Source organism: Oncorhynchus nerka, linkage group LG11, assembly GCF_034236695.1.
Source record: "Oncorhynchus nerka isolate Pitt River linkage group LG11, Oner_Uvic_2.0, whole genome shotgun sequence".
Taxonomy (NCBI): domain Eukaryota; kingdom Metazoa; phylum Chordata; class Actinopteri; order Salmoniformes; family Salmonidae; genus Oncorhynchus; species Oncorhynchus nerka.
In genome coordinates this window covers 19,526,595-19,670,773 of record NC_088406.1, presented here as the reverse complement: position 1 = coordinate 19,670,773, position 144,179 = coordinate 19,526,595, and the positions used below count along the sequence as shown (strand labels likewise).

The following is a 144,179-nucleotide window of genomic DNA, read 5'->3' as shown; positions in this document are numbered from 1 at the left end:
GTAAGAATACATATGTAAAGGGGGTGAATACATATGTAAAGGGGGTGAATATATGTATAAAGGGGTGAATACATATGTAAAGGGGTGAATATATATGTAAAGGGGAATAGTGAATACATATGTAAAGGGGTGAATATATATGTAAAGGGGAATACATATGTGAATACATATGTAAAGGGGTGAATACATATGTAAAGGGGTGAATATATATGTAAAGGCAGTGAATACATATGTAAAGGGGTGAATACATATGTAAAGGGGGAATATATATGTAAAATGAATACATATGTAAAGGGGTGAATACATATGTAAAGGGGGGTGAATACATATGTAAAGGGGGTGAATATATATGTAAAGGGGGTGAATATATATGTAAAGGGGTGAATACATATGTAAAGGGGTGAATATATATGTAAAGGGGTGAATATATATGTAAAGGGGTGAATACATATGTAAAGGGGTGAATATATATGTAAAGGGGGTGAATACATATGTAAAGGGGTGAATACATATGTAAAGGGGGTGAATACATATGTAAAGGGGTGAATACATATGTAAAGGGGTGAATACATATGTAAAGGGGTGAATATATATGTAAAGGGGTGATATATATGTAAAGGGGTGAATACATATGTAAAGGGGGGTGAATACATATGTAAAGGGGTGAATATATATGTAAAGGGGGTGAATACATATGTAAAGGGGGTGAATACATATGTAAAGGGGGTGAATACATATGTAAAGGGGTGAATATATATGTAAAGGGGTGAATACATATGCAAAGGGGTGAATACATATGTAAAGGGGGTGAATATATATGAATATAAAGGGGTGAATATGAATATGTAAAGGGGGTGAATGCAAAAAGGGGTGAATACATATGTAAAGGGAATATATATGTAAAGGGGTGAATATATATGTAAAGGGGTGAATACATATGTAAAGGGGTGAATACATATGTAAAGGGGTGAATACATATGTAAAGGGGGTGAATATATATGTAAAGGGGTGAATATATATGTAAAGGGGTGAATATATATGTAAAGGGGGGGTGAATATATATGTAAAGGGGGTGAATATATATGTAAAGGGGGTGAATATATATGTAAAGGGGGTGAATATATATGTAAAGGGGGTGAATATATATGTAAAGGGGGTGAATATATATGTAAAGGGGGTGAATATATATGTAAAGGGGGTGAATATATATGTAAAGGGGTGAATATATATGTAAAGGGGAATGAATATATATGTAAAGGGGGTGAATACATATGTAAAGGGGAATATATATGTAAAGTGAATATATATGTAAAGGGGTGAATGAATACATATGTAAAGGGGTGAATATATATGTAAAGGGGTGAATATATATGTAAAGGGGGTGAATACATATGTAAAGGGGTGAATATATATGTAAAGGGGTGAATATATATGTAAAGGGGGGGTGAATACATATGTAAAGGGGTGAATACATATGTAAAGGGGGTGAATACATATGTAAAGGGGAATACATATGTAAAGGGGGTGAATACATATGTAAAGGGGGTGAATATATATGTAAAGGGGTGAATACATATGTAAAGGGGTGAATATATATGTAAAGGGGGTGAATATATATGTAAAGGGGTGAATACATATGTAAAGGGGTGAATATATATGTAAAGGGGTGAATATATATGTAAAGGGGGTGAATATATATGTAAAGGGGTGAATACATATGTAAAGGGGAATATATATGTGAATATATATGTAAAGGGGTGAATACATATGTAAAGGGGTGAATATATATGTAAAGGGGTGAATATATATGTAAAGGGGTGAATACATATGTAAAGGGGGTGAATATATATGTAAAGGGGGTGAATATATATGTAAAGGGGTGAATATATATGTAAAGGGGTGAATATATATGTAAAGGGGTGAATACATATGTAAAGGGGTGAATATATATGTAAAGGGGTGAATATATATGTAAAGGGGTGAATACATATGTAAAGGGGGTGAATATATATGTAAAGGGGGTGAATATATATGTAAAGGGGGTGAATATATATGTAAAGGGGGTGAATACATATGTAAAGGGGGTGAATATATATGTAAAGGGGGTGAATACATATGTAAAGGGGGTGAATATATATGTAAAGGGGGTGAATATATATGTAAAGGGGGTGAATATATATGTAAAGGGGGTGAATATATATGCACGCACCACTTTTTCGTTTTTTATTTTTTGAAACAAGTTTTTTCTTAAATTTCACCAAATGACCATTACATGGAATCCAAATAAAAATCTATTTAAATTACAGGTTGTAATGCAAAGGGGGTGAATAATTTCACAAGGCACTGTATAGAATATGCAGTATATTACAGATTTGAGTAACATCCTGCTAGCGGTCTGTTAATACTGCTAAGTAGTTCCTGAGCAGAGACACTGTCATGTGAGAGGATACGTTATAAGAAACATTCATGTGTTGAATATTCCAAATTGTTTGCATAGTTAACTTATACACAGCTCTAACACACACTTACCCCACCAGACATGCCACCATTACCCCACCAGACATGCCACCATTACCCCACCAGACATGCCACCATTACCCCACCAGACATGCCACCATTACCCCACCAGACATGCCACCATTACCCCACCAGACATGCCACCATTACCCCACCAGACATGCCACCATTACCCCACCAGACATGCCACCACCACATTCAAGAAAGTGTACAGTATTATACACATCTCATATTGCTCAAATGAACATGAAACCTGTTTTAAAAACCAGATAAAGCAACACCTCACTGCACAACGCCTCTCCCCTATCTGACCTAGTTTGTGTGTATGTATTGCGATGTAGGCTACGTATGCCATTTTTAAATTGATGTATTTCTGTCCTTGATCGGTTCTTGTATACAAATGTTCTGTATTATGTCATGTTTCATGTTTTGTGTTGGACCCCAGGAAGAGTAGCTGCTGCTTTTACAACAGCTAATGAGGACACTAAATAAAACAAAACAAGATACCCAGCCAAGCCTGTTTTAATTCACTGAGTGTAATACTGCTAAATATAAGTCTTTGGCCTGAATGAACCACTCATTAAACAAAGCTTTTATGAACCAACAATTCATCAAATCTTAAGGATACATTTGTAGCCATGCATTTCTGTGGCAAAATGTATGGTGTTACCATTATACTTAATTAAGTATTATTTCTTCATGATCTGAGTGAATAAAATATGCCAGCAGATAGACGGTGGAACAAGTAAAAAGCTTGGCAGAACGCTCTGGCCAGAATATTTACAGTATACCAGAGATAAGTCCGAAAATAGATGAGGCTGAGCTCGTTAAGCAGATGAGCTTCCCCAGGCCTGTATAACACCTACAATGTACCAGGTCTGGATACAGTCCCCAGTTAATGAGAAATAAGAGTCAGTCATCTACCATCTGAAGAGAAACTGTCAGAGGACCGTCCCGAAATACACTAAATCCATTCTAACGATGGCATTGTTGGAAGTTGAAGCAGAGAAATACACTAAATCCATTCTAATGTCTAACGATGGCATTGTTGGAAGTTGAAGCAGAGAAATACACTAAATCCATTCTAATGTCTAACGATGGCATTGTTGGAAGTTGAAGCAGAGAAATACACTAAATCCATTCTAATGTCTAACCATGGCATTGTTGGAAGTTGAAGCAGAGAAATACACTAAATCGATTCTAATGTCTAACGATGGCATTGTTGGAAGTTGAAGCAGAGAAATACACTAAATCCATTCTAATGTCTAACGATGGCATTGTTGGAAGTTGAAGCAGAGAAATACACTAAATCCATTCTAATGTCTAACGATGGCATTGGTGGAAGTTGAAGCAGAGAAATACACTAAATCCATTCTAATGTCTAACCATGGCATTGTTGGAAGTTGAAGCAGAGAAATACACTAAATCCATTCTAATGTCCAACCATGGCATTGTTGGAAGTTGAAGCAGAGAAATACACTAAATCCATTCTAATGTCTAACCATGGCATTGTTGGAAGATGAAGCAGAGAAATACACTAAATCCATTCTAATGTCTAACCATGGCATTGTTGGAAGTTGAAGCAGAGAAATACACTAAATCCATTCTAATGTCTAACGATGGCATTGTTGGAAGTTGAAGCAGAGAAATACACTAAATCCATTCTAATGTCTAACGATGGCATTGTTGGAAGTTGAAGCAGAGAAATACACTAAATCCATTCTAATGTCCAACCATGGCATTGTTGGAAGTTGAAGCAGAGAAATACACTAAATCCATTCTAATGTCTAACGATGGCATTGTTGGAAGATGAAGCAGAGAAATACACTAAATCCATTCTAATGTCTAACGATGGCATTGTTGGAAGTTGAAGCAGAGAAATACACTAAATCCATTCTAATGTCTAACCATGGCATTGTTGGAAGTTGAAGCAGAGAAATACACTAAATCCATTCTAATGTCTAACGATGGCATTGTTGGAAGTTGAAGCAGAGAAATACACTAAATCCATTCTAATGTCTAACCATGGCATTGTTGGAAGTTGAAGCAGAGAAATACACTAAATCCATTCTAATGTCTAACGATGGCATTGTTGAAAGTTGAAGCAGAGAAATACACTAAATCCATTCTAATGTCTAACCATGGCATTGTTGGAAGTTGAAGCAGAGAAAAATAAATCACTAAATCCATTCTAATGTCTAACGATGGCATTGTTGGAAGTTGAAGCAGAGAAATACACTAAATCCATTCTAATGTCTAACGATGGCATTGTTGGAAGTTGAAGCAGAGAAATACACTAAATCCATTCTAATGTCTAACCATGGCATTGTTGGAAGTTGAAGCAGAGACATTTATCCACCTGACATTTATAAAAAAAGGACGGTGCCATTTTTGTCCCGGAAGTCGCTGAGCTTTTTAAAGTGACTGTGGGAATAAAATGAGTGGGTCTGTGACTGACATCATAATGTACAGGTACTGTGTGTTCTAAAAGTCTACATAGATCTATTGAAAGACTATAGGCTTCCAGCTGATATAGATACTATTCTTTATCTCCATTGTATCCACATCAGAGGCTGGTAGGAGGAGCTATAGGAGGACAGGTTCATTGTAATGGCTGGAATGGAACCAAAGGAATGGTACCAAACACAAAGAAACAATGCGTTTGACTCCATTCCATTGATTTCATTCCAGCCATTACAATGAGCCCATCCTCCTATAGCTCCTACCACCAGCCTCCTCTGGTCCATATGGATGACTTTGTGCAATGCAGTGTGAAAGAGACGTTACCGTAGCCCGACTACCTCATCTGTTTGTGCTGACAGGCAGAGCTGGAGCAGGTCTCCATCTGGGTGGAGAATAAAGATATCACCATTTAGCCTTAGCAGACAGTGAAGTAGGACACATTCCCAAAGTAGAGAGTCCAGCCATGTCCAGTCCTGCCCATAACCAACGTTGGACTACATCACATGACACAGTCCATGAAGTGCTATCAGTCACTAGCATTTCACAATAAGCTTCCAGAGGGAGGAAAATCAATAGTCGTACACTTACATCTCAGCCATTTATCTTCCCATCCAGACACCCCTGAGAGAGATTCATTATTGATGAAGTGTAATCATTTACATACACCTCCATGATGCCAAACAACCACACAGCTGTTCCAAGGACAGGAAGTAGGTGATGTTAAAGCTGTTCCAAGGACAGGAAGTAGGTGATGGTAAAGCTGTTCCAAGGACAGGAAGTAGGTGATGGTAAAGCTGTTCCAAGGACAGGAAGTAGGTGATGGTAAAGCTGTTCCAAGGACAGGAAGTAGGTGATGGTAAAGCTGTTCCAAGGACAGGAAGTAGGTGATGGTAAAGCTGTTCCAAGGACAGGATGTAGGTGATGGTAAAGCTGTTCCAAGGACATGAAGTAGGAGATGGTAAAGCTGTTCCAAGGACAGGAAGTAGGTGATGGTAAAGCTGTTCCAAGGACAGGAAGTAGGTGATGGTAAAGCTGTTCCAAGGACAGGAAGTAGGTGATGGTAAAGCTGTTCCAAGGACAGGAAGTAGGTGATGGTAAAGCTGTTCGAAGGACAGGAAGTAGGTGATGGTAAAGCTGTTCCAAGGACAGGAAGTAGGTGATGGTAAAGCTGTTCCAAGGAGAGGAAGTAGGTGATGGTAAAGCTGTTCCAGGGACAGGAAGTAGGTGATGGTAAAGCTGTTCGAAGGACAGGAAGTAGGTGATGGTAAAGCTGTTCCAAGGACAGGAAGTAGGTGATGGTAAAGCTGTTCCAAGGACAGGAAGTAGGAGAAGGTAAAGCTGTTCCAAGGACAGGAAGTAGGAGATGGTAAAGCTTTTCCAAGGACAGGAAGTAGGTGATGGTAAAGTCTGTAGAACAGATACGCTTCACCTCAAATTGAAGTTGTCAAAAGTGATAATTTACAAACTAGTAATTTCCTGTGAGTGACGGTGTAATTGCTGTGTGTTATTAAATACAATAATTTGTCTCTCATGATAGGACAGAATTGGTTCAATTTCACTTCTGAAAGTGGAAAGACATTGAGAGTCTTCTCCAAGGTCATCAGCATGACACCAGCTCCAGTACTATGCAAGAGGAGGCAAGTGAAATATTATCATATTAAATAGTGGACCACTAGGATAATAAAAGTTTAGTAACTCACTTAGACCTACTCAATATCTAGTAATGGAATTGAACAAACAATAATCACTGAGATCCCTATTTAGCATTCCCACTTCATCGTACAGTGTTTTTATCGCTATAAAACCTACTGTTATTAAATATTCCATGAGAAGTTGGAGTCATGTCTAATTCAGAGAAGGGAATGGGTGGTCAGAGGGCCAGGGCTGGAAAGAGAGGGGAGTGGGTGGTCAGAGGGTCAGGAAGGACAGAGAAGGGAGTGGGTGGTCAGAGGGTCAGGGCTGGAAAGAGAGGGGAGTGGGTGGTCAGAGGGTCAGGAAGGACAGAGAAGGGAGTGGGTGGTCAGAGGGCCAGGGCTGGAAAGAGAGGGGAGTGGGTGGTCAGAGGGTCCGGAAGGACAGAGAGGGGAGTGGGTGGTCAGAGGGCCAGGGCTGGAAAGAGAAGGGAGTGGGTGGTCAGAGGGCCAGGAAGGACAGAGAGGGGAGTGAGTGGTCAGAGGGCCAGGGCTGGAAAGAGAGGGGAGTGGGTGGTCAGAGGGTCAGGAAGGACAGAGAGGGAAGTGGGTGGTCAGAAGGCCAGGGCTGGAAAGAGAAGGGAGTGGGTGGTCAGAGGGTCAGGAAGGACAGAGAGGGGAGTGGGTGGTCAGAGGGCCAGGAAGGACAGAGAGGGGAGTGGGTGGTCAGAGGGCCAGGAAGGACAGAGAGGGAAGTGGGTGGTCAGAGGGCCAGGGCTGGAAAGAGAGGGGAGTGGGTGGTCAGAGGGCCTGGGCTGGAAAGAGAGGGGAGTGGGTGGTCAGAGTGCCAGGAAGGACAGAGAGGGGGAGTGGGTGCAGCAAATTCTACTCAATGAAAAGACAAATATCTTCCTCAATACAGTGCATCGAAATCTACAAGAAAATACAATTATCTTTCTCAATTGCGTGCAGCAATTTCTACTTGATGAAAAGACAAGTATCTTCCCCAATGGCTTGCAGCAGAATCTATTTGATTAAAAAACAATTATCTTCCTCAATAGCACGCAGTAAATTCTACCAGATGAAAATGTCATTAATTATCTTCCTCAATAGCACGCAGTAAATTCTACCAGATGAAAATGTAATTAATTATCTTCCTCAATAGCTTGCAGCGAATTCTACAGCATGAACAAACAATTCTTAATTATGTGCAGTGAATTCTCTTAGATGAAAAAACAATTATCTTCCTGAATAGCATGCAACGATTCCACAACATGAAATGACAATTCTCTTCCTCAATAGCGTGCAGCGAAATCTACTAGATTAAAAAAATTATTATCTTACTCAGTAGCATGCAGCTCATTCTCCGAGATGAAAAGACGAGTCAATTAAAAAAGACATGATGTCCCTCAACAAAGAATTCTACTAGATTAAAAAACAATTCTCTCCCTCAATAGAGTGCAGCAAATCCTGCTAGATGAAAAATGAACATATCTTCCTCAATAGCACGCAGTAAATTCTATGAGATGAAAAGACAATTATCCTCAATAGCGTGCAGCGATTTCTACTAAATGATTAGACAAATATCTTCCTCAATAGCATGCAGCGAATTCTGCTAGATGAAAATACAATTCTCTTCCTAAATAGCTTGCAGCAAATTATACTAGATGAAAAAACTAAATGAGTATAGCATCCCAGCATTTATAACATACTCAACTTTCAAAGTGTCACGAACTAAAAAAAAGTTATATTTCGCAATCCCAAAAAGCCTATTATTTAGAACGCAAGTATTGGTATTCAGACATTGCAGTGTGTTATTCCACTGCCTGCCTGCCTCCTGGAAGAGCAACATACCACAACGTGGTAATGAAGCAATCTGTTATGTATTACTCTCTCACAACCCACTCTCATGGAACAGCAGTGTTGAAAAAACACACCAGGAGGTTCACCATCATCTGTTCTACTAGAAATGGAGTACTGCTGAAGGGGCACTGTCCAAGGTCCTGAATCCACAGAGCCAAAATGAGGGTCTTACTTTTGTCATGGGTAAGACACACCACTACTCTGGCCATGGGTAAGACACACCACTACTCTGGCCATGGGTAAGACACACCACTACTCTGGCCATGGGTAAGACACACCACTACTCTGGCCATGGGTAAGACACACCACTACTCTGGCCATGGGTAAGACACACCACTACTCTGGCCATGGGTAAGACACACCACTACTCTGTCCATGGGTAAGACACACCACTACTCTGTCCATGGGTAAGACACACCACTACTCTGGCCATGGGTAAGACACACCACTACTCTGGCCATGGGTAAGACACACCACTACTCTGTCCATGGGTAAGACACACCACTACTCTGTCCATGGGTAAGACACACCACTACTCTGTCCATGGGTAAGACACACCACTACTCTGTCCATGGGTAAGACACACCACTACTCTGGCCATGGGTAAGACACACCACTACTCTGGCCATGGGTAAGACACACCACTACTCTGTCCATGGGTAAGACACACCACTACTCTGGCCATGGGTAAGACACACCACTACTCTGGCCATGGGTAAGACACACCACTACTCTGGCCATGGGTAAGACACACCACTACTCTGGCCATGGGTAAGACACACCACTACTCTGGCCATGGGTAAGACACACCACTACTCTGGCCATGGGTAAGACACACCACTACTCTGGCCATGGGTAAGACACACCACTACTCTGGCCATGAGTAAGACACACCACTACTCTGGCCATGGGTATGACACCACTACTCTGGCCATGGATATGACACCACTACTCTGGCCATGGGTAAGGTGTAGAATCTACTCTGGCCATGTGCAAGGTACAGACAGCGGTGCTGTCAGACACACTGTCAAAATGCAATTATGCAGGAGCCCTCCTGTGCCACTGAGGACAAAAGTCTGAAAAGCACACTGCTGTCACTCTATGCAAAATATTCAGCAAGCTGTCTCACACTTCCAACATCGCTATGTTGTGCTGAAGCACAGAATGCCATTATCAAACTAAACAGCAGGGGGCCGGAGATTTAAAAACGTTCACAGGGTAACATTGTCACAAACCAATTATGGCTTTTTCTCAGTGGAGGTGAGGTGATTAAAACATGTTCCATGCCGTGACTAGAAATGTTCTACCTCCCATTCCCTCAATGGCCTCTCGGTATCGGCATGCCATTAAACATAGTGGGAGGCATTGCTTCAGCACTAAATTCAAGTTAGCTTTCACAAAAACCATACATTGGCATTGATTATGTCATTGACCTAATAAAGGTAAGGTAAAGCCAACTAAATCACTGCTTACTGTAGTGATTAACATGGTGGTGGTGTGGGCATAGCTCTATTGGTAAAGTGCATTCATAAAATATTCAGACTCCTTGACTTGTTTGACATTTTGTTACATTAGCCTTATTCGAAAATTCATTTAACCGTATTTTTTCCTCGTCAATCATTTTTGATTATACATAAAATGAACACATTTACAAAATAATTCAGACCCTTTACTCAGTACTTTGTTGAAGCACCTTTGGTAGAGATTACAGCCTCAATTCTTCTTGGGTATGACACTACAAGCTTGGCACACCTGTATTTGGGGAGTTTATTCCATTCTTCTCGCAGATCCTCTCAAGCTCTATCAGGTTGAATGGGAAGCGTTGCTGTACAGCTATTTTCAGGTCTCTTCAGAAATGTTCAATCGGGTTCAAGTCCGAGCTCTGGTTGGGCCACTCATGGACATTCAGAGACCTGTCCCGAAGCCACTCCTGTGTTGTCTTGGCTTTGTGCTTAGGGTTGTTGTCCTGTTGGAAAGTAAACCTTCGCCCCAATCTGAGGTCCTGAGCGATCTGGAGCAGGTTTTCATGAAGGATCTCTGAACTTTGCTCCATTCATCTTTGCCTCGATCCTGACTAGTCTCCCAGTCCCTGCCACTGAAAAACATCCCCACAGCTTGATGCTGCCATCACCATGCTTCACTGTAGGGATGGTGCCAGGTTTCCTCCAGACTTGACGCTTGGCATTCAGGCCAAAGAGTTCAATCTTAGTTTCATCAGACCAGAGAATCTTGTTTCTCATGGTCTGAGAGTCTTTAGGTGGCTTTTTGCAAACTCCAAGCAGGCTGTCATGTGCCTTTTACCGAAGGAGTGGCTTCCAGCTGGCCACTCTATCATAACGGCCTGATTGGTGGAGTGCTGCAGCGATGGTTGTCCTTCTCCTATCTCCACAGAGGAACTATAGGTCTCTGTCAGAGTGACCATTGGGTTCTTGGTCACATCCCCAACCAAGGCCCTTCTTCCCAGACTGCTCAGTTTGGCTTGGCGGCCAGCTCTAGGAAGAGTCTTGGTGGTTCCAAACTTCTTCCATTTAAGAATGACGTTGGCCACTGTGTTCTTGTGGACCTCCAATGCTGCAGTCTCGGCGCTCTATGGACAATTCCTTCAACCTGATGGCTTGGTTTTTGCTCTGACCTGCACTGTCAACTGTGGGACCTTATATAGACAGGTGTGTACCTTTCCAAATCATGTCCAATCAATGGAATTTACCACAGGTGGACTCCAATCAAGTTGTAGAAACATCTCAAGGATGATCAATGGAAACAAGATGCACCTGAGCTCAATTTTGTGTCTCATAGCAAAGTAGATTGCTGAGGATTTGTATTTATTTCATCCATGTTAGAATAAGGCTGCGACGCAAAAAAATGGGAGAAAAGTCAAGTGGTCTGAAGACTTTCCAAAGTCACTGTATCAGGTTGGACAATAAAGGACAGTTAAAATAAACTTGACTGAAATAAAGCAGAGATTATGTTTAAATTGTACAAACACAAACATATGGCAGTAACAACGACAGTCCTGACTCAAAACACTGTTGACTGATTTTGATACCTTAAAGAGGAATTAATCAACCTAAATTTATACATCTAGCAAAATATCACAAACAAAGTACTTATCTGCAACTGAACAGTTCTTCAATAAATTAATATCTAATTTGAAAGAAAAGCAGTGGCATTTGAGGACTGAAAGTGATTCTCGTTCTCTCCAACGTTCCTACTAATACAGACATACCCAGAGAGGGTAACCATGAGCCTATCCTACTGTGGTAAACAAGTTATATACAGTACATCCTTACAAACACACACACACACACACACATTTGTCTTACCTGGATCTGTGGGCACTGTGGCACCACAGGGCTGTGTCACTGCTGTATATCCCACAAGCCTGAGAGAGAATCAGGACTCTCATTCTGCCTGATAGAGCTTGGAGTTCATTCTCTCTGCCTGAGAGAGAATCAGTACTCTCATTCTGCCTGACAGAGCTTGGAGTTCATTCTCTCTGCCTCTCCTGCACACACACAACTGGAAAAGCGCTCTCCCGTTGCCCAAGTACAGCAAAGAGAGAGGGAGGGAGGTAGGCAAAGAGAGAGGGAGGGAGGTAGGCAGAGGGGGAGAGAGAGAAGAAAGAGAGCGAGTGGGAGAGAAATTGCCTTGATAGTCCACATTGCCATAGGAGGGTTGCATTCCTGGTAATCCAATCCAAGTGGAGTAAAAGCCTCTGTCATCTCACCAGACTTAATTAAACTGAGTTGATTCTGGTCTCCCTCCATTAAACTGCCTGGCTTCTTTGCCATTCATTTATTCACATTTTGGCTCCCCAGCTTCTGACCACAAATTAACCTGCCCTGCTGTGAAGTTAATGGGAGTTAAAGTTCAATTGTTGCTCTCCAATATCTTCATGTACAATACTGTCGAAATATAGCATGTGGTCTGGTGCATATACCGTGTAGCACATATTGAACTTCAGTATGTCTAGTGTGACTGAAGTGTGTCTTGACCACCACCAATGCTACCTCTGTCTGGTGGTCATTTGTGTCAGTTATGATAACAGAGACTGTGGGATGTTCCCAGGACAAAGGTTCACGGACTGCCAAATAGAACTGAACACTGTACGTAGTATTGCTGTACTATTGCTGAACCTGTTGCTGTTATCTGTGCAGTAAATCTACTTCCATGACATGGCAAATGTATCCTGCTTGAGCTGTAAAATATAAGCACAGCATGTTTTGTGTATTATTATATATTATCAGCAGATTTATACAGTGAATGAAATGTATACCTGTCAAAGGCTGACACAGCGTCTCATTTGAATTGTGAAGGTAGTGCCTCTCAGCCCGGCCAGCGCTCCAGCTTCCTCCGGCGCTCTGGAAAGTCCACTGGAGTCCATCAGAGTAATTAATACGCCACGCTCCGGAAGACACACGGTGTACTTCTCAAAATTAGGCTGAAGAAATGTGTCAGAAGGATAATATGGCAGCTGAAGGGAAGACAGTTGCGCCTCCTGTTTTAACAGCCAGGCTGCCTACTTTTCATTGTGTCCTAAACGGTGGCTCACTGGGCCCAGCCTCCCACGGACACTTCATCTCCAAATCTATAGGGGTTTCATTTGAGTATGCACTTTAAATTCTAACGAATAAATGTGGAAATTGCTTTAGTGACAGAACAGTAAAATACAAGGTGCTGTTTCCTCAAATATCAATGAGGCCCGCAACATTCCTCCAATGGAATCATATTAGCAGATCTCACTGAAAAAAAATACTGTCTCATTTTGGGCACTGGGATGTATTTCTCTCAGCACAAACATGTCCTGCTTATTGGATTGTGTTATGGACAGTAAATTAAAGGCACAATAATAGGCTATATAATTTGTTCTCAGTCAAAAGGCAGTCACCCCACTTGTTGGTTTTGACGTGTCTTTGGCATCATTAAAGATGATCTGATTTGGCATCAAATCAGTGCTCTGTAATTATTATTCAGTGATTAAACTAATCATGTAAATTGAATTAACTATGAAGTCTGGGCACCATTGAAAATGTTCAGATTGCAAAGTAAACGTTTTCTGAATGTAAAGCTTACGATATTTTAATATCTGATCAATTCAACCAAGATCTCAGCAATCACTGCCTCATTGCCTGCATCCGTAATGGGTCTGCGGTCAAACGACCACCCCTCATCACTGTCAAACGCTCCCTGAAACACTTCAGCGAGCAGGCCTTTCTAATCGATCTGGCCGGGGTATCCTGGAAGGATATTGATCTCATCTCGTCAGTAGATTTTAGGATTTTAAAATGCTTTCCTCACCATCTTAAATAAGCATGCCCCATTCAAGAAATGTAGAACCAGGAACATATATAGCCCTTGGTTCTCTACAGACCTGACTGCCCTTAACCAACACAAAAACATCCTATGGTGCTCTGCATTTGCGTCGAACAGCCCCCATGATACGCAACTTTTCAGGGAAGCTAGAAACCAATATACACAGGCAGTTAGAAAAGCCAAGGCTAGTTTTTCAAGCAGAAATTTTCTTCCTACAACAAACTCAAAAGTTTTGGGACACTGTAAAGTCCATGGAGAATAAGAACACCTCCTCCCAGCTGCCCATTGCACTGAAGATAGGAAACTGTCACCACCGACAAATCCACTATAATTGAGAATTTCAATAAGCATTTTTCTACGGCTGGCCATGCTTTCCACCTGGCTACCCCTACCCCGGTCAACAGCACTGCACCCCCCTCAGCAACTCGCTACTCCCCCATTTCTCCTTCTCCCAAATCCAGTCAGCGGATGTTCTGAAAGAGCTGCAAAATCTGGACCCCTACAAATCAGCCGGGCTAGACAATCTGAACCCTTTAATTCTAAAATTATCTGCAGAAATTGTTGCCACCCCTATTACTAGCCTGTTCAACCTCTCGTGTCGTCTGAGATTCCCAAAGATTGGAAAGCAGCTGCGGTCATCCCCCTCTTCAAAGTGGAGGACACTCTAGACCCAAACTGCTACAGACCTATATCTATCCTACCCTGCCTTTCTAAGGTCTTCGACAGCCAAGTCAACAAACAGATTACTGACCATTTCGAATCCCACCATACCTTCTCCGTTATGCAATCTGGTTTCAGAACTGGTCATGGGTGCACCTCAGCCAAGCTCAAGGTCCTAAACGATATCTCAACCGCCATCGATAAGAAACAATTGACCTGGCCAAGGCTTTCGACTCTGTCAATCACCACGTCCTCATCGGCAGACTCGAGAGCATTGGTTTCTCAAATCTCAAATGATTGCCTCGCCTGGTTCACCAGCTACTTATCTGATAGAGTTCAATGTGTCAAATCGGAGGGTCTGTTGTCTGGGCCTCTGGCAGTCTCTATGGGGGTGCCACAGGGTTCAAGTCTTGGACCGACTCTCTTCTCTGTATACATCAATGATGTCGCTCTTGCTGCTGGTGAGTCTCTGATCCACCTCTACGCAGACGACACCATTGTGTATACTTCTGGCCCTACTTTGGACACTGTGTTAACAAACCTCCAGGCGAGGTTCAATGCCATACAACTCCTTCGCTGCCTGCACCTGCCCGCCTGTCCAACATCACTACTCTGGATGGCTCCGACTTAGAATATGTGGACAACTACAAATACCTAGGTGTCTGGTTAGACTGTAAACTCTCCTTCCAGACTCACATCAAACATATCCAATCCAAAGTTAAATCTAGAATTGGCTTCCTATTTCGCAACAAAGCATCCTTCACTCATGCTGCCAAACATACCCTTGTAAAACTGACCATCATACCAATCCTCGACTTTGGCGATGTCATTTACAAAATAGCCTCCTATACCCTACTCAATAAATTGGATGCAGTCTGTCACAGTGCCATCCGTTTTGTCACCAAAGCCCCATATACTACCCACCACTGCGACCTGTACGCTCTCGTTGGCAGGCCCTCGCTTCATACTCTTTGCCAAACCCACTTGCTCCATGTCATCTACAAGACCCTGCTAGGTAAAGTCCCCCCTTATCTCAGCTCGCTGGTCACCATAGCAGCACCCACCTGTAGCACGCGCTCCAGCAGGTATATCTCACTGGTCACCCCCAAAACCAATTCTTCCTTTGGCCGCCTCTCCTTCCAGTTCTCTGCTGCCAATGACTGGAACGAACTAAATCTCTGAAACTGGAAACACTTATCCCTCACTAGCTTTAAGCACCAGCTGTCAGAGCAGCTCACAGATTACTGCACCTGTACATAGCACATCTATAATTTAGCCTAAACAACTACCTCTTCCCTACTTTATTTATTTATTTTGCTCCTTTGCACCCCATTATTTTTCTCTACATTGCACATTCTTCCACTGCAAATCAACCATTCCAGTGTTTTACTTGCTATATTGTATTTACTTCGCCACCATGGCCTTTTTTTTGCTATCTCACCTCACTTGCTCACATTGTACATAGACTTATTTTTTACTGTATTATTGACTGTATGTTTGTTTATTCCATGTGTAACTCTGTGTTGTTGTGTGTCAAACTGCTTTGCTTTATCTTGGCCAGGTCGCAATTGTAAATGAGAACTTGTTCTCAACTTGCCTACCTGGTTAAATAAAAATAAAAAATTAATTTAGTCTTCTATTAATGAATTATTCTTTACCTTACGCTAGTCTCATTCCAAACATACTAAATTATTGGTTATCTGCACGAACCCAGCCTAAAGCATGAAGCATCCATACAGCAATCGGCTTAATAAATGATTTACTAACCACCTAAATAATCACAGAAATGCATAACAAACAGTAGATATTGGTTACTAACCATGATAGGGAAGATTACCTAGTGAGCTAAACCGATAGGACGGCTTGGTGGACATAGGGAAGGGGGTGTGGACTGAGAAAGGAGTGGGAAAGACAAAATGGCTTCACTACAAAGTGGATCATTATATTCATTGAAATGCTAATTCTTTGCACATGAATACTCGTTCATTCGGGAATAATTGCAATCAATATACTTACACCCATATGTTGTTGTTGTTTTCTCTGTTGGAATCGTCGGTCCGTCTGCTGGAGAGTCAGTTCATCAGTGTAACGGCAGATTTCCTCTTCGTCTGAAGAGGAGTAAGGATCTGACCAAGATGCAGCGTGGTAAGTGTTCATGGCGATTTATTAAAAAACGAACTGAACACTGAAATACAAAACAATAAACGATGTGCTGAAAACTAAAAACTAAACAGTACTGTGTGGCGACAAACACTCACACGGAAACAAACACCCACAAACCAACAGTGAAACCCAGGCTACCCAAGTATGATTCTCAATCAGAGACAACTAACGACACTGATTGAGAACCATACTAGGCTGAACACAAAAACCAACATAGAAAAACTAACATAGACTGCCCACCCCAACTCATGCCCTGACCATACTAAATAAAGACAAAACAAAAGGTAATAAAGGTCAGAACGTAACAATCAGAGAGTGATTGTAGGTCTATCGGCGGCTCCTGATAGTGTCTGTTTTAAAGGATACATCAGGCATCCATTGTTCTTAGAATAGATGTTTCGGCAGTTGTCGCTATTCACATCCCAGGTTTACATCATTTCTAGCTGAAGACTAGTTAACATCACATGACATCATTTCACAAATAGTTTAATCTTTACTTATTCACTTTATACAAGAATTAGATGCAAACCCCATAATTGAGAAATGTATATATTCAGAGATATAGTTATGTGTGTTTCCTGTCCTCCATGAGGTCATTAAAGGAAACACACTCAACATAACTGTCCCTTACGTGTCCAGGGACCATTCCCACACTCTCATAGGTGGACATATTGTTTAAAACTCTCATTTTGGGGATTTGGGAGTTTGGCCAAGTGAAATCCCTTGTTCTCTGGGTTCGCTCTCTCTGCATGACCAGGGGGAGAGAGTCTCCTTCAGGAATTTATGGCCTGAGATAACAGAACCTGGATGTAGGAGAGAGTGAGAGAGGGGGGAGCCACGATCTACACCCAGAACGGCCATGTCATGACAGTTTGAAGCTGGAGATGGGGCTGAAGACATAGCAACGCAAAGATGGAGATTAGGATGTAAATTAAAGTATTGTAGTGAACAGAGGGGCAGGGCAGGGGCCCGGGTCGCTGGCATGAAAGGCAAACACCCTATGCATCGAGTCAATAGGGTTAACCCACTTGGTGGGAATTGTAACTTTGCTCATATTACGAGAATCGCTACAGTATTAACAAGCTATAGGCTACATTGTTTTTACAAGACATGGTTAAAACAACCCAATGTTTCAGATCATGATGGGGTAAGACAGGTGTAAAGTATTAAACCCATGTGTAGGCCAGGCCTAAACCTTTTCAATCCACTAAGTATTGAGAGTTTACCAAAAGTAGCATGATTGCACGAGAGGCCTACTGCCATCTCTGTTGCTGAAATAAGTTTATCACGTCGGCTGTAGTTGCTAAAGGCCAAATTGAAAATATTGCAACATTTTATATAGCTTGCTGTTACATAAGTTTTAACGAGTATTTATACAGTCCAAATGAAAGATAGCCAGCCATTTGTAGCCAGCCAAGTCCAAAATAAGTCAAAATTGTCCAAACCAAAACGGTCACAATCTAAACAATTCACGCCATAGAGATATATAGAGGCTTCATCTTTGTATCTGTGCCATTATGGAGTCTGTGACAGCACGGGCCACGCCATTGAGGCAATCTCAAATTAAAAGTTGCATGCGCCATCATCAACCATCTGAGTCACAGAGGACCGCCAGGTGGCTAGTGGACTAGTGCACCCTTCAGGAAAAAGTGTAGAGTATTGAGATGTATAGTCAGCAGGGGGGCTCCAACCCTCCAAGATCCCCAAACACTGACATCCTTTTTGCCAAAAGATAGATGTCTATAATGTGCTATACTGTACTGTACTGTACTGTACTGTAATGTGCTGTGCTGTGCTCTACTGTACTCTACTGTACCCTACTGTACTGTACTCTACTCTCTACTGTGCTGTACAGTACTGTGCTTTGCTGTGCTGTACTGTACCCTCTACTGTACTCTACTGTACTCTACGCTCTACTGTGCTGTACTGTACCCTCTACTGTACTCTACTGTACTCTACGCTCTACTGTGCTGTACTGTACCCTCTACTGTACTCTACTGTACTCTACTGTACTATCTACTGTGCTGTACTGTACCCTCTACTGTACTCTACTCTCTACTGTGCTGTACTGTACCCTCTACTGTACCCTCTACTGTACTCTACTGTACTCTCTACTGTGCTGTACTGTACCCTCTACTGTACTCTACTCTCTACTGTGCTGTACTGTACCCTCTACTGTACTCTACTCTCTACTGTGCTGTACTGTACCCTCTACTGTATCCTCTACTGTACTCTACTCTCTACTGTGCTGTACTGTACCCTCTACTGTATCCTCTACTGTACCCTCTACTGTGCTGTACTGTACCCTCTACTGTACTCTTCTCTCTACTGTGCTGTACAGTACTGTGCTTTGCTGTGCTGTACTGTACCCTCTACTGTACTCTACTGTACTCTACGCTCTACTGTGCTGTACTGTACCCTCTACTGTACTCTACTCTCTACTGTGCTGTACTGTACCCTCTGTTGTACCCTCTACTGTACTCTACTCTCTACTGTGCTGTACTGTACCCTCTACTGTTCCCTCTACTGTACTCTACTCTCTACTGTGCTGTACTGTACCCTCTACTGTACCATCTACTATACTCTCTACTGTGTTGTACTGTACCCTCTACTGTACCCTCTACTATACTCTCTACTGTGTTGTACTGTACCCTCTACTGTACCCTCTACTGTACTCTACTCTCTACTGTGCTGTACAGTACTGTGCTTTGCTGTGTTGTACTGTACCCTACTGTACTGTACCCTACTCTACAGTCTCTACTGTACTCTACTGTACTGTGCTCTACTGTACTGTCCTGTACCATACTCTACAGGTCTCTACTGTGCTGTACTCTACTGTGATGTGCTCTACTATAATGTATTGTACTGTACCCTACTCTACTGTACTGTGCTTTACTATAATGTATTTTACTGTACTGTACTGTACTCTACTGTACTCTTACAATTGAAGAAAGGACCCATGAACTCTTGATCTAGTGATCTTGCTCCTGGTCTGTGGACCAGTAGCCTTTTGCTGCAGTGAGCTAAATCAGGGTCATACAGAGTGGTTCTTGCTCGTCTTAAGAAAATCTACAAAAGTGTACACCTCACAAATACAGTACGGTTATGGGCTTATAAAAAGAAGACACCTGTACCATGTCAGATATAGAGTTGAAATGTATTCAATTTGGATCCCAATATTTCACTTTATATACATCACAGTAGACTAACATGTAACAAAACATGAGACACCGGGTCTTCTGAAACTTTTTCTGAAGCTTTTTTTAAAGAATGCTTATTAATTGAGGCCACTAGGTAATTTGACTGCAGGAAAATGCTACCTTGTCATGGTCTCAACTCACTGGGTCTGGGTTTTAATCTTGGGACCAATGTCCTGGTAAAGACCTTGGTCTTGGCTCCTGGAAATTAGCTTCGTGTTTGGTTTTTACAACATAGGCAACCCAATTTGAAGACAATGCTCTCTGGTCATTGGCAGATTTTTTAAATGTATTTTACCTTTATTTAACTAGGCAAGTCCGTTAAGAACAAATTCTTATTTTCAATGACGGCCTAGGAACAGTGGGTTAACTGATCACTCCCAACCCATAGGAATGCCCACCCAGTTGACAACTTTTAAATGGTGGAAGCCCTCAATGGCAATGTCTATACCAAAACAAATTATTTCCATCTAGATTCCCCTATTTATCGCTATACAACACCAAAACATCTGTTATTTTGCCAAAATAAAGACAGTTAGTGATCATTTTTAAACATCTAACATAATCAATTTGATGTATAAGTAATTGAATCAATCAACAAGTTTAAGATTGATACCACCAACATTGAACATTTTACAGAGAACAATAGATATGATATTTCTCTAAATGCAAATTACATTTTTAAAAATGTATTGTAATTAAAAAATGATGCAACTTTTTCCACTATGTTTCAGTAGTGACACATTTAGTGGGGTGGGAAGGAATTCAGGTAAATATTTCAAATATGCAATATAAAGGGTGTGAATAGTAAACACTGAGTGTAAAAAACAACATGAAGAACGTCTGCTCTTTACATGACACATACCTGTATACCAGTGCCAGTTGTAGTAAACTCCTGAAGGATAAAAGTTCAGTGTGCATTATTCATTAAAATTACAATTGAACAGTTAAAGAGACAAGAGATAAGCTTTGATAACTTTTGCAGAAAACATACATATTTTTTGAACATAGAATTAGGCATAATGATTATAGATCTAGATTGCATGAAAAAGCTGTACCAGGTGTGAAAATGCTAAATTCTCTGAATTGCAGAGAACTGCACAACCCTCGTCCAGAAAACCCCCCGCTCTATCCTCGCATACTTTGTGCCCCCTCTAAAATAATGGCTTTATGACGCCTCTGTGTCAGACATTTCCCTCCATCAACCCTCGTCCAGAAAACCCCCCGCTCTATCCTCGCATACTTTGTGCCCCCTCTAAAATAATGGCTTTATGACGCCTCTGTGTCAGACATTTCCCTCCATCAAAATGTACTAGCACACACCGTCGAGTCTGGGTGTTGCAATCTGACTTATCTATTCTACCGATAGTCCCATCAATGATGATTTGTACATTATCAGTCATATAAAAGAACAAACACCAGTCTGGTTCCCAGTTCTATAGAAACGTTAATATTTCTTTTGGAAAAACACCAACCTGTCTCCACCCACCACCCCTGTGAACTTGCTCCACCTCCTATGTGAGTGCTCCGGTCAAGTGCATTTCTTTTATGCACAAGATTAGCGCCTCTCATTAATTGGTTTCTCCTGTTTTTATTGTGTATCAGAAAATTGATGTTTATGCAAATTATGTCTTTATAGTTTTTACTTTCAATTTTTCCCTAATTTTCCACATATCCTGTTACTGGAGATGGTGACCTGAAATCCAGGTGAATATCAGCCGATAAATCAAGCATTAGGCTATAAGCAACTTTACAAGGACAACTATTGAAGTTGATGTGTAATAAAGATGGTGAAAGTATTCAAATCAAATCAAAGTTTATTTGTCACGTGAGCCGAATACAACAGGTATTATAGACCTTACAGTGAAATATTGAATACAACAGGTATTATAGACCTTACAGTGAAATGCTGAATACAACAGGTATTATAGACCTTACAGTGAAATGCTGAATACAACAGGTATTATAGACCTTACAGTGAAATGCCGAATACAACAGGTATTATAGACCTTACAGTGAAATGCTGAATAGAACAGGTATTATAGACCTTACAGTGAAATGCTGAATACAACAGGTATTATAGACCTTACAGTGAAATGCTGAATACAACAGGTATTATAGACCTTACAGTGAAATGCTGAATACAACAGGTATTATAGACCTTACAGTGAAATGCTGAATACAACAGGTATTATAGACCTTACAGTGAAATGCTGAATACAACAGGACCTTTAAATGCCTACAACAGGTATTATAGACAGTGAAATGCTGAATACAACTGGTGTATAGACCTTACAGTGAAATGCTGAATACAACAGGTATTATAGACCTTACAGTGAAATGCTGAATACAACAGGTATTATAGACCTTACAGTGAAATGCTGAATACAACAGGTATTATAGACCTTACAGTGAAATGCTGAATACAACAGGTATTATAGACCTTACAGTGAAATGCTGAATACAACAGGTATTATAGACCTTACAGTGAAATGCTGAATACAACAGGTATTATAGACCTTACAGTGAAATGCTGAATACAACAGGTATTATAGACCTTACAGTGAAATGCTGAATACAACAGGTATTATAGACCTTACAGTGAAATGCTGAATACAACAGGTATTATAGACCTTACAGTGAAATGCTGAATACAACAGGTATTATAGACCTTACAGTGAAATGCTGAATACAACAGGTATTATAGACCTTACAGTGAAATGCTGAATACAACAGGTATTATAGACCTTACAGTGAAATGCTGAATACAACTGGTGTAGACCTTACAGTGAAATGCTGAATACAACAGGTATTATAGACCTTACAGTGAAATGCTGAATACAACAGGTATTATAGACCTTACAGTGAAATGCTGAATACAACAGGTATTATAGACCTTACAGTGAAATGCTGAATACAACAGGTATTATAGACCTTACAGTGAAATGCTGAATACAACAGGTATTATAGACCTTACAGTGAAATGCTGAATACAACAGGTATTATAGACCTTACAGTGAAATGCTGAATACAACAGGTATTATAGACCTTACAGTGAAATGCTGAATACAACAGGTATTATAGACCTTACAGTGAAATGCTGAATACAACAGGTATTATAGACCTTACAGTGAAATGCTGAATACAACAGGTATTATAGACCTTACAGTGAAATGCTGAATACAACAGGTATTATAGACCTTACAGTGAAATGCTGAATACAACAGGTATTATAGACCTTACAGTGAAATGCTGAATACAACAGGTATTATAGACCTTACAGTGAAATGCTGAATACAACAGGTATTATAGACCTTACAGTGAAATGCTGAATACAACAGGTATTATAGACCTTACAGTGAAATGCTGAATACAACAGGTATTATAGACCTTACAGTGAAATGCTGAATACAACAGGTATTATAGACCTTACAGTGAAATGCTGAATACAACAGGTATTATAGTCCTTACAGTGAAATGCTGAATACAACAGGTGTAGACCGTACAGTGAAATGCTGAATACAACAGGTATTATAGACCTTACAGTGAAATGCTGAATACAACAGGTATTATAGACCTTACAGTGAAATGCTAATACAACAGGTATTATAGACCTTGCAGTGAAATGCTGAATACAACAGGTATTATAGACCTTACAGTGAAATGCTGAATACAACAGGTATTATAGACCTTACAGTGAAATGCTGAATACAACAGGTATTATAGACCTTACAGTGAAATGCTGAATACAACTGGTATTATAGACCTTACAGTGAAATGCTGAATACAACAGGTATTATAGACCTTACAGTGAAATGACCTTACAGTGAAATAATACAACAGGTATTATAGACCTTACAGTGAAATGCTGAATACAACAGGTATTATAGACCTTACAGTGAAATGCTGAATACAACAGGTATTATAGACCTTACAGTGAAATGCTGAATACAACAGGTATTATAGACCTTACAGTGAAATGCTGAATACAACAGGTATTATAGACCTTACAGTGAAATGCTGAATACAACAGGTATTATAGACCTTACAGTGAAATGCTGAATACAACAGGTATTATAGACCTTACAGTGAAATGCTGAATACAACAGGTATTATAGACCTTACAGTGAAATGCTGAATACAACAGGTATTATAGACCTTACAGTGAAATGCTGAATACAACAGGTATTATAGACCTTACAGTGAAATGAAATGAATACAACAGGTATTATAGACCTTACAGTGAAATGCTGAATACAACAGGTATTATAGACCTTACAGTGAAATGCTGAATACAACAGGTATTATAGACCTTACAGTGAAATGCTGAATACAACAGGTATTATAGACCTTACAGTGAAATGCTGAATACAACAGGTATTATAGACCTTACAGTGAAATGCTGAATACAACAGGTATTATAGACCTTACAGTGAAATGCTGAATACAACAGGTATTATAGACCTTACAGTGAAATGCTGAATACAACAGGTATTATAGACCTTACAGTGAAATGCTGAATACAACAGGTATTATAGACCTTACAGTGAAATGCTGAATACAACAGGTATTATAGACCTTACAGTGAAATGCTGAATACAACAGGTATTATAGACCTTAAGTGAAATGCTGAATACAACAGGTATTATAGACCTTACAGTGAAATGCTGAATACAACAGGTATTATAGACCTTACAGTGAAATGCTGAATACAACAGGTATTATAGACCTTACAGTGAAATGCTGAATACAACTGGTGTAGACCTTACAGTGAAATGCTGAATACAACAGGTATTATAGACCTTACAGTGAAATGCTGAATACAACAGGTATTATAGACCTTACAGTGAAATGCTGAATACAACAGGTATTATAGACCTTACAGTGAAATGCTGAATACAACAGGTATTATAGACCTTACAGTGAAATGCTGAATACAACAGGTATTATAGACCTTACAGTGAAATGCTGAATACAACAGGTATTATAGACCTTACAGTGAAATGCTGAATACAACAGGTATTATAGACCTTACAGTGAAATGCTGAATACAACAGGTATTATAGACCTTACAGTGAAATGCTGAATACAACAGGTATTATAGACCTTACAGTGAAATGCTGAATACAACAGGTATTATAGACCTTACAGTGAAATGCTGAATACAACAGGTGTTATAGACCTTACAGTGAAATGCTGAATACAACAGGTATTATAGACCTTACAGTGAAATGCTGAATACAACAGGTATTATAGACCTTACAGTGAAATGCTGAATACAACAGGTATTATAGACCTTACAGTGAAATGCTGAATACAACAGGTATTATAGACCTTACAGTGAAATGCTGAATACAACAGGTATAGACCTATGAAATGCTGAATACAACAGGTATTATAGACAGTGAAATGCTGAATACAACAGGTATTATAGACCTTACAGTGAAATGCTGAATACAACAGGTATTATAGACCTTACAGTGAAATGCTGAATACAACAGGTATTATAGACCTTACAGTGAAATGCTGAATACAACAGGTATTATAGACCTTACAGTGAAATGCTGAATACAACAGGTATTATAGACCTTACAGTGAAATGCTGAATACAACAGGTATTATAGACCTTACAGTGAAATGCTGAATACAACAGGTATTATAGACCTTACAGTGAAATGCTGAATACAACTGGTGACCTTAAGTGAAATGCTGAATACAACAGGTATTATAGACCTTACAGTGAAATGCTGAATACAACAGGTATTATAGACCTTACAGTGAAATGCTGAATACAACAGGTATATAGACCTTACAGTGAAATGCTGAATACAACAGGTATTATAGACCTTACAGTGAAATGCTGAATACAACAGTGAAGACCTTACAGTGAAATGCTGAATACAACAGGTATTATAGACCTTACAGTGAAATGCTGAATACAACAGGTATTATAGACCTTACAGTGAAATGCTGAATACAACAGGTATTATAGACCTTACAGTGAAATGCTGAATACAACAGGTATTATAGACCTTACAGTGAAATGCTGAATACAACAGGTATTATAGACCTTACAGTGAAATGCTGAATACAACAGGTATTATAGACCTTACAGTGAAATGCTGAATACAACAGGTATTATAGACCTTACAGTGAAATGCTGAATACAACAGGTATTATAGACCTTACAGTGAAATGCTGAATACAACAGGTATTATAGACCTTACAGTGAAATGCTGAATACAACAGGTATTATAGACCTTACAGTGAAATGCTGAATACAACAGGTATTATAGACCTTACAGTGAAATGCTGAATACAACAGGTATTATAGACCTTACAGTGAAATGCTGAATACAACAGGTATTATAGACCTTACAGTGAAATGCTGAATACAACAGGTATTATAGACCTTACAGTGAAATGCTGAATACAACAGGTATTATAGACCTTACAGTGAAATGCTGAATACAACAGGTATTATAGACCTTAAGTGAAATGCTGAATACAACAGGTATTATAGACCTTACAGTGAAATGCTGAATACAACAGGTATTATAGACCTTACAGTGAAATGCTGAATACAACAGGTATTATAGACCTTACAGTGAAATGCTGAATACAACAGGTATTATAGACCTTACAGTGAAATGCTGAATACAACAGGTATTATAGACCTTACAGTGAAATGCTGAATACAACAGGTATTATAGACCTTACAGTGAAATGCTGAATACAACAGGTATTATAGACCTTACAGTGAAATGCTGAATACAACAGGTATTATAGACCTTACAGTGAAATGCTGAATACAACTGGTGTAGACCTTACAGTGAAATGCTGAATACAACAGGTATTATAGACCTTACAGTGAAATGCTGAATACAACAGGTATTATAGACCTTACAGTGAAATGCTGAATACAACAGGTATTATAGACCTTACAGTGAAATGCTGAATACAACAGGTATTATAGACCTTACAGTGAAATGCTGAATACAACAGGTATTATAGACCTTACAGTGAAATGCTGAATACAACAGGTATTATGAAATGAATACCTTTATAGACAGTGAAATGCTGAATACAACAGGTATTATAGACCTTACAGTGAAATGCTGAATACAACAGGTATTATAGACCTTACAGTGAAATGCTGAATACAACAGGTATTATAGACCTTACAGTGAAATGCTGAATACAACAGGTATTATAGACCTTACAGTGAAATGCTGAATACAACAGGTATTATAGACCTTACAGTGAAATGCTGAATACAACAGGTATTATAGACCTTACAGTGAAATGCTGAATACAACAGGTATTATAGACCTTACAGTGAAATGCTGAATACAACAGGTATTATAGACCTTACAGTGAAATGCTGAATACAACAGGTATTATAGACCTTACAGTGAAATGCTGAATACAACAGGTATTATAGACCTTACAGTGAAATGCTGAATACAACAGGTATTATAGACCTATGAAATGCCTACAACAGGTATTATAGACCTTACAGTGAAATGCTGAATAGAACAGGTATTATAGACCTTACAGTGAAATGCTGAATACAACAGGTATTATAGACCTTACAGTGAAATGCTGAATACAACAGGTATTATAGACCTTACAGTGAAATGCTGAATACAACAGGTATTATAGACCTTACAGTGAAATGCTGAATACAACTGGTGTAGACCTTACAGTGAAATGCTGAATACAACAGGTATTATAGACCTTACAGTGAAATGCTGAATACAACAGGTATTATAGACCTTACAGTGAAATGCTGAATACAACAGGTATTATAGACCTTACAGTGAAATGCTGAATACAACAGGTATTATAGACCTTACAGTGAAATGCTGAATACAACAGGTGTTATAGACCTTACAGTGAAATGCTGAATACAACAGGTGTAGACCGTACAGTGAAATGCTGAATACAACAGGTATTATAGACCTTACAGTGAAATGCTGAATACAACAGGTATTATAGACCTTACAGTGAAATGCTGAATACAACAGGTATTATAGACCTTACAGTGAAATGCTGAATACAACAGGTATTATAGACCTTACAGTGAAATGCTGAATACAACAGGTATTATAGACCTTACAGTGAAATGCTGAATACAACAGGTATTATAGACCTTACAGTGAAATGCTGAATACAACAGGTATTATAGACCTTACAGTGAAATGCTGAATACAACAGGTATTATAGACCTTACAGTGAAATGCTGAATACAACAGGTATTATAGACCTTACAGTGAAATGCTGAATACAACAGGTATTATAGACCTTACAGTGAAATGCTGAATACAACAGGTATTATAGACCTTACAGTGAAATGCTGAATACAACAGGTATTATAGACCTTACAGTGAAATGCTGAATAGAACAGGTATTATAGACCTTACAGTGAAATGCTGAATACAACAGGTATTATAGACCTTACAGTGAAATGCTGAATACAACAGGTATTATAGACCTTACAGTGAAATGCTGAATACAACAGGTATTATAGACCTTACAGTGAAATGCTGAATACAACAGGTATTATAGACCTTACAGTGAAATGCTGAATACAACAGGTATTATAGACCTTACAGTGAAATGCTGAATACAACTGGTGTTATAGACCTTACAGTGAAATGCTGAATACAACAGGTATTATAGACCTTACAGTGAAATGCTGAATACAACAGGTATTATAGACCTTACAGTGAAATGCTGAATACAACAGGTGTTAGACCTTACAGTGAAATGCTGAATACAACAGGTATTATAGACCTTACAGTGAAATGCTGAATACAACAGGTATTATAGACCTTACAGTGAAATGCTGAATACAACAGGTATTATAGTCCTTACAGTGAAATGCTGAATACAACAGGTGTAGACCGTACAGTGAAATGCTGAATACAACAGGTATTATAGACCTTACAGTGAAATGCTGAATACAACAGGTATTATAGACCTTACAGTGAAATGCTGAATACAACAGGTATTATAGACCTTACAGTGAAATGCTGAATACAACAGGTATTATAGACCTTACAGTGAAATGCTGAATACAACAGGTATTATAGACCTTACAGTGAAATGCTGAATACAACAGGTATTATAGACCTTACAGTGAAATGCTGAATACAACAGGTATTATAGACCTTACAGTGAAATGCTGAATACAACAGGTATTATAGACCTTACAGTGAAATGCTGAATACAACAGGTATTATAGACCTTACAGTGAAATGCTGAATACAACAGGTATTATAGACCTTACAGTGAAATGCTGAATACAACAGGTATTATAGACCTTACAGTGAAATGCTGAATACAACAGGTATTATAGACCTTACAGTGAAATGCTGAATACAACAGGTATTATAGACCTTACAGTGAAATGCTGAATACAACAGGTATAGACCTATAGTGTGAAATGCTGAATACAACAGGTATTATAGACCTTACAGTGAAATGCTGAATACAACAGGTATTATAGACCTTACAGTGAAATGCTGAATACAACAGGTATTATAGACCTTACAGTGAAATGCTGAATACAACAGGTATTATAGACCTTACAGTGAAATGCTGAATACAACAGGTATTATAGACCTTACAGTGAAATGCCGAATACAACAGGTATTATAGACCTTACAGTGAAATGCTGAATACAACTGGTGTAGACCTTACAGTGAAATGCTGAATACAACAGGTATTATAGACCTTACAGTGAAATGCTGAATACAACAGGTATTATAGACCTTACAGTGAAATGCTGAATACAACAGGTATTATAGACCTTAATGAAATGCTGAATACAACAGGTATTATAGACCTTACAGTGAAATGCTGAATACAACAGGTATTATAGTCCTTACAGTGAAATGCTGAATACAACTGGTGTAGACCTTACAGTGAAATGCTGAATACAACAGGTATTATAGACCTTACAGTGAAATGCTGAATACAACAGGTATTATAGACCTTACAGTGAAATGCTGAATACAACAGGTATTATAGACCTTACAGTGAAATGCTGAATACAACAGGTATTATAGACCTTACAGTGAAATGCTGAATACAACAGGTATTATAGACCTTACAGTGAAATGCTGAATACAACAGGTATTATAGACCTTACAGTGAAATGCTGAATACAACAGGTATTATAGACCTTACAGTGAAATGCTGAATACAACAGGTATTATAGACCTTACAGTGAAATGCTGAATACAACAGGTATTATAGACCTTACAGTGAAATGCCGAATACAACAGGTATTATAGACCTTACAGAGAACTGCTGAATACAACAGGTATTATAGACCTTACAGTGAAATGCCGAATACAACAGGTATTATAGACCTTACAGTGAAATGCTGAATAGAACTGGTATTATAGACCTTACAGTGAAATGCTGAAGAGAACAGGTATTATAGACCTTACAGTGAAATGCTGAATACAACAGGTATTATAGACCTTACAGTGAAATGCCGAATACAACAGGTATTATAGACCTTACAGTGAAATGCTGAATACAACAGGTATTATAGACCTTACAGTGAAATGCTGAATACAACTGGTGTAGACCTTACAGTGAAATGCTGAATACAACTGTGAAATGAAATGCTGAATACAACAGGTATTATAGACCTTACAGTGAAATGCTGAATACAACAGGTGTTATAGACCTTACAGTGAAATGCTGAATACAACAGGTGTAGACCGTACAGTGAAATGCTGAATACAACAGGTATTATAGACCTTACAGTGAAATGCTGAATACAACAGGTATTATAGACCTTACAGTGAAATGCTGAATACAACAGGTATTATAAACACAGGTGAAATGCTGAATACAACTGGTATTAGACCTTACAGTGAAATGCTGAATACAACAGGTATTATAGACCTTACAGTGAAATGCTGAATACAACAGGTATTATAGACCTTACAGTGAAATGCTGAATACAACAGGTATTATAGACCTTACAGTGAAATGCTGAATACAACAGGTATTATAGACCTTACAGTGAAATGCTGAATACAACAGGTATTATAGACCTTACAGTGAAATGCTGAATACAACAGGTATTATAGACCTTACAGTGAAATGCTGAATACAACAGGTATTATAGACCTTACAGTGAAATGCTGAATACAACAGGTATTATAGACCTTACAGTGAAATGCTGAATACAACTGGTGTAGACCTTACAGTGAAATGCTGAATACAACAGGTATTATAGACCTTACAGTGAAATGCTGAATACAACAGGTATTATAGACCTTACAGTGAAATGCTGAATACAACAGGTATTATAGACCTTACAGTGAAATGCTGAATACAACAGGTATTATAGACCTTACAGTGAAATGCTGAATACAACAGGTATTATAGACCTTACAGTGAAATGCTGAATACAACAGGTATTATAGACCTTACAGTGAAATGCTGAATACAACAGGTATTATAGACCTTACAGTGAAATGCTGAATACAACAGGTATTATAGACCTTACAGTGAAATGCTGAATACAACAGGTATTATAGACCTTACAGTGAAATGCTGAATACAACAGGTATTATAGACCTTACAGTGAAATGCTGAATACAACAGGTATTATAGACCTTACAGTGAAATGCTGAATACAACAGGTATTATAGACCTTACAGTGAAATGCTGAATACAACAGGTATTATAGACCTTACAGTGAAATGCTGAATACAACAGGTATTATAGACCTTACAGTGAAATGCTGAATACAACAGGTATTATAGACCTTACAGTGAAATGCTGAATACAACAGGTATTATAGACCTTACAGTGAAATGCTGAATACAACAGGTATTATAGACCTTACAGTGAAATGCTGAATACAACAGGTATTATAGACCTTACAGTGAAATGCTGAATACAACAGGTATTATAGACCTTACAGTGAAATGCTGAATACAACAGGTATTATAGACCTTACAGTGAAATGCTGAATACAACAGGTATTATAGACCTTATGAAATGAATACAACTTACAGTGAAATGCTGAATACAACAGGTATTATAGACCTTACAGTGAAATGCTGAATACAACAGGTATTATAGACCTTACAGTGAAATGCTGAATACAACAGAAATGCTGAATACAACTGGTGTAGACCTTACAGTGAAATGCTGAATACAACAGGTATTATAGACCTTACAGTGAAATGCAACAGGTAATAGACCTTACAGTGAAATGCTGAATACAACAGGTATAGACCTTACAGTGAAATGCTGAATACAACAGGTATTATAGACCTTACAGTGAAATGCTGAATACAACAGGTATTATAGACCTTACAGTGAAATGCTGAATACAACAGGTATTATAGACCTTACAGTGAAATGCTGAATACAACAGGTATTATAGACCTTACAGTGAAATGCTGAATACAACAGGTATTATAGACCTTACAGTGAAATGCTGAATACAACAGGTATTATAGACCTTACAGTGAAATGCTGAATACAACAGGTATTATAGACCTTACAGTGAAATGCTGAATACAACAGGTATTATAGACCTTACAGTGAAATGCTGAATACAACAGGTATTATAGACCTTACAGTGAAATGCTGAATACAACAGGTATTATAGACCTTACAGTGAAATGCTGAATACAACAGGTATTATAGACCTTACAGTGAAATGCTGAATACAACAGGTATTATAGACCTTACAGTGAAATGCTGAATACAACAGGTATTATAGACCTTACAGTGAAATGCTGAATACAACAGGTATTATAGACCTTACAGTGAAATGCTGAATACAACAGGTATTATAGACCTTACAGTGAAATGCTGAATACAACAGGTATTATAGACCTTACAGTGAAATGCTGAATACAACAGGTATTATAGACCTTACAGTGAAATGCTGAATACAACTGGTGTTACCTTACAGTGAAATGCTGAATACAACTGGTATTACCTTACAGTGAAATGCTGAATACAACAGGTATTATAGACCTTACAGTGAAATGCTGAATACAACAGGTATTATAGACCTTACAGTGAAATGCTGAATACAACAGGTTATAGACCTTACAGTGAAATGCTGAATACAACAGGTATTATAGACCTTACAGTGAAATGCTGAATACAACAGGTATTATAGACCTTACAGTGAAATGCTGAATACAACAGGTATTATAGACCTTACAGTGAAATGCTGAATACAACAGGTATTATAGACCTTACAGTGAAATGCTGAATACAACAGGTATTATAGACCTTACAGTGAAATGCTAGACCTTACAGTGAAATGCTGAATACAACAGGTATTATAGACCTTACAGTGAAATGCTGAATACAACAGGTATTATAGACCTTACAGTGAAATGCTGAATACAACAGGTATTATAGACCTTACAGTGAAATGCTGAATACAACAGGTATTATAGACCTTACAGTGAAATGCTGAATACAACAGGTATTATAGACCTTACAGTGAAATGCTGAATACAACTGGTGTAACCTACAGTGAAATGCTGAATACAACAGGTATTATAGACCTTACAGTGAAATGCTGAATACAACAGGTATTATAGACCTTACAGTGAAATGCTGAATACAACTGGTGTAGACCTTACAGTGAAATGCTGAATACAACAGGTATTATAGACCTTACAGTGAAATGCTGAATACAACAGGTGTTATAGACCTTACAGTGAAATGCTGAATACAACAGGTGTAGACCGTACAGTGAAATGCTGAATACAACAGGTATTATAGACCTTACAGTGAAATGCTGAATACAACAGGTATTATAGACCTTATTATAGACCTTACAGTGAAATGCTGAATACAACAGGTATTATAGACCTTACAGTGAAATGCTGAATACAACAGGTATTATAGACCTTACAGTGAAATGCTGAATACAACAGGTATTATAAATGAATACAACTTACAGTGAAATGCTGAATACAACAGGTATTATAGACCTTACAGTGAAATGCTGAATACAACAGGTATTATAGACCTTACAGTGAAATGCTGAATACAACTGGTGTAGACCTTACAGTGAAATGCTGAATACAACAGGTATTATAGACCTTGCAGTGAAATGCTGAATACAACAGGTATTATAGACCTTAGACAGTGAAATGCTGAATACAACAGGTATTATAGACCTTACAGTGAAATGCTGAATACAACAGGTATTATAGACCTTACAGTGAAATGCTGAATACAACAGGTATTATAGACCTTACAGTGAAATGCTGAATACAACTGGTGTAGACCTGAAATAATACAACAGGTATTATAGACCTTACAGTGAAATGCTGAATACAACAGGTATTATAGACCTTACAGTGAAATGCTGAATACAACAGGTGTTAGTGAAATGCTGAATACAACAGGTATATAGACCTTACAGTGAAATGCTGAATACAACAGGTATTATAGACCTTACAGTGAAATGCTGAATACAACAGGTATTATAAACCTTACAGTGAAATGCTGAATACAACTGGTATTATAGACCTTACAGTGAAATGCTGAATACAACAGGTATTATAGACCTTACAGTGAAATGCTGAATACAACAGGTATTATAGACCTTACAGTGAAATGCTGAATACAACAGGTATTATAGACCTTACAGTGAAATGCTGAATACAACAGGTATTATAGACCTTACAGTGAAATGCTGAATACAACAGGTATTATAGACCTTACAGTGAAAATGCTGAATACAACAGGTATTATAGACCTTACAGTGAAATGCTGAATACAATACAACAGGTATTATAGACCTTACAGTGAAATGCTGAATACAACAGGTATTATAGACCTTACAGTGAAATGCTGAATACAACAGGTATTATAGACCTTACAGTGAAATGCTGAATACAACAGGTATTATAGACCTTACAGTGAAATGCTGAATACAACAGGTATTATAGACCTTACAGTGAAATGCTGAATACAACAGGTATTATAGACCTTACAGTGAAATGCTGAATACAACAGGTATTATAGACCTTACAGTGACCTGAATACAACAGTGAAAATGCTGAATACAACAGGTATTATAGACCTTACAGTGAAATGCTGAATACAACAGGTATTATAGACCTTACAGTGAAATGCTGAATACAACAGGTATTATAGACCTTACAGTGAAATGCTGAATACAACAGGTATTATAGACCTTACAGTGAAATGCTGAATACAACAGGTATTATAGACCTTACAGTGAAATGCTGAATACAACAGGTATTATAGACCTTACAGTGAAATGCTGAATACAACAGGTATTATAGACCTTACAGTGAAATGCTGAATACAACAGGTATTATAGACCTTACAGAAATGCTGAATACAACAGGTATTATAGACCTTACAGTGAAATGCTGAATACAACAGGTATTATAGACCTTACAGTGAAATGCTGAATAACAGGTATTATAGACCTTACAGTGAAATGCTGAATACAACAGGTATTATAGACCTTACAGTGAAATGCTGAATACAACAGGTATTATAGACCTTACAGTGAAATGCTGAATACAACAGGTATTATAGACCTTACAGTGAAATGCTGAATACAACAGGTATTATAGACCTTACAGTGAAATGCTGAATACAACAGGTATTATAGACCTTACAGTGAAATGCTGAATACAACAGGTATTATAGACCTTACAGTGAAATGCTGAATACAAACAGGTATTATAGACCTTACAGTGAAATGCTGAATACAACAGGTATTATAGACCTTACAGTGAAATGCTGAATACAGGTATTATAGGTGATTAATACAACTGGTGTAGACCTTACAGTGAAATGCTGAATACAACAGGTGGTAGACCTTAGTGAAATGCTGAATACAACAGGTATTATAGACCTTACAGTGAAATGCTGAATACAACAGGTATTATAGACCTTACAGTGAAATGCTGAATACAACAGGTATTATAGACCTTACAGTGAAATGCTGAATACAACAGGTATTATAGACCTTACAGTGAAATGCTGAATACAACAGGTATTATAGACCTTACAGTGAAATGCTGAATACAACAGGTATTATAGACCTTAGTGAAATGCTGAATACAACTGACCTTACAGTGAAATGCTGAATACAACAGGTATTATAGACCTTACAGTGAAATGCTGAATACAACAGGTATTATAGACCTTACAGTGAAATGCTGAATACAACAGGTATTATAGACCTTACAGTGAAATGCTGAATACAACAGGTATTATAGACCTTACAGTGAAATGCTGAATGCCTTACAGAAATGCTGAATACAACAGGTATTATAGACCTTACAGTGAAATGCTGAATACAACAGGTATTATAGACAGGTAGGTATTATAGACCTTACAGTGAAATGCTGAATACAACAGGTATTATAGACCTTACAGTGAAATGCTGAATACAACAGGTATTATAGACCTTACAGTGAAATGCTGAATACAACAGGTATTATAGACCTTACAGTGAAATGCTGAATACAACAGGTATTATAGACCTTACAGTGAAATGCTGAATACAACAGGTATTATAGACCTTACAGAGAACTGCTGAATACAACAGGTATTATAGACCTTACAGTGAAATGCTGAATACAACAGGTATTATAGACCTTACAGTGAAATGCTGAATAGAACTGGTATTATAGACCTTACAGTGAAATGCTGAAGAGAACAGGTATTATAGACCTTACAGTGAAATGCTGAATACAACAGGTATTATAGACCTTACAGTGAAATGCCGAATACAACAGGTATTATAGACCTTACAGTGAAATGCCGAATACAACAGGTATTATAGACCTTACAGTGAAATGCTGAATACAACTGGTGTAGACCTTACAGTGAAATGCTGAATACAACTGGTGTAGACCTTACAGTGAAATGCTGAATACAACAGGTATTATAGACCTTACAGTGAAATGCTGAATACAACAGGTGTTATAGACCTTACAGTGAAATGCTGAATACAACAGGTGTAGACCGTACAGTGAAATGCTGAATAGAACAGGTATTATAGACCTTACAGTGAAATGCTGAATACAACAGGTATTATAGACCTTACAGTGAAATGCTGAATACAACAGGTATTATAGACCTTACAGTGAAATGCTGAATACAACAGGTATTATAGACCTTACAGTGAAATGCTGAATACAACAGGTATTATAGACCTTACAGTGAAATGCTGAATACAACAGGTATTATAGACCTTACAGTGAAATGCTGAATACAACAGGTATTATAGACCTTACAGTGAAATGCTGAATACAACAGGTATTATAGACCTTACAGTGAAATGCTGAATACAACAGGTATTATAGACCTTACAGTGAAATGCTGAATACAACAGGTATTATAGACCTTACAGTGAAATGCTGAATACAACAGGTATTATAGACCTTACAGTGAAATGCTGAATACAACAGGTATTATAGACCTTACAGTGAAATGCTGAATACAACAGGTATTATAGACCTTACAGTGAAATGCTGAATACAACAGGTAATAGACCTTACAGTGAAATGCTGAATACAACAGGTATTATAGACCTTACAGTGAAATGCTGAATACAACAGGTATTATAGACCTTACAGTGAAATGCTGAATACAACAGGTATTATAGACCTTACAGTGAAATGCTGAATACAACAGGTATTATAGACCTTACAGTGAAATGCTGAATACAACAGGTATTATAGACCTTACAGTGAAATGCTGAATACAACAGGACCTTACAGTGAAATGCTGAATACAACAGGTATTATTACAGTGAAATGCTGAATACAACAGGTATTATAGACCTTACAGTGAAATGCTGAATACAACAGGTATTATAGACCTTACAGTGAAATGCTGAATACAACAGGTATTATAGACCTTACAGTGAAATGCTGAATACAACAGGTATAGACCTATGAAATGACAACTGGTACCTTAGTGAAATGCTGAATACAACAGGTATTATAGACCTTACAGTGAAATGCTGAATACAACAGGTATTATAGACCTTACAGTGAAATGCTGAATAACAGGTATTATAGACCTTACAGTGAAATGCTGAATACAACTGGTGTTAGACCTTACAGTGAAATGCTGAATACAACAGGTATTATAGACCTTACAGTGAAATGCTGAATACAACAGGTATTATAGACCTTACAGTGAAATGCTGAATACAACAGGTATTATAGACCTTACAGTGAAATGCTGAATAAACAGGTATTATAGACCTTACAGTGAAATGCTGAATACAACAGGTATTATAGACCTTACAGTGAAATGCTGAATACAACAGGTATTATAGACCTTACAGTGAAATGCTGAATACAACTGGTGTAGACCTTACAGTGAAATGCTGAATACAACAGGTATTATAGACCTTACAGTGAAATGCTGAATACAACAGGTATTATAGACCTTACAGTGAAATGCTGAATACAACAGGTATTATAGACCTTACAGTGAAATGCTGAATACAACAGGTATTATAGACCTTACAGTGAAATGCTGAATACAACAGGTATTATAGACCTTACAGTGAAATGCTGAATACAACAGGTATTATAGACCTTACAGTGAAATGCTGAATACAACAGGTATTATAGACCTTACAGTGAAATGCTGAATACAACAGGTATTATAGACCTTACAGTGAAATGCTGAATACAACAGGTATTATAGACCTTACAGTGAAATGCTGAATACAACAGGTATTATAGACCTTACAGTGAAATGCTGAATACAACAGGTATTATAGACCTTACAGTGAAATGCTGAATACAACAGGTATTATAGACCTTACAGTGAAATGCTGAATACAACAGGTATTATAGACCTTACAGTGAAATGCTGAATACAACAGGTATTATAGACCTTACAGTGAAATGCTGAATACAACAGGTATTATAGACCTTACAGTGAAATGCTGAATACAACAGGTATTATAGACCTTACAGTGAAATGCTGAATACAACAGGTATTATAGACCTTACAGTGAAATGCTGAATACAACAGGTATTATAGACCTTACAGTGAAATGCTGAATACAACAGGTATTATAGACCTTACAGTGAAATGCTGAATACAACAGGTATTATAGACCTTACAGTGAAATGCTGAATACAACAGGTATTATAGACCTTACAGAAATGCTGAATACAACAGGTATTATAGACCTTACAGTGAAATGCTGAATACAACAGGTATTATAGACCTTACAGTGAAATGCTGAATACAACAGGTATTATAGACCTTACAGTGAAATGCCGAATACAACAGGTATTATAGACCTTACAGTGAAATGCTGAATACAACTGGTGTACCTTAACATGGAATACAACTGGTATAGACCTTACAGTGAAATGCTGAATACAACAGGTATTATAGACCTTACAGTGAAATGCTGAATACAACAGGTGTTATAGACCTTACAGTGAAATGCTGAATACAACAGGTATTATAGATTATAGACCTTACAGTGAAATGCTGAATACAACAGGTATTATAGACCTTACAGTGAAATGCTGAATACAACAGGTATTATAGACCTTACAGTGAAATGCTGAATACAACAGGTATTATAGACCTTACAGTGAAATGCTGAATACAACAGGTATTATAGACCTTACAGTGAAATGCTGAATACAACAGGTATTATAGACCTTACAGTGAAATGCTGAATACAACAGGTATTATAGACCTTACAGTGAAATGCTGAATACAACAGGTATTATAGACCTTACAGTGAAATGCTGAATACAACAGGTATTATAGACCTTACAGTGAAATGCTGAATACAACAGGTATTATAGACCTTACAGTGAAATGCTGAATACAACAGGTATTATAGACCTTACAGTGAAATGCTGAATACAACAGGTATTATAGACCTTACAGTGAAATGCTGAATACAACAGGTATTATAGACCTTACAGTGAAATGCTGAATACAACAGGTATTATAGACCTTACAGTGAAATGCTGAATACAACAGGTATTATAGACCTTACAGTGAAATGCTGAATACAACAGGTATTATAGACCTTACAGTGAAATGCTGAATACAACAGGTATTATAGACCTTACAGTGAAATGCTGAATACAACAGGTATTATAGACCTTACAGTGAAATGCTGAATACAGTGAAATGCTGAATATTATAGACCTGCTGAATACAACAGGTATTATAGAAAATGCTGAATACAACTGTGTAGACCTTACAGTGAAATGCTGAATACAACAGGTATTATAGACCTTACAGTGAAATGCTGAATACAACAGGTATTATAGACCTTACAGTGAAATGCTGAATACAACAGACCTTACAGTGAAATGCTGAATACAACAGGTATTATAGACCTTACAGTGAAATGCTGAATACAACAGGTATTATAGACCTTACAGTGAAATGCTGAATACAACAGGTGCTGAATACATAGAGACCTTACAGTGAAATGCTGAATACAACAGGTATTATAGACCTTACAGTGAAATGCTGAATACAACAGGTATTATAGACCTTACAGTGAAATGCTGAATACAACAGGTATTATAGACCTTACAGTGAAATGCTGAATACAACAGGTATTATAGACCTTACAGTGAAATGCTGAATACAACAGGTATTATAGACCTTACAGTGAAATGCTGAATACAACAGGTATTATAGACCTTACAGTGAAATGCTGAATACAACAGGTATTATAGACCTTACAGTGAAATGCTGAATACAACAGGTATTATAGACCTTACAGTGAAATGCTGAATACAACAGGTATTATAGACCTTACAGTGAAATGCTGAATACAACAGGTATTATGAAATGCTGAATACAACAGACCTTACAGTGAAATGCTGAATACAACAGGTATTATAGACCTTACAGTGAAATGCTGAATACAACTGGTATTAGACCTTACAGTGAAATGCTGAATACAACAGGTATTATAGACCTTACAGTGAAATGCTGAATACAACAGGTATTATAGACCTTACAGTGAAATGCTGAATACAACAGGTGTAGACCGTTACAGTGAAATGCTGAATACAACAGGTATTATAGACCTTACAGTGAAATGCTGAATACAACAGGTATTATAGACCTTACAGTGAAATGCCGAATGCAACAGGTATTATAGACCTTACAGTGAAATGCTGAATACAACTGGTGTAGACCTTACAGAGAAATGCTGAATACAACTGGTATTAGACCTTACAGAAATGCTGAATACAACAGGTGAAAGTGAAATGCTGAATACAACAGGTATTATAGACCTTACAGTGAAATGCTGAATACAACAGGTATTATAGACCTTACAGTGAAATGCTGAATACAACAGGTATTATAGACCTTACAGTGAAATGCTGAATACAACAGGTATTATAGACCTTACAGTGAAATGCTGAATACAACAGGTATTATAGACCTTACAGTGAAATGCTGAATACAACAGGTATTATAGACCTTACAGTGAAATGCTGAATACAACAGGTATTATAGACCTTACAGTGAAATGCTGAATACAACAGGTATTATAGACCTTACAGTGAAATGCTGAATACAACAGGTATTATAGACCTTACAGTGAAATGCTGAATACAACAGGTATTATAGACCTTACAGTGAAATGCTGAATACAACAGGTATTATAGACCTTACAGTGAAATGCTGAATACAACAGGTATTATAGACCTTACAGTGAAATGCTGAATACAACAGGTATTATAGACCTTACAGTGAAATGCTGAATACAACAGGTATTATAGACCTTACAGTGAAATGCTGAATACAACAGGTATTATAGACCTTACAGTGAAATGCTGAATAGAACAGGTATTATAGACCTTACAGTGAAATGCTGAATACAACAGGTATTATAGACCTTACAGTGAAATGCTGAATACAACAGGTATTATAGACCTTACAGTGAAATGCTGAATACAACAGGTATTATAGACCTTACAGTGAAATGCTGAATACAACAGGTATTATAGACCTTATAGTGAAATGCTGACTACAACAGGTATTATAGACCTTACAGTGAAATGCTGAATACAACAGGTATTATAGACCTTACAGTGAAATGCTGAATAGAACAGGTATTATAGACCTTACAGTGAAATGCTGAATACAACAGGTGTTATAGACCTTACAGTGAAATGCTGAATACAACAGGTGTAGACCGTACAGTGAAATGCTGAATAGAACAGGTATTATAGACCTTACAGTGAAATGCTGAATACAACAGGTATTATAGACCTTACAGTGAAATGCCGAATACAACAGGTATTATAGACCTTACAGTGAAATGCTGAATACAACTGGTGTAGACCTTACAGTGAAATGCTGAATACAACAGGTATTATAGACCTTACAGTGAAATGCTGAATACAACAGGTATTATAGACCTTACAGTGAAATGCTGAATACAACAGGTATTATAGACCTTACAGTGAAATGCTGAATACAACAGGTATTATAGACCTTACAGTGAAATGCTGAATACAACAGGTATTATAGACCTTACAGTGAAATGCTGAATACAACAGGTATTATAGACCTTACAGTGAAATGCTGAATACAACAGGTATTATAGACCTTACAGTGAAATGCTGAATACAACAGGTATTATAGACCTTACAGTGAAATGCTGAATACAACAGGTATTATAGACCTTACAGTGAAATGCCGAATACAACAGGTATTATAGACCTTACAGAGAACTGCTGAATACAACAGGTATTATAGACCTTACAGTGAAATGCAGAATACAACAGGTATTATAGACCTTACAGTGAAATGCTGAATAGAACTGGTATTATAGACCTTACAGTGAAATGCCGAATACAACAGGTATTATAGACCTTACAGTGAAATGCCGAATACAACAGGTATTATAGACCTTACAGTGAAATGCCGAATACAACAGGTATTATAGACCTTACAGTGAAATGCTGAATACAACAGGTATTATAGACCTTACAGTGAAATGCTGAATACAACAGGTATTATAGACCTTACAGTGAAATGCTGAATACAACTGGTGTAGACCTTACAGTGAAATGCTGAATACAACAGGTATTATAGACCTTACAGTGAAATGCTGAATACAACAGGTATTATAGACCTTACAGTGAAATGCTGAATACAACTGGTGTAGACCTTACAGTGAAATGCTGAATACAACAGGTATTATAGACCTTACAGTGAAATGCTGAATACAACAGGTATTATAGACCTTACAGTGAAATGCTGAATACAACAGGTATTATAGACCTTACAGTGAAATGCTGAATACAACTGGTATTATAGACCTTACAGTGAAATGCTGAATACAACAGGTATTATAGACCTTACAGTGAAATGCTGAATACAACAGGTATTATAGACCTTACAGTGAAATGCTGAATACAACAGGTATTATAGACCTTACAGTGAAATGCTGAATAAACAGGTATTATAGACCTTACAGTGAAATGCTGAATACAACAGGTATTATAGACCTTACAGTGAAATGCTGAATACAACAGGTATTATAGACCTTACAGTGAAATGCTGAATACAACTGGTGTTATAGACCTTACAGTGAAATGCTGAATACAACAGGTATTATAGACCTTACAGTGAAATGCTGAATACAACAGGTATTATAGACCTTACAGTGAAATGCTGAATACAACAGGTATTATAGACCTTACAGTGAAATGCTGAATACAACAGGTATTATAGACCTTACAGTGAAATGCTGAATACAACAGGTGTTATAGACCTTACAGTGAAATGCTGAATACAACAGGTATTATAGACCTTACAGTGAAATGCTGAATACAACTGTTATTATAGACCTTACAGTGAAATGCAGAATACAACAGGTATTATAGACCTTACAGTGAAATGCTAAATACAACAGGTATTATAGACCTTACAGTGAAATGCTGAATACAACAGGTATTATAGACCTTACAGTGAAATGCTGAATACAACAGGTATTATAGACCTTACAGTGAAATGCTGAATACAACAGGTATTATAGACCTTACAGTGAAATGCTGAATACAACAGGTATTATAGACCTTACAGTGAAATGCTGAATACAACAGGTATTATAGACCTTACAGTGAAATGCTGAATACAACATAGACCTTACAGTGAAATGCTGAATACAACAGGTATTATAGACCTTACAGTGAAATGCTGAATACAACAGGTATTATAGACCTTACAGTGAAATGCTGAATACAACAGGTATTATAGACCTTACAGTGAAATGCTGAATACAACAGGTATTATAGACCTTACAGAGAACTGCTGAATACAACAGGTATTATAGACCTTACAGTGAAATGCCGAATACAACAGGTATTATAGACCTTACAGTGAAATGCTGAATACAACTGGTATTATAGACCTTACAGTGAAATGCTGAATACAACAGGTATTATAGACCTTACAGTGAAATGCTGAATACAACAGGTATTATAGACCTTACAGTGAAATGCTGAATACAACAGGTATTATAGACCTTACAGTGAAATGCCGAATACAACAGGTATTATAGACCTTACAGTGAAATGCTGAATACAACTGGTGTAGACCTTACAGTGAAATGCTGAATACAACTGGTGTAGACCTTACAGTGAAATGCTGAATACAACAGGTATTATAGACCTTACAGTGAAATGCTGAATACAACAGGTATTATAGACCTTACAGTGAAATGCTGAATACAACAGGTATTATAGACCTTACAGTGAAATGCTGAATACAACAGGTATTATAGACCTTACAGTGAAATGCTGAATACAACAGGTATTATAGACCTTACAGTGAAATGCTGAATACAACAGGTATTATAGACCTTACAGTGAAATGCTGAATACAACTGGTGTAGACCTTACAGTGAAATGCTGAATACAACAGGTATTATAGACCTTACAGTGAAATGCTGAATACAACAGGTATTATAGACCTTACAGTGAAATGCTGAATACAACAGGTATTATAGACCTTACAGTGAAATGCTGAATACAACAGGTATTATAGACCTTACAGTGAAATGCTGAATACAACAGGTATTATAGACCTTACAGTGAAATGCTGAATACAACAGGTATTATAGACCTTACAGTGAAATGCTGAATACAACAGGTATTATAGACCTTACAGTGAAATGCTGAATACAACAGGTATTATAGACCTTACAGTGAAATGCTGAATACAACAGGTATTATAGACCTTACAGTGAAATGCTGAATACAACAGGTATTATAGACCTTACAGTGAAATGCTGAATACAACAGGTATTATAGACCTTACAGTGAAATGCTGAATACAACAGGTATTATAGACCTTACAGTGAAATGCTGAATACAACAGGTATTATAGACCTTACAGTGAAATGCTGAATACAACAGGTATTATAGACCTTACAGTGAAATGCTGAATACAACAGGTATTATAGACCTTACAGTGAAATGCTGAATACAACAGGTATTATAGACCTTACAGTGAAATGCTGAATACAACAGGTATTATAGACCTTACAGTGAAATGCTGAATACAACAGGTATTATAGACCTTACAGTGAAATGCTGAATACAACAGGTATTATAGACCTTACAGTGAAATGCTGAATACAACTGGTGTAGACCTTACAGTGAAATGCTGAATACAACAGGTATTATAGACCTTACAGTGAAATGCTGAATACAACAGGTGTTATAGACCTTACAGTGAAATGCTGAATACAACTGGTGTAGACCTTACAGTGAAATGCTGAATACAACAGGTATTATAGACCTTACAGTGAAATGCCGAATACAACAGGTATTATAGACCTTACAGTGAAATGCTGAATACAACAGGTATTATAGACCTTACAGTGAAATGCTGAATACAACTATGTTAGACCTTACAGTGAAATGCTGAATACAACAGGTATTATAGACCTTACAGTGAAATGCTGAATACAACAGGTATTATAGACCTTACAGTGAAATGCTGAATACAACAGGTATTATAGACCTTACAGTGAAATGCTGAATACAACAGGTATTATAGACCTTACAGTGAAATGCTGAATACAACAGGTATTATAGACCTTACAGTGAAATGCTGAATACAACAGGTATTATAGACCTTACAGTGAAATGCTGAATACAACAGGTATATAGACCTTACAGTGAAATGCTGAATACAACAGGTATTATAGACCTTACAGTGAAATGCTGAATACAACAGGTATTATAGACCTTACAGTGAAATGCTGAATACAACAGGTATTATAGACCTTACAGTGAAATGCTGAATACAACAGGTATTATAGACCTTACAGTGAAATGCTGAATACAACAGGTATTATAGACCTTACAGTGAAATGCTGAATACAACAGGTATTATAGACCTTACAGTGAAATGCTGAATACAACTGGTATTATAGACCTTACAGTGAAATGCTGAATACAACAGGTATTATAGACCTTACAGTGAAATGCTGAATACAACAGGTATTATAGACCTTACAGTGAAATGCTGAATACAACAGGTATTATAGACCTTACAGTGAAATGCTGAATACAACAGGTATTATAGACCTTACAGTGAAATGCTGAATACAACAGGTATTATAGACCTTACAGTGAAATGCTGAATACAACAGGTATTATAGACCTTACAGTGAAATGCTGAATACAACTGGTGTAGACCTTACAGTGAAATGCTGAATACAACAGGTATTATAGACCTTACAGTGAAATGCTGAATACAACAGGTATTATAGACCTTACAGTGAAATGCTGAATACAACAGGTATTATAGACCTTACAGTGAAATGCTGAATACAACAGGTATTATAGACCTTACAGTGAAATGCTGAATACAACAGGTATTATAGACCTTACAGTGAAATGCTGAATACAACAGGTATTATAGACCTTACAGTGAAATGCTGAATACAACAGGTATTATAGACCTTACAGTGAAATGCTGAATACAACAGGTATTATAGACCTTACAGTGAAATGCTGAATACAACAGGTATTATAGACCTTACAGTGAAATGCTGAATACAACAGGTATTATAGACCTTACAGTGAAATGCTGAATACAACAGGTATTATAGACCTTACAGTGAAATGCTGAATACAACAGGTATTATAGACCTTACAGTGAAATGCTGAATACAACAGGTATTATAGACCTTACAGTGAAATGCTGAATACAACAGGTATTATAGACCTTACAGTGAAATGCTGAATACAACAGGTATTATAGACCTTACAGTGAAATGCTGAATACAACAGGTATTATAGACCTTACAGTGAAATGCTGAATACAACAGGTATTATAGACCTTACAGTGAAATGCTGAATACAACAGGTATTATAGACCTTACAGTGAAATGCTGAATACAACTGGTATTATAGACCTTACAGTGAAATGCTGAATACAACAGGTATTATAGACCTTACAGTGAAATGCTGAATACAACAGGTATTATAGACCTTACAGTGAAATGCTGAATACAACAGGTATTATAGACCTTACAGTGAAATGCTGAATACAACAGGTATTATAGACCTTACAGTGAAATGCTGAATACAACAGGTATTATAGACCTTACAGTGAAATGCTGAATACAACAGGTATTATAGACCTTACAGTGAAATGCTGAATACAACAGGTGTATAGACCTTACAGTGAAATGCTGAATACAACAGGTATTATAGACCTTACAGTGAAATGCTGAATACAACAGGTATTATAGACCTTACAGTGAAATGCTGAATACAACAGGTATTATAGACCTTACAGTGAAATGCTGAATACAACTGGTGTAGACCTTACAGTGAAATGCTGAATACAACAGGTATTATAGACCTTACAGTGAAATGCTGAATACAACAGGTATTATAGACCTTACAGTGAAATGCTGAATACAACAGGTATTATAGACCTTACAGTGAAATGCTGAATACAACAGGTATTATAGACCTTACAGTGAAATGCTGAATACAACAGGTATTATAGACCTTACAGTGAAATGCTGAATACAACAGGTATTATAGACCTTACAGTGAAATGCTGAATACAACAGGTATTATAGACCTTACAGTGAAATGCTGAATACAACAGGTATTATAGACCTTACAGTGAAATGCTGAATACAACAGGTATTATAGACCTTACAGTGAAATGCTGAATACAACAGGTATTATAGACCTTACAGTGAAATGCTGAATACAACAGGTATTATAGACCTTACAGTGAAATGCTGAATACAACAGGTATTATAGACCTTACAGTGAAATGCTGAATACAACAGGTATTATAGACCTTACAGTGAAATGCTGAATACAACAGGTATTATAGACCTTACAGTGAAATGCTGAATACAACAGGTATTATAGACCTTACAGTGAAATGCTGAATACAACAGGTATTATAGACCTTACAGTGAAATGCTGAATACAACAGGTATTATAGACCTTACAGTGAAATGCTGAATACAACAGGTATTATAGACCTTACAGTGAAATGCTGAATACAACAGGTATTATAGACCTTACAGTGAAATGCCGAATACAACAGGTATTATAGACCTTACAGTGAAATGCTGAATACAACTGTTATTATAGACCTTACAGTGAAATGCAGAATACAACAGGTATTATAGACCTTACAGTGAAATGCTGAATACAACAGGTATTATAGACCTTACAGTGAAATGCTGAATACAACAGGTATTATAGACCTTACAGTGAAATGCTGAATACAACAGGTGTTATAGACCTTACAGTGAAATGCTGAATACAACAGGTATTATAGACCTTACAGTGAAATGCTGAATACAACAGGTATTATAGACCTTACAGTGAAATGCTGAATACAACAGGTATTATAGACCTTACAGTGAAATGCTGAATACAACAGGTATTATAGACCTTACAGTGAAATGCTGAATACAACAGGTATTATAGACCTTACAGTGAAATGCTGAATACAACAGGTATTATAGACCTTACAGTGAAATGCTGAATACAACAGGTATTATAGACCTTACAGTGAAATGCTGAATACAACAGGTATTATAGACCTTACAGTGAAATGCTGAATACAACAGGTATTATAGACCTTACAGTGAAATGCTGAATACAACAGGTATTATAGACCTTACAGTGAAATGCTGAATACAACAGGTATTATAGACCTAGAAATGCCAACAGGTATTATAGACCTTACAGTGAAATGCTGAATACAACAGGTATTATAGACCTTACAGTGAAATGCTGAATACAACAGGTATTATAGACCTTACAGTGAAATGCTGAATACAACTGGTGTAGACCTTACAGTGAAATGCTGAATACAACAGGTATTATAGACCTTACAGTGAAATGCTGAATACAACAGGTGTTATAGACCTTACAGTGAAATGCTGAATACAACAGGTGTAGACCTTACAGTGAAATGCTGAATACAACAGGTATTATAGACCTTACAGTGAAATGCTGAATACAACAGGTATTATAGACCTTACAGTGAAATGCCGAATGCAACAGGTATTATAAACCTTACAGTGAAATGCTGAATACAACTGGTGTAGACCTTACAGTGAAATGCTGAATACAACAGGTATTATAGACCTTACAGTGAAATGCTGAATACAACAGGTATTATAGACCTTACAGTGAAATGCTGAATACAACAGGTATTATAGACCTTACAGTGAAATGCTGAATACAACAGGTATTATAGACCTTACAGTGAAATGCTGAATACAACAGGTATTATAGACCTTACAGTGAAATGCTGAATACAACAGGTATTATAGACCTTACAGTGAAATGCTGAATACAACAGGTATTATAGACCTTACAGTGAAATGCTGAATACAACAGGTATTATAGACCTTACAGTGAAATGCTGAATACAACTGGTGTAGACCTTACAGTGAAATGCTGAATACAACAGGTATTATAGACCTTACAGTGAAATGCTGAATACAACAGGTATTATAGACCTTACAGTGAAATGCTGAATACAACAGGTATTATAGACCTTACAGTGAAATGCTGAATACAACAGGTATTATAGACCTTACAGTGAAATGCTGAATACAACAGGTATTATAGACCTTACAGTGAAATGCTGAATACAACAGGTATTATAGACCTTACAGTGAAATGCTGAATACAACAGGTATTATAGACCTTACAGTGAAATGCTGAATACAACAGGTATTATAGACCTTACAGTGAAATGCCGAATACAACAGGTATTATAGACCTTACAGAGAACTGCTGAATACAACAGGTATTATAGACCTTACAGTGAAATGCAGAATACAACAGGTATTATAGACCTTACAGTGAAATGCTGAATAGAACTGGTATTATAGACCTTACAGTGAAATGCCGAATACAACAGGTATTATAGACCTTACAGTGAAATGCCGAATACAACAGGTATTATAGACCTTACAGTGAAATGCTGAATACAACTGGTGTAGACCTTACAGTGAAATGCTGAATACAACTGGTGTAGACCTTACAGTGAAATGCTGAATACAACAGGTATTATAGACCTTACAGTGAAATGCTGAATACAACTGGTGTAGACCTTACAGTGAAATGCTGAATACAACAGGTATTATAGACCTTACAGTGAAATGCTGAATACAACACGTGTTATAGACCTTACAGTGAAATGCTGAATACAACTGGTGTAGACCTTACAGTGAAATGCTGAATACAACAGGTATTATAGACCTTACAGTGAAATGCCGAATACAACAGGTATTATAGACCTTACAGTGAAATGCTGAATACAACAGGTATTATAGACCTTACAGTGAAATGCTGAATACAACTGGTGTAGACCTTACAGTGAAATGCTGAATACAACAGGTATTATAGACCTTACAGTGAAATGCTGAATACAACAGGTATTATAGACCTTACAGTGAAATGCTGAATACAACAGGTATTATAGACCTTACAGTGAAATGCTGAATACAACAGGTATTATAGACCTTACAGTGAAATGCTGAATACAACAGGTATTATAGACCTTACAGTGAAATGCTGAATACAACAGGTATTATAGACCTTACAGTGAAATGCTGAATACAACAGGTATTATAGACCTTACAGTGAAATGCTGAATACAACAGGTATTATAGACCTTACAGTGAAATGCTGAATACAACAGGTATTATAGACCTTACAGTGAAATGCCGAATACAACAGGTATTATAGACCTTACAGTGAAATGCTGAATACAACTGTTATTATAGACCTTACAGTGAAATGCAGAATACAACAGGTATTATAGACCTTACAGTGAAATGCTGAATACAACAGGTATTATAGACCTTACAGTGAAATGCCGAATACAACAGGTATTATAGACCTTACAGTGAAATGCTGAATACAACAGGTATTACAGACATTACAGTGAAATGCTGAATACAACAGGTATTATAGACCTTACAGTGAAATGCTGAATACAACAGGTATTATAGACCTTACAGTGAAATGCTGAATACAACAGGTATTATAGACCTTACAGTGAAATGCTGAATACAACAGGTATTATAGACCTTACAGTGAAATGCTGAATACAACAGGTATTATAGACCTTACAGTGAAATGCTGAATACAACAGGTATTATAGACCTTACAGTGAAATGCTGAATACAACAGGTATTATAGACCTTACAGTGAAATGCTGAATACAACAGGTATTATAGACCTTACAGTGAAATGCTGAATACAACAGGTATTATAGACCTTACAGTGAAATGCTGAATACAACAGGTATTATAGACCTTACAGTGAAATGCTGAATACAACAGGTATTATAGACCTTACAGTGAAATGCTGAATACAACAGGTATTATAGACCTTACAGTGAAATGCTGAATACAACAGGTATTATAGACCTTACAGTGAAATGCTGAATACAACAGGTATTATAGACCTTACAGTGAAATGCTGAATACAACAGGTATTATAGACCTTACAGTGAAATGCTGAATACAACAGGTATTATAGACCTTACAGTGAAATGCTGAATACAACTGGTGTTATAGACCTTACAGTGAAATGCTGAATACAACAGGTATTATAGACCTTACAGTGAAATGCTGAATACAACAGGTATTATAGACCTTACAGTGAAATGCTGAATACAACAGGTATTATAGACCTTACAGTGAAATGCTGAATACAACAGGTATTATAGACCTTACAGTGAAATGCTGAATACAACAGGTATTATAGATTACAGTGAAATGCTGAATACAACTGGTGTAGACCTTACAGTGAAATGCTGAATACAACAGGTATTATAGACCTTACAGTGAAATGCTGAATACAACAGGTATTATAGACCTTACAGTGAAATGCTGAATACAACAGGTATTATAGACCTTACAGTGAAATGCTGAATACAACAGGTATTATAGACCTTACAGTGAAATGCTGAATACAACAGGTATTATAGACCTTACAGTGAAATGCTGAATACAACAGGTATTATAGACCTTACAGTGAAATGCTGAATACAACAGGTATTATAGACCTTACAGTGAAATGCTGAATACAACAGGTATTATAGACCTTACAGTGAAATGCTGAATACAACAGGTATTATAGACCTTACAGTGAAATGCCGAATACAACAGGTATTATAGACCTTACAGAGAACTGCTGAATACAACAGGTATTATAGACCTTACAGTGAAATGCCTAATACAACAGGTATTATAGACCTTACAGTGAAATGCTGAATAGAACTGGTATTATAGACCTTGAAGTCAGTGAAATGCTGAATAGAACAGGTATTATAGACCTTACAGTGAAATGCTGAATACAACAGGTATTATAGACCTTACAGTGAAATGCTCATATGAATACAACAGGTATTATAGACCTTACAGTGAAATGCTGAATACAACAGGTATTATAGACCTTACAGTGAAATGCTGAATACAACTGGTGTAGACCTTACAGTGAAATGCTGAATACAACTGGTGTAGACCTTACAGTGAAATGCTGAATACAACAGGTATTATAGACCTTACAGTGAAATGCTGAATACAACAGGTGTTATAGACCTTACAGTGAAATGCTGAATACAACAGGTGTAGACCGTACAGTGAAATGCTGAATAGAACAGGTATTATAGACCTTACAGTGAAATGCTGAATACAACAGGTATTATAGACCTTACAGTGAAATGCCGAATGCAACAGGTATTATAAACCTTACAGTGAAATGCTGAATACAACTGGTGTAGACCTTACAGTGAAATGCTGAATACAACAGGTATTATAGACCTTACAGTGAAATGAAAATACAACAGGTGTTATAGACCTTACAGTGAAATGCTGAATACAACAGGTATTATAGACCTTACAGTGAAATGCTGAATACAACAGGTATTATAGACCTTACAGTGAAATGCTGAATACAACAGGTATTATAGACCTTACAGTGAAATGCTGAATACAACAGGTATTATAGACCTTACAGTGAAATGCTGAATACAACAGGTATTATAGACCTTACAGTGAAATGCTGAATACAACAGGTATTATAGACCTTACAGTGAAATGCCGAATGCAACAGGTATTATAGACCTTACAGTGAAATGCTGAATACAACTGGTGTAGACCTTACAGTGAAATGCTGAATACAACAGGTATTATAGACCTTACAGTGAAATGCTGAATACAACAGGTATTATAGACCTTACAGTGAAATGTTGAATACAACAGGTATTATAGACCTTACAGTGAAATGCTGAATACAACAGGTATTATAGACCTTACAGTGAAATGCTGAATACAACAGGTATTATAGACCTTACAGTGAAATGCTGAATACAACAGGTATTATAGACCTTACAGTGAAATGCTGAATACAACAGGTATTATAGACCTTAATGTGCTGAATACAACAGGTATTATAGACCTTACAGTGAAATGCTGAATACAACAGGTATTATAGACCTTACAGTGAAATGCTGAATACAACTGGTATTATAGACCTTACAGTGAAATGCTGAATACAACAGGTATTATAGACCTTACAGTGAAATGCTGAATACAACAGGTATTATAGACCTTACAGTGAAATGCCGAATACAACAGGTATTATAGACCTTACAGAGAACTGCTGAATACAACAGGTATTATAGACCTTACAGTAAAATGCAGAATACAACAGGTATTATAGACCTTACAGTGAAATGCTGAATAGAACTGGTATTATAGACCTTACAGTGAAATGCCGAATACAACAGGTATTATAGACCTTACAGTGAAATGCCGAATACAACAGGTATTATAGACCTTACAGTGAAATGCTGAATACAACTGGTTACCTTACAGTGAAATGCTGAATACAACTGGTACACGTTATAGACCTTACAGTGAAATGCTGAATACAACAGGTATTATAGACCTTACAGTGAAATGCTGAATACAACTGGTGTAGACCTTACAGTGAAATGCTGAATACAACAGGTATTATAGACCTTACAGTGAAATGCTGAATACAACACGTAAAAATGACCTGTTTATTTTCAGTGAAATGTGAATACAACAGGTGTTATAGACCTTACAGTGAAATGCTGAATACAACAGGTATTATAGACCTTACAGTGAAATGCTGAATACAACGACCTTACAGTATTATAGACCTTACAGTGAAATGCTGAATACAACAGGTATTATAGACCTTACAGTGAAATGCTGAATACAACTGGTGTTATAAACCTTACAGTGAAATGCTGAATACAACAGGTATTATAGACCTTTACAGTGAAATGTTTGAATACAATAGGCTATTATAGACCTTACTGTGAATACAATACAACAGGTGTTATAGACCTTTTTTCCATGAAATGCTGAATAATCCAGGTGAAAGCTGTGATCCCTTATTGATGTAAATCCACAGTGAATCAGAATAGAAGGTATTATAGACCTTACAGTGAAATCTGGTGAAAGCTAATGATCCCTTATTGATGTCACTTGTTAAATCCACTTCAATCAGTGTAGATGAAGGGGAGGAGACAGGTTAAAGAAGGATTTTTAAGCCTTGAGACATGTATTGTGTATGTGTGCCATTCAGAGGGTGAACGGGCAAGACAAAAGATTTAAGTAACTTTGAACGGGGTATGGTAGTAGGTGCCAGGCGCATGGGTTTGAATGTGTCAAGAGCTGCAACGCTGCTGGGTTTTTCACGTTCAACAGTTTCTTGTGTGTATCAAGAACGGCTCACCACCCAAAGGACACCCAACCAACGTGACACAGCTGTGGGAAGCATTGGCGGTACCATGGGCCAGCATCCCTGTGGAATCCTTTCAACACCTTGTAGACATCAATAAGGGATCACAGCTTTATCACCTCCACCCTACCTGACACCCTAGACCCACTCCAATTTGCTTACCACCAACATAGGTCCACAGACGATGCAATCTCAACCACACTGCACACTGCCCTAACCCATCTGGACAAGAGGAATACTTATGTGAGAATGCTGTTCATCGACTACAGCTCGGCATTTAACACCATAGTGCCCTCCAAGCTCATCATCAAGCTCGAGACCCTGGGTCTTGACCCCGCCCTGTGCAACTGGGTACTGGACTTCCTGACGGGCCGCCCCCAGGTGGTGAGGGTAGGCAACAACATTTCCACCCCGCTGATCCTCAACACTGGGGCCCCACAAGGGTGCGTTCTGAGCCCTCTCCTGTACTCCCTGTTCACCCACGACTGCGTGGCCACACACACCTCCAACTCAATCATCAAGTTGCGGACGACACAACAGTGGTAGGCTTGATTACCAACAACGACGAGACGGCCTACAGGGAGGAGGTGAGGGCCCTCGGAGTGTGGTGTCAGGAAAATAACCTCACACTCAACATCAACAAAACTAAGGAGATGATTGTGGACTTCAGGAAACAGCAGAGGGAACACCGCCCTATCCACATCGATGGAACAGTAGTGGAGAGGGTAGCAAGTTTTAAGTTCCTCGGCGTACACATCACAGACAAACTGAATTGGTCCACCCACACAGACAGCATCGTGAAGAAGGCGCAGCGTCGCCTCTTCAACCTCAGGAGGCTGAAGAAATTCAGCTTGTCACCTAAAGCACTCACAAGCTTCTACAGATGCACAATCGAGAGCATCCTGTCGGGCTGTATCACCGCCTGGTACGGCAACTGCTCCGCCCACAACCGTAAGGCTCTCCAGAGGGTAGTGAGGTCTGCACAACGCATCACCGGGGGCAAACTACATGCCCTCCAGGACACCTACACCACCCGATGTCACAGGAAGGCCATAAAGATCATCAAGGACAACAACCACCCGAGCCACTGCCTGTTCACCCCGCTATCATCCAGAAGGCGAGGTCAGTACAGGTGCATCAAAGCTGGGACCGAGAGACTGAAAAACAGCTTCTATCTCAAGGCCATCAGACTGTTAAACAGCCACCACTAACATTGAGTGGCTGCTGCCAACACACTGACTCAACTCCAGCCACTTTAATAATGGGAAATGATGTCAAATATATCACTAGCCACTTTAAACAATGCTACCTAATATAATGTAACATACCCTACATTATTCATCTCATATGTAAACGTATATACTGTACTCTATATCATCTACTGCATCTTTATGTAATACATGTATCACTAGCCACTAAAACTATGCCACTTTGTTTACATACTCATCTCATATGTACATACTGCACTCAATACCATCTACTGTATCTTGCCTATGCCGCTCTGTACCATCACTCATTCATATATCTTTATGTACATATTCTTTATCCCCTTACACTTGTGTCTATAAGGTAGTAGTTTTGGAATTGTTAGCTAGATTACTTGTTGGTTATTACTGCATTGTCGGAACTAGAAGCACAAGCATTTCGCTACACTCGCATTAACATCTGCTAACCATGTGTATGTGACAAATACAATTCGATTTGATTTAGAGTCTGACAAATTTAGGCAGTTCTGATGGCAAAAGGGAGTGCAACACAATTTTAGGAATGGGTTCCTAATGTTTTGTCCTCTCAGTGTATAGCCTGCTGTAAATATTTAAAACAGCTATGCTTGCTTATGTAAGTAGCCAAATTCTACCAAAGCTGGGATAACTTTTTTTTGTTTTTTGGACTGATTATGCATGTCACAAAAATGTAGCAACTAGCAAAAGCATGTTTATGAGTAAAAGAAACAATCAAATAATTGCATGAATAAACCTGATCATCAGTATCATGTAGTATTTACATTTACTGTACCTTAACATCTCTATACAGAGAACTCTGGTATGAGAAAACATGTGGTACACAGACCGAGTAATGTACAGCCTGCTTATGAATGTATTGCGAGATCTGACTGTGACGTTACCACAGACCACACTCTAATAACAGACAACTGACCCAGCTCATGATTCAGTCATTTCATATTGTTTCAATTAGAAGGGTAACTAACTGTGTGCTTTCCAGTCTCCAGTTTGTCTGTGTACAGGTGACAACTTGCTGTTCACCTGCTGTTTGTGACAGGCCTGGTGAACCCCTGGGGCATTACCAGCCATTCATTACCAGGAGCCCAGAGGCCCACAGCACGGTTCTCCATGGGCCTGAAAAATGACTCTGTTCAGGGACACCACGGTGCTAGTCAATCCCCCTGGTTGATCTGTTCTACACTGGAGCCCCAGTCAGTAGAAAATAATGGTTTTCAAATCAGTTTGCTTTATTAATACTGTTCAATTAATAGACAGTTTTGTAAACCATGATCATACAGAACATTGAAATAACTTTATACATTCAATTTAAGAAATTGTGCTATCTTCATTCCAGATAAAACAAAGATAAAAACACAAAAAATATTTACCTTTAGCTATAAAAACAAAATAAAAAATAAAATAAATCTGCGAAAAAAGTTTTTGCTCTAGATACAATCAAGTCTTCTTCCTCATAGTGCTGATAGGCTGATGGGTTTCTTGATCCTAGTGATAATAAGACATGATGCCACGCCCCCTCAGTACACGGAGGATGATGAAGAGGATTGGTGGAACTGCAACTGCCATGACCACAGTACCAGAGACCTGAGGGAGAGAAGACGTTCATGGCATACTGTATCTATGTTGAATAGGACAAGTTCAATGTTCAAACATCATACATACCTTGATAGTAGCACTGTAGTCCTTTTGGAAAGAGTGCAGATAGGCATGGAATAGGGCAAGGCTGCAGGGTAAGTAGGACTCTGCTGTACTGTTGGAGTCTCTGCACCTATGGAAAAGTATAGGAATTGTACAGTGAGAACAGCCTAACCAGTTGACAATATTATACCAGACTGGATAAGGAGAGGACCATCCTCCTCAGTGAATTTCATAAAAATTAAAATAGTGAAACATTATAAAAGTTATCCTTTTTAGATAAAACTATACTAAATATATTATTGTCACCAAATAATTGATTAAAACACACTGTTTTGCAATGAATGTCTACAGTAGCATCAACAGTAGGGTAGCACCATGGTGTAGCTGGAGGACAGCTGGTTTCCATCCTCCTCTGGGTACATTGACTTCAATACAAAACCAAGGTGGCTCATGGTTCTCACAAACTTCCATAGATTTACACATTAATTATGACAACTTCCGGAGGACGTCCTCCAACTTATCAGAGCTCTTGCAGCATGAACTGACATGTTGTCCACTCAATCAAAGGATTAGAGAATGAATCTAGTACTGAAAGCATAAGCTACAGCTAACTAGCACCGCAGTGCATAAAAGGCGGTGAGTAGTTGACTCAAAGAGAGAGAAAGACAATAGTTTAACAGTTTTGAATAAATTAATTTATTCAAAAATGAAGAAGTGCGAGAGAGATATCTATTTTTTTTATACTTACTTAGCTAGCAAATGCATTTAGCTAGTTAGTTTAGCCTATTCAAACACCCAGCTCAAACAGAGAGGGATGCTATGTTACCTAGCTGGCTATGGCTAACTCCTCCAAGTCAAGGTAAGCTTTTAATTTTTATTTTATTTATTGCCAGCAGTGTAACTGCTAAACTGCTTGCTTACTGTACACTGTACTGCATGATAGTAGTGGATTTACTAACGTGTTCTAGTAGCTATGTTGTTGACTTTACGTTAGCTAATATGGTGACAACGATGAAGGCTGTGTGTAGCGGTTAGCAGTTTTGATATAAAGGTTAAAGACTCTTTTCCCGGTCACAGACAGCTGATGTGTTGTGCACTGATGTCCACAAGCGACTTGTATGCACCTATGCTGTAAACTTTCATTCATAGGCTAGGTTGTAGCAACCTCATGATGGGTATAGGGAAAATTAGAATATCATGTAGTAGTCTAAACCTATCCATGTTACATTGAGCTGGGTACATGGAATATGAATGACAGTCATCCAATATGCTGTAACAGAAATAAGGCCATGATCCTAAAAAAATGATCGTCCTCCCAAATCTTAACGGCACTGACCGCCACTGATATACCATCATATCCTCAGGTAGTGTACATGGCATTCTCCTGTTGTAAATGGTGTACAGTACCACAGTACATACCTGCGGTAAAGTGTAGTCGCCAGCTCAGTGTTATCTGCCATGTAATGCTGTGTCAGACCCAGTTCAGACAGGACGGACAACGGTAACCCCTGTTCCTCTTGAACAAGCACACCAAGACTGTACCAGCCCTGTGAGAAAAAGCATGCGGAGACACACACACACACGCACACAAGGGTTGCAGATGAGTGGGAAGGCATTTCTTTAATGAGATGGCAATGACATCACACGTATGTAACCTGGCTGGCATACCTGAGGGTCACTCCTTAGTGCTGCCTGTTTGTACATCTCTGCTGCTGCTGCCACATCTCTCTGTCTCTGTCCATGTCCTTCATACAGCAGGTCACCCATCCTGATCTGGGCTGCAGAGGATGGATTGAGGTAATATTAAAACAATCTCTCTGAGAAAAGTGCAACAACGGAATCAATGCTGACTGTTTGTGTCAAAGACAATTCACCATAGGGATCAGGATCTTGTGCCTGGCTGGTCAGGTTGTAGTATCTCCTCATACACTGCACTGCAAAAGTGGGATCCAGGAAACCTCCCTATTGAAAAGGTCAGTTATAACTACATGTGTGTCACATATTTATATATATTGAATAAAAATATAAATGCAAAATGAAAAGTGTTGGTCCCATGTTTCATGAGCTAAATAAAAGATCCCCGAAATGTTCCATTTGCACAAAATGCTTATTTCTCTCAAATTTTGTGCACAAATTGTGTACATCCCTGTTAGTGAGCATTTCTCCTATCCCAAGATAATCCATCCACCTGACAGGTGTGGCATATCAAGAAGCTGATTAAACAGCATGACCTTTACCTAGGTGCACTTTGTGCTGGGGTCAACAAAAGGCCACTCTAAAATGTGCAGTTGTCACACATCACAATGCCACGAATGTCTCAAGTTTTTTGAAGGAGCGTGAAATTAGCATTCTGACTGCAGAAATTCCCACCAGAGTTGTTGTCATAATTTAATGTGAACTTCTCTGCCATAAGCCAAGTCCAACATGTTGCAGAGAATTTAGCAGTAAGTCCAACCAGCCTCACAACCGCAGCCCAGGAACTTCACATCCAGCTTCTTTGGGTTTGCACAACTGAAGAATTTCTGCACCAACTGTCAGAAACTGTCTCAAGAGAAGCTCATCCGCGTGCTCATCGTCCCTGCCAGGTTCTTGATCTGACTGCAGTTCAATGTCGTAAACCAAATTCAGTGGGCAAATGCTCACCCTCGAGGGCCACTGGCACGCTGGAGAAGAAGAATGCTGGTTTCAACTGTGCCGTGCAGATGGCAGACCATGTGTATGGCATCCTGTGGGCGAGTGGTTTGCTGATGACAACGTTGTGAACAGAGTGCCCCATGGTGGCGGTGGGGTTATGTTATGGGCAGGTATAAGCTACAGACAACAAATACAATTGTATTTTATTGATGGCAATTTGAAAGCACAGAGGTATTGTGACGAGATCCTGAGGCCCATTGTCGTGCCATTCATCCGCCGCCATCACCTCATGTTTCAGCATGATGCACGGCCCCATGTTGCAAGGATCTGTACACAATTCCTGGAACCTGAAAATGTCCCAGTTCTTCCATGGCTTGCATACTCACTAGACATGTCACCCATTGAGCATGTGTGGGATGCTCTGGTTCGACGTGTAAAACAGCAGTGTTCCAGTTCCCGCCAATATCCAGCAACTTTGCACAGCCATTGAAAAGGAGTGGGACAACATTCCACAGACCACCATCAACAGCCTGATCAACTCGATGCGAAGGAGATGTGTCACACTGTATGACATGTCTGTAAACCCAATGCATATCTGTATTCCCTGTCATGTGAAATCCATAGACTAGGGCCTAATAAATGTATTTCAATTGACTGATTTCCTTATATTAAATATTTTCGCATGGTGCGTTTTATATTTTTGTTCAGTATAGTTATGCATTGATATACTGTATTATCACTGTGGAAACAAGTTTCACCAATCAAACTCACAGGGTTTTGTTCACATAGGTACGCCACATTGAACTGGGCGGCTGCAAATCCTGACTCAGCTGCCATCATGTAATACAACAAGGCCATTAAGCTGTAAAACAGTAGAGACATTAGGTTCATACAATAACAAACATTACAAATTAGTGTTATCGTGTAATGTTCTAACAAGAGAGATGGTCACCTATCCCCTTTAAGATAGGAATCCAAGGCCTTCCTGAGGACCATTCCAAGGTGTCCATTGCGCTCAGCTGCCCACTTAACCCATCTGTGGTAAAAACAGATTGATTGGCAAGCAATGCAAAGTAATGTTTTAATCAGATTCATTTAAAAAAACTAATGAATTTAGAGACTAACAATACAGCATCTGCTGGATGCCTCTTGACTCGGCCAGGGATCCCTGTGGTCCACACATTAGCCAGCTGAATGGAGCCATCTATGTTTCCTCTTTGGGCAGACTTCAGGTAGTAGGTATAGGCCATGAACTGGGAGAGACAAAACACTGTTGGTTCATTATCTCAGTCCAATAGATGCCGGTCAGTGTGTAAGCTACGTAGGAGACCACAGGGTATACTGACAGTCGACCTGACCTTGTCTGCAGCTTTCCCAGGATACAGGCCTTGGGAGTACATGACACCCAGATTCATAGCAGCATCTGGGCTGCCTTGTTTATCAGCCTGTTCCCACAGCTGCACTGCCCGCTGGTAGTCTTTCTCAAACTGCTCATAGTACCAGCCAAGGGCATTGATCGCTGGCGTGAAACCCTGTGGGATTGAATGTTATGATGAGCTATTTTGAAGGCGTCATTGTAGTCCTTACAGCCCATGCATAATGATAAAGTCCTGAACATAATTTTGACCAACCTGCTCTACTGCTTTCTTCAGGAAAGTGACTGCCCTTGGAATGTCTTTCTTGACTCCTTGGCCCTTAAACGTAATGATGGTATTGTCAAAATAGGCTAGACATTACTATCATTGAACTTAGAATGACTATAGAGACTGACTGTGTCATCAAACTGAGTAATTGACCTCCGACCTGCATGAGGACTATGGCATAGTCATACATGGACACTGGGTCCCCCAGACGGACAGCTCCTCTCTCATAGTGTCTCACAGCAGTCTGGATGTCTGGAGACACGCCCTGCTGGCCCCAGAACAGCATGCGGGCCACAGCTTGCTATAGAAGAGCAGTTCAACCATTATCACAAAAGATTTATTGAGATAGTTAAATACTGAAAACAATCAGACAGATGTATAGTACCTCTGCATCTGCGGCTCCATTGCGGGCCTGGAGTTTTAACCAGTGAAAGATATCATGGTTTTCATTGGTTTGGAACCGAAGCACTTCCTCGTTGTTCAGGTAAATAGATTCTACAAACATCTACAAAACAGACATACTAGATGAGGAGCAGTTTCATTAAATGACATGTTTTAGGATTGTATAATACTTGCACAGGCTCTTGCTTCAGGCACAAGGCCTACCTGCTGAGGTGAGGGGTTGTGATGGTCGGAGGATGTCTGCTTGGCGATGTTAGAGTAGTAGGCATAGGCCAGGTCAGAGTCTGGGGGGATGCCATGCTCACCTAGCTGGTGCAGGTGCCCCAGGCGCAGCAGGGCCAGTCTCCAGTCCTTCTGGGCTGACAGCAGGGACAGTAACCATGCCTGGAGGATGAGGGGAATATGAGACATGCAAAGTACAAATAGGGGGATTGGAGTTTCTCCTGACCATGAAAAACTCCTGACCGTAGTCATGACGACATACACCTGAATACACACACTCATCCACCCACCTTATTGGGCTGCCTCTCCACTCCTACACCACTGCTGTAGAGCACTGATGACAGGTGTAGAGCTCTGTTGTTCCCCAGACAGCCAGCTTGCAGCAGAAGGGCCATTATCTTGTTAACTACTCCAGTGGATCCAGTGCTCTCTTGACTCAGCTTACGCAGAGACAAGGAGTACAGAGCCCTTCCCACTGATGCCAGATCAACCTTTCTGCCACCTGGGTATACAGTATAAACAATAACATTAGAAAGATTGCAACATCCTCATTAAATGGTGTTGATGGCGTTAACTGGTGGAACATCTTTGGAGGTTAAAATCATTGTAGAAGAGTATTATTATGACCAGCTCTTACCATGCTTGGTGGCCAGTATCTTTGCCAGATGAACTGCATAGCGTCTTTGAGGGGCATTGGGTGCCTCCCAGGGTTCACAGTGTGGTGTCACAGCTAAATGACATTTTAATGTCCACTCATGATAAGCATCCATACAGTTCTCTGGAAAACAGAGGTAGTTTCAGTTTGGATGGAGTGACACTAACTTTGTGAGCCACTGAATATTTTATACACCATCATGCCATCTAGTGGATATTACAAGTCATTACCAGACTCTTGTTTCTCTCTGGCTCTCAGTAAATACCCAGTCAATTTGACATGAAGCTCCAACTGAAATTCCTGACAGGACTGTAGCCATCCAGTCAAATTCAGAATCCTAATAGGGTCTGGAACAATGACTTCAGACTGTGGGAGACAAATTAATACAGGTGTAACATGTTTTGTTGAATTACAGATGGATTTGGACGTGTCTGACTGTGATTCTTACCGGCCTGGCGTCGGGTATTCTGTTTCGATAGTACACCAACGGTCCATAATAACCTTCAATTCCTCTCATAAATTGACCTCCACTGACCACAAAGTAGCCCTCCGTGTCATCCAGGTGTATAGGATCTCTGAACCTGTAAGAAACCAGCTCCATATTCAAAATGATGCTGACATGCTATAGCAGGGGTGGGCAACTCCAGTCCTCCAGGGCCTGATTGGTGTCACACTTTTTCTCCATCCCTAGCAAACACAGCTGATTAATCTAAATGCATTCTAAACTGAAGATTATGATTAGGTGATTATTGGATTCAGGTGTTAGCTGGGGCAAAAACTGTGACACTAATCAGGCCCTCGCGGACTAGAATTGCACACCCCTGTGCTATAGGTTTCTTTATTTTGCCCTGTGTTCATCCTTACATGTGTTCTGCAGTATGAACCAAACGTTGCTGCCCATCTATGCACACCATGGTAACATCCACCTAAACATAATTCAGAAGAAGAGTGAAGACATTACTGGGTAAACTCCTGAAACATTGATTTCCTGTCTACTGTGGGTATGGGGTTAATACTGACCATTCTGCCACGCAGCTCCATGTTGATGTGGCACCACTGGGTCAGGGGCACCTGGAATGGGCAAAGGAACGCTGAGGACCTCCCAGTCTCCCCATGCATCTGAACATGCAACTGGCCTGCAGAACACGTTATAACTAAGGAATAGGCATTATACTGGTATAATAATGCATCTGGCCATTTGAGAAGTGAGGATAGAAGAGCAATGTTACCTGATCTTTTAAGGAACAAATTGGGAGTGGCATAGTTATTTTGATAGTCTATGTGGTGAAAAACGGCACACAAGTTTTCCTGGCAGGATTGGGTCAGGAACACCCAGATGGAGAACACACACCTGGCAACAGGAGAGAATAAAAGTATCAAATATTATCCTATGTTAATATCCCCAACATGAAGCCCACGTCTTTTCGCATGCACATACAGACTATGCAGCTAGTGTTCTTACCATGGAAAAGAAATATCTTGGAGTCGCAAGTACTCCAGGACCTCGTTGCTATAGGCATTTAAAGTCTTGGTGATGCCAAAGTTCTCTCCAGTTGAGGCATACATGGACGACAACAAATGGACTGTTTCTAAATGGGAGATTATTTTATGATAAAATGAGAAATGCTAGGATATAAAGGTTTGTATGAAGTTTGTTATAGTTTATAGACTAAATATGTTGAAAATTAATAGCGGTCTTACACTACTATACCTTGTTTGACTATGACTGCATTTAGTGTCTCAATGCTCTATTTGAGTGGTCCACAATGTGTTTTTTAAAATCTTTACTTTGTATTGTCAACTATTGTATCATTGTGGACTGACATTTTTCTAACTAACTCTACAGTAATTACCTTGTTCCACAGGGCATTGTGAGGTGGTGGTCCTGCGGGTTAACCACAGCATCTGTGTAGCCCAGCCAGGGCAGAGTTGGTGCTGCTTCATGGGGCGACTGAGAGGGGACGTGGGCTGCAAGCTGACTACTGCAGTGGCCTGGCCTGACCTGTAACTGTCCTTAGATCCCTGCTCACTGACTGAGGCACGCAGCATAACACTGAGCACCCACTGAGTGTCAGGCACAACCCAGTCAGGCTGGTACACCAGCCAGTCAGGGAGGCTCAGTAGCAGAGTCCTAATCCGGTCTGGACCCGGCTCACAGCTCCAGTGTCTCTGGAATACCGTGGAGCTTACTCCAGTGTCATAAGACACCAGACACTCCACCAGCACCACAGCTGGTTTAGAACAGGAATACAACACTTTCAGAGAATAGCCAGGCACTGGCTCAGCTGGTGGGTTCAGGAACATCACATGATCTGAACCCCAAACCATCTGTGTGGAGGGAGAGGATGAAAGCCACCAAAATAGTATGTACATTGAAAGTTGATACATTTCTTTAAAATGAAGCACCTAAATTGAAACATTACTGTGTGTGTGTGTATGACAGGTATTTTGAAAATAGATATAGTACAACATAGCCTACCTGTAAACTGAGGAGAAACAGTAATAAACACTTATCCAAGTAAAGCTGGTTCATGGTCCGAGTGTGGGGGTGTATAATTCCTTTAAGATGATGGCTGCTCAATAAAAATTAGGTTTAAATGTTTTCATGCTGAGAAGCACACGAAAGACAAACACTAAAATATGTCAAATTAAAAGGTTAGCAGTAAAAACGCCAATAAAGGACCATATAGTCAAATCTAGTTTAAAAAAGGTGCGTTTGCTGTCCTTTTGACTGGAAGAAACCTGAGAAAGTTTCAATGACGAGAACCCGGACTAATATCCTGCTTTGTCCACAAGTGAAACAAGTGCTTATGTAAATATTGGAATAAGTGCACACACAGCTCCACCTGATAGCTGCGCAATCAGACGCGTCACGTGACCAATAGATTGACGGGTTATTTGATATTCGGAGCAAACCATCTCGACTAAATTCCCTCAATGTGTTACGGCATTCGAAAATGTTTACACATTTAATACATATTGCGCTTGTGTTTTACTGTGAACTAGAGGGATAATAATGTTTAAAAAATGCACATAAAATAAATAATACCCAAGTCTGTTCATTTTTCAGTGCCAATTACTCTAGAAAACCTGTGATAAGATAAGTTTTCGCCTTGCTGTTTTTATGTGTTAGTATCCCCACTAAAAGCACACCAAGCAGCTCTTCGTATCTGATAAACAAAGGCCATGTCTTTCATTCAAAATAGTTTATTGCTACCATGCAAGAGTGCCATAAAAGTCTAGAGAACGTCACAGAAGATGCAACATTTTTTTTTCTCTGTACAAATATATGTATTCATAAATAGAAGCTCAAAATGAGAAGTCGGGAGTTAAAGTAGGGGTGGAGAGTCATGATGCTCGAGCTGACCTCTGCCTCAAGCCCATTATAGACGTTAATACTGTAGCTGACATGCATCAGTGCAGTATCCTGGCAACAGACAGACACTCACAGATAGACGGCATAATCCACATTACAGCTTCATCGTGCAGAAGAGGTACAAATTACACTTTAAAAAGTACCAATAGGAAGTTCATGTTTTCAACTGATCAATGAAAGAAAAATAATTACATTTTTCATCCATACCATCAATCGCACTGTGTGAGGCCTCCATTGGGGGGCGATGGTGTCGTTTGGAGAAGTGCTGTGGTTATTACGCAGATTCAGGAGCAGCACGTCAATTATTTAGAAAGTTATGAGTCCCTACAACCAGAATGTATCGTGACATCCTTTTCTAAACCATGTGTGCCCTCAAAACCATTAATGGCAATTGAGTTTATAATAGTGACCAGCAGATACCATTACTGTTATTGTGTACTTGACTTTGGATCTGTATAGTGTGACAATAGGTGATCAGGGTAGTCTACAGAACAAGCTAAAGTAGCAAACACCTCTCCAGAATGCTCTAAACAACTTGGGAGTGTTTGAAATACAAACGCTGCTTGAAACGCTCTACTTAAAATTATGTGGGTGACAATGTCAAATTGATCACCTTATTTTGGTTTGGAGTCCCCAGATAAAATGGAAGGCAGTGCTACTCATTCTAAAGCGGCGTCTAATGTACAGTACATATATAGCTGATGAGAAGAAAAGGCCACTGGACCAGTCTTTTGTTTTGGCACCTCCAACAGCAGTCATAATGTTCCACATGATCTCTCTTACAACAACTGCAATGTAGATTGATACGATTGGCAATTTGCAAATGTAGACATTTACTTCAATAAACATTTGACATTACATTCATATAGTTCAAGTAGTCCTTTTAATAACTTTCCCCTCTATTAGGGAACTTAGATCGTGGACAATTACTTCTTGCACTGTGACACAGGCTACCTGGCTTTGTATGTGCTGGGGGTCTTCAAGCGGTTTAAATCAAGCACTTCTACGTCACTTCCGAAGGGAAATGTTTGCCTCATGTGTTGCTGTGTCTGCAGTTGTACTGGAAGAGTTCTGCCAACATTGACTGCTACATTTCTTGTTAGCACAATTGATTCGGGAGGTTTTTGCAAGTATTGTTCAGCCCTTTTCAGCCCCCCTCACAATTGACCAAAATGACTACCATTAAGTACTTAAAAAAGGTCCATCTGACACCATTTTTTGTCAAAACACATAAGGTGGCTGGGGATGAACCAAATGAAACAACGGAGTTAAGTGTTGTCTAAGCAGAATAGGAACAAGAACCAAGCAAACACCTATGAGCATTCAGAGAATATCAGTCAAACAAAGGTGAAGACATGCAAACTGATACAGGTTGAAGTAAACCAAAAGACATCCACCCAGGAGACTTGTTTCCCTTTGAGAGACTGGCACCCTTTCCTACTAAATAAATAGTGCTTTACATTCCACTATACAATACCACCCATTCCAAATTTCATCAGGACAAAAATCATATAATCAGATAGCTGGTTGCTCCCACAGTTCCTCAGGGAAAGTACCTACAAATCCATAAAGGCAAAGATTTGCACCACCGAGTGTGACCAATGAACAACCCAAAACAACTTCTCCAAAACAGAAACAATAATAAGAGAAACACATTGGACAGCTCTTTAATAGTCTTTAGTAGCCCTCATTTCTTCTGTTTTTTGAAGATCTTGAAGGTGTGTTTCTTACGGCTGGCGACGGAGTCTGTGTCTTCTCCCGTGGAGCCGCTGTCTTCCTCCAGAGGGCTCTTCTTGGAAGAGAGCTGTGGGACGCGGCTGCCTCCCTTGGTCCCTGTGGCCCCAGGCTGGCCCCCCGTGGGGGAGGGGGTGTCAGCGTCAGTGGAGTTGGGGCTGAGGGAGCGGGAGGACTCTGACATAGACATACCAACGAGACCAACATTCATCTCTCCCAGGCTGGCTGACTTCTCGATGCTGTACACCTTCTTCATCAGGATGGGGCTCTCTGGGACTGGCTCGGCCAGGGCTCCTCCTTCATGGACACGGTTCCCTCCGTTAGGGGTGTGGGCATGCAGGGAGGGCTCGTCGGAGGCAGAGCGGACGGGTTGGCCATACAGGAAGGAGGTGGGTTTAACCAGGTGGCCCTTGGAGCTGTAGGCGGACAGACGATCACCGATTTGGGAGAGGGACAGGGAGGAGTCTGAGTCTGAGCGGTTCAACTCTCTGTGGAAGAACAGAAGAGAGTCGGTGGAGGAAGAGAGGTACAGTGGGGCCCGGTCCAGAAACATTCTACCGCCTCTACCACCTAGGCACTTCAAGTAGACCTGAAAGAACTGGACAGACATAAGCAATGGTAGTATCTCCATTTTCCCCTCTGATAGGCTAGGTGGATTTTTACCATCAGATGGAATGCCAACACATTTCTAATCCTTTCAGAACTATGGGGTAAAGTCCTATGGGGTAGAAGCTGTTCTGGACTGAGCCTGACTGAAAAGTGGATCCAAGCTAGACCACTGCATGCTTGAAGTAATCTATCCAATGCCTGTAAAGCCAAGGACACAGTGGGCACTACTCGCCAACAGCAACTCCACCTCCTGTTAGTAGTGCAGGCAGAGGGAAGGGTTGTTTGGGCTATCGAGAAAGACAAGAGTTGGGAGTGGATGGCAAAAACTCAAATAGAAAACAATGAATTAGGCAGAAAAACGTATTTAACGAAAAAGTAATAATGCATAAGAATGTACGCAAAATGTCACAGGTTGCAAAATGGGTGAGTTCTAGTTAGATGAAACAACCGTTTATGAAAATGAGAACACTGCAAACTAGATAAGAAAAAAATAGATATGAAACTATGGGGGGTGAAAACGTAGGCAGAGAGAAAATCCCACGCGCATGCGGTGCGTGTGGAGGGAAGAGAGCAGAGGGGTACCCGAAGCTGCTGCTGCGCTGGAAGTCTGGGATGGTGTCCATGGGCTGAAAATAAGACGAGTGATAGACATGGGAGGAGTGAGGAGTGGTGGAGTGTAAGGAGGAGGAGGAGTGGAAGGAGTGGGGCTGACGGTAGGAAAGAGGTGGGGATGAGCAGATGATCGCGGGGTGCGAGACAGCAGAGGACAGGGGAGGCAGGGGGAGAGCCTCAAACTGTTGGAAGGACTGGCTGTGTGACTGTTGGAGGGTGGCCCTAGACCTGGTTGAGTTGGAGGTACCGTCTCCCTGCTGCCCCGCCAACAGGCAGGTCTCTACCAACCTCTGAGAGCCCATGGCCAGCTGGGAGTCCATGTGGCGCTGACGCAGGGACATCATACTGGGAGCTATAGAGACAACACAGAACAACACCATTATCAACAAGCACTCTCTGATTATATACACACACACAACAACACAGGGTGAGGGACAAGAGTAGGCTGGAATTCGACTGGGAGGGCACTAGCAGAAGACATGGGTGTTTGAGACATTCCAGTAATGCATTAGTGTTGTTGACATTTGTGTTGAGCAATTCAGTAATGTTCGGTTGGGAGAAATGCAAGTGATGGATGCAAAATATCGGATGTTCAAACCCCTGGCCTGAGCGATGCCAGTATTGACAAGAGAACAGGAGGGATGCCAGTATTGACAAGAGAACAGGAGGGATGCCAGTATTGACAAGAGAACAGGAGGGATGCCAGTATTGACAAGAGAACAGGAGGGATGCCAGTATTGACAAGAGAACAGGAGGGATGCCACTGTCTGGTGAGGACTTTGTCTGGTGCCTGGTGAGGATTCTTGCAGGGGGGACGGAAGTTAAATGTTTACTCATAACCAACCCTCACCCCTTCATTGTAGATCATTATTTGTAAAATCAGTCAGTGGCAGTATGTTGTGAGGGGTCTAAGAACATTAGTTACTGGTGAGTGGAAGAGTGCTCTGGGTGATGAGGAAGAATATTGAGGATCAGGCTAAGGAAGAAGAGCAAGTCATTGGACAGCTGGAGACCGTACGGCCAGGGGTAGGTGGACGCAGCATGGAGAGTTTGCCTTATACATTTACAGGCCCTGTCCCAGGCCAGAGTATTACAGCTATATCCATCTACAGGCCCTGTCCCAGGCCAGAGTTTTACAGCTATATCCATCTACAGGCCCTGTCCCAGGGCAGTATTACAGCTATATCCATCTACAGGCCCTGTCCCAGGCCAGTGTTACAGCTATATCCATCTACAGGCCCTGTCCCAGGCCAGTGTTACAGCTATATCCATCTACAGGCCCTGTCCCAGGCCAGTGTTACAGATATATCCATCTACAGTCCCTGTCCCAGGCCAGAGTGTTACAGCTATATCCATCTACAGTCCATGTCCCAGGCCAGAGTGTTACAGCTATATCCATCTACAGACCCTGTCCCAGGACAGTGTTACAGATCTATCCATCTACAGGCCCTGTCCCAGGACAGTATTACAGCTATATCCATCTACAGGCCCTGTCCCAGGCCAGAGTGTTACAGCTATATCCATCTACAGGCCCTGTCCCAGGCCAGAGTATTACAGCTATATCCATCTACAGGCCCTGTCCCAGGCCAGAGTGTTACAGCTATATCAATCTACAGTCCCTGTCCCAGGACAGCGTGTTACAGCTATATCCATCTACAGACCCTGTCCCAGGCCAGAGTATTACAGCTATATCAATCTACAGGCCCTGTCCCAGGACAGTGTTACAGCTATATCCATCTACAGGCCCTGTCCCAGGCCCGTATTACAGCTATATCCATCTACAGGCCCTGTCCCAGGCCAGAGTGTTACAGCTATATCCATCTACAGGCCCTGTCCCAGGCCAGAGTGTTACAGCTATATCCATCTACAGGCCCTGTCCCAGGCCAGAGTGTTACAGCTATATCCATCTACAGACCCTGTCCCAGGACAGTTACAGCTATATCCATCTACAGACCCTGTCCCAGGACAGTGTTACAGATATATCCATCTACAGGCCCTGTCCCAGGCCAGAGTGTTACAGCTATATCCATCTACAGGCCCTGTCCCAGGCCAGAGTGTTACAGCTATATCCATCTACAGGCCCTGTCCCAGGCCAGAGTGTTACAGCTATATCCATCTACAGGCCCTGTCCCAGGACAGAGTGTTACAGCTATATCCATCTACAGGCCCTGTCCCAGGACAGTGTTACAGCTATATCCATCTACAGACCCTGTCCCAGGCCAGAGTGTTACAGCTATATCCATCTACAGACCCTGTCCCAGGACAGTATTACAGCTATATCCATCTACAGGCCCTGTCCCAGGCCAGAGTGTTACAGCTATATCCATCTACAGGCCCTGTCCCAGGCCATAGTGTTACAGCTATATCCATCTACAGGCCCTGTCCCAGGACATAGTGTTACAGCTATATCCATCTACAGGCCCTGTCCCAGGACAGTATTACAGCTATATCCATCTACAGACCCTGTCCCAGGACAGTATTACAGATATATCCATCTACAGGCCCTGTCCCAGGCCAGAGTGTTACAGCTATATCCATCTACAGACCTTGCCCAGGACAGTGTTACAGCTATATCCATCTACAGACCCTGTCCCAGGACAGTATTACAGCTATATCCATCTACAGGCCCTGTCCCAGGACAGTATTACAGCTATATCCATCTACAGACCCTGTCCCAGGACAGTGTTACAGCTATATCCATCTACAGACCCTGTCCCAGGACAGTATTACAGCTATATCCATCTACAGGCCCTGTCCCAGGACATAGTGTTACAGCTATATCCATCTACAGACCCTGTCCCAGGACAGTGTTACAGATCTATCCATCTACAGGCCCTGTCCCAGGCCAGTGTTACAGATATATCCATCTACAGTCCCTGTCCCAGGCCAGAGTGTTACAGCTATATCCATCTACAGTCCATGTCCCAGGCCAGAGTGTTACAGCTATATCCATCTACAGACCCTGTCCCAGGACAGTGTTACAGATCTATCCATCTACAGGCCCTGTCCCAGGACAGTATTACAGCTATATCCATCTACAGGCCCTGTCCCAGGCCAGAGTGTTACAGCTATATCCATCTACAGGCCCTGTCCCAGGCCAGAGTATTACAGCTATATCCATCTACAGGCCCTGTCCCAGGCCAGAGTGTTACAGCTATATCAATCTACAGTCCCTGTCCCAGGACAGCGTGTTACAGCTATATCCATCTACAGACCCTGTCCCAGGCCAGAGTATTACAGCTATATCAATCTACAGGCCCTGTCCCAGGACAGTGTTACAGCTATATCCATCTACAGGCCCTGTCCCAGGCCCGTATTACAGCTATATCCATCTACAGGCCCTGTCCCAGGCCCGTATTACAGCTATATCCATCTACAGGCCCTGTCCCAGGCCCGTGTTACAGCTATATCCATCTACAGGCCCTGTCCCAGGCCAGAGTGTTACAGCTATATCCATCTACAGACCCTGTCCCAGGACAGTTACAGCTATATCCATCTACAGACCCTGTCCCAGGACAGTGTTACAGCTATATCCATCTACAGACCCTGTCCCAGGACAGTGTTACAGCTATATCCATCTACAGGCCCTGTCCCAGGCCAGAGTGTTACAGCTATATCCATCTACAGGCCCTGTCCCAGGCCAGAGTGTTACAGCTATATCCATCTACAGGCCCTGTCCCAGGACAGAGTGTTACAGCTATATCCATCTACAGGCCCTGTCCCAGGACAGTGTTACAGCCAGACCCTGTCCCAGGCCAGAGTGTTACAGCTATATCCATCTACAGGCCCTGTCCCAGGACAGTATTACAGCTATATCCATCTACAGGCCCTGTCCCAGGCCAGAGTGTTACAGCTATATCCATCTACAGGCCCTGTCCCAGGCCATAGTGTTACAGCTATATCCATCTACAGGCCCTGTCCCAGGACATAGTGTTACAGCTATATCCATCTACAGGCCCTGTCCCAGGACAGTATTACAGCTATATCCATCTACAGACCCTGTCCCAGGACAGTATTACAGATATATCCATCTACAGGCCCTGTCCCAGGACAGTATTACAGCTATATCCATCTACAGACCCTGTCCCAGGACAGTGTTACAGCTATATCCATCTACAGACCCTGTCCCAGGACAGTATTACAGCTATATCCATCTACAGGCCCTGTCCCAGGACATAGTGTTACAGCTATATCCATCTACAGGCCCTGTCCCAGGACAGTGTTACAGCTATATCCATCTACAGACCCTGTCCCAGGACAGTATTACAGCTATATCCATCTACAGTCCCTGTCCCAGGACAGAGTGTTACAGCTATATCCATCTACAGTCCCTGTCCCAGGCCAGAGTGTTACAGCTATATCCATCTACAGACCCTGTCCCAGGACAGAGTATTACAGCTATATCCATCTACAGGCCCTGTCCCAGGACAGTGTTACAGCTATATCCATCTACAGGCCCTGTCCCAGGCCAGAGTGTTACAGCTATATCCATCTACAGTCCCTGTCCCAGGACAGAGTGTTACAGCTATATCCATCTACAGGCCCTGTCCCAGGACAGAGTGTTACAGCTATATCCATCTACAGTCCCTGTCCCAGGACAGAGTGTTACAGCTATATCCATCTACAGTCCCTGTCCCAGGACAGTGTTACAGCTATATCCATCTACAGGCCCTGTCCCAGGACAGTGTTACAGCTATATCCATCTACAGGCCCTGTCCCAGGCCCGTATTACAGCAGAGTATTACAGCTATATCCATCTACAGGCCCTGTCCCAGGCCAGAGTGTTACAGCTATATCCATCTACAGGCCCTGTCCCAGGCCAGAGTGTTACAGCTATATCCATCTACAGACCCTGTCCCAGGCCAGAGTGCTATATCCATCTACAGACCCTGTCCCAGGACAGTGTTACAGCTATATCCATCTACAGGCCCTGTCCCAGGACAGAGTGTTACAGCTATATCCATCTACAGACCCTGTCCCAGGCCAGTGTTACAGCTATATCCATCTACAGACCCTGTCCCAGGACAGTATTACAGCTATATCCATCTACAGGCCCTGTCCCAGGCCAAGTGTTACAGCTATATCCATCTACAGGCCCTGTCCCAGGACAGTGTTACAGCTATATCCAGCTATATCCATCTACAGACCCTGTCCCAGGCCAGAGTGTTACAGCTATATCCATCTACAGACCCTGTCCCAGGACAGTATTACAGCTATATCCATCTACAGGCCCTGTCCCAGGCCAGAGTGTTACAGCTATATCCATCTACAGGCCCTGTCCCAGGACAGTGTTACAGCTATATCCATCTACAGGCCCTGTCCCAGGACATAGTGTTACAGCTATATCCATCTACAGGCCCTGTCCCAGGACAGTATTACAGCTATATCCATCTACAGACCCTTCCCAGGACAGTATTACAGATATATCCATCTACAGGCCCTGTCCCAGGCCAGAGTGTTACAGCTATATCCATCTACAGACCTTGCCCAGGACAGTGTTACAGCTATATCCATCTACAGACCCCATGTCCTGTCCCAGGACAGTATTACAGCTATATCCATCTACAGACCCTGTCCCAGGACAGTATTACAGCTATATCCATCTACAGACCCTGTCCCAGGACAGTGTTACAGCTATATCCATCTACAGGCCCTGTCCCAGGACAGTATTACAGCTATATCCATCTACAGGCCCTGTCCCAGGACAGTGTTACAGCTATATCCATCTACAGGCCCTGTCCCAGGACAGTATTACAGCTATATTACAGCTATATCCATCTACAGCCCTGTCCCAGGACAGTACAGCTATATCCATCTGACCCTGTCCCAGGACAGTGTTACAGCTATATCCATCTACAGGCCCTGTCCCAAATGTATAATGTAATGCTAAATGTATCCATCTACAGTCCCTGTCCCAGGACAGAGTATTACAGCTATATCCATCTACAAGCCCTGTCCCAGGACAGTATTACAGCTATATCCATCTACAGTCCCTGTCCCAGGCCAGAGTGTTACAGCTATATCCATCTACAGTCCCTGTCCCAGGACAGAGTGTTACAGCTATATCCATCTACAGGCCCTGTCCCAGGACAGAGTGTTACAGCTATATCCATCTATAGGCCCTGTCCCAAGACAGTATTACAGCTATATCCATCTACAGTCCCTGTCCCAGGACAGTGTTACAGCTATATCCATCTACAGGCCCTGTCCCAGGACAGTGTTACAGCTATATCCATCTACAGTCCCTGTCCCAGGACAGAGTATTACAGCTATATCCATCTACAGTCCCTGTCCCAGGCCAGAGTGTTACAGATATATCAATCTACAGGCCCTGTCCCACGCCAGAGTGTTACAGCTATATCTATCTACAGGCCCTGTCCCAGGCCAGAGTGTTACAGCTATATCCATCTACAGGCCCGGTCCCAGGCCAGAGTGTTACAGCTATATCCATCTACAGACCCTGTCCCAGGCCAGTGTTACAGCTATATCCATCTACAGACCCTGTCCCAGGACAGTATTACAGCTATATCCATCTACAGGCCCTGTCCCAGGCCCAAGTGTTACAGCTATATCCATCTACAGGCCCTGTCCCAGGACAGTGTTACAGCTATATCCATCTACAGACCCTGTCCCAGGCCAGAGTGTTACAGCTATATCCATCTACAGACCCTGTCCCAGGACAGTATTACAGCTATATCCATCTACAGGCCCTGTCCCAGGCCAGAGTGTTACAGCTATATCCATCTACAGGCCCTGTCCCAGGACATAGTGTTACAGCTATATCCATCTACAGGCCCTGTCCCAGGACATAGTGTTACAGCTATATCCATCTACAGGCCCTGTCCCAGGCCAGAGTGTTACAGCTATATCCATCTACAGTCCCTGTCCCAGGACAGAGTATTACAGCTATATCCATCTACAGGCCCTGTCCCAGGACAGTATTACAGCTATATCCATCTACAGACCCTGTCCCAGGACAGTATTACAGATATATCCATCTACAGGCCCTGTCCCAGGCCAGAGTGTTACAGCTATATCCATCTACAGACCTTGCCCAGGACAGTGTTACAGCTATATCCATCTACAGACCCTGTCCCAGGACAGTATTACAGCTATATCCATCTACAGGCCCTGTCCCAGGACAGTATTACAGCTATATCCATCTACAGACCCTGTCCCAGGACAGTGTTACAGCTATATCCATCTACAGACCCTGTCCCAGGACAGTATTACAGCTATATCCATCTACAGGCCCTGTCCCAGGACATAGTGTTACAGCTATATCCATCTACAGTCCCTGTCCCAGGACAGAGTGTTACAGCTATATCCATCTACAGTCCCTGTCCCAGGACAGTGTTTACAGCTATATCCATCTACAGACCCTGTCCCAGGACAGTGTTACAGCTATATCCATCTACAGACCCTGTCCCAGGACAGTATTACAGCTATATCCATCTACAGACCCTGTCCCAGGACAGTGTTACAGCTATATCCATCTGGATAGGCCCTGTCCCAGGACTTAAACCTGTAAATGTAATGTAATATCCATCTACAGTCCCTGTCCCAGGACAGAGTATTACAGCTATATCCATCTACAAGCCCTGTCCCAGGACAGTATTACAGCTATATCCATCTACAGTCCCTGTCCCAGGCCAGAGTGTTACAGCTATATCCATCTACAGTCCCTGTCCCAGGACAGAGTGTTACAGCTATATCCATCTACAGTCCCTGTCCCAGGACAGAGTGTTACAGCTATATCCATCTACAGGCCCTGTCCCAGGACAGAGTGTTACAGCTATATCCATCTACAGTCCCTGTCCCAGGCCAGAGTATTACAGCTATATCCATCTACAGGCCCTGTCCCAGGCCCAAGTGTTACAGCTATATCCATCTACAGGCCCTGTCCCAGGCCAGAGTGTTACAGCTATATCCATCTACAGGACCTGTCCCAGGCCAGAGTGTTACAGCTATATCCATCTACAGGCCCTGTCCCAGGACAGTATTACAGCTATATCCTTCTACAGGCCCTGTCCCAGGACAGTGTTACAGCTATATCCATCTACAGGCCATGTCCCAGGACAGAGTGTTACAGCTATATCCATCTACAGGCCCTGTCCCAGGCCAGAGTGTTACAGCTATATCCATCTACAGACCCTGTCCCAGGCCAGAGTGTTACAGCTATATCCATCTACAGTCCCTGTCCCAGGCCAGAGTGTTACAGCTATATCCATCTACAGTCCCTGTCCCAGGCCAGAGTGTTACAGCTATATCCATCTACAGTCCCTGTCCCAGGCCAGAGTGTTACAGCTATATCCATCTATAGGCCCTGTCCCAGGCCAGAGTGTTACAGCTATATCCATCTACAGTCCCTGTCCCAGGACAGTATTACAGCTATATAGTCGCTCTGGATAAGAGTGTCTGCTAAATGACTTAAATGTAAATGTAATGTAATATCCATCTACAGTCCCTGTCCCAGGACAGAGTATTACAGCTATATCCATCTACAAGCCCTGTCCCAGGCCAGAGTGTTACAGCTATATCCATCTACAGTCCCTGTCCCAGGACAGAGTGTTACAGCTATATCCATCTACAGTCCCTGTCCCAGGACAGAGTGTTACAGCTATATCCATCTACAGGCCCTGTCCCAGGACAGAGTGTTACAGCTATATCCATCTATAGGCCCTGTCCCAGGACAGTATTACAGCTATATCCATCTACAGTCCCTGTCCCAGGACAGAGTATTACAGCTATATCCATCTACAGTCCCTGTCCCAGGACAGAGTGTTACAGCTATATCCATCTATAGTCCCTGTCCCAGGACAGTGTTACAGCTATATCCATCTACAGGCCCTGTCCCAGGCCAGAGTGTTACAGCTATATCCATCTACAGGCCCTGTCCCAGGACAGAGTATTACAGCTATATCCATCTACAGGCCCTGTCCCAGGACAGTATTACAGCTATATCCATCTACAGTCCCTGTCCCAGGACAGAGTATTACAGCTATATCCATCTACAGTCCCTGTCCCAGGACAGAGTGTTACAGCTATATCCATCTACAGTCCCTGTCCCAGGACAGAGTGTTACAGCTATATCCATCTACAGGCCCTGTCCCAGGACAGTATTACAGCTATATCCATCTACAGGCCCTGTCCCAGGACAGTATTACAGCTATATCCATCTACAGGCCCTGTCCCAGGACAGAGTGTTACAGCTATATCCATCTACAGTCCCTGTCCCAGGACAGAGTGTTACAGCTATATCCATCTACAGGCCCTGTCCCAGGCCAGAGTGTTACAGCTATATCCATCTACAGGCCCTGTCCCAGGCCAGAGTGTTACAGCTATATCCATCTACAGGCCCTGTCCCAGGACAGTATTACAGCTATATGCATCTACAGACCCTGTCCCAGGACAGTATTACAGCTATATCCATCTACAGGCCCTGTCCCAGGACAGTATTACAGCTATATCCATCTACAGGCCCTGTCCCAGGACAGTATTACAGCTATATCCATCTACAGGCCCTGTCCCAGGACAGTATTACAGCTATATCCATCTACAGGCCCTGTCCCAGGACAGTATTACAGCTATATCCATCTACAGGCCCTGTCCCAGGACAGTATTACAGCTATATCCATCTACAGGCCCTGTCCCAGGACAGTATTACAGCTATATCCATCTACAGGCCCTGTCCCAGGACAGAGTATTACAGCTATATCCATCTACAGGCCCTGTCCCAGGACAGTGTTACAGCTATATCCATCTACAGGCCCTGTCCCAGGACAGAGTGTTACAGCTATATCCATCTACAGGCCCTGTCCCAGGACAGTATTACAGCTATATCCATCTACAGGCCCTGTCCCAGGACAGTGTTACAGCTATATCCATCTACAGGCCCTGTCCCAGGACAGTGTTACAGCTATATCCATCTACAGGCCCTGTCCCAGGACAGTGTTACAGCTATATCCATCTACAGGCCCTGTCCCAGGCCAGAGTGTTACAGCTATATCCATCTACAGGCCCTGTCCCAGGCCAGAGTGTTACAGCTATATCCATCTACAGGCCCTGTCCCAGGACAGTATTACAGCTATATCCATCTACAGGCCCTGTCCCAGGACAGTATTACAGCTATATCCATCTACAGGCCCTGTCCCAGGACAGTATTACAGCTATATCCATCTACAGGCCCTGTCCCAGGACAGTGTTACAGCTATATCCATCTACAGGCCCTGTCCCAGGACAGTATTACAGCTATATCCATCTACAGGCCCTGTCCCAGGACAGTGTTACAGCTATATCCATCTACAGGCCCTGTCCCAGGACAGAGTGTTACAGCTATATCCATCTACAGGCCCTGTCCCAGGCAGAGTGTTACAGCTATATCCATCTACAGGCCCTGTCCCAGGCCAGTGTTACAGCTATATCCATCTACAGGCCCTGTCCCAGGCAGTATTACAGCTATATCCATCTACAGGCCCTGTCCCAGGCCAGTACAGCTATATCCATCTACAGACCCTGTCCCAGGACAGTGTTACAGCTATATCCATCTACAGGCCCTGTCCATCTAGGCCAGGCCAGTGTTACAGCTATATCCATCTACAGGCCCTGTCCCAGGACAGAGTGTTACAGCTATATCCATCTACAGGCCCTGTCCCAGGACAGTGTTACAGCTATATCCATCTACAGACCCTGTCCCAGGCCAGAGTGTTACAGCTATATCCATCTACAGACCCTGTCCCAGGACAGTATTACAGCTATATCCATCTACAGGCCCTGTCCCAGGCCCAAGTGTTACAGCTATATCCATCTACAGGCCCTGTCCCAGGCCAGAGTGTTACAGCTATATCCATCTACAGTCCCTGTCCCAGGCCAGAGTATTACAGCTATATCCATCTACAGGCCCTGTCCCAGGCCCAAGTGTTACAGCTATATCCATCTACAGGCCCTGTCCCAGGCCAGAGTGTTACAGCTATATCCATCTACAGGACCTGTCCCAGGCCAGAGTGTTACAGCTATATCCATCTACAGGCCCTGTCCCAGGACAGTATTACAGCTATATCCTTCTACAGGCCCTGTCCCAGGACAGTGTTACAGCTATATCCATCTACAGACCCTGTCCCAGGCCAGAGTGTTACAGCTATATCCATCTACAGTCCCTGTCCCAGGCCAGAGTGTTACAGCTATATCCATCTACAGTCCCTGTCCCAGGCCAGAGTGTTACAGCTATATCCATCTACAGTCCCTGTCCCAGGCCAGAGTGTTACAGCTATATCCATCTACAGGCCCTGTCCCAGGCCAGAGTGTTACAGCTATATCCATCTACAGTCCCTGTCCCGGGACAGTATTACAGCTATATCGTCGCTCTGGATAAGAGTGTCTGCAAATGTTACAGATATCCATCTACAGTCCCTGTCCCAGGACAGAGTGTATCCATCTACAAGCCCTAATATCCATCTACAGTCCCTGTCCCAGGACAGTGTTACAGCTATATCCATCTACAGTCCCTGTCCCAGGACAGTAGCTATATCCATCTACAGGCTGTCCCAGGACAGTATTACAGCCATCTACAGGCCCTGTCCCAGGACAGAGTGTTACAGCTATATCCATCTACAGTCCCTGTCCCAGGCCAGAGTGTTACAGCTATATCCATCTACAGTCCCTGTCCCAGGACAGAGTGTTACAGCTATATCCATCTACAGTCCCTGTCCCAGGACAGTGTTACAGCTATATCCATCTACAGACCCTGTCCCAGGACAGTGTTACAGCTATATCCATCTACAGTTGTCCCAGGACAGTGTTACAGCTATATCCATCTACAGGCCCTGTCCCAGGACAGAGTATTACAGCTATATCCATCTACAAGCCCTGTCCCAGGACAGTATTACAGCTATATCCATCTACAGTCCCTGTCCCAGGACAGAGTGTTACAGCTATATCCATCTACAGGCCCTGTCCCAGGACAGAGTATTACAGCTATATCCATCTACAGTCCCTGTCCCAGGACAGAGTGTTACAGCTATATCCATCTACAGTCCCTGTCCCAGGACAGAGTGTTACAGCTATATCCATCTACAGGCCCTGTCCCAGGACAGTATTACAGCTATATCCATCTACAGGCCCTGTCCCAGGACAGTATTACAGCTATATCCATCTACAGGCCCTGTCCCAGGACAGAGTGTTACAGCTATATCCATCTATAGTCCCTGTCCCAGGACAGTGTTACAGCTATATCCATCTACAGGCCCTGTCCCAGGCCAGAGTGTTACAGCTATATCCATCTACAGGCCCTGTCCCAGGACAGAGTGTTACAGCTATATCCATCTACAGGCCCTGTCCCAGGACAGAGTATTACAGCTATATCCATCTACAGTCCCTGTCCCAGGACAGAGTATTACAGCTATATCCATCTACAGTCCCTGTCCCAGGACAGAGTATTACAGCTATATCCATCTACAGTCCCTGTCCCAGGACAGAGTGTTACAGCTATATCCATCTACAGGCCCTGTCCCAGGACAGTATTACAGCTATACATCTACAGCCCTGTCCCAGGACAGTATCCATCCATACAGGCCCTGTCCCAGGACAGTATTACAGCTATATCCATCTACAGGCCCTGTCCCAGGACAGTATTACAGCTATATCCATCTACAGGCCCTGTCCCAGGACAGAGTGTTACAGCTATATCCATCTACAGTCCCTGTCCCAGGCCAGAGTGTTACAGCTATATCCATCTACAGGCCCTGTCCCAGGCCAGAGTGTTACAGCTATATCCATCTACAGGCCCTGTCCCAGGACAGTATTACAGCTATATGCATCTACAGACCCTGTCCCAGGACAGGACAGTATTACAGCTATATCCATCTACAGGCCCTGTCCCAGGACAGTATTACAGCTATATCCATCTACAGGCCCTGTCCCAGGACAGTATTACAGCTATATCCATCTACAGGCCCTGTCCCAGGACAGTATTACAGCTATATCCATCTACAGGCCCTGTCCCAGGACAGTGTTACAGCTATATCCATCTACAGGCCCTGTCCCAGGACAGTGTTACAGCTATATCCATCTACAGGCCCTGTCCCAGGACAGTGTTACATCTATATCCATCTACAGGCCCTGTCCCAGGACATAGTGTTACAGCTATATCCATCTACAGGCCCTGTCCCAGGACAGTATTACAGCTATATCCATCTACAGGCCCTGTCCCAGGACAGTATTACAGCTATATCCATCTACAGACCTTGCCCATAGTGTTATAGTATGTGCTCTGCGGTTTTGACAGGGGTGGGTGACTTTAGGAGATAGAGGGAGGGAGGGTTGAGGTCAGGATGAGGGGTAGCCAACAGGCCAACCAGAGTATTTCCTGAGAGACTGGCTGTCCGAACCCACAGACCACTTGCTCGCTGGTTCTTGAGCCAATTGGTGTCTGGGGGTCGACCAGAGACACGAACGGCCGCCGCAGCCAAAGAGAAGTGTTGGAGGGAGAGGGGTAGTGAGGGAGGAGGGGACGTCATTAATGTGGATTTGAAGACTTACTAGAGGACTGCAGTGACAGAGGTCTAGAAGGAGACTGCAGAACTAGAGCTCAGCTTACCGCTGCAGTTAGTATCAGCCCTTCTCTCTAGGTCTGCTATAATCAAAACCCAGTTACTTCTCAGTAGAGCTGGTTACCAGGATACCATAGAACACAATGTTGACCTGTTAAGTCAATAAACATGTTCCATTAAATATAATACATTTGTTACCAAGACAAGGACTATAAATAAGAACTAAAGTACGTTGTTCGCATCATAACTCCCTTTGAGATCGTAACTGGTTAATAAAAGCTTTAATACTGCATTTCAAAAGAAGAAACCCTGAGTATGTCATTTCTTAGTGGCTGAAACAAGGTGATAAATGTGTACCCCCAGGGGAATGACTTGACAATAGAAAGCAAGGCTCTATGTAAGGAGAGAAAACTAAATGATCAACAAGAGAGACTTTCAATTGAGTGCATGCACCACTGGCTTCCTCTTACTCAAATAGGTCTAGATCAAAGCTAAACCTTATGAAGCTTATGAGGACAATGACCTTTCATATTGCTTACTATTACTTCATGTTCAGTCCTTCATTTCAGCCTTGTCCAAACAGCACATTCCATTGGTCAGACTAGGAGACAACTGCTAAAAATAGATCAGCACAAAGATTTGGTGTCATGAAGTATGTATTTCTTCAGAGGTTCAATTTCCACTGCAATGGATATCAACATTGGCCACCTTGTTCTCGTCTTACACGCCATCCCAGAAGTGAAATTCCCATAAATCATTTCCAAAATGAGAGAATAGAAAAACACCCCAACCAACTGAAAATATGTCTAAAAAAATTTGAAATTACAATTCATACATTACAGATTTGCAAACACAGAACACGTTTTGGGGTATTTTATTAGGATCCCCATGAGCGGTTGCGAAAGCAGCAGCTACGCTTCCTGGGGTCCACTGTGGGACTCTCACTGTGGGACACTCAATCACAGACAAAACAACCCAGACAAACACTCCGAATCCCTTCACAAACCGGGCTGCTCATTTTAATAAATTGAGATAATGACAATATTATTTATAATGATAATATTTTGTGTCTGTATGCTAATTTTCATATGAGGGTTGACTTTTGGATTTCCCCAGAAGGCCCTTGGTGTATTTAGGAGGTCTTTTGCTACAGAGTCCCACAGTGGGGCCGAGGGAGTCGGACCAGCCCTTACATTGCAGAGTACCGGGCGATATGATGTCCTCGTCCATGTCGTCCATGTCATCAGACATAATGAAGTGCTGGGGTGTGGCCCGGCCACCCACGAGGCTGGGGTCAAGGTTCAGGGTGGAGGCCAGGGAGGAGAGCCCAGGGTTATTGACGATGGTGAACCCAGTCAGAATCTCAATCTGCTGCCAGCGGTGTAGCCTCTCCCTCAGAGCAGCAGTCACCTCACCCAGGGCTTGTCTGGATCCGGAGGAGAGGAGGGGGCAGAGGAATACAAGCACATATCACAATGTGAACATAGATATAGGAGATATTGGCTTTAGACAAATCCCAAAATACTCTCTGTAATTAAACTCACTTGGCTGTCAGAATTTGGTGATCCACATTGTCCAGACAGGAGCTGTGTGCCACATGGAAGGTCCCAAAGATGGTATTTCTCTTCTTCTTGATCTTCTCTGCCTGCAGTCACAAACACGATGAAACATTACTCCCAGGTTCTGTCAACTCTGTCACACTAAGGGTCCAGAGTTTCTCCTGCTCACATTGCCAGAGAAATCTCCTGGCCCTACTCATACAGTATATCTAGTCCCCATACTGTATACAGTGCATTCGGGAAGTATTCAAGCCCCTTCCCCTTTTCCACATTGTTACAACCGTATTCTAAATGGATTAAATATGTTTTTCCCCCTCAAGCTACACACAATACCCCATAATGAGAAAGAGAACAGGTTTTTAGAAAATGTTGGAAAATTATTAAATATAAACAAAAATACCTTATTTTTTACACAAGTATTTAGACCCTTTGCTATGAGACTTGAAATTGAGCTCAGGTGCATCCTGTTTCCATTGATCATCCTTGAGATGTTTCTACGACTTGATTGGGGTCCACCAGTGGTAAATTAAAATGATTGGACATGATTTGGAAAAGCACACACACCAGTCTATAAAAAGGTCCCGCATGTCAGAGCAAAAACCAAGCCATGAGGTAGAACGAAATGTCCGCAGAGCTCCGAGACAAGATTGTGTCGAAGCACAGATCTGGGGAAGGGTACAAAAACATTTCTGCAGCATTGAAGGTCCCCAAGATCACAGTGGCCTCCATCATTCTTAAATGGAAGAAGTTTGGAACCACCAAGACTGTTCCTAGAGCTGGCCACCTGGACAAACTAAGCAATCGGGGGAGAAGGGCCTTGGTCAGGGAGGTGACCAAGAACCCGATGGTCACTCTGACAGAGCTCTAGAGTTCCTCTGTGGAGATGGGAGAGACTTCCAGAAGGACAACAATCTCTGCAGCACACTCCACCAATCAGGCCTTTATGGTAGAGTGGCCAGACAGAAGCCACTCCTCAGTAAAAAAAGGCAAATGACAGCCCGTTTCACAAAAAGCACCTAAAGGACTCAGACCATGAGAAACAAGATTATCTTTTTCTGATGAACCCCAGGATTGAACTCTTTGGCCTGAATGCCAAGCGTCACATCTGGAGGAAACTTGGCACCATCCCTACGGTGAAGCATTGTGGCAGCATCATGCTGTGGGGATGTTTTTCAGCGGCAGGGACTGGGAGACAAGTTAGGATCAAGGGAAAGATGAACGGAGCAAAGTACAGAGAGAGCCTTGATGAAAACCTGCTCCAGAGCACTCAGGACCTCAGACTGGGGAAAAGGTTCACCTTCCAATAGGACAACGACCCTAAGCACACAACCAAGACAACACAGGAGTGGCTTCGGGACAAGATTCTGAATTGTCCTTGAGTGGCCCAGCTAGAGCCCAAACTTGAACATCTCTGGAGATAACTGAAAATAGCTGTGCAGCGACGCTCCTCATCCAACCTCATAGATCTGCAGAGAAGAATGGAAGAAACTCCCTAAATACAGGTGTGCCAAGCTTGTAGCGTCATACCCAAGACTCAAGGCTGTAAATCCCTACCAATGGTGCTTCAAAGTAATGAGTAAAGGGTCTGAATATTTATGTACATGTGATATTTAATTTATTTTAATTTAATACATTTGCAAAAATGTATAAAAACCTGTTCCTGCTTTGCCATTATGGGGTATTGTGTTTAGATTGATGAGGGGGGAAAAACATTTTAATCTATTTTAGAATAAAGCTGTAACGTAACAAAATGTGGAAAAAGTCAAGGGGTCTGAATACTTTTCGAATGCACTGCATCTAGCCCTCGGGCGGTATACACAGTCCTGTGGCATCTCACCCCTTCTTTTGCCACCAGTAGCTGCTTCTCAGCGTTCTGCTTCTTGATATTGTAGTACTGCACCTCCACCTCATGGGTGAGCTGCAGCCACTTCTGGAGGGACTCTGGTGGGGACCAGCTGCAGCGAGACTCCAGCTCCTTCTCTGCCTTCTTGAGGGCCATGCGCACCTGCACACACACACATACAAAGTCAACATACAGCACATAACTTCTTATTGACTCAATACGGCAGCGAAAGGAACACACCAAAGTCCACACTTTAAGGTCCAACACACAGGTTGAGTATTCAGGACAAATGTGTCATTCCAACACTGTGACAAGTCTCTCTGGTGTGGAGATGGGAGAGGGAAACGTGATCTCATTGGCTCGTGAATGCTAGCGCTCATTGTCTCCTGAAAGCCTCATTAAGAGCTGTGCAAATGAGCCCAGAGCCACCCAGCCGCCCTTAGACTCAATCACTGCCAAGCCTTAAAACTAGTTGCTCCTACCCTCTACTTTTTTGAACATTTTGTTAAAAATCGCGCAAATTTCAGCGCCCTGCTACTCATGCCAGGAATATAGTACGTTCATATGGTTAGAATGTGTGGATAGAAAACACTCGGACATTTTTAAAACTGGTTAAATCACGACTGTGGCTATAACATAACGTGCGTTACATCGGAAAGCGCAGGAAAACCTGATCACAGAAAATGGAAATAAATATCCTTGCGCCACTTCCAGTAATTGTTCACAGTGAGCCGAATTAGATAAGACCGAGGATTCAACTCCCACAGCATCCCCATGTTGTCTAGAGTCTTGTGAATTGAATCATCTTTGATTCTTGGTTGAACCGAATCAGGGGAACCACTTACCTCCAGTCTCCGCCCAGATCATTTGGAAGAGCTCTCTCGTGAAATTTTTTCCAAGACGACAGCTAATGATTTTTACATCGCCTCCTGATGATTTTTATCGCTTATTAACGTTTACTAATACCTAAAGTAGCATTACAAACGTATTTCGAAGTGTTTTGTGAAAGTTTATCGTCTACTTTTTGAATTTTAAAAAATGACGTTACGTTGTTTTTTTCGTTTATCACACAGTCTACATATAACGATATCTTGGCTTTATATGGCCCGATTTAATCGAAATAAAGACCCAATAGTGTTTATGGGACATCTAGGAGTGCCAACAAAGAAGATGGTGAAAGGTAATGACTGTTTTCTATTTTATTGTGCGGTTTGTGTAACGCCGAAATGCTAATTATTTTGTTTACGTCCCCTGCTGTGCTTTTGTGTTGTAGTGTATTGGTGCATGCTATCAGATAATAGCTTCTCATGCTGTCGCCGAAAAGCATTTTAAAAATCTGACTTGTTGCCTGGATTCACAACGAGTGTAGCTTTAATTCGATACCCTGCATGTGTATTTTAATGAACGTTTGAGTTTTAACTAATACTATTAGCATTTAGCGTAGCACATTTGCATTTCCAGAGCTCTAGTTGGGTTGCAAGCGTCCCGAGTAGAGGGAAGAGGTTAATGGAGCAGCACTGGGCCAGCCAGGGGAGCAGAGGGCCTGCAAGGCATGATCAGGGCCTGTCTGATCAGGCAGGCACAAGGGCTGACCTGGTTTGACCTCCACTGGGACAAGACAACAAGAGAACCAACCTCCAGAGAAACCCTCCAGATGAAACGAGCATTCCAAATCCTCTGAACTAGGCCATGGTTTAGGGTATGGTGCAATGGGACCTGCAGTCAGGAGCTGTGAATCTAATTGTTATGTCATATGAAAGCATTCAGAGTTCGATTCAAAATATTCTCTGGCTGATTATGTGTGAAAACAGAATAAGAATATTTTGCAGGAAGTAGGCCAAATAAAATAAATCCTTTCCTAGGCATGCATGCTAAAAAAAAAGACTAAAAAGAGGGAGCTATCTCAGGCCCTTTCTCTAGTCATATTTTGAGAACTGAAATCAGATAAAGGAGTGACTATTGCTTCCTCCAGCAGACTACAGTGTTCTCAGGAGACCATAGTGATAGTAGCAGATTGATGAGAGTACACAACATGAGCCCTCTGCTCACCTGCCTTGTGTGGGCCGACCCCTGCTTCCTTTCCTGAGCTGAGTGGGAGTTATGCCTACTGATCGCATTCGGCACCTAACCCATCTAAATATATAGCTGGTTCCCTAGAATATAGACTGGTTAACAGGGTTCAGTCAGTTGGAGTGTCACTCCTCTCGGGCTTTACTCTACAGGTTTCTGTTACTGGCCTCAACCACACCTCGTCTCTCAAAAAGTATCACACTAGACTAATTCCCCCTCATCCACCTGCATTGGTTCTCCACCCGTCCCTCTCCAAAGTGGCACAGTCCAGTACCTGGTCCAGCTCCTCCTCTGCATATTTCTGCCGACTCAGCTCGTTCTCTGTGCCCTCGCGGAGCTCCTTGAGCCGCTGGGCCTCCTGCTTGGCACAGTTAATCTCATCCCTCAGCTTCTGTTCCAGGTTCACCTTCTCCACCTCCACCGTACGGTGCTCCTCCTGGGCTATCTGCAGCCTGGGGGAGGGAGAGAGAGAGAGAAATAATCAGACAAGGAAAAGCATGAGATGTAATCTGTTCTTTTCCTGATCATATCGCCGGACCAGGAAGAATTCTAGGGTCTTGTTACAGGTGCTAGTAATCAGTGACTCAGCAATGACAGGGGCAAACAATAGAAGTGCCTGTATCTCGGACCTCGATGCTCCTGGCTATAAAGACTGACCACTATAGAGTCCAAGGAAGCCAGGTATCCATCACTGGAGCGCTAGGAGTCTCTGTCGTCCTCTGATTTATATGCTAAATGTAGTTGAGATTCCCCAGGCAGACAAAGACATGGTTTGTTTTCCAGGCAGGGTCCAGTTTCAAGAGCTAGCTACAGTAGTGGAAGTACACTGTCGCCTCCAGCAGCCTGTTGCTTTGTAACTACATCAAACAGCACTAGTTTGTAGTTCACGGATTGTAAGCCTATCACAGAAATTTCCACGCTTCCTTGACATTTCACACACACACACAACTGAACAGTCATTCATGAAAAACTACAAAATAACTTAAATGCATTATTCAGTGGAACTAAAGCAACGGAGATCACAGATCACGCAGTCAAGAGAGAGAGTCTACTCACTCTGTAGACAATGCCATGAGGCTTTACACCAGCCTAGCAGTGAAGTATGCGGCTGCACCAGCCCGGCAGTGAAGTATGCGGCTGCACCAGCCCGGCAGTGAAGTATGCGGCTGCACCAGCCCGGCAGTGAAGTATGCGGCTGCACCAGCCCGGCAGTGAAGTATGCGGCTGCACCAGCCCGGCAGTGAAGTATGCGGCTGCACCAGCCCGGCAGTGAAGTATGCGGCTGCACCAGCCCGGCAGTGAAGTATGCGGCTGCACCAGCCCGGCAGTGAAGTATGCGGCTGCACCAGCCCGGCAGTGAAGTATGCGGCTGCACCAGCCCGGCAGTGAAGTATGCGGCTGCACCAGCCCGGCAGTGAAGTATGCCTGCACCAGCCCGGCAGTGAAGTATGCGGCTGCACCAGCCCGGCAGTGAAGTATGCGGCTGCACAAGCCCGGTGAAGTATGCGTGAAGCCCGGCGGCTGCACCAGCCCGGCAGTGAAGTATGCGGCTGCACCAGCCCGGCAGTGAAGTATGCGGCTGCACCAGCCCGGCAGTGAAGTATGCGGCTGCACCAGCCCGGCAGTGAAGTATGCGGCTGCACCAGCCCGGCAGTGAAGTATGCGGCTGCACCAGCCCGGCAGTGAAGTATGCGGCTGCACCAGCCCGCAGTGAAGTATGCCTGCACCAGCCCGGCAGTGAAGTATCGCGGCAGTGAAGTATGCGGCTGCACCAGCCCGGCAGTTAAGTATGCGGCTGCACCAGCCCGGCAGTTAAGTATGCGGCTGCACCAGCCCAGCAGTGAAGTATGCGGCTGCACCAGCCCAGCAGTGAAGTATGCGGCTGCACCAGCAGTTAAGTATGCGGCTGCACCAGCCCAGCAGTTAAGTATGCGGCTGCACCAGCCCAGCAGTGAAGTATGCGGCTGCACCAGCCCAGCAGTTAAGTATGCGGCTGCACCAGCCCAGCAGTGAAGTATGCGGCTGCACCAGCCCAGCAGTGAAGTATGCGGCTGCACCAGCCCAACAGAAATTGAATTGATATAAACTAACCTGAATCCATGGAGTATCCGCACACGTTACAAAAACCATCAGTAAGAGTGATAACAGGTTTTACTGGGTGTGGGTTGAGAGAAGGCTGTTTTACACCACCAGAGAGCAGCCTCCTCCCACCAGAGGTAGAGGTGGCAGAGCTGCAGTCAACAGTAGCCTGACGAATCACCCCGAATGGAATTATGCTGCTGTATTTCATACATTGTCTGAATCTGACATCCTACATGTTGTTTGTGTGACTTCATTTCAAAATGAGGGGAGTGTTATGCAAAAATTCATCAGCGTAGCCTAACAAATCTAACAAGTGTATCAAAGTTGACAACATGATCATGTAGATTGGCTCTGGCCCAACCCATTCGTTTCTGGGACCAATCAGAATGGTCAGAATGTGTTGCACATTCTAGAAATTGTCAGGGAGGGAGGGGAGGGAGGCAGGCAAATCCAGACTGATCATGGAGAAGAAACATCTGTTGGCCGGAATGATGGGTAGCTAGGCAACAGTGAAAGGTGATCCTGGGGTCTGAGGATGGAAAATGTGGGCAGTGGGCCCTCCCACTAATGTTCTCAACCCTGACCTCTACCATTCACTAGCCACAGCTCCAGCAGCAACAACGGCAGAGCAGGCAGGCACTCCACTGAGAGAAGACCCATGCAGACACTCAGCCCCACTGCACTGCAGGGTCCAACAAAGGACTTACGTACTGTACAAGAGATCATCATCAAAGCCTATATGCAGGACCGGCTCAGTACCTCCAGGCTGTAACTGGGCTGATATAGATTTGCATGAATAGCATTCCTACGAGTGAGACTAGTTTTAAATCAATGTCATTTATGAGCAACTGGAAAATGAGCAGCAGCAGCAGAATGTGGAGATATATATATATATCTGTTTATACAACAGGTGGGTCTAATCCTGAATGCTGATTGGTTAAAACCACATTCCATCCAGTGTCTATTCCACAAGTTACCGCAAGCTAAATCTATGATGTTAAAATGCCTATTTACTCTGTTCCATCTGACTGTACGATCCACTGTCTCATCAGCCCAGCAAGGCAACTTATACACTTGATGTCCACTTTAAAATGCATCTAGACATCATCTCACATTTCTTTTAGACTAACATTTCTTTTACAACAGCAGAGATTTACATTACATTTACATTTAAGTCATTTAGCAGACGCTCTTATCCAGAGCGACTTACAAATTGGTGCTTTCACCTTATGACATCCAGTGGAACAGCCACTTTACAATAGTGCATCTAGGTCTTTTAAGGGGGGGAGGGGGGGGGGGGTGAGAAGGATTACTTTATCCTATCCTAGGTATTCCTTAAAGAGGTGGGGTTTCAGGTGTCTCCGGAAGGTGGTGATTGACTCCGCTGTCCTGGCGTCGTGAGGGAGTTTGTTCCACCATTGGGGGGCCAGAGCAGCGAACAGTTTTGACTGGGCTGAGCGGGAACTGTACTTCCTCAGTGGTAGGGAGGCGAGCAGGCCAGAGGTGGATGAACGCAGTGCCCTTGTTTGGGTGTAGGGCCTGATCAGAGCCTGGAGGTACTGAGGTGCCGTTCCCCTCACAGCTCCGTAGGCAAGCACCATGGTCTTGTAGCGGATGCGAGCTTCAACTGGAAGCCAGTGGAGAGAGCGGAGGAGCGGGCACCTCTCCGGCATTTGCAACATTGTTGTAATATTCAAATTTGATCTCCAGCTGTCCCATAGTAATGTCCCATAGTAATGAACGTTTCTGGAGCGGGGACGAGACTGTCCCATAGTAATGTCCCATAGTAATGAACGTTTCTGGAGTGGGGACGAGACTGTCCCATAGTAATGTCCCATAGTAATGAACGTTTCTGGAGTGGGGACGAGACTGTCCCATAGTAATGAACGTTTCTGGAGCGGGGACGAGACTGTCCCATAGTAATGAACATTTCTGGAGTGGGGACGAGACTGTCCCATAGCAATGAACGTTTCTGGAGCGGGGATGAGACTGTCCCACAGCAATGAACGTTTCTGGAGCGGGGACGAGACTGTCCCACAGTAATGAACGTTTCTGGAGCGGGGACGAGACTGTCCCACAGTAATGAACGTTTCTGGAGCGGGGACGAGACTGTCCCATAGTAATGAACGTTTCTGGAGCGGGGACGAGACTGTCCCATAGTAATGAACGTTTCTGGAGCGGGGACGAGACTGGCCCATAGTAATGAACGTTTCTGGAGCGGGGACGAGACTGGCCCATAGTAATGAACGTTTCTGGAGCGGGACGTTTCTGGAACGCGGAGCGGGGACGAGACTGGCCCATAGTAATGAACGTTTCTGGAGCGGGACGAGACTGTCCCATAGTAATGAACGTTTCTGGAGCGGGGACGAGACTTGCCCATAGTAATGAACGTTTCTAGAGCGGGGACGAGACTGGCCCATAGTAATGAACGTTTCTGGAGCGGGGACGAGACTGGCCCATAGTAATGAACGTTTCTGGAGCGGGGACGAGACTGTCCCATAGTAATGAACGTTTCTGGAGCGGGGACGAGACTGTCCCATAGTAATGAACGTTTCTGGAGCGGGGACGAGACTGTCCCATAGTAATGAACGTTTCTGGAGCGGGGACGAGACTGTCCCATAGTAATGAACGTTTCTGGAGTGGGGACGAGACTGTCCCATAGTAATGAACGTTTCTGGAGTGGGGACGAGACTGTCCCATAGTAATGAACGTTTCTGGAGTGGGGACGAGAGACTGGCTAGGAAACGCTGCCTGTCGAAATTATGGATCAGCTGGCATCATTATTATGGATACACTGCATTCGGAGAGTCACATGACAGCCTGTATTTGAGGAGTTTCTTCCATTCTTCTCTGCAGATCCTCTCAAGCTCTGTCAGGTTGGATGGGGAGCGTCGCTGCACAGCTATTTTCAGGTCTCTCCAGAGATGTTCGATCAGGTTCAGGCTCTGGCTGGGCCACTCACGGACATTGAGACTTGTCCCGAAGCCACTCCTGCACTGTCCTGTTGGAAGATGAACCTTCACCCCAGTCTGAGGGCCTGAGCAGGTTTTCATCAAGCATCTCTGTACTTTGCTCCATTAAACTTTCTTACGCTCCTGACTAGTCTCCCAGTCCCTGAAAAACATCCCCCACAGCATGATGCCGCCACCACGCTTCACCGTAGGGGTGGTATTGGCCAGGTGATGGTTGTGTCTGGTTTCCTCCAGACGTGACACTTGGCATTCAGGCCAAAAAGTTCAATCTTGGTTTCATCAGAACAGAGAATCTTGTTTATCAGTCTGAGAATCTTTTAAGTGCCTTTTAGAAAACTCCAAGCAGGCTGTCATGTGCCTTTTACCGAGGAGTGCTTCTGTCTGGAAACTCTACCATAAAGGCCTGATTGGTGGAGTGCTGCAGGGATGGATGTCCAACTGGAAGGTTCTCCCATCTCCACAGCAAAAATGTATAAAAACCTGTTTCGCTTTGGCATTATGGGGTTTGTGTGTAGATTCATGAGAGAATACATTTACTTAATCCATTTTAGAATAAGGCTGTAACATAAAATTTAGAAAAGTTGAAGGGGTCTGAATACTTTCTGAATGCGCACTTGATAAACCGTATTCACTGTATACAACGAAATGTCAATTGAAAAAAGGTCAAATGAAATGGGGTGCAGCTAGTTTGCAGTCTTTCCAGCTTAAGTGTGAAGTGATTGTGTTAGCTGTGTTGTTGGCAAGCTCCTCTGAACAACAGTGTCCTGACAAGTGAGCACACACTTCAGCGCAGACACCCACACACACACCAGCGCAGACACACACACACACACCAGCGCAGACACACACACCAGCGCAGACACACACACACCAGCGCAGACACACACACACACACACCAGCGCAGACACACACACACACACACACACACCAGCGCAGACACACACACACAGCGCACACACACACCAGCGCAGACACACACACACACACACACACACACACCAGCGCAGACACACACACACACGCGCAGACACACACACACACACACACACACCAGTGCAGACACACACACACACACACACACACACCAGCGCAGACACACACACCAGCGCAGACACACACACCAGCGCAGACACACACACACACACCAGCGCAGACACACACACACACACCAGCGCAGACACACACACCAGCGCAGACACACACACACACACCAGCGCAGACACACACACACACACCAGCGCAGACACACACACACACACACACCAGCGCAGACACACACACCAGCGCAGACACACACACACCAGCGCAGACACACACACACACACACACCAGCACACACACACACCAGCGCAGACACACACACACAGCGCACACACACACACCAGCGCAGACACACCAGCGCAGACACACACACACACACACACACACACACCAGCGCAGACACACACACACACACACACACCAGCGCAGACACACACACACAGCGCAGACACACACACACCAGCGCAGACACACACACCAGCGCAGACACACACACCAGCGCAGACACACACACACACACACCAGCGCAGACACACACACACACACACACAGCGCAGACACACACACCAGCGCAGACACACACACCAGCGCAGACACACACACCACAGCGCAGACACACACACACCAGCGCAGACACACACACACACACCAGCGCAGACACACACACACCAGCACAGACACACACACACCAGCGCAGACACACACACCAGCGCAGACACACACACACACACCAGCGCAGACACACACACACACCAGCGCAGACACACACACCAGCGCAGACACACACACACACACACCAGCGCAGACACACACACCAGCGCAGACACACACACACCAGCGCAGACACACACACACCAGCGCAGACACACACACACCACACACCAGCGCAGACACACACACACACACACACACACACCAGCGCAGACACACACACACCAGCGCAGACACACACACCAGCGCAGACACACACACCAGCGCAGACACACACACCAGCGCAGACACACACACACACACACGCGCAGACACACACACACACACGCGCAGACACACACACACACACACACACACACACAGCCACACCAGCACCCTCCCTAACACATCACGCGCAGACAACAGCAGTTAAAACGCGCAGACACACACACACACACACACTGAGGCTCGTGGCCAGGCGCACACACACACACACACGCGACACCACACACACACGCGCAGACACACGCACACACACACACACACCAGCCATCTCCCTTGAAGGTCTGGCCAGACAGCAGCTGGCAGCAGGAACGGCTAAAGACAGAGGAGATGACCCCTCTCCCCAGTTCCCCGGGAGAGCACAGGAGACATTGCCAGCCTGTCGACCCAGTCACACTGAGTCACCCCGTCTTGCATGTTCTCTTCCTTCCCCTGCTTCCATTACAGGGCTCACATAGGAGACATGTTGGCCTGTCCACCCACTCAGTCAGTCTGTATGCTCCCATTCACTGTTACAGTAACAAGTGTTTAACAGGAGGGTACCAGGCATCTCAATGTCAATGCTTTGGTTTGCTGTGGTATAACTGTAGACGAAAGTCCATAACCCCAAGGTAACAAACTACAAAACAGCAACAATACAAAAACTGCATGCACTAGTACGCATGAGAAATTGCAATGCCTCTGACAAAAACAACACACACTAGAGGTCGACTGATTAATTAGGGCAGATTTCAAGTTTTCATAACAATCAGGAAATCTGTATTTTTGGGCGCCAATTTTTTTATATTTTTTAAATACCTGTATTTAACTAGTCCAATGCAATAACGACCTGCCTCTCTCGTTGCACTCCACAAGGAGACTGCCTGTTACGTGAATGCAGTAAGCAAAGGTAAGTTGCTAGCTAGCATTAAACTTATCTTATAAAAAACAATCAATCATAATCACTAGTTAACTACACATGGTTGATGATATTACTAGATATTATCTAGCGTGTCCTGCGTTGCATATAATCTGATTGAGCATACAAGTATCTAAGTATCTGACTTAGCGGTGGTAGGCAGAAGCAGGGGCGTAAACATTCATTCAAACAGCACTTTCGTGCGTTTGCCAGCAGCTCTTCGTTGTGCGCCAAGCATTGCGCGGTTTATGACTTCAAGCCTATCAACTCCGGATATGTGTAACCGAAGTCAAATGGCTGGCAAGTTAGCGCGCGCTAATTGTCTGTGTTGCTGGTTCGAGCGATGAGAGGGACGGAAGCTATACTGTTACACTGGCAATACTAAAGTGTCTATAAGAACATCCAATAGTCAAAGGTTAATGAAATACAAATGGTATAGAGGGAAATAGTCCTATAATTCCTATAATAACTACAACCTAAAACTTCTTACCTGGGAATATTGAAGACTCATGTTAAAAGGAACCACCAGCTTTCATATGTTCTCATGTTCTGAGCAAGGAATTGAAACGTTAGCTTTTTTACATAGCACATATTGCACTTTTACTTTCTTCTCCAAAACTTTGTTTTTGCATTATTTAAACCAAATTGAACATGTTTCATTATTTACTTGAGGCTAAATTGATTTTATTGATGTATTATATTAAGTTAAAATAAGTGTTCATTCAGTATTGTAATTGTCATTATTACAAATACATAAATAAATCGGCATCAGCTTTAATGGTCCTCCAATAATCGGTATCGGTATTGAAAAATCATAATCGGTCGACCTCTAACTAACATCTAATTGGCACATCAAATTATTGTGCTTTATAAGACAGTCACTAGGCGTTTCAGAGAGTTGCAGCCTCATCTGAATGTCCCACAGCAGGGGTTGAGATAGATTTAAACACAGACAAAATGCCAGAGATGTTTTACTATCACAGTAAATGAACAGGGAGGGCATTACTAACCCCTGTTCCCAACTGACAGGATGTGATATACAACGTTTCTGTCTAGGGAGAGAGGGACGTCAAGAGGCATAACATGACTCTGTTCCAGGGCTGCTCTCAGCTAGCAAGGCTATGGAACACACACACAGCACGCCCATGCAGAATCAATGACCTGGTAGCAAGTACATCAGATGGCTAGGTTGGTGGATCAGTAGACCTACATCACAGGAGGTTGGCTGGTGGACAAGCTTGTGGCAATGGCTGGAGTGGAATAAGTAGAATGGTATCAAACATGTTTTCCAGGTGTTTGATGCCATTCCATTAGCTCAGTTCTGGACATTATCAGCTGTTCTCCAGTCAGCAGCCTCCTGTGGCCTACGTCAAGTACGAGTCAGCATGATTGAGCCATAGATGAACAGGAGGATGTGAAAATAATCCATCTCCATCCTGTCATCAGAAAGCATGTATATAGTCAGTGCTAATGGCAGAAAATACAAGGCAAGAAACTAGTGTTCTACAAATGTTCATACCGTTTCTGTACCATACCGGGATACGGCGTTACCAGAAGTGCATACAAGAGGCACCGTTTCTGTACCATACCGGGATACGGCGTTACCAGAAGTGCATACAAGAGGCACCGTTTCTGTACCATACCGGGATACGGCGTTACCAGAAGTGCATACAAGAGGCACCGTTTCTGTACCATACCGGGATACGGCGTTACCAGAAGTGCATACAAGAGGCACCGTTTCTGTACCATACCGGGATACGGCGTTACCAGAAGTGCATACAAGAGGCACCGTTTCTGTACCATACCGGGATACGGCGTTACCAGAAGTGCATACAAGAGGCACCGTTTCTGTACCATACCGGGATACGGCGTTACCAGAAGTGCATACAAGAGGCACCGTTTCTGTACCATACCGGATACGGCGTTACCAGAAGTGCATACAAGAGGCACCGTTTCTGTACCATACCAGGATACGGCTTACCAGAAGTGCATACAAGAACATCTTTCTGTAATACCAGGATACGGCGTTGACTTGAAGTGCATACAAGAGGCACCGTTTCTGTACCATACCAGGATACGGCGTTACCAGAAGTGCATACAAGAGGCACCGTTTCTGTACCATACCAGGATACGGCGTTACCAGAAGTGCATACAAGAGGCACCGTTTCTGTACCATACCAGGATACGGCGTTACCAGAAGTGCATACAAGAGGCACCGTTTCTGTACCATACCAGGATTTACCAGAAGTGCATACAAGAGGCACCGTTTCTGTACCATACCAGGATACGGCGTTACCAGAAGTGCATACAAGAGGCACCGTTTCTGTACCATACCAGGATACGGCGTTACCAGAAGTGCATACAAGAGGCACTATTTCAAATGTATATTACAAATAAGAAACAGTGACACAAAATGATTTAGGCAACAGAGATCTTGATCCTGGAGGGGATTGAACCTCTGCTGTAAACAAGAAGCTTGATCTTGACAGCTAGAAAGTTAGCAAACCAAATGCATAGCTGAAGCTGGATATAATTTGACATATCTGAGATTTCTTATAGTTATACTTAACTTCTTGTTATAACCAGTGGCATAGAACTTTTTGTTTTTAAAGGTATTGAAAATCATGCCATCTGGATTTCTAAAATATCGTGGTTTACGGTTTATCACCCAAGCCTAGACTGCAGCTTAAAGAAGGGGAGGACAGCCAGGCAGTATGTCTGCCAGGGGAAAGCGCTTTGAGCCTCCTGGCAAAGGGGAAAGAGCCTCTCCGAGTCAAACCACAAGCATATGCTAGCTCAGATTTCAAAAGGTGTTTCTCTCTCCGAGTCAAACCACAAGCATATGCTAGCTCAGATTTCAAAAGGTGTTTCTCTCTCCGAGTCAAACCACAAGCATATGCTAGCTCAGATTTCAAAAGGTGTTTCTCTCTCCGAGTCAAACCACAAGCATATGCTAGCTCAGATTTCAAAAGGTGTTTCTCTCTCCGAGTCAAACCACAAGCATATGCTAGCTCAGATTTCAAAAGGTGTTTCTCTCTCCGAGTCAAACCACAAGCATATGCTAGCTCAGATTTCAAAAGGTGTTTCTCTCTCAGAGTCAAACCACAAGCATATGCTAGCTCAGATTTCAAAAGGTGTTTCTCTCTCCGAGTCAAACCACAAGCATATGCTAGCTCAGATTTCAAAAGGTGTTTGCGGAATAATCATTAAGAAAAATCATTTCCATGGACAGGTGACACCAAGTTCCCCTTGTTATCAGCTGTGAGGCTTAGTTGCTGTTCCATAGAAATCACTTCCACTCTGTGCGGACAGGATCTTTTTGTCCTCGCGTAATGACTGCACTAAAAGTTTTGACCCAAGGAAGAGTAGCCGCTAAATTGGGGATCCTAATAAATACTACATCTATAGAATGAGGAACTCAACTGATGGTCTCAGAACAGTTAAACCTACACCTTCTGTTTCCATTGGATTATGGATTGGCCTTTCAACATGACAAACTTGAAAAAGCTGCTAATTCTTGACTAAATGGACACTGACTGTCCCCAAATTCCCACCACAACATCAAGTAGGAGACGTTTTATTATGAGAACAGCAAACCAATGATTAATCTACTAATGAAGCAGGCCTAATAGAGAGAGCCTAGATCAGTACCAAAAACAACATAGCATGGAACTGGTTGATACTATGAAACACCAGCAGATAAATGAGGCTCCGTTAGAATTCTAGAATGACATAATTCAGTCACTACTTCTATGGGCTTACATTGGCCTACTTCCTTCTGCTACAGTGGCTGAAGTGAAAGACAAACTCACTTCTTCTGTAGATCATGAAGGCTCTGCTCAGCCCTCTGTAGTCCATCCAGGTCCGTCATCATCTTCTTCATGTGGTCCTTGGAGTAACGGTTCTGGATGTAGGCGAACCAGCAGCCTCCAATGCCGATCACTATGGAAACCACCAGCATGAAGTCCTTTAGGTGGTTATGTCTATTCACTGGGGAGAGAGAAAAGTGTTCGGTTAAATGGATACTTCAGGAGTTTGGCAAAGAAGCGCTTTATTTACTTCCCCTAGCATTGGCGCAATGACTGGAAGTCTATGGTAACTGTTAGCATTGGCTCGGGAAACTACCTCCAACTTCCTTCATACTGGATGCAGACACTCATGTAGACCATTTAATCTGACTCTGGTTAAGTAGATATAAGGGCTTCCTAAATGCATCCCTTTAGCACACATTGTATGGCGGCAACGTTTTCAGATTGTCCCTTCATCCAGAGAACTCAATGGTGGTGAACTGATGATGTGAAAATGTGAAACTGAATGAATTCAAGTCATGATACTGTACTGTGGCGAGGTCTGTACAATAGAAGTGTGTGATAGTAGTGTGTGTGTGTGTGGGAGGGGCACCAGGCCAAAAGAACCAGATAAAAGGCAGATTAACACACTATTTCAGTCTGCTAAAAGATGCTGAGGAACACGTTGAGAATACGATGACACAGACATGGGAGTTTACATTTACATAAGGCAACGAATCAAACCCCCAGCCCTGACAGCCACCGTCTCACCCTTCCTGTCCTCTGAGGGATTGACTCGGTCCGGGGTAGAGAGGTGTGAATGTCCTCTGTCATAATGTTGCCATCCTAAGGGATCCAGAACAGTCCCATTCCTCAGTCACCGACAGCCAGGAAGGCAGCAACTAACCCTCATGTAAAATTAGCCAGAACGCCTTAGACACGATCCATCATCCTTAAAGCACAGAGAGACAAAGGATTACAATGCCCATTCTCTTAAAGCTGTGAGCCACCGTAGGGCCTGGAAAGGGATAAGATCTACGCAAACACATAGCATAACCTATTAGCAAACACAGCGCTTATTTCCTGGAGTGAAACAAAAGAGGACGTGGAGTGTCAGCTAAAGTCTGGGCCTGGCATCCCTCTATACAGGCTCAGAGGGTGTGCCAACTTACAAACAAGCCTTACACACTAAGCTCTCTCTGCTGGCTGTTACTGACATGGAATAAAGACCTCCCTCCGTCTCATAGAAAAACAACATCCCCCTTTAATGTCACCGACAGGGTAATGTGCTCATCATTAGGCAAGCAATATTTACTTGCCCTCAGTCATGAATCAAGAGCTCTGTGTGGGCTCTTGTAGCCTTGCCTACACAATTCAGTACAAACACAGTTGGTCATTGACAGTGGAACTTGGCCGGATAGTGGTGAATGACTAGACTGGTGTCGGGCCAAAGATATAGCAACCAGAAAAACCATACGAGGGGGAACTAGCTGGGCTATAAAGTTCTAGGGTAGGCGTCCCCAATTACAGTCAGCTGTGGACATTTTTCTTTCAGCGGATTATCGGGGGGCGGAACATAGTTATAAATCATTTGTACACTGCAAATGGACCGCAACAAACCCAAACAGATATGGTATTTGACAAAAACAGAATCATTTTAACGTCGACTACATTGGGATATCATCACATAAGCCTCTATTTAGGCGTGGGAATACTTGGTAACAGATTTCGTAAATTAAAAATCACTGAGCTGATTTCCTTTTGATTTTAAAGTTATGTCCAACAAACATGTTTGTTTTTTGATTTACTGAGAGAAATTGGAGGCAAAATAAAAATCACTTGTGGGAAAAATCTGTCCCGCGGTCTGCCTAAATGGGAACAATGCACTATGGCTTCCTAGAGTAGCAGTACAGCAGAGCTGTGTGTGTCTGTGGTCTGACAGTGGAGAGATAGCAGAGTTCATATTATTAATGATCTAATATTCACTACATGACCAAAAGTATGTGGACACCTGCTCGTCAAACATCTCATTCCAAAATCATGGGCATTAATATGGAGTTGGTCGCCACTTTTCTGTGAAGGCTTTCCAATATATGTTGGAATATCCATTCAGCCACAAGAGCAGTAGTGAGGTCCGGCACCGATGTTGGGCGATTAAGCCTGGCTCGCAGGGGATTAAGCCTGGCTCGCAGGGGTTCCAATTCATCCCGAAAGGTGGGGTTGAGGTCAGGGCTCTGTGCAGGCCAGTAAAGTTCTTCCACACCAGCTCAACAAACCATTTCTGTATGATCCTCATTTTGTGCACAGGGGCACTTTCATGCTAAAACAGGAAAGAGCCTTACCCAAACTGTTGACACAAAGTTGGGAACACAGAATTGTCTAGAATGTAATTGTATGCTGTAGCGTTAAGATTTCCCTTCACTGGAACTAAGGGTCCAATCCTGAACCATGAAACACAGCACCAGACCATGATTCCTCAACCACCTAACTTGACTGTTAGCACTATGCATTCAGGCAGGTAGCGTTCTCCTGGCATCCGCCAAAATGTAATGTAAGATATGTAAACATTATTAAAAGTGGGAGATTCTGGAGCGGTACCTGAGACCGCGTTTTCCATCAACACCAAATTATGGAATATCTCAAATGTTGTCACATCCCTCCAATAGAGTTCGAGACAATCTATGCCAAGGCACATTGAAGCTGTTCTGGTGGCTCATGGTGGCCCAACGCCCTATTAAGACACTGTTGGTGTTTCCTTTATTTTGGTAGTTACAGTGCCTTCAGAAAGTATTCAGACCCATTGACTTTTCCACATTTTTTTATGTTACAGCCTTACTCTAAAAAGGATTACATTTTATTTTTTCCTTCAACAATCTACACACATTACCCCATAATGACAACACAAAAACAGGATTTTTGAAATATGACAATTACAATAATATTCAGACCCTTTACTCAGTACTTTGTTGAAGCACCTTTGGCAGAAATTAGTCTCGAGTCTTCTTGGGTGTGACACAGCTTGGCACACCTGTATTTTGAATTTCTTCTTTGCAGATCCTCTCAAGCTCGGTCAGGTTGGATGGGGAGCTTTGCTGCACAGCTATTTTCAGGTCTCTCCAGAGATGTTCAATCAGGTTCAAGTCCGGGCTCTGGCTGGGCCACTCAAGGACATTCAGACTTGTCTCGAAGCCATTCCTGTGTTGTCTTGGCTGTGTGCTTAGGGTTGTTGTCCTGTTGGAAGATGAACCTTAGCCCCCGTCTGAGGTCCTGAGCGCTCTGGAGAATCAAGGATCCCTTTGTACTTTGCTCTGTTCATCTCTCCCTCAATCCTGACTAGTCTCCCAGTCCCTGTCACTGAAAAGCATCCCCACAGCAATATGCTACCATCACCATGCTTCACCGTAAGTGTGGTGCCAGGTTTCCTCCAGACGTGATGCTTGGAATTAAGGTCAAAGAGTTCAATCCTGGTTTCATCAGACCAGAGAATCTTGTTTCTCATGGTCTGAGAGACTTTAGGTGCTTTACGACAAACTCCAAGCGGGCCGTCATGAGCCTTTTACTGAGGAGTGGCTTCCATCTGGCCACTCTACCACAAAGGCCTGATTGGTGGAGTGCTGCAGAGATGGGAGAACCTTCCAGAAGGACTACCATCTCCACAGAGGAACTCCGGAGCTCTGTCAGAGTTACCATCGGGTTCTTGGTCAACTCCCTGACCAACACCCTTCTCTCCTGATTGCTCAGTTTGACCAGGCAGCCAACTCTAGGAAGATTCTTAGAAGTTCCAAACTTCTTCCATTTTAGAATGATGGAGGCCACTGTGTTCTTAGGGACCTTCAATGCTGCAGACATTTTTTGGTACCCTTCCCCAGATCTGTGCTTCAACACAATCCTGTCTCGGAGCTCTATGGACAACTCCTTCAACCTCATGGCTTGGTTTTTGCTCTGAGGTGCACTGTCAACTTTGGGACCTTATATGGGACAGGTGTGTGCCTTTCCAAATCATGTCCAATTAATTGAATTTACCACATGGACTCCAAGTTGTAGAAACATTTCAATGATGATCAATGGAAACAGGATGCACCTGAGCTCAATTTCAAGTACCATAGCAAAGGGTTTGAATACTTATTAGAATTTGATTTTACATTTTAATACATTTGCTAAATTGTATAAAAACCCGTTTTCACTTTGTCATTATAGGGTATTGTATGTAGATTGCTGAGGATTGTATTTATTTAATACATTTTAGAATAAGGCTGTACCGTAACAATATGTGGAAAAAGTCAAGGGGACTGAATACTTTCCAAAGACATTGTGCATGTCGGTCTTTTCCTCCAACACATTCCATTAGCCTCTTATTTCTCTGAAAACAGGTTGCTGATTAGCAGGAATGTTGCCCTGAAAGTCCAAAGTGACATGTTTAACTGACCATTAGACTGGGAATGACTTGGCTCAAACCGGTCTTTTTCTTTTATTCTTCAGGTGAACACTCCAGTTGCATGTAATAAGTCGTAAACAGGGCTGGGGAATGGGTCCCCTTTGGTAAATGTGTCAGCCATTAAGACAAGACAAGGAGTAATGTCCATTTCTGACGGGAGCATTGTGAAAGGTGTCTTAAAATGCTGCTGCTGTGCAGACAGTCTGTCATGTCCAGACGACCCCCTCCCTTCCTCCAGCTGAGACTCTTCCCTAAACAAACACAATGACACATTCCAGACAGACTTCTAACTCACCCTTATCCTGATGCTGCTGCAACCTTCTTATAAAACAAGCCCAATTCTCCTTTATTTCTCCCCCCCGTTCTCTAGTATGGAGAGCAGAGCAGACAGAACTTCAAGGCCAGAGGAAGCCCAAGGCGACATTAATATTCTGGTTTCCTTACATAACCTGATCACGGATTCTTGTTCTACAGTCAAAAATGAACATTTCTTAGATTTTTCACAGACCTGAAAAGTGCCTGATGTGGTTTAAACATTGTTGTGCACTTAAAAGAACACAATTTGATGTTCTATTTATAAAAAGTGTGATTTTGAGAGTGAGAACCACAAACAGAATTAGAATATTAGAAGATTTTAGAGAGCCACCACCACCACACTCTACACAATGTCTGTGGTGCAGCCCCAGAATGTGAGCCATCAGGTTCTCCCTCTCTGGTACGATTCCCAGGAACCCCCTTGTCTGATGGTGACATTACATCAGCAGTTTCTCTCAAGCCCCAGCCCCACTGACAGGGTATGACCAACAGAATGCCATACATTTACAGAAGGAAAACCATGGGGAAAACAGGTGTATCTACAGGACCAACCACTGATACAGCAGGAGCCTCTGGGGACTAAAGATTCATGCTGCAACAGGCTGAAATATGTAACTGAGATCGCTGTCAGGAACCTAGTCCTGTGTTTTTCCTGTTTATCCAGGACCAGGGTTGCTGTGGGAATGACTGATCATGCTCCACATAAATACAACTGACATGTTCTGTTTCCTATCAGATCTTTTAACTCCATAACTAGTAGGACTTAGTGCCAGGTTGGGATATGCACCTTGTTAACGCAAGTGTGCACCAGCAAGAGACCGTTGTTTGGTTAGCCAGGTTCCTATAGCGCTCATGTGATTGCAGAATTTGCTAAACAAATGGCCACTGGATTGATGAAAATAATCATTCTGCCAGTTAGGCATTGGCTACTTTGTAGTTAACATTTTATTGAGAAGGCTTCTGGGAAAGCCTTTCCATCTCTACTAGAAGGTTATCATTAGCATCATCACTAACTCCTACACTGTGTAGGCATACACGCGCATGTCACGGACAAAAGGGCATACCTGGGCTGTTTCAAAATGTTGCAGGAAAATACAAATCACCGATTCATTTTGTTAATATCTGATGAGGAACTTGGGAAAATGTAGGACTTTTCTAATAAGTTCCATACATTTAGTTGATTCCTACTACGTTCAGTACATTTAATAATTGTTGAACTCCATTTAAATCTCTGTATTCCATGATTCCATTCGCAACACAGATTTTAGAGAGTTTTGGTGTGTTTGTCTCAGTGGGCCAAAGAGGTGTGATTTTATAGGGCCCTAGAGGTGTAGTGTGTTTGTCTCAGTGCGCCAGAGAGGTGTGTCTAGAATACAGAGTAGCTCAGCCTGAGCATCAACTCACCTCTTTTATAGTACTGCTCTCTCTGCTGAGGCTGGAACAGGCTGGCTTTTGGTATGGCACACAGAGCACCACAAATTATAGCCTTCCTAAACAGGGCTTCACTTCCTTTACGGGAAAGCATGGTGGTTTCTGACCTTAAAGTAGCCCCGGTGATACTCAGTTTGTTATTTATCAAAGGACATTGTAGCAGAATTGAAATGAGTCATACTGATTCACTGTATTCTGTGCTGCAGCAACAAGGCTGCCTGCAGGAAGTCCTAGACGATTACTAGCTAAACGTATAGGGGGACAAGCTTTTTGATTTTTTGTGTTTTTTTGCTCTACCTTGTTATCTTGAGTATTACATTGTTATTGATTACCACATTGTTGGGTTTAGAGTTTGCAAGAAAGGCCTTTCACTGTATTTGAATGTGCATGTGACATTAAAAGGGGAAACTTAATAAGAACTAGTATTTTCCAGCACTGCTGCTGCTGCTTGAGACTAATGAACACAGTTTGGAGTTGTTTTTTTAACCAACTGTCTCCAGCTGGAGAAAAACAGAGCAGACACTATTCTTCCTCTTATAATTACATTCACAAACAGTTGCTTCAGAATGCAATAGAAACTCTCCTTTATCGGTCTGGTTGAAAGAAACACACTAACAGGTCACATAATTGTAAAAAAGAATAATCCACTTACTGAGTGGGGCGCCGAACAGCACAGTGTCCAAGGCCTTGAGCTGCAGCTTCTGAACATGGCTGCGATCCAGCATCTTCAGAATGGACACCGTCAGAGTGGCGTTCTTCACAGCCAGCCTGAGGGAACAGACAGATTGAGATTATCCAGTGCAGTCACAGGAACATTGAGGAAGAGAGCGAGAATAGGAGGGTTAGTATGAAGGACGCTATGGATTAATTTACCTGGGCATGACAGTCCCGTTGAAATGCATCTTGCGGAAGGCGTCCACATACTGCGGCAGCTCCACGTAGATGAGCCAATTCTCCACATCGTCCACTGTCCAGTTGCACACTGCAATACAAAAACATGATATTTACCTCTCTCTGCATGTTTCAGATGAGCCTCAGTAATCTCCATCACTGGTTGTATGCCTACTTTGAGCCAACGCCGACCCACACATCTGCGATTCTGCTTTACATCTTAGGAGTGTCGCCGTGAGACGAGTGTAGCCAAAAGCCCTTAGAGGAATCCTCTATCATAACACACTGTTAAATGTAGCTACACACGTTAGCCACCTCTTAATAAAAGACAGGGTAGGGGAAACAGGACTGGCAGGGAGTCAGCAGCAGTGTGGTGTGGGCACAGGCTGCCTAGTCAACTGGGTGGGTTAATGTGCTGCTGGGTGGATTAATGTGCTGCTGCCTAGCTAGCTAGCTGGGCTAATGTGTTGCTGCCAAGCTAGCTAGCTGGTGTAATGTGTTGCTGCCTAGCTAGCTGGTTGGGTTAACTTATGGCTGGGGGCAGTATTGAGTAGCTTGGATGAATAAGGTGCCCAGAGTAAACTGTCTGCTACTCAGGCCCAGTTGCTAATATATGCATAGTATATTTGGATAGAAAACACTCTGAAGTTTCTAAAACTGTTTGAATGATGTCTGTGAGTATAACAGACCTCATATGGCAGGCAAAAACCTGAGAAAAAAATCCAACCAGGAAGTGGTAAATCTGAAGTTGGTAGTTTTTCCAACTCATTCAAATTGCACTTCCTAAGGCTTCCACTAGATGTCAACAGTCTTTAGAACCTTGTTTGAGGCTTCTACTGTGAGGTGGGGGCAAATGAGAGGGGAATGAGTCAGAGGTCTGCCAGAGAGCCACGAGCTGACCACGCACATTCATGTGAGAGTTAGCTTTAGTTCCATTGCATTTCTGAAGACAAAGGAATTCTCTGGTTGGAACATTACTGAAGATTTGTTAAAAACATCCTAAAGATTTATTCTATACATCGTTTGACATGTTTCTACGGACTGTAACGGAACTTTTTGACTTTTCGTCTGGATCTAGTGATCGGACGTCATTAATTTGGATTACTGGGCTAAACGCGCGTACAAAAAGGAGGTATTTGGACATAAATGGACTTAATCTAACAAAACAAACATTTATTGTGGAACTGGGATTCCTGGGAGTGCATTTTGATGATCATCAGAGGTAAGTGAATATTTATAATGCTAGTTCTGACTTCTGTTGACTACACACCATGGCAGGTATCTGTATGGCTTGTTTTGGTGTCTGAGCGCTGTACTCAGATTATTGCATGGTGTGCTTTTTCGGTAAAGCTTTTTTTAAATCTGACACAGCGGTTGCAATAAGGAGAAGTGTATCTATAATCCCATGCATAATAGTTGTATCTTTTAGCAATGTTTATTATGAGTATTTCTGTTAATTGATGTGGCTCTCTGCAAAATCACTGGATGTTTTGGAACTACTGAACGTAACGCACCAATGTATACTGAGATTTTTTAATATAAATATGAACTTTATCGAACAAAACATACATGTATTGTGTAACAGGAAGTCCTATGAGTGTCATCTGATGATATTCATCAAAGGTTAGTGATAAATTTTCTCTCTATTTCTGCTTTTTGTGACTCCTCGCTTTGGCTGTGACTAGGTGCAGACCTAACATAATTGTGTGCTTTCGTCGTAAAGCCTTTTTGAAAATCGGACACTGTGGTGGGATTAACAAGAAGTAGATCATTAAAATGGTGTAAAATACTTGTATGTTTGGGGAATTTTAATTGTGGGATTTATTTTTTGAATTTGGCGCCCTGCACTTTCACTGGCTGTCATATCGATCCCGTTAGCAGGATCTCAGCCCAAAGAGGTTTTAATGTGTTGCTGCCTAGCTAGCTGGCTGGGTTAATGTGCTGCTGCCTAGCTAGCTAGCTGGGTTAAAGTGGTGCTGCCTAGCTAGCTGGCTGGGTTAATGTGCTGCTGCCTAGCTAGCTGGCTGGGTTAATGTGCTGCTGCCTAGCTAGCTGGCTGGGTTAATGTGCTGCTGCCTAGCTAGCTGGCTGGGTTAATGTGCTGCTGCCTAGCTAGCTGGCTGGGTTAATGTGCTGCTGCCTAGCTAGCTGGCTGGGTTAATGTGCTGCTGCCTAGCTAGCTGGCTGGGTTAATGTGTTGCTGCCTAGCTAGCTGGCTGGGTTAATGTGTTGCTGCCTAGCTAGCTGGCTGGGTTAATGTGCTGCTGCCTAGCTAGCTAGCTGGGTGGGTTAATGTGCTGCTGCCTAGCTAGCTAGCTGGGTGGGTTAAAGTGGTGCTGCCTAGCTAGCTATCTGTGTGGGTTCATGTGTTGCTGCCTAGCTAGCTATCTGGGTGGGTTAATGTGTTGCTGCCTAGCTAGCTGGGTGGATTAATGTGCTGCTGCCTAGCTAGCTAGCTGGGTGGGTTAAAGTGGTGCTGCCTAGCTAGCTATCTGGGTGGGTTAATGTGTTGCTGCCTAGCTAGCTATCTGGGTGGGTTAATGTGTTGCTGCCTAGCTAGCTGGGTGGATTAATGTGCTGCTGCCTAGCTAGCTAGCTAGCTAGCTAGGTTAATGTGCTACTGCATGCTGCTGGCCTGAGCAGAGTTTCCTGGCTTCCAACCTCTGCTCTGAGCGAAACAGGGGAAAGAAACAGGGGAAAGAGCAGCGAGGTAGGGAGAGGGAAGGGTTGTAGGAGATTAAGAGAGTGGGAGGAAGGAGAGGTGAGGGACAAAGAGAAGAGAAAAGAGGAGAATGTAGATGTGAAAAGCCATGAACGGTATATGATAAACGTGACAGAGTACTGCCAGCAGGACAAGGAGGCGTAGGTGGTACGTCAGTGTGGATGGTTGCTATCTGTGTGTGTATGTTATGATGACAGGGCCACTGATCACCCTCTGCCAGGATGCTTGAGCTGCTAAGTGGTCTGCACTTTACTTGACAATGCTGACATACCAGCTAATACGTTTGACTGCTGTAGCTGGGATGGTTGGGCAGCAAGAACTCTCCCTTACCTACAGTCACCACACAAAACATCAAGCATTCATTCTAATTACTGAAGATAAAAATGTAAATACAGTGCAGTACTCTAAAACAGACAAAGCACAGGGAGTCTAGCTAACACGGTGTCAGTCAGCAGTGAGACATCAAACAAGGTGGGCTGGACCGACAGAGCTCTGAGAAGAGAACACAGTGTACCGAATGAGATTCATCGTCTGAGACTCTCATATGCAAACGGATGCACCGAGTGGGGCAGCATGCCTGGAGGGGAGGCTTGTTTGTGCTGCTAGCCTGAAAAGAGCAGAGACAGAGTGGGGGGCTGAGGCAACACTACGGTGTTAGTTCCAGCACCTTCAGAACCCTTCCAAGTATTCCACAGGTCTTCCACACTGATGAACTGGTCGTCTCCGTGGAAACTGTTGTGCTTGGCTTTGGGATCGTGGTAGTTCAGGTCCTCCCTTAGGAACTGGAGGTCACATAGGGGGGAGAGAAGGGAAGAGAGGTGTCAATCAAATCAGCCAGAAGGATTATGTGGCCTGTCACTTATAGGATGATGTCAGAGCAGAGGGCTCAAACCGTTTCATCCAGGCTGAGGTAGACTTAGGAGACTGCAAAGTGTTAGCTTGCTCAGAGAATAACCAACAGAGAGGCTAGCCTTGTGCGTCCCTGTGCCTGCAGTGTGCATCCGGCCTTGTAACATTATCACAGAATTCATGACAAGCTGTAGAGGAGGCTGTGTGGAACAGCCAGGAACCCCATGCTTTACTCACACTGTGAGAAGGGGCTAGAAAACACATGGTCTTTTATGACAATGTCAATTAAGATTGAGACATTGTCTTAATAGGTGAATGTCAATAAAGATCTATAGGTTTGAGCATGCAAATGTCATTTTCCACTGAAGCTTTACTGGCCTGAACCTGTGATTAAAGTACAAACCTATAACTCCATTGCTGGATGTGGACACATCATTTGATGAAGAGGAACACAAAACAGGAAATCAGGTGTTCCTCTTTCTACTCTAAACACTCGACCAATATTCCAATGTAATGAGCCTACTGTAAGTAATACCGGACACATTGAGTGACTCCTTCTCTAAAACTGCTCAGCCCCTGCAGAAGAAGCTGCAGAGGGAGAGACCTCCGGCTGCCGTACCGGCTTCTCCCAGCCTGCCCTACTACTGGTTGCAGTGCAAGAGAGAAGCCTGCTACGGGACGGTAGAGGAGGGCAGGCCACATCGGTGTCATTTTAGCAGCTCTGACTGCAGACATTTTCTTCAATGTTTTTTTGTTCAACCTTTATTTAACTAGGCAAGTCAGTTAAGAACATATTCTTATTTACAATGACGGCCTACACCGGCCAAACCTGGACAGAGCTGGGCCAATTGTGCACCAGCCTATGGGACTCCCAATCACGGCCGGTTGTGACACAGCCTGGATTCGAACCAGGGTGTCTGTAGTGACACCTCTAGCACTGAGATACAGTGCCTTAGACAGCTCCGCCTCTTGGGAGCCCAATGCCTAGCCAGGAAGAGCACAAATCCACCACTTACTTCAATAGCAAAATAAAGGCCATTACCAGGCAGCCATTAACTAATCTCATTATCGCTGGCCATCTTGGGAAGGAGTCCCTGCTGGTGGATAACAGGGGATTAGAGTTACTCACCCAGTCAGTCTGACACATTGAGTAGGGAACCTGGTAGTATTACTCACCCAGTCAGTCTGAAACATTGAGTAGGGAACCTGGTAGTATTACTCACCCAGTCATTCTGACACGTCACATTGAGTAGGGAACATGGTAGTATTACTCACCCAGTCAGTCTGACACGTCACATTGAGTAGGGAACCTGGTAGTATTACTCACCCAGTCAGTCTGACAAGTCCACATTGAGTAGGGAACCTGGTAGTATTACTCACCCAGTCAGTCTGACACGTCACATTGAGTAGGGAACCTGGTAGTATTACTCACCACGTCAGTCTGACACGTCACATTGAGTAGGGAACCTGGTAGTATTACTCACCCAGTCAGTCTGACACGTCACATTGAGTAGGGAACCTGGTAGTATTACTCACCCAGTCAGTCTGACACGTCACATTGAGTAGGGAACCTGGTAGTATTACTCACCCAGTCAGTCTGACACGTCACATTGAGTAGGGAACCTGGTAGTATTACTCACCCAGTCAGTCTGACACGTCACATTGAGTAGGGAACCTGGTAGTATTACTCACCCAGTCAGTCTGACACATCACATTGAGTAGGGAACCTGGTAGTATTACTCACCACGTCAGTCTGACACGTCACATTGAGTAGGGAACCTGGTAGTATTACTCACCCAGTCAGTCTGACACATCACATTGAGTAGGGAACCTGGTAGTATTACTCACCCAGTCAGTCTGACACGTCACATTGAGTAGGGAACCTGGTAGTATTACTCACCACGTCAGTCTGACACGTCACATTGAGTAGGGAACCTGGTAGTATTACTCACCCAGTCAGTCTGACACGTCACATTGAGTAGGGAACCTGGTAGTATTACTCACCCAGTCAGTCTGACACGTCACATTGAGTAGGGAACCTGGTAGTATTACTCACCACGTCAGTCTGACACGTCACATTGAGTAGGGAACCTGGTAGTATTACTCACCCAGTCAGTCTGACACGTCACATTGAGTAGGGAACCTGGTAGTATTACTCACCCAGTCAGTCTGACACGTCACATTGAGTAGGGAACCTGGTAGTATTACTCACCCAGTCAGTCTGACACATCACATTGAGTAGGGAACTTGGTAGTATTACTCACCCAGTCAGTCTGACACGTCACATTGAGTAGGGAACCTGGTAGTATTACTCACCCAGTCAGTCTGACACGTCACATTGAGTAGGGAACCTGGTAGTATTACTCACCCAGTCAGTCTGACACGTCACATTGAGTAGGGAACCTGGTAGTATTACTCACCCAGTCAGTCTGACACATCACATTGAGTAGGGAACCTGGTAGTATTACTCACCCAGTCAGTCTGACACGTCACATTGAGTAGGGAACCTGGTAGTATTACTCACCCAGTCAGTCTGACACGTCACATTGAGTAGGGAACCTGGTAGTATTACTCACCCAGTCAGTCTGACACATCACATTGAGTAGGGAACCTGGTAGTATTACTCACCACGTCAGTCTGTCACATTGAGTAGGGAACCTGGTAGTATTACTCACCACGTCAGTCTGACACGTCACATTGAGTAGGGAACCTGGTAGTATTACTCACCCTGTCAGTCTGACATGTCACATTGAGTAGGGAACCTGGTAGTATTACTCACCCCGTCCGTCTCTGACACGTCCACATTGCCATTAGCATCATCATCCATCTGCTTGTGGATACTGCGGATCGCCTCGAAACTGAGGATGCTATTCTCATCGTGGCACCGAGGCTCGTCGATGCGACAGAGTTCTGAGGGAGAAAAGACAAGTTCAACCTGAGTCAGAGCTCGGACTGACGTTTGACAGCAGTTGTACAGGGCTCCCAACAACACCTGATATTTTCTCAATCATAGTAGGCTTGGGCGGTAAACAGTTTGGGGTGCCCTAAAGCTACGTCACTGCTTATAAAAACTAAGTTAACTATCCAAGATGTGCCAAATAAATCATCTCCAACTCAGGGCTCCAGCTATGCATTTGGTTTGCTAACTTGCTAGCTAAGCCCTAGCATTCAAATCAAGCTTCTTGGTTACAGCAGAGACAATCAACCCTCCTGGATCAAGATCCCTGCTGCCTAAATTAGTTGTGTGCGTCAAAACAAAAATACATAGTTGTTTTTGGGGGGGGGAAATAAGCAGTGCCCCATGTGTACTGCCGGTAATACCGTTTCCCCAGGATGGTAGGGGAACGGTTTGAAGATATGAACATCTGGATATAGCCCAACCCTACATCATACAGAAGGACTAGTGGCTATCGACCTGTAACACACCACAGCTATTGGGTAGGCCAACAGCCAAAACTCTGTCCACCTTGAAACCATCCCGAGCCATTTGTTCAAATCCCCATAGTAACCCGGGAGCGTTGCTGCTCACAGCAGAAAAGCATAGGGATGCTAAATTTAGCTGAGCGTTAACTAAACCTAGCAAGAGGCTATTTATAACCAGGCTGTGTCCAGCTGTATGGTTACATTGGAGAATGGTGGAGAGGGTGGGAGTTTGCTTTCTTTTCAACAGTGTAAGCAGAGTTGCCTACACTCAATGTGACAAGGGTGCTGATATGTCATCAATCCCAGTGCAACACGTGTGTAGGGAAGTAGAGTTCTAGTGAGGGAAAAGGCAATGACCAGGGGGAACTATGAGGGCAAAACATACAAATCATGATGATTTACTAGGCTGACGTCATTTTCCTTTCCATAGCCTACTAGAAGGCCTATGAAACTAAGTGTCCTTAGTCCTTAGTGTCCAAATTCTATACAAATGTTATTCTATACATGACTTGTGAAAGTGCAAAAAATGTCCCTCGTCATGTTTTTCCGACTACTAGAAAGATTTTTACACACTTAACCCCAACATTTCTTCAAGTTTTAACCCTCATTGTAAAGGACAAGTTATGTTTTTGCTTTGAGAAATAATAATCTTCAGAAACAACTTTGTCATGTGAATAGTGATTTAGTCCGTCCCTCATTAAAGGTCAACCCTGTAACTTGAACTGAACTCTTGTTTTAATATGGTGAAACGAGGCCTATTACTTTTAAAATAATTTTTTCAAAGAAACAATGAACATCTAATAGACAAATAACAGTGTTATTTGAGCTGGTTCTACTCTTTCTCCATTTTCTGGTGGAAAACAACTTGTAGAGCATAACACGTAAACCCTGTTAGCAAAAACAACTGATGTTTGAAAGTTGTATAAAATGGTGTTACATGCTGGGAGTATCTCTGGGTGTAGTCATGGTTATGAAATTGTTGTGTTGCATCTAAGCCTGCAGTTTTCCCCCCTCTCCTGGGGGATTAAAACCCCTCAGCAGATCACAGATAAGGCCTTGCTTCAAGTCACAGGAAAGCCTTGTCTGGCCTGAGCTGCTGTCTGCAGAAATTCTGGGCTGTGTGCAGGAGCATGACCAAGGCTGCCTCTAAGCCACAGAGATTTTCAGTGTTGCCAAGTGTCATTTCAGAAAGCTTCAATGTTCTAAGTTTCAAGTTCACAATCTCAGGTCAAAAGAATGTACCTTCTATCTCTTCGAGTTGACATGGTACAAATCTGTCGTTCTGCCCCTGAACAGGCAGTTAACCCACTGTTCCTAGGCAGTCATTGAAAATAAGAATTTGTTCTTAACTGACTTGCCTGGTTAAATAAAGGTAAAATAAAAAATAAATAAAATGTAGTCTACATGATGAAACAGCAGGATAAAACATTTTTAAAAGCAGGCAAAATGGATGAAAGAAGTCATAGCATAGTCCCTAAATGGGGAAAAGCTTACCAGATAGATCAAAGCTAAGAGTCTGCTAAATATTCCTGCTTGTATGACTGTGGGTTATCCTGCCCAGAAACCAGCCCAAAACAGAAATGAAATAGAGCATGGCCTAGATTAGTACAACGTCTTCAGTTCTCACTAAGAAACGTGACATCAGGTTGATTCCTGTGTGGTGCAATCGATCCTGAGGAAGCGCACAACAAGTGTGTATGTGTGTGTTTATTTCCAGCTTGCTCTCCCATTTGCTGCACAAGGCAACTCGTAGTATTACAATACTAGGCATTAGGCAAGACCTACCCCGATTGGCCCATGCAGAGTGCAACTTATAGGCATGAATCAGCACAGCACAAGGCAGGCAGGGGCTTCTCTGGCATGGAATACTGCTGCAGATTTATTTATGACAAAGACTTCATTAAGGCAGCAAGGGCTGAACAGAAAATGGCAACAAAGCCAGAAAAGTGAAGCTGTGGAATTGCACTCTATCAAGCAGCCAAGCTGTAGGCAACTACAGAAAAGGTGTCAATTGTTAAACTGGTTTGGAACCACAAAAGTCACCATACCCGACCGGTCAAGATCTAGAGCCAGTCAGCCACAGAGGCTATGACAGTTGGCCATTGTGGAATCAATTCTATAATACTCAGGCATATCAACAACCACCACCACCACCACAGCTGACACATCCTCACCTAAAGACTCATACATTCCCCATTGTGTGTGTGCCTGTTCATGTTTATTTGTTAAAGCGCACAGTTTTGCAGTCATTTTCCAAATCCTGCCAGTCAAAAGTATATTCTGCTACAGTTGTGTGTAATTATGTGAGGAATGTGTCGAGTCAGGATTGGCTAATAAGATAATTGTAGCCACTCCCACCTATTTAAGTTGATTGAATACAGGTATATGTGGTTATGAGAGGCAGTGAGAGTAGTTGAACGCAAGAATAGAGAACATGTTATGCTCTTACCTTTTCATCCTGATTTTAACCATAGATGTATACAACAATCTATTTTTCAAATAAATGCTCAATTTTGGAGTAAAACTGTTCCTGACTTCAAGAAGCCTTTCTGTGCAGGAGGGAACGGCCAACTTGGTTACACACCTTCCCACTCTACTGGGAACTCCAACAAAATACATTTATGAATAAAAGTGTATGTAGGCTACAACAAGCTGCTAATCCAGCAACTGACGTTCTGTCAGGTTGTCCATAGCTGCTTGTTAATACATGTTATCATTCTGACTGTAAAGCCTTCTCTTCAACACATACAGGCAGTAGCATATGCCACAAAAATGTGCCACTGCACTGCAGCAGAAAGTGGGGTGCAGTATTTCCTCTGCCATAATGAGGCTCTACAGCTGCAATGGAAGGCAGCGAATCTCAAACATCTATAGTGGCAGCTTGACTCTAAAGTCACACCCCTATTGGTCCCCATTTCAGGTGCAATGAGTAGCTGAGCAATCTCTATCTGAGAAATCTTGTGCCAGCGTACAGCCTTTAGCAAACCGAGTAACCGAAGCTAATAGACCTACTACTTAGACAATAACAATGCAGCTCTAAATGAAGGCCTCCTGGCTAATATGGCTCCACCAAATAACAAACCCTTTTCAGGTCAACCTGTTCTTTAATTCAACAGACTCCAAATCAACCCACGCAAGTCAGTGTGCTGAACACAGCTAGCCTACTAGATAAAAGGTTAAAAGGTCTAAAACCCAAGGGTGTGGTGGTGCTGGTTGAAAAGTTACTTTTTGGGCTGTTTTCTGTGCATTTGAAAATACCAGAGTGTCTACATTCCAGAACTGCAGCCCAGGACTTCAGCAAACACTTCTAGATTGTAAAATAATGACGTTTATCATCACCTGCAGCTCTCACACACACACTCTTCCTCATTTGGTTAGCAAACAAGATGGATATTACATATTTACATACGAGACTACCTTTTCAAAGAGGTTTAAGTTAGCTAACCCTGTGTATTCGCTTGTAGAAGACTAAACACACACTTGCCCTCTGCACCAGTCCACTGGTGTAATGACTGCTTCCATCCTGACTCCAGGATGCCCAACCCTTACTGTAGCTGGCAGTAGTCTGTAGTAGTCAACCCTCTCCAGGCCCCGAGTCTCTTCATCACACAAATGCCACAAGCTAGTTAAACTGTTTCTGAGCACAGACAATAGCCTATACATTATATATGTGGGTAGCTAGGCCACATTCACTCAATGTCTCACCACCAACAGGTCCAGCACACCACTACAACAGTCTTCAATGCTTTACCACAAATACAATCTTTATTGGAGATGGGTGACTGTGACAGCCAACATGTATCACTTCATGACTGGGCCTGTCCAATTCAGCTGAAGCCTTTACACAGTCTGGCCTCATTGCATGACGTCAAATCAAAAAACCTCTCAAGTAGAGGCACAATTACTGTAAGTGGTATAGAATAGGCTAACTTTCATGGCAGAGAGTAGTCTTTTAAGCTATTGTTATTCATTTCTAAATGTCTAAATTTTTTAAGAATAGGCCTACAATAGTTAGGGGCCCCTTGGACAGGAAGCATAGCACTACATGATAAATTACAAATGCCAAAAGTTCAACATCAACACTGTTCATGTGCAATCATAGGAGCCCTGTATAAACAGTGCTGATAAAATTATGGGCAGGCACCCAGTTCACCCACAGCTGTATAAATATGATATGACTTATTATACATACCCACCCAAACTGGAACAAGAGGAGACTGGTTTGGTCTCAAACTAACAATGAATAGGCTAGGTCTAGCGTACTACTGTAGCCGACGTGAGGCTTAGACACCTATATGATGTTCCTTACATTTTGTTCCTTACAAGTCCCAAACATCTTCAGTGTCACATTGTTTAGTTTACATAACTTATGACAAGTGTCACACATTCCGTTTTGGAATTCTATTGAATGCTGTGGCAAAACTAGTGACGATTACTAAACATACATTTTGACTGACTTGTCAAATCGACAAGAAAAAAACCACTACCAAGATGCCAGACTCCCTGACTTGACTGTGTGCCATGATCACCCGAGGACAGAGCTTAATGGAGAATGCATACCCTAACTATTCTCAGCATGGCTGCATTTAGAGCTGGCACAATTTATAAATACAAAAAAATGGCACTGGAGATTCTAGTGCACTGATAATGCAACAAAAGTTTACAAGTGACCAATTTTGATCACTTTGTGTATGGAGTATTGTATGAACACACACTTGCAGGCGTGTCATAATGTTTGGACATTTCTCAATGATATTTACATACCTGACACACCATTATCAATATGATGGTGGTCTGAGCTGGCTTGGACCCTCCAACTTTCGCTCAGAAGGCATAAGCATACAATCCACAAGGTCAACGATTTGCTGAAATCCATAATGGAGGTTTGCTAGGAAGAGGGTGGAGAAGAAATGTTTTAGTGACATCTCACATGAATGTATAATGTTAGATACTGTACTAGCCTAGTGATTTAACTATGACTGAACTTCAGATTTCAAACCAATGACTTAAATTATTATTACAATCTAAAAGAATTAACTAAAAATTGTCAAATGAGATCACATCGGAAACTTTACAAGCAAACTATCATCAGACAAGGAGGATTGGTAGCCAATATCTGGGACATTAACTTGGCTAGTTACTCAGTATAGAAGTCACATAGTACAGGCTCTACCTGCCTACAGCCCCTAACAAAAATCAGTGGTTGACTCATGCTAAACATTACCATGACCATAATACTACTAGCAAACAATTAACATGTTTAGCTATTTCAATAAAATAATTACAAGACAATATTAGCTGGATATGGTTCACAAGCAATCATAGCTAACGCGTTAACAGCTAATTAACAATAACAAATGGCTGGCTAACCAACCTTACCAAAACATAAGTGAGTTTGACAGCCAGGCCTGAATACCGTTCATAATCGGGTCAGTTGTTGCATGATTTTCTAGGTAGGCATGAAATTGTAGTTTACCTTTCAATAGTTTTGCATTTGATGCTCTTATTACAACTCTCGTGGTTACAGTAGAATCAAAGGCACGTCATCAATCGTAGGTCCAAACTGCAAAGAGAAACCCCTCTGTACTCCATGGATAAAGAACTAAATTAGCTGCATATGACAAATGATTTTCCGCTCTGTTTAGTCCGCTAATGGCAATCCAAGGCAAGGGCCGAGGTGGTCGAATAACACAGACACTAGGATAAAGATAACTAAGTAACGTAATGGTTCCGGTCCCGTCTTCAGCTAGCTCACCAATCCACTAGCACAGCAGACTTCAGATCATTGTCAGCAGCTAATCATAGCACACGAGCTATACACAATGACAGAACGCGAGCCAATCCATCCTCTTACGTCAATTTACTGGATAAAATACACTTGAGTAAAGAAAAAAGTACTTATGATTGATTCAAACACAGAGCGATTGTCATTGACGAACTACATGTCTGCTACAGCTGGTTTCCCCCCCCCACACACTCAAAAAAGCTTAAACTCCTGGCTTTGGAGCTGACTCGTTCAATTCTCTGGACTTGGTTGCTTCACCTGTGAATCAAGTCATTTTAGTGAATCACTTCCTGTCACGTGTTTTTAGTAATCCTTCAAAATAAGAGTTCCGCCCTGTAAATGGTGTAAACGAATTGTGAAGGTAAAAATATATTTAAATATATATATATATATATATATATATATATATATATATATACAATTTACACTGACACCCCTTTTTACTTAAGTAATGCATATATATATATATATATATATTGTTGTGGAAAAGTACCTAATTGTTATACTTGAGTAAAACATTTTTTTTTTTATTATAGAAAATTACTTAAGTAAAAAGGGGTGTCAATGTAAATGGTCCGGTAGCGATTTTTATTAATAAAGCAGTCTAATGGCTTGGGGGTAGAAGCTGTTGAGGAGTCTTCTGGTCCTACACATGGCTTCAGTACCACTTGCCATGCGGTAGCAGAGAAACGTTTAAGTAGTACTTTAAAGTAATTTTACTTAAGTACTGTGTGTGTGTGTGTGTGTGTGTGTGTGTGTGTATATATATATATACATATATATGTATATATATATTTATAAATATATAAGAAATGTATTCCGACCACAGTATCCTACATTTGTACCAATATCAACACGTAACCTGTTTTTATTTTCAAGGAAATCGCCTAGGCCTTATGTTGCTAGCTGTTGCTCATGCTGGCTTCAAACACATATTAGTTCGGATGTGTTTGAGGCATAGAGATAGATAGAAAACTATAGTGCCCAAAACTTGTTTTAGCATGTGCAGCACCAGGACTTTTAATATTTTGAAGTAGTCAACTGGGTGGGACTTTCGAATGATTTAAGGAAGGATCACATTATTCCATCTGTGTCACCAGGAGGGATCAGCTAATGAATTATACTTGTGAAGAAACCATAACTGCAGGTGGCTGTATATCGCCAACCTTGGCCTTATACTTGTTCAAATAAAACACTATAGACGGCAGTGTGCACCCTTTCAGTTTGTTTGCCAACTCATAGAAGTTGTAAAATAAGAAAATGTACTACCTCAAAATGGATATGGCCTCAATGGCGGTGCCTGTGCTCCCAAAGACGCCATATAAGAACAGATGCAATGATGCAATGTCTATCTAAGTCTATGGGTAGAGCAGTCATGATGAGCAGCGCATTGGTTCCAACGTCACGACTACCGGAATATCGTTTTAATGATAGTTGGAAGACTGCTGCCTATGCTGCCCACCTCTTCAATTCAATTCAATTCAAGGGCTTTATTGGCATGGGAAACATGTGTTAACATTGCCAAAGCAAGTGAGGTAGATAATATATAAAGTGAATATATAAAGTTATGTGAATATAAAAAATTTACAGTAAACATTACACATACAGAAGTTTCAAAACAATAAAGACATTACAAATGTCATATTATATATATACAGTGTTTTAACAATGTACAAATGGTTAAAGGACACAAGATAAAATAAATAAGCATAAATATGGGTTGTATTTACAATGGTGTTTGTTCTTCACTGGTTGCCCTTTTCTTGTGGCAACAGGTCACAAATCTTGCTGCTGTGATGGAACACTGGAATTTCACCCAGTAGATATGTGAGTTTATCAAAATTGGATTTGTTTTCGAATTCTTTGTGGATCTGTGTAATCTGAGGGAAATATGTCTCTCTAATATGGTCATACATTGGGCAGGAGGTTAGGAAGTGCAGCTCAGTTTCTTCAATCTGATTGTGACATTATACTTCCACCTGAAGGTGTGTGGATGTAGGCTATTACAACATACAAAAGGTGGGGCTCATCGACTCACCAGTTCCAGACAACTAAGCTCAAGCATGCCACCTTGAGGCTGTGGGCTACACAACGCTAACAGTAAAACAGTAGGGGTATGGGGATGGGGAGGCATACCATCAGGTGGTGGGGGGGGGGGGGGTTACAACTTCTGATGATCTTAATACCCCCATCAGAACAAATCTGAGCCTAACTGGGGTAGCCAGTAGGCCTTATCATGCTAAATCCCAACTGTTTATAATACAGCTGTATGATACACCTTGATCTGATAATATATCATAAGCTGATGAATGATACTTCCTCGAATGCTCAGTTTAAATGCCCAATGCAACCACATGTATATCAATATAAAATTATTTCTGGGTAACAATTAAGCACCTTACTGTAATAGTTCACCGTAAAAATGTTTTAAAAAATAGCTTTTTAGCAACAAAAAAATTCTCTGGAACTCTTGTCTATTAACCAATTTACAGACTGGAGATGTCACTAAGGCAAGTAGAAATCCCCACCCATGCAAACCTGCTGATTAGAAGGTCCTGTGTAGATTGTATTTTCAACCAGCAACTATTATCAGGAATAACACTGATAAGAAAAAATCACATGTTTGCAGTGTTAGTTTCATCAGCTGTTGTACAAGATGATACCACACACAGGAAAGACTCATTTAGACTGCAATGGGCCTCTAACGACTATGTGGTTATTCTTATTCTGTACATTTGAATGTCAAATAAGGTAATTCATTGGGTAACAATTGTATGTAAAAATGCTGTTTAATATTCTACCAGCAACGTTTATTTAAAACAATAGCTCAGGCTGTCATGGTGAGAAGACAAACTTCCTCACAGTGCTATTATTGCTCGAGCAGCTTCCTGTTCAGCGAACACTCACACTTCCTCCACTACAGCAACACTTTGCTTGACTACTGTGACGCTCTCAGACAGATTGTAGGCTATATGTTCATACAAACCCTGCCACTGAAGATAGTATGTTTGGTGAGTCTGACTTGTTTTTAACCTTTGCATGTTTTTTATATGCTACTACTGTATAATAGATATGTAGGCTGAGAACACAGTCTTACGGAAGCACTTGAGTGACGCAACATAAAGTGAGGTAGCCTACTGCTGTTATAATTTCCAAAGGCGCTATTCTATATCAAAACAGGCCTACCATAGGCAAGCAATGTTAAAATCCACTATTGTAATACTTATTTGTGACAGTTATTTTGTGTTTCATTTAGCCTGCTCAAAGTTATATCTGTCTCTAGTGGTTATATTTGGCTCTTTTTCTATGAAATGATGATGATGGTGGTGAAGAACATTCACTGTAATTCATGTTGAAATATTTTCTAATTTCAGGGGTACTATTATACCCTACTTACACAGCGCTTTTCTTAATTGTAGCCTAATAATCTAGGTGAATTATATTAGAAGAAAATGTGATCAGAACGCTATGGCCTTGTTGATGGCCTACACTGTGAAATGCATCTATCATAGATATTCAGTGTATAGGCCAATGGTATGTGGTAGTGGTGATATGAATACAAAGGTTTATTGGATTTGAAATAGTATCCCCAGTCAGTGTGCAGAGCAGTACATTTCAGTGCTCCCAGTCTCAGGTCCCTGTAGGCTGGGTTGAGCTATATTCACATTTTCTCCAACATTCTCAGAGAGTAGTGGGAAGAGTCCAGCTCTCCTCTCTCACAATGAATTACAATTACTGCATGTATTTCATACTATCCAGTCTCCACCCATATTTTGTAGTTTGGGTTTTCTCACTTGTATTCATGGGGAACATAGGCCTTCTGTGCTGTAACTATAAATGAAGTAGGCCCACAGATAAACATTATTTTCAAGTCGAAATGAAAGAAAATAGATCAACAAAGACGGATATGAATAGAAAGTGTCAAACTGTACTGTGATATCTAGGGCGTGAAAGTGATGTTCATATCTGATAAAGTGTCAGAGCAATTTAAACCACAAACCGTACTTTTCAACAGTTTACATTTGTTGGGCCCTAGCCAGTGTCTCTTTTGGTGTAAATGCATCTGAACATTGTAGCATAAAGTGCATTTCTCTCTGTGTTTCTCATGTCCAGGTGTCTGAGACAGTGAAGGGGCCAGAATGCAGAGCATCAAGTGTGTGGTGGTAGGAGACGGTGCAGTGGGGAAGACCTGCCTCCTCATCTCCTACACCACCAACGCCTTCCCCAAGGAGTACATCCCCACTGTGTTTGACAACTACAGCGCCCAGGTGACTGTGGACAGCAGGACTATTAGCCTCAACCTGTGGGACACAGCAGGCCAGGAGGAGTACGACCGCCTGCGCACCCTCTCCTACCCTCAGACCAACGTGTTTGTCATCTGCTTCTCCATTGCCAGCCCCCCCTCCTTTGAGAACATCAAGCACAAGTGGCACCCAGAGGTCACCCACCACTGTCCCAATACGCCCATTCTGCTGGTGGGCACCAAGAAGGACCTGCGTAATGACCCGGAGGTGTTGAAGAAGCTAAAGGATCAGAACCAGATGACCATCACCCAACAGCAGGGCACCGCCCTGGCCAGGCAGATCCAAGCCATCAAGTACCTCGAATGCTCTGCCCTCAACCAAGATGGAATCAAAGAAGTGTTCGCTGAGGGTGTGCGAGCCTTTCTCAACCCACAACCTGTCGCCACCAAGAAACCTTGTGTGCTATTATAAAGGCAGTATGAAACCCTGTGTGCTATTATGAAGGCAGTAGGAAACCCTGTGTGCTAATTGTAAAGGCAGTAGGAAACCATGTGTGCTATTGTAAAGGCAGTAGGAAACCCTGTGTGCTATTGTAAAGGCAGTAGGAAACCCTGTGTGCTATTGTAAAGGCAGTAGGAAACCCTGTGTGCTATTATAAAGCCAGTAGAAACCCTGTGTGCTATTGTAAAGGCAGTAGGAAACCCTGTGTGCTATTGTAAAGGCAGTAGGAAACCCTGTGTGCTATTATAAAGGCAGTAGAAACTCTGTGTGCTATTGTAAAGGCAGTAGGAAACCCTGTGTGCTATTGTAAAGGCAGTAGGAAACCCTGTGTGCTATTATAAAGGCAGTAGAAACTCTGTGTGCTATTGTAAAGGCAGTAGGAAACCCTGTGTGTGTCACGATCGTCGTAATAATGGTTGGACCAAGCTGCAGCGCGATATGGTTTCCACATAATTTATTAAAGTGAAAAACCTAGAATGAAACAAATAAAGACACAAACAACGAAACGTGACCAACGAGATGCTATGTGCATTAAGTCAAAACACAGAAACATAAACAATATCCCATAACCCACAGGTGGAAAAATGCCACTTAAGTATGATCCCCAATTAGAGACAACGATTACCAGCTGCCTCTAATTGGGAATCATATACAAACACCAACATAGAAAATTAAACCTAGAACCCCACATATCAATAATAAACTAGACTAAAACCCCTAGTCACGCCCTGACCTACTCTACCATAGAAAATGCAGGCTTTGTGTGCTATAAAGACAGTGTGCTATTATTAAGGCAGTATGAAACCCTGTGTGCTATTGTAAAGGCAGTAGAGATACTATCACAGATGCATATCCAATAGAACAATATTAATTAATTGAATGTGTGTAAACCATTGGAGTTGATTTTATTGTGAAATATGTTTTTGTTGTACTGCCATTAACAAACACTGTGATATCAAGACTTCATTAAGAAAAAAGGGGATCTTTGAGGCATTGGCTCAAGATGCATGCTTCAAAACTGACCCAATGTTAGGTCGGCGAGAAGGGCCTTGCTCAAACTTTGTCTGTCCGAATCCTTGCTTTTGTATATCCATTATTTTGCCCTCTTCCTTTAAAGCAATTGACAAACAAAGCCTGAGATTTGATGGGAGATACATTCTCTCATGTATCTGTGTTTGAATAACTGTCAAATTTGGACATGTATGGCCTTTACAAAAATAATTAAATAATGCACGTGTAAAAAGATAATATCAGGAATTTAATTTACTGCAGTGGGCGAAAACAGGATCACACAATGTTTCTTAGTAGTCTTAAACAAATCTACTTTGAAACAAAAGTATAGACCTACGGGCTTAAAAAAAGAAGACGCCTGTACCATGTCCGATATAGAGTTGAAATGTATTCAATTTTGAGTTTGCAACCTATTTTAAACGTTATATACATCACAGAAGACTGAAATATAACAAAACCGTTTGACATACTGTAGAAACACCGGATTTTCGGGTGCTTTTTTAAAATAATGGCAACTTAAATAAAAAAATAATGTTTATTAATTATGAAAAATATTAATATCATTCCACCCATGAAGCCACTATGTAATTTGACTGCAGGAAAGGGCTACATACCAATTCTCCCATTATATCTGTTTTACAATGTACTGTATAGTGGGTTTAAAACATTATTTGTTTTAAGCTAACATAGGAGAAGGTTTTCTACACCATCAGTTGTTTTGTGTGCTGTGTGTGACTATCAAGCCACCAAGTTAGTGCTCGTCTACTCTGTCTGATTGTGTTGAATACTGGACACAAAAGAGGAAATGCAGAGAGGTCTTTGATAAGAAATGCATAGGCTGATTTTCCTATTGCGGTCATTAGTCAGTGTGTGTTTGAGAGAGAGAGAGAGAGATCAAAAAAGGGAACCTGGTTGTAACTTCCCTCTGAAAGTCCATAGCTTGCCATCTATTTTGTTATGTTGGGGTTTTAAGGTTGTGTAACTATGTTGAGAAGGTCTGGCTGTGACTCCACTCTCCGAGGGTTTCTCAGGGAGAGTTCGGATATGCAAAAAACACATTTCCAATTCACACATGCTTATTAATACATACTCGTACATGTGTGGAATAGGACAAATATAAGCACCCACCAAATGATTATTATTACATCTACTGTTATAAATGAGAGATGGAAATTGTGTACAAACTGTAGTGTAGATTAATGTGACATATCTTTATTCTTATCATAAGCAACATCAAATAAATGTGTCTCAAATTGAAAGAAACAATCCCATTGATCAATGCATAAAATTAAATTGATACTTCAAGAATACCAATACCTTTCCAAGGGAGGCATGGGATGTGATAGAACCAGCTGCTGAACAATGATGAAGTCCCTGATTTGCCTGAGAATGGAAGTGAAATTATCCAGCTGGCTGTTACAGAGTTGTGAAAGATGTATTTTCATGTGATGCCCAAACATCACTGTCCTCTCCCATACTTCAGGCCACTGGACTCATTTGACAGTGAAATAAGGCCTCTGCTCTGGGTGCTGGATACACAGACAACTCTTTGTGTGAGAACAGTAGAGGGACATAGATCTCCTTACTGTTTTAGTACAGTATATATTGTAACTGTATACAACACCCCAATCTACTAGTCTCTCTCTCTCTCTCTCTCTCTCTCTCTCTCTCTCTCTCTCTCTCTACAAATGAGGAAGAACATTTATTTGTAACTTCCTTAATTTAGGTTGTGGACCTCACTGACTGACTGACTCACTCACTAAGCATGTAATGGTGGAACTCAACATTTCCGAAATAATTGTTTAATAAAGCTAAATGTTTACGCAAAAAGAAAATCACTATTAGGCTATTATTACATTTAAAACCTGTTGGTACTAGGGGGCAGTATTTTCATTTTTGGAAAAATAACGTTCCCATATTAAACAGGATATTTTGTCAGGACAAGATGCTAGAATATGCATATAATTGACAGCTTAGGATAGAAAACACTCTAAAGTTTCCAAAACTGTAAAAATATTGTCTGTGAGTATAACAGAACTGATGTTACAGGCGAAAGCCTGAGAAAAATCCAATCCGGAAGTGACTCATCTTTTGAAAGGCCTGCGTTCCGATGCGTCCCTATTGAGCTGTGAATGCCCTATCAACCAGATTACACTTTCTACGTATTCCCCAACGTGTCTACAGCATTGAGGTAGTTTTACCATTTATGTTGAAGAAGACCCGTAGGCGGCTTCATTGCGCAAGTGGTCACCTGATGCTCCCAGAGAAAATCTCGCGTAAAATACAGAGGTAGCCATTATTCCAATCGCTTCTACTGAGAAACCAATTGTCCCGGTTGATATATTATCGAATATAGATATTTGAAAAACACCTTGAGGATTGATTATAAACAACGTTTGCCATGTTTCTGTCGATATTATGGAGCTAATTTTGAATATTTTTTGGCATTTTCGGTCGATTTCTCAGCCAAACGTGAAGAACAAACGGAGCTATTTCGCCTACAAAAATAATATTTTGGGAAAAATGAACTTTGGCTATCTACCTGGGAGTCTCGTGAGTGAAAACATCCGAAGTTCAAAGGTAAACGATTTAATTTGATTGCTTTTCTGATTTTCGCGACAAGGTTGCCTGCTTTTAGCAAGCCATAATGCTATGCTAGGCTATCGATAAACTTACACAAATGCTTGTCTAGCTTTGGCTGTTAAGCATATTTTGAAAATCTGAGATGACAGGGTGATTAACAAAAGGCTAAGCTGTGTTCCAATATATTTCACTTGTGATTTTCATGAATAGGAAGATTTTCTAGGAAGATTTATGTCCGTTGCGTTATGCTAATTAGTGTCAGATGATGACAACGGTCCCGTTCACGGATGGGGTGTCACTAGAGGTTAAGATGTCTCTCTCTGCCTGAGAATATAAACTGAACAAAAATATAAATGCAACATGAGCTGAAATAAAAGATCCCAGAAAGGTTCCATATGCACAAAAAGCTTATTTCTCTCAAATGTTGTGAACAAATTTGTTTCTATCCCTGTTAGTGAGAATTTCTCCTTTGCCAAGATAATCTATCCACTTGACAGGTGTGGTATATCAAGGAGCTGATTAAACAGAATGATCATTACACAGGTGCATCTTGTGCTGGGGACAGTAAAAGGCCACTCCAAAATGTGCAGTGTTGTCACACGACACAATGCCACAGATGTCTGAAGTTGAGGGAGTGTGCAATTGCCATGCTGACAGCAGAAATATCCACCAGAGCTGTTGCCAGATAATTTAATATTAATTTCCCTACCATAAGCCGCCTCCAATGTCATTTTAGAGAATTTGGCAGTAATTCCAACTGGCTTCACAACAGTAGACCACATGTAACCACGCCAACCCAGGACCTCCACATCCGGCTCCTTCACCTGCGGGATCGTCTGAGACCAGCCACCTGGACAGCTGAAGAAACTGAGGATTATTTATGTCTGTAATAAAGCCCTTCTGTGGGGAAAAATGTATTCTCATTGGCTGGGCCTGGCTCTCCAGTTGGTGGGCCTGGCTCCAATGTGGGTGGGCCTATGCCCTCCCAGACCAACCCACGGCTGCGCCCCTGCCCAGTCATGTGAAATCCATAGATTTGGGCCTAATGAATTTATTTCAATTGACTGATTTCCTTATATGTGTCACGCCTTGGTCATGGTATTTTGTGTTTTTGTTATATGTTTGGGTAGGCCAGGGTGTGACATGGGTTTATATGTTGTTTTCGTATTGGGGTTTGTATAGTTGGGATTGCGGTTGAGTAGGGGTGTTGTTAGGCTGGGCTGCCTGAGGCGGTTCTCAATTAAGAGTCAGGTGCTTCTCGTTGTCTCGGATTGGGAACCGTATTTAGGTAGCCTGAGTTCGCGTTGTATTTCGTGGGTGATTGTCCTGTCTCTGTGTTGTAGTCACCAGATAGGCTGTAATTAGTTTCACGGTCCGTTTGTTGTTTTGTACTCTCAGTATTTTCATGTATCGTTACGTATTCTTTCATTAAAGTCATGAGTAACCTACACGCTGCATTTCGGTCCGACTCTCTTTCTTCCACAAACGAAGAACGCCGTTACAATATGAACTGTAACTCAGTAAACTCTTTGAAATTGTTGCATGTCATGTTTATATTTTTGTTCAGTATACAATATCATATTTGCATTTGTCCACAGTTGCAGGTAAAACTCTTTTCTACAAAGATCTGAAGACACTCTTCAGATCACATCATTGGCAACAGTCAGCATTTGTGGCCCGTTTCAAAAAGCTAGGTGTATATCGCATTTCACTACTTCACAGGAGAGGCATAAAATAAAATCTGAAATTTCACAAGTGACAAGTAATAGACATGTGAGCATGACTACATATGGACATACTCATAAGTCAAGTTGATCAAGTCGAAGTGGCCCCACTGTCCCAGATCATAGAGCACTCTAAGTGTGTCATTTATCATATAGTATGTTAAATATCAACATTATCAACATGTTCGTACAGTGGGATTGAATTATAGGTTGCAGTCCAGATAAATACAATTATTATTTACAGTTATGACATCCACCGTCATGTAAATACATGGGAGAAGGTGCTCTCTTCCTGCTCCTCCTCCTCAGTGACAGTGTCATCTCTGCTAGGTTTGTCCTGAGTGGTTGAACCCCTTTCACCTGACCCTCTGTTGCCCAGTCCCAAGTATTTGCACTCCTCTGGGAGATGACCACCATCTCTCTGCTCTTAAAGTCCCAGAAGGCTGTTAGGTGGAAGGCCATGTTGGAGAACACCACACAATACTCGAAGAGGGTGAAAAAAGTGTAGCCTGTAGAGGTTAGGAAAGACAGGAGACTAACACTTGAACAAAAAATGTAAAAGCAAAATAGGATTTTGTATCTAATGCTTATTAAATAATCTTTGTCAAGAAATTGGATGATGTTTGAAGGAAACCAGTTCAAAGTATGATCACCAAAGTATGATCATAAAGTTACTGGCCCCATCCCCCATGTCAAACACTTGGATTCATTATTAAGGGAACAAGGTGACATCACCTTACCTCTCATTGTAATACACCAATGGTAACATGATATTCTGTTACCTAATTTAAAAAGTGACCCCCTTGTAACCAGCATCGGAGAAGGTGTGTTTGCAGAGGGGCGTGGTTTATATAGCTAGATAACTAGTCTACTGGTGCCAAAATGTGACTGTAGAATGTCAGCAAATATAATTAAAAGTTTGCCCTATCCATCTATGGCAAAGATGCTGATATGTTTCCCATTTCATCTGTGTTTGATGTTAGCTATAGTGGCTAGCCAGGTCTTCATCTGTGTCTGATGTTAGCTATAGTGGCTAGCCAGGTCTTCATCTGTGTCTGATGTTAGCTATAGTGGCTAGCCAGGTCTTCATCTGTGTCTGGTGTTAGCTATAGTGGCTAGCCAGTTCTTCATCTGTGTCTGATGTTAGCTAGTTACTGGCTAGCCAGGTCTTCATCTGTGTCTGATGTTAGCTATAGTGGCTAGCCAGGTCTTCATCTGTGTCTGATGTTAGCTATAGTGGCTAGCCAGGTCGTCATCTGTGTCTGATGTTAGCTAGTTACTGGCTAGCCAGGTCTTCATCTGTGTCTGATGTTAGCTATAGTGGCTAGCCAGGTCTTCATCTGTGTCTGATGTTAGCTATAGTGGCTAGCCAGGTCTTCATCTGTGTCTGATGTTAGCTATAGTGGCTAGCCAGGTCTTCATCTGTGTCTGGTGTTAGCTATAGTGGCTAGCCAGGTCTTCATCTGTGTCTGGTGTTAGCTATAGTGGCTAGCCAGGTCGTCATCTGTGTCTGATGTTAGCTATAGTGGCTAGCCAGGTCTTCATCTGTGTCTGGTGTTAGCTATAGTGGCTAGCCAGGTCTTCATCTGTGTCTGATGTTAGCTATAGTGGCTAGCCAGGTCTTCATCTGTGTCTGATGTTAGCTATAGTGGCTAGCCAGGTCTTCATCTGTGTCTGATGTTAGCTATAGTGGCTAGCCAGGTCTTCATCTGTGTCTGATGTTAGCTATAGTGGCTAGCCAGGTCTTCATCTGTGTCTGATGTTAGCTATAATAATGAATAATGTTTACATATCTTACATTACTTATATACTGTATTTTATACCATCTATTGCACCTTGCCTATGCCACTCGGCCATCGCTAATCCATATATTTAAATGTACATATTCTCATTCACCTCTTCAGATTTGTTTGTATTAGGTAGATGTTGGGGAATTGTGAGATTACTTGTTAGATATTACTGCACTGTCGGAACTAGAAACACAAGAATTTCGCTACGCTCGCATTAACATCTGCTATGTAACCAATACAATTTGATTTGATTTGACATGTTTTGGTACCCTTCCCCAGATCTGTGCCGCGACAAAATCCTGTCTTGGAGCTCTACAGATAATTCCTTTGACCTGATGGCTTGTTTTTTGCTAGACTCAACTACAGTGTGATTGTACTATGCAATTTTAATTTCCTACTTTATAACTTGAAGAATTAAAACATTTAATTTAGCTAGTATTACTTGATGAGGAACACAATGAACCTGCTTAATTAAGCCCTCTGAGAAACTGTTGAGATGAGACATCAAGTAACACATTGCAGCTGCTGTAAAAACAGTTTCTGCCACATCCTTCCACAAATACTATTTATATTGCAGATCACTGTGTCTCAAGCAACATGATTTACTGGTCCTACCCTAAGATGGCCACAGTAGGTTATCATGAAAAACGATTACAAGCTCTATATCAAACTATTATCCAATGGCATTTGCCCATAAAACATGTATGACATACAGTAGTGGCAGCCTAATACTTCTGTATGAGGCGTGTCATCTCCAAACTATATCCAGCAGCCCTTATGGGTACCAGTCTTTTTAGCTAACATTCCACTCCTTGCCACGACATGTAATTGCCATAGTCCACTAGTTAACACAGCCACAAAGTCAAAATTGGCTACAGCGTAAAAATGAATTAAAAGAAAAATATGCTTTGAGTCTTAATTTAAGGTTAGGGTTAGGCATACGGTCATCAGTGTGATTAATGTCAGGGTTAGGTTTAAAATCATATTTTAAGCAGAGAATAGTAGAGTTATGACTTTGTGGCTGTGGTAACTAGTGACGACCAAGAGTGCGCAATGAAACTGGATTTCAGCAGAGTTGCTTATTGTTTGTTGGAATTAACATTCATATTTTCCATGACACATGTGGATCCTAGAAAAAAATATAATTAGAATCAAAAACAAACATTTAGCTGTTAGCTAGGCAAGTTTTTGTATTTTGATGCTTAAAATCAAAGCAAATAGGTTTTGTGTTTGGAATTGCAGTATGTATTAAGTTTGAAAATTAAGTTAGTTATGAGGTGTAATATTTGCATTGGGGGATAGCTGTGAGGGTTATCAAACAGGATCACCTCATCTGTTCACCTCGAGCTCATTAATGATAGAATGTTCATATTTGAAGATGGCAGAAAGGACAATCTCTTTGGCAATATCAACGAGTGGCAAGGAGTGGAATGTTATTCTATATGCCATAAATATGTGTCAGTGTAAGAGTGCAAGCCAAGTGCGAGCAAGGTTAATGTCTTTGTGCTTGCTACAATGTGTGTGTGTGCACGTTTGGTGAACATGACACTCTACACTCCTAGTGAATTGTGTGTGGTGTGGAGGGGTGTGTTGGTCACAGCCCCAGACTGAGTCCGGAAACAGCTGTTCCTCCAGGACAGAGGCCCAGGTCCTGACAGGGTGAACACAGCCAGGGGCTTCTTCCAAGTCTGACTCAACAGGCCCTCAGTAAACGCCCTGTACCACTGATCTGGTTGGGATAAAAATGCTGCTCTTTCTCCTAGAGTCCTAACACAGAATAACAGTTGTCCAAGTCTATCAACAATATAGTAAGAAACTGAAAATGAGAGATTCTATAAATAAAGATTGTATTTTTTTTTTATCTAAAACGATTGACATTGCTAAATACAATAGATTGGCAGTAGTCTGCATCAGTATGAGTGTAAGGAAAGGAAACAGGGAGCTTCTCAATTAGGTAAAAGTCTGTCGTCTCTCTTCGACTCCTCCGTCCTCCTCTCTTCCATGACCCGCAAATTGATAGGTAGTCACCATGTTTAAGAGTGTCAATTTGTTAATAGGTGAACGGGAAGAGTTTGCTCCTCTCTTCTCCTCAATTGCCTCCTACAGTCGAGGATACTCATGTGTAGTGCAAAGTGTTTCGAAATCCTCCACACCCCCCTTGAATCAGCTGTTGTTTTCTCAAAGAAGAAACAAACATTTAAAAATGATACACTTCTTACTGTTTTACCTGTAAAATGTCACACACAACTAGCTAAATAATTTTTGGATTCCACCCCTGTAAATGTCATTTGCAAATGATGTGCTAGTGGAGGAGAGTTTCATTTCATACAAGTGCATTTGTTTCCACATTTTCTCCTCTCCTCGTTTACCTTTGACTTTTTTTAAAAGGAGATGAGGCGTGGATGGAAGAGAAGACGCGAGGAGTCGAGAAAAAACATTTTAATCTTTGAACTGCACTTGACAATGCAGTTTCATTAGGCTGCAGCAATTGTTTTTTACTCTAAATCAAATCAAATCAAATTTATTTATATAGCCCTTCGTACATCAGCTGATATCTCAAAGTGCTGTACAGAAACCCAGCCTAAAACCCCAAACAGCAAACAATGCAGGTGTAAAAGCACGGTGGCTAGGAAAAACTCCCTAGAAAGGCCAAAACCTAGGAAGAAACCTAGAGAGGAACCAGGCTATGTGGGGTGGCCAGTCCTCTTCTGGCTGTGCCGGGTAGAGATTATAACAGAACATGACCAAGATGTTCAAATGTTCATAAATGACCAGCATGGTCGAATAATAATAAGGCAGAACAGTTGAAACTGGAGCAGCAGCACAGTCAGGTGGACTGGGGACAGCAAGGAGTCATCATGTCAGGTAGTCCTGGGGCACGGTCCTAGGGCTCAGGTCCTCCGAGAGAGAGAGAAAGAAAGAGAGAATTAGAGAGCATATGTGGGGTGGCCAGTCCTCTTCTGGCTGTGCCGGGTGGAGATTATAACAGAACGTGGCCAAGATGTTCAAATGTTCATAAATGACCAGCATGGTTGAATAATAGTAAGGCAGAACAGTTGAAACTGGAGCAGCAGCATGGCCAGGTGGACTGGGGACAGCAAGGAGTCATCATGTCAGGTAGTCCTGGGACATGGTCCTAGGGCCCAGGCCAGTTGAAACTGGAGCAGCAGCATGGCCAGGTGGACTGGGGACAGCAAGGAGTCATCATGTCAGGTAGTCCTGGGGCATGGTCCTAGGGCTCAGGTCCTCCGAGAGAGAGAAAGAAAGAGAGAAGGAGAGAATTAGAGAACGCACACTTAGATTCACACAGGACACCGAATAGGACAGGAGAAGTACTCCAGATATAACAAACTGACCCTAACCCCCCGACACATAAACTAATGCAGCATAAATACTGGAGGCTGAGACAGGAGGGGTCAGGAGACACTGTGGCCCCAACCCGAGGACACCCCCGGACAGGGCCAAACAGGAAGGATATAACCCCACCCACTTTGCCACTCTAGAGGGCTCTAGTGTCAACTTTGTCGACATTGCAGACAATTAAGTCACCAAAAGCCCCTCTACTAACAGAGGACCTTTACTATACTGTCTGCTTCACCAGGAAACTGCATCATACCACCAAATGAGCACAACCTGCAATTTTAGAGCTAGTTCACTTCGTCATTCAGTTGAATGAACAACTATCTTCACTTTACATTTCTGTCTTTCATTCACTTTCTACATTTTCTGGTCAAGTACAGGGCTGAAGGGAAGGAACGATGCCTTACCTCAGGAATCAGTGAGCACTTCTTTATAACCAGTCACAGCTGAGAAGTTAACACCAGGTGGATAACTGGCAATGAACAGGACAAACCTTCCTTATGGGACAAAGAAGGGCATAAAAGCTTAAAGCATACTGTACAACTGTATTAGTCATAACAGTCACTGATACAGGTTTTATGGTTTATAACTAGGGTCCATAGTTTTTCCTAGTCGGGCCATGTATCCGGAAAAACTCAGGGCCCTATTTATAACAGCAAGAAACAGGAATTCTGTCGTTTTTTCAAAATCCTAATTGTATATCATGCAGCAAATTAATCCATGTAAATGAGCAGCATAGTATGTTGCAGGGCAGTGGTTCCTAACCTTTTTGTTTACTGTTCCACCAACTAAATGTTGCTCTCTCCAGAGTACCCCTGATGTGTAGGCCTATGGTCTCGTTAGTTTTCTCAAGTACCTCCTGTGGATAGGTCCCCTGGTTGGGAACCACTGCTGTAGGGGAGGCCTTATGCCTACTTATTTTCAGCGGACTAATTATCAAAGGTCACTCCCGGTACGTCACATTGGATGACACGTAGGTGAGCAGCAAGAGGCCAAAGTTCTCAGTGATGGCACAGATAAAGTTGAGGCAGCTGAGCAGCCACTCTAGGAACCTTGTTGAGAAGAGGCCCTTATATATAGAAGTTAAAATATGCCACTGCCATCAGGAACCTGAGAGCAGAGTGCAGGCCAATGCAGAAAAGCCAGATATGGCAATCTGGGCTCAGGCTTATGGAGGCACTAGCTGAACGTAGATCATTGGGAAACTAAAACAAAAACAAGAAGAGAGTCAGACTATGTATTTGCATGCTAAGTTTTTAATAACAGGGACATGATTGATTATCTTGTTAAAGAGTGTAAGTGGAGTCTTGGAAATGAAACACGGAGGAGATGAAGATGCAGGTAAATATGCCAAGCAGTGGCAGACTGACGGTGCCCACAACACAGGAGGTGAATGATAAATCATAACCCCCCCTAAACGTAAAAATACCATATCTTCAGTTGGCCCGGGATAGCCTGCCTCTTTTGGCAGGAGAGTAGGGCCGTTCGTGGCTGGGTTGGGGTGTGGCTGGATGAGTTGCTGCCCCTCTCCTGATGCACACCGGATGTTTGTGGGGGAACTGGTGCTAAATCACTCGTAGACGTCCTGATTCTGGGTCAGGGTTTCGTATGTCGCAGAGCAGCTCACTCACTGCGATCTATTGAAAGTCAGCCCTTGATCCAAGCACAGAGCCTGTTTCGGATTAAAAGGTGCACAGAGCCTGTTTCGGATTAAAAGGTGCACAAAGCCTGTTTCGAATTTCCACACGTACAGAGCCTGTTACGTGTTACCAGGTGCACGTGGATCCTGATAGCAGAACTATAGACATCTTAGTAATTTCAGGGAGTAAACTATACTCTAAGGCCAAAGGAGAGGGGTGTTGACCAGGTAGGGAGAGTAGGTGTGGAGGCCTGGAGGTATGTAGCTCCAGGGAGTAAGCTATATACTCTCAGGCCCAGGGAAAGGGCAGGCAGGGATTGTAGGTCTAGAGGCCAGGAGTCAGAGGTCGCCAGGTCAATGGGGGCCTGCCTGGAGGTCAGAAAGGCCCCAAGGAGAAGGCCCTAGTGAATAGGTGTGTGAGTGACAATTTCCTTCAGGGGGGAAGAACAAGGAAATTCATGTAAAAACGTGTGAGATGAAAATGGGCAGACTAAGGTTGTGCAATGTGTAGGCCCACTGAGTGTACATTCTGAACTGTGTTTGAAGTCAGTAGGTCACATGACCAAGGAGCTATTGAAATGAGAAAGTTTAAAAAATTGATGTAAAAACGTGTGAGATGAAAATGGACAAATTAAAGGGTGTGCAATATAGAAGGGTAGTCAGTGGATATTCTGAACCTTGTTTGAAGTCAGTAGCATGACCAAGGAGCTATTGAAATTAGAAACATTGAAAAACATTGAAAATTCATGTGAAATTGCTTGAGATGAAAATGGACAAACTAAAGGGTGTGCAATGTCTAGGCCCACTGTGTGGACATTCTGAACCTTGTTTGAAGTCAGTAGGTCACATGACCAAGGAGCTATTGAAATTTGAATGTTTGAAACATTTATGTAAAAATGTGTGAGATGAACAACCAGTTTTGAAAGTTTTAGGATTGGTTAAATGGTTAAAGAGCGAACAGGGACTTGAAGAGAAACACCCATGACACCATCCACACAAGGTTGAATCATGTCTTTTGTTGGAACCCCATACTGTGTGAATGTGGACACACCTGACGGTAATCATGTTCGGGATTCTTTCATTGTGGAAGGACTCGATGAACTAATGGAGTTGGATAGCACTGCCCCTAATCCCCAGGCTTCTGGCTCACCTATAACATCTCCACCATTACCCTCCCCTCAAACCCTTCCGGTTACCCTGTCCAGAGAGACTGGGAGAGGTGTCTCTGTGATCACTGGACAACTGGAACATCAATGGACACACACCAATCATAGTTTGACAATGCAGGAGAATGCCATTCGCAAACTCAGTGAATGTGTGGAGGCTCATCAGACAGATGTGCAGAGGAGGTTGGATTACCTTCCCTGTCAAATGGTGGAAAACCAACAACAAATTGTTCAGAGACAGAAATATTTACAAGATTCTCTGAAGCAGGATATTCAAGGAAAACTGCACCGGTTCAAAACACAAATGGAAACTAACCATCATCAAGTCATAATCTTTCTTGAGGAGGAACAAAAACAGAGAGCAGAGGAGTCAGCCTCTGTTGTGAAGGGAGTGTGTTCTTATCTGAAGGAAGTTATGGAGGACATGAAGAACTCTCTCACAGGGGAACTACGATTTTTGATTGAACAGACTCAAAAGGACACCGTTAATGAGATGGAAAAGGCACAGAAGGCCACAGACCTTCAACTGGAAGGGCTGCACCAGGAGGTAATGCAGTGCTTTTCCCTTCTGGACAAATCTTCTGCACCTCCCTCAGGTTTTACCTCTGCCACTGGCTTGGCCAGTAATGGAATAGGAACAGGTAGCACTGCAAAAAACCCTCTGAAGATACTGTTAAACAACAGAACTCCCGCTGCCACTGTCATGTCTCCTCTAGAGCGCTCCCTCCCTATAAAACAAATTTTCCCCACTTTTGGCAGTCCAGAAGATGATGTTGATCCACTGTTTTTCTTATCTAAGTGTAATGATTTTCTTTCTATCCGGCCCCTTACTGACTTGGAGGATCTTGCCACCCTCCGCAGTGTTCTCCATGGTACAGCAAGAGACTGGTGGGAAATAGCCCGTGAACATGTGTCAACCTGGGAGGAGTTTCAAAAAATATTCCTCTTAGCCTTCCTTTCAGAGGACTATGGGGATGAACTGGCGGAACGTGTTCGTAACAGAGTCCAGGGTGAAGCAGAGCCAATACGGGACTTTGCCTTCTCCTATCGAGTTCTATGTAGGAGATGGAAGGCTGACATTACTGAGCAGGAGATGGTCAAACTCCTTCTTAAGAACATGGTTCCCCGCCTTGCTAGTCAACTTCGAGAACGTGTGCAAAATGTGGATGATCTGGTGCGTCTTGGGACTCAGTTTGAGAAGGACTGGAAGCACCACCTCCAAACTAAAAACACTGTTCCCTCATCCCAGTATACCCATAACTCTCCTGGGGCTAAACCGTCTCAGATATTTGTACCCAAGATCCAGGACAAAAGTCCAGTTATGTGTTGGAGGTGTAAAGTCCAACATCCTCCAGATTCTTGCCCGCTCTATGTCCAGCATCAGGATTCAGGAAAAGGTCAGAAAGGACCGAAGACTGAAAGTCTACACAGGCGTGGTGACTTGCATACAATTGGGTCAGCCTTAATGCCCACCATGAAGCCTTTAGACAGCACAGCTAGTGGTCTTATTCCTATTCCGCAACAACTATTGGTTCCTCTGACTGTTAGGAACTGGAGAGGGAAGGCCATAATCGACACAGGGGCATCTTACACCCTGATGCAAGAGGCCCTGTGGCAGAACATGGCATTACCTCATGAGGAGCTACGAACATGGGAGGAGGGACCATTCTACTTGGCCAATGGAGAACCTACCACCCCCTTGGGCTGGATTAGTATAATAATAAAACTGCATGGTGAGACTATTAACCTTCCTGTGGCAATACTTGCAGATTCAAGCCTTGCATTTGCTGTAGTCCTTGGCCTAGACTTCCTGTTCTTCAGTGGACTGACCATCTCTATGTCCGAACCCTCCTATCGGCTACACTCTGACTATTCCCAGCCTCATCCATTTCAACCTGGTAATGCACTGATTTCAGGTTGGAGCCTGCTACATTATGCAGAGTCCGGACAAGGTCAAGTCAGAGACAGAGAAAATATAAAGAGACAAAGATAAAAACATGTTCCACCAGTGAAGTCTGAGAACCCAACTATCACCCTGATTACCGCCGTACCCCCCCTTCTATCCGAGAGCAAAAATAAACCGGATGCTGATTTCTACATCAAGCAAGCGGTGGAACAGGCATGTCTATCGGATGATGAAAGGTGGCAGCTCTCCCAGATGTTGGACATGAACAGTGAGGTCTGTACTCTTACACTCGGCCGTACAACCGTCTTCAAACACAAAATCTATACCCGGCATGAGGTCCCCATTAAGCAGCGTCCCTACAGGCTGTCCCCCGCCAAACTGGCAATTCTCAATGAACAGCTCAAAAGCATATTGGAGAATGGAATTGTGGAACCTTCTTTTTCCGGATGGGCTTCTCCGGTTGTTCTGATTCCTAAGAAAGATGGTGGATATCGATTCTGTGTGGACTACAGGAAGCCGAATGCCATAACAGAAAGCGATGCCTACCCTTTACCAAACATAAATGACTTACTGGAATCTCTGGCAGGAGGATCCATCTTTAGTAATCTGGATCTGAACAGTGGCTATTGGCAGGTGTCAATGGATCCCGCTAGTCAGGACAAGACTGCCTTTGTCACCCCTGCTGGTTTGTACTCCTTCAAAGTCATGCCTTTTGGTTTGAAGAATGCTCCAGCAACCTTCCAACGGTTGATGGAGACTGTCCTGGGAGATCTGAAGGGTAGAAATTGTCTTGTGTATCTGGATGACATCATAATCTACTCCTCCTCTGTTGCGGATCATCTGCAAGACATTCAGTCCGTCTTCGACAGACTAAAGGCTGCAGGTTTGACCTTGAACTTGAAGAAGTGTCGTTTCTGTCTGCCAGAACTCAAGTTCCTTGGTCATGTGGTTAATGCTGAAGGTATCAATGCAGATCCAGCCAAAGTTGCAGCCGTGCAGGAATTCCCAATTCCCACATCCCTCAAGGCTGTTCAGCGGTTTCTGGGTATGGCTGGATGGTACCACAGGTTTGTGCCTGATTTTTCAAAGGTAGCTGAACCCCTCAACCACCTTAAGAAGAAACGTGTGAAATTCCAATGGAGCCCTGCATGCCAAGGTGCATTTGAAGCACTCAAAAACAGTCTAATTACTCCTCCAGTGCTTGGACATCCTAACCTGAATGCTAATTTCATTGTGTACACGGATGCAAGTCAAACAGGACTTGGAGCAGTCTTGGCTCAACAAACAGGACTTGGAACAGAAGAAGTTCTTGCCTATGCAAGTCGCACCCTTACTTCAGCCGAGAGGAATTATTCAACGACTGAAAGGGAGTGCCTCGCTGTGGTCTGGGCTTTGGAGAAATGGAGCTACTACTTGGAGGCAAAGATCTTCACCGTTGTCACAGACCATGCTGCTCTGCAGTGGGTTCTGGCATCAGGCAAGACCAACAGCCATCTTATTCGCTGGTCTATCAGACTGCAGAAGTTTGACTTCATCATTGAGTATCGCACAGGAAAACTGAACGTTGTACCAGATGCCCTTTCTCGGATTACAGAGACTGCCAATGTTTGTCCTCCCTTGTGCAGTATTTATACTACCGCTAAATGTCTGGATGATTCCTTTCCTCTGGATGACGAGAGTGTATGGAGAGCGCAGCAGAAGGATGCTGCCATCATGGCGATCCACAAGAGTCTGTCTGAAGAAGACTCCAAGAGTCGCTTCAATGATAAGTATAGCATAATTCAGGATAAAGTGTATCGAAAAACTCCAAGAGGAGATGGAATACACAGCACCCATTATCGCGTCTTCATTCCCTCTACATTGTGTGACCAGATAATCCAAGCTTATCATGCCAATCCCATGAGTGGCCATCTTGGAGTTTTTAAAACTTATCGAAGACTACAAGAGGTGGTTTACTGGCCAGGCATGTGGGTTGATACCCGGAGGTTTGTACAGCAGTGTGAAGTCTGCCAGAAATACAAACCAGACATTGGCAGACCTGCTGGGAAAATGCAGCAGACCGTGGTGAACCATCCAAATGAAATGTTGGGAATTGACCTCATGGGACCTTTTCCTCCCAGCCGGGGGACACGGAATGAATTTTTATTGGTGGTAGTGGACTACTACACACACTGGGTGGAGTTGTTTCCCCTCCGCAAAGCTACTGCATCAGCCATTGCTCTAATTCTGTGAAGGGAGGTTTTTACCAGATTTGGAATTCCAGACCAAATCCTCTCTGACCGAGGTCCACAGTTCATATCAGGAATCTACAAGGAGCTCTGTATCTACTGGGGTGTAATTGCCAAGTTGACCACAGCCTATCATCCTCAGACCAACCTGACGAGAGGGTAAACCGAACCCTGAAGGGGATGATTGCTTCATTCGTGGGGGATCAGCACACAAGGTGGGATCAGCATCTCCCTGAATTTCGCTTTGCACTGAACTCTGCTGTGCAGGAGACTTCTGGGGTCACTCCCGCCGAACTCCACCTGGGAAGACCACTAAAAGGTCCGATGGACAGGGTCTTGCAAAGTTCGAATGTTTCACCTGACTGCCCAGCGTTTGATGCCGTACAACACCACCACACCTTGCTAGCCAGAGTGGAGGCCAGCAAAACCAAAGCCAAACAACGACAGCTGAGAAACTATGACAAACATAGACGAGACGTGTGTTTTCCACCCCAGTCTCGTGTCTGGGTACGTTCACATCATCTGTCAAAGGCATCTAAGAAGTTAACTGCCAAGCTAGCTTCGAGATGGAAAGGTCCATACCGTGTAGTGCAGCAGTTGGGACCAGTGAACTACTTGGTCTGTTTGGAGGACACTGGGGAAGATGTCAGGACAGTGCATGTTGTTGACCTAAAGCCCTGCTACCCTACGGCAGAAGAGCTGGATTGCAGGCAAAAGCAACACCTGCAGGACCTCTTCGTGGAGGACTCTGATGAGGAGGACTTCCCTGGTTTTGTGTAGCAGGAACATGAACTTGTCAAAGCCTGCATCCTCTTTGTTTCTACAGGCATGTTTTTTCATGGGGGGAGGAGTGTGGCGAAATCTGCACGGAGCCTTCACCGTGCGCTGCCACTTTAAGAGCGCATGAGCAATAAGGAAGGAGGAAATAAAGAGAGCTCGTTCAGCTCTTTGGGGAGGGGCTCTTGGGTGGCGCGACAGTTTGATTGTGTGTGCTGTGCTGCAGAAGTTTTGTTTGTTTTCAGCGTTTGTAGTTTATAAAGTATTTTAACTCAATCATCGGTGTGATCGCTTTAGATCGTGGTTGTTTTTGTTTGGGACCGCGCCCGTTATGGATCGCATGGATTAGTAGCAACATTGTTTGCGAAGCTTTAACAAACCAAACCAACAAACCATCGGACAGTCAGACACCGGCAGGCCTGAAGACCACAGCTAAGATTTATCTTTTTCTATCTCTTTCTCTTCCCTCTCATTCCAGTGCTTTACCCTGCAACAGACTCTCTATTTTTTAAATGCACTTCCCATTGAAGTTCATTAGAGCTGGACTATTATTTCCCTGCCAGAAGTATTTGGATGGACAGTTTAGTAGGTTACTTGCAAGTTGTATATTATGTGAACTGTATTGAGGTGGGGTGTACTAATGACATGTGGCCGAGAAGACTGTGGACATTTTTAAGGCCTTTGTTGTGTCGATGAACACCCCCC

General features: G+C 42.1%; 3 protein-coding genes and 1 pseudogene across 8 annotated transcripts; 1 reads left to right on the top strand and 3 right to left on the bottom strand.

Annotated features, from left to right (window-relative positions):
- Positions 1–57,604: 57,604 nt before the first annotated feature.
- LOC115127458 (protein sel-1 homolog 3-like) lies at positions 57,605–66,403 on the bottom strand. The gene is made up of 23 exons (XM_029657084.2): positions 66,070–66,403; positions 65,444–65,918; positions 65,053–65,179; positions 64,820–64,941; positions 64,611–64,726; positions 64,455–64,516; positions 64,039–64,171; positions 63,821–63,956; positions 63,573–63,713; positions 63,226–63,437; positions 62,918–63,097; positions 62,697–62,816; positions 62,472–62,612; positions 62,300–62,362; positions 62,027–62,200; positions 61,794–61,921; positions 61,621–61,704; positions 61,440–61,530; positions 59,909–59,996; positions 59,703–59,812; positions 59,454–59,581; positions 58,059–58,164; positions 57,605–57,980 (listed from the first exon to the last, which is right to left on the bottom strand). The coding sequence occupies exons 1-23, from the start codon at positions 66,121–66,123 to the stop codon at positions 57,882–57,884; spliced, it is 3,090 nt and encodes a 1,029-aa protein (XP_029512944.2). The 5' UTR covers positions 66,124–66,403; the 3' UTR covers positions 57,605–57,881.
- A 378-nt stretch (positions 66,404–66,781) lies between these two features.
- LOC115124142 (stromal interaction molecule 1) lies at positions 66,782–120,816 on the bottom strand. Of its 6 annotated transcripts, none has more exons than XM_065024282.1 (13): positions 120,237–120,816; positions 119,525–119,648; positions 114,117–114,247; positions 111,156–111,270; positions 107,749–107,857; positions 107,528–107,643; positions 100,719–100,896; positions 89,215–89,392; positions 86,865–87,032; positions 85,013–85,113; positions 84,662–84,894; positions 69,892–70,273; positions 66,782–69,188 (listed from the first exon to the last, which is right to left on the bottom strand). In XM_065024282.1, exons 2-13 carry the CDS (start codon positions 119,634–119,636, stop codon positions 68,654–68,656), a joined length of 2,358 nt encoding a protein of 785 aa, XP_064880354.1. In that variant the 5' UTR covers positions 119,637–119,648; positions 120,237–120,816; the 3' UTR covers positions 66,782–68,653. The 6 variants fall into 6 exon arrangements, with proteins under 6 accessions (XP_064880354.1, XP_064880355.1, XP_064880356.1 ...); XM_065024283.1 differs by having other exon boundaries at positions 70,150–70,273; positions 120,237–120,815; XM_065024284.1 differs by having other exon boundaries at positions 70,210–70,273; positions 120,237–120,815.
- Positions 120,817–123,426: 2,610 nt separating this feature from the next.
- On the top strand, positions 123,427–126,538 carry LOC115124141 (rho-related GTP-binding protein RhoG-like). The gene is made up of 2 exons (XM_029653513.2): positions 123,427–123,556; positions 124,659–126,538. The coding sequence occupies exon 2, from the start codon at positions 124,685–124,687 to the stop codon at positions 125,258–125,260; it is 576 nt and encodes a 191-aa protein (XP_029509373.1). The 5' UTR covers positions 123,427–123,556; positions 124,659–124,684; the 3' UTR covers positions 125,261–126,538.
- Positions 126,539–130,595: 4,057 nt separating this feature from the next.
- LOC115124139 (post-GPI attachment to proteins factor 2-like) lies at positions 130,596–138,462 on the bottom strand (annotated as a pseudogene).
- Positions 138,463–144,179: the final 5,717 nt, after the last annotated feature.

What these genes read in the sequence shown, in the direction of transcription:
- LOC115127458 (XM_029657084.2), bottom strand. Translation starts at nt 66,123, where the DNA reads ATGAACCAGCTTTACTTGGATAAGTGTTTATTACTGTTTCTCCTCAGT. An exon ending in TTTGTTCCTTAAAAGATCAG is followed by an intron (nt 64,727 to 64,819) that starts GTAACATTGCTC and finishes CGTGTTCTGCAG; the next exon opens with GCCAGTTGCATGTTCAGATG. An exon ending in ATGCCATAGTCCTCATGCAG is followed by an intron (nt 62,363 to 62,471) that starts GTCGGAGGTCAA and finishes ATTACGTTTAAG; the next exon opens with GGCCAAGGAGTCAAGAAAGA.
- LOC115124141 (XM_029653513.2), top strand. Translation starts at nt 124,685, where the DNA reads ATGCAGAGCATCAAGTGTGTGGTGGTAGGAGACGGTGCAGTGGGGAAG.
- LOC115124142 (XM_065024282.1), bottom strand. Translation starts at nt 119,636, where the DNA reads ATGGATTTCAGCAAATCGTTGACCTTGTGGATTGTATGCTTATGCCTT. An exon ending in TATTGATAATGGTGTGTCAG is followed by an intron (nt 114,248 to 119,524) that starts GTATGTAAATAT and finishes TTTCTCCCTCAG; the next exon opens with AACTCTGTCGCATCGACGAG. An exon ending in ATCGCCCGGTACTCTGCAAT is followed by an intron (nt 70,274 to 84,661) that starts GTAAGGGCTGGT and finishes TTGTCTCTATAG; the next exon opens with CTCCCAGTATGATGTCCCTG.